The sequence below is a fragment of the Triticum aestivum genome, chromosome 1B, assembly GCF_018294505.1.
Source record: "Triticum aestivum cultivar Chinese Spring chromosome 1B, IWGSC CS RefSeq v2.1, whole genome shotgun sequence".
NCBI classification, from domain to species: domain Eukaryota; kingdom Viridiplantae; phylum Streptophyta; class Magnoliopsida; order Poales; family Poaceae; genus Triticum; species Triticum aestivum.
The window spans coordinates 426,428,322-426,572,500 of record NC_057795.1 but is presented as its reverse complement, the minus strand read 5'-3'; the positions used below and the strand labels follow the sequence as shown (position 1 = coordinate 426,572,500).

At 47.0% G+C, this 144,179-nt stretch overlaps 1 long non-coding RNA gene across 1 annotated transcript; it reads right to left on the bottom strand.

Annotated features, from left to right (window-relative positions):
* Nucleotides 1-74,651: 74,651 nt before the first annotated feature.
* On the bottom strand, nt 74,652-75,932 carry LOC123092053 (uncharacterized). The gene is made up of 2 exons (XR_006444152.1): nt 75,269-75,932; nt 74,652-75,118 (listed from the first exon to the last, which is right to left on the bottom strand). It is a non-coding gene; the product is annotated as an uncharacterized lncRNA (long non-coding RNA).
* Between the last annotated feature and the right edge of the window lie 68,247 nt (nt 75,933-144,179).

Sequence of the window (144,179 nt, the reverse complement as noted above, 5' to 3'; positions counted from 1 at the left end):
GGACGACGAGTGGCAGCGGCCGTTTTTCGCAAAATTTTTGCAAACCGCTGGTCAGAATGATTCAAACGATGCGCCGTTGGAAAGATATCGATGATACGCAACTCTTTCATGTAGAACACTCTCTCTAATTCCTTACGGTTTAAAAGCAGTTTCGAATTTACCGAAATGTGGACACTCTGTTTTTTGCAACACCCAAATCGACGTGGGTACTTCATCCGACTGAAAACCGCACTGCAAAGGACGAAAAAACGCACTGCATCACACGGGTAAGAGAACTGCACGGTTTCTTTTATTCAAACATAATTTTTTAAGGACGAGAAAGTAGAGTGCACTTCACATCGGGTGTAAATGAACCACAACACTATCAAGAAGTGAACCGCATTATTTTTTTCCGCTTCCGTAACAATTTTTTTGCACTTACGGGATGAACAACATCATATGGCCGCCTGCACTTCTTTTGAATGAAAGCCGCACTGCATCGGATGGGCAAGCGAGCTGTATAATTTCTTTTGTCGGACGTTTTTGTCTCATACGCAAGTGAACAGCATCACTCTCAAAAGTGAACGGCATTCGAAGACCGAAGGCACTGCACGTGTTGATGTAGTCGACTGATTTTTTTGAGACACACAAACAAATTTCACTTCATACATAGGTGTAATGAGCTGCTACACAATTTGGTGTGAACTACTTTTTCCAATCGTCCCACATACAAAAAAAAATTGAATTCAAGAAAGAAAGTAAACTTTCCATGGGGATTTCTTCTCTCTTTCTACAAGCTGAATCACTAAGGGGCTGCAGTGCACTTCTTTCCTTCTTTTTTTGTTGTTAGTCTTCTTCCGTATTAAACAATAAAGTCAACAGTTGCAGATGCAGGCGAAGCGAGCTGTAGATATATGAAAAACGAGTGCAGGAGGAAAAATATGAGCCCCTGGAAAAATAGCATGAGCAATAATGCAAACTAAAAGTAGTTTGCCATCAGGCCGGGCACTAGAAAAATAGCATGAGCACTGTTGTGGCGTGCGAGCACTGCACGCGCTTCCTCGCCGGACTGCATGCACGCGCCCAGCGTACTGAACCGTAACATGCGTGTCCCCAAGCTGCAAATGCATTAAACTGCAAGAAATCATTTCTATGCTGAACTTATTTGGAAATTATTTCTACGCCTACTACTTCCAAAATTCACTAGCCGCTCTAACCGCACTACATCAGAGACATCAAGTGAACCTCTCGCCGATTAAGAAAACACTGCGTTGGCCGTAGGTAGCACCTCTCGCTTGCGGCTTCGAGCTTCACAGGAAACATCGACATGTTCGTGGAGGAGAGTGGGAGATCAGATGCTGGAGCCAGTACTCATCGAAGGACGAAGGTTCCACTTTTTGGATGTGTGGCCGCGATGTCCCATGTCCGCAGTTCCTGTAAGTCACCGACGCTCGCTGCTTGTACCGGAGAGGAAGGAAATACGGAGTTGGATCCGAGGGGATGCTTGCCCAGGCCTCATGTTCGCCGGAGAGGAGGAAGGGAGCCAGCTGCTCAACTCCATCGGGAGGCGCTCACGCCCACAGAACTGCGCACGATGGCACACTGCACCGCAACCATACGGCCGCCGAACAGCTCGCCCAAGCGATTGAATTGCACGTCGCGCCGCTGTCCAAGCGAGAGTTCGCCGAAAGCCGTCGGTACCGTGGGCCGAACTGCAAGGCCCCGTTGGTCGAGCAGCACGCCCGTGTGGGCAGAACTGCACGCCCGTGGGCAGAGTCAGCAAGGGAGCTTGCCGAGCCGCGCCGCTGCTGTGAGCCATCGGACTCATGGTCGGCAAGGTGGGGCTGACGGGGGAACACTGGAGCCGAGATGGAGCTTAGTGATGTGAGAAGGGTGGCAGGACCATGGTGACCGGATCCGAGGCCGGTGCTGCCAGATCCGAGCTCGGTGTGGAGCAGGTCGCCGACATGGTGGTTGGCCTAGACTGCGCCGGCTGGATTTGGCAGCTGGGCATCGCGGGAGGTCACCGCGGCCTGGCTCCGGCAGCGGGGCATTACGGAGGACCGCCTGGCCTGGCTCCGGCGGTCGGGTGTCGCCGTGAGGTGTTGCAGCCTGGATCCGGCGCTGGGATGTCATGGGGGCCCGCCGCAGCTTGGATCCGGCGCTGGCTCGTTCTACGAGGTTGCCGGGGGAGGGTTGGCTCACCGGCGAGGAGTGGAAGGCCGCGGGCTGGGCAGGGGCGCAGGAATTGGCGCCGGTTGTGGCGGTGGGGGAAGAGAGGGAGGAGATGCGGTGGTGGGGGGAGGGAGAGACGAGGAAGGTTGGTTGGTGGGTTGGGCACGATGAGATGGGAAGTATGCGGCCGGGTGGGCTTCTACCGGTGTTAGGTGTTAGCAGAATAAGCTACTCTTAGCAGAATAAGACTCTAGAGGGGTGTTATCATAATAGACCCACCCTATATATATATATATATATATATATATATATATATATATATATATATATATATATATATATATATATAAAGCCTGTGCCGACTAGCTAATTGATGCATCAATTGTTTTTGTATGTACATATATTAACTCTTCTTTCTTCTTTTATAGCCCTCCGTATCGAGCAAAACTTTGGTAACGAGACGAGGCCTAAAAAAAGTTGCGCCCGATGAAAGGTTCACGGTCACAGAAATCGCGCGTGATGGCCAACCGATTCAACCCCTCCGGACCAAGGAAGCATTTTCTTCTCAGTGCGGGGTTCTTGTTAGGGACATGATCCCGATAAGCATCCACCAATGGTATAAGCCTAAGAAGGAAGACCCTCAAGTTTCTTTTGTCGAAGATAGACATAAAGATGATCTTTGGACTGCGCTGAAGGAAAATTTCATCCTACCGGCAGAGGAGGATCCGGAGAAGCCCGTTATAGAACCATTGATCAAGGCTCATGCTCTCAAGAAGATGGCGGGCCTATTCAGGAGGTGGAAGAATGAGTTGAAATCAATGTATGTCGACAAAAACAAGACTCCAGAATTCAGCGGCCGATTTGAGAAGATAAGATATCACTCGCCCAAATTTGTGGCCCACAAGACATTGGAGAAGAGTAAGAAGATGTCAGCGATTAACAAGATAAATGCTGCAAAGAAGGAGCATCACCATTGCATGGGGTCAGGTGGCTACCTCCAAGCCCGGCCGTTGTGGGACACGGCTGAGCAGGACCTGATTGCTAAAGGGGTCGAACCAGAGACATTGCACTGGCCAGACCGTTCAAGGACTTGGTTCTTTGGGGTTGGGGGAACTTTGGACTTTGAAACAGGGAAGTGTTGTTGGACAGACGAGCAACTTGCAACACCCATCACGAAGCTTCAAGAAGCAATCAAGGCAGCCCAGGAAGGGACGTTCGTTCCCGACAGAGAGAACGATGAGCTCACAAAGGCCCCCGGGAATCCTGAGCACCCTGTACGAACACGAGGCACGCCAGGCTCCGTTGCATGGAAGGTTGGGATTCCTAACGCAGGCGGTTACAAAACCCAAGAGAGGAGGAGGAAAGTGGAGATTAGCGAACTGCAGAAGCTTCAGGCAAGGGTACGAAAGCTAGAGGAACGACAAGCTGTTGAGAACCAGCCAGATCCTGCCCAAGCTACCCCAGAAGCTACCCTGCCATCTCAGCGGAGAAGCAGTGTGGCTTCCACCGAGCTCGTTCAATAGCTTGACTTCATGGGTCCTAACTACCCAGTGGATTTTATCACAGATTCACACCAGTGCCACCTTATGATGCAATGGCTCCAGCTCAAAGTCAAGGCGGCTGTCGGCTCTGTGTTCCCTCCTTCACCCTAAGAAACTTTTCACTGCTGTCCGATTCCACAAGGCTATCCTGTTGTGATGGTGGATGAAATAACAGAGGGATTTGAGGAGCTCCAGCTTGACCACCCTACAGGTGATGGGGAGACTCGGCTAGGTCTTGCTCTGAAGACTCAATGTCTATGGCGGAAGGAGCACATCAAGCTTCTAAACTTCATGCCTCTTGTGAGTCAGCTGGGCACTCCGCCTCCTCCGCCTCCTCCTCCTCCGGCGAGTGATCAGGGCACTCCGCCTCCTGCTCCGGCGCGTGAGGGCGGCAGTACTCCGCCTCCTTCTCCGCCTGCTCCGGCGCATCCGAGCAGCCCGCCTCCTCCTTCGCCGCCTCGTAAGCAACAACGATGGCGGAACACAGACGTCGCCGCTCCTACTGCTCTTGTGCGTCGTAGCAGTCCGCCTCCTTCTTCTCCGCCTCGTAAGCAACGGAAGAAGACAGCCGCAGCCGCTCCGGCTGCTCCGGCGTCTATCAGTACAACCAGAGGAGGGAGGCAATATAGATCCGGTCCATCGTCTCTCAAGCCTCTAGAGAAGTTACCATACGAGAGGAGCAAGGAGGAAAACCAGAAGATCTGTGAAAGCCAAGTGAGGGAATTCTTTGAATCGGTAAAAGCTAAGAAACATCCACCTCCAGAGGAGAAGATAGATCCGGTGAAAGCGAATCACACTTTGGATGCCCTAAAGAGACCATCACCGCCTCCGCCGCAAACCAACTATGACCGCATTATTGAAAGGACATATAAGGAAGCAGAGCAGTCAGGAAGTACTCACACTGATCAAAGGTTAGCAGAACAAAGAAGTGGGAAAAAAATTCCCCAACTCGGCGAACAAGCGAAGCAATCGTGCCCCCCGCTCAAGGTGTCTAACGATATCGTCCCTAATCTTCCGGGGATGCTGCCCGGTACCAATCCTGGAGATTACATACCCGACGATGCACTTTTTGATACAATGGAGGTGGACACATTCAAATTTCGGCACGGGAAGCCTCTCGTCAAACCTGGTACTCCTCTAACAACGATGATGCGAAGATTCCATGATTGGTACATGGACATCTGCAGCAAGTCTGGAACGGATACTTTGACGCTGAGAGTTAAAGAGGAGCACGACCTCATTGGAATTGATCTGTTGTCTGTTCCATATGAGGAGTTCTTCCAGTTTTTCAATCAAAATCCATATGAGGAGTTCTTCCAGTTTTTCAATCAAAAGGCCCTCGATAAAACAATCATCACTTGCTACTGTCTATAAGTACTACTTCTGTAATTAAGTCTCTATATATAGCTCAGCTCTTTCATTGCATGTATATATAATTATCATCACTATATTATGCAGATTGAAGATCGCCGAATTGAAGAAAAGACAAATCGGTGATATTGGGTTCATTAACACAAATCTCATGGATGAATGGAATGTTAAACATGATGCCAAAGAAACCGAGGCCAACTTGCTACGATCGTTACTTCGAAATCAAAACAAAGGTACAATACTCTTTCCTTACGAATACAGGTGAGTGTTACTGTCTTGTGCATATTCGGTTTCCCTTATTACTCGAGGTTATAGTAATGTAACTGATGAGTTATGCATGCGTGCACAGCTTCCACTTTATTCTGCTAGAGATTAAGCTTGAGCAGGGACTAGTAACTGTCATAGACTCGAAATGAAAAAATTCCGAGGAGTATGCGACCATGACTAAAATGCTCGAGAAGTAAGTTGAATAGATCATTATCGCACCATATCGGCAACTTTGTTCATTTCCTGATATCAAGTAATTGTTTTCTTTTATCCGGCGGGGTTTGGAAAAAGTTCACCGCACAAGCTCCTGGACTGCCGGCGGAGCTGCGATTTAACCACGCGAAAGTAAGTACTACTAGCTAGTTCCGGGCATCTCCCATTAATTCTAGCTAGTTTCATCAATACCATTTAGAATGCTTGCTTATCAGTTTGATTGACCTCTATTTCTTGTAAAGTGGTTGTGGGAGGAACCTGGGAATAATTACTATGGATACTACATTTGCGAGTTCATCCGCCACACAACCTGTGAGCGGGGCTACTCTAAAAAACAATATGAAGTGTGTAAGCAATAATATTCAGAATTTTATTTTATTACCATCATTTGTGTTGAGTTTCATTCATATATATGTATTAACCCCCTTCTTCAAATTAGATGTGGAAGATGCGGGATGAACTCCTACCACAAGATTGCATACGAGCAATTAAAGAGGAATTGGCGGGATTCTTTCTTGACTACATCATCAACAAAGACGGAGAATACCATGTGGAACTTTAGTTCAGATGTTAGGGGATTGTAACAGATCTTATATTGTACATATGTAGCCAGTAGCGTCGGATAGATATAAAAAAACTTGTTGTTCGACCAATCTCTTGGAGAAGGAGAGGTCGATCACTTCTCCCTGTATATGTTCATGACGATGTTATGTACTTAATGGTTTCCTTCATTTGCTTACTAGCTAGCCAGCGTGTCGAGTCCTCTCTATACATATAGTACATAGCACCGACCAAGCACAGAGATCAGAGAGGACACTTCTCTATATTAGCTAGCTAACACAATATATGAAACCCCTAAATTAACCCTACAACCCCCCCCCCCCAAAAAAAAACCAACCCCACCCCCCCCCCCCCTTTAGAAAAAAAACAAAAAACCCAGCCCCTGAAGTGCTGACGCATGGATGCCTTTTGATCCCGGTTGGTGCCACCAACCGGGACAAAAGACCCTCCTTCCTAGGCAAGCCGCAGCGGCCACGTGGATCCCCATCTATCCCGGTTCGTGGGTGAACCGGGACTAAAGGTGTTGGGCTTTAGTACCGACACTTTAGTCCCGATTCGGCAACCGGGACAAATGGGGCTTTTTCTACTAGTGTAGTTTGGTTGTTTTGTTGTCATAGTGCGGAGATGAACACGGCTGAATTCTTGGCGTCGTTGGAGTCCTCGGCAACGATGGGAATTTATGAACTCAACTATGACTCAATTTGGCATCAATCGGAGGCGGCCGAAGAAGAGGAGGTAGCCGAAGACATGGAACAAAAGGATGGGCCAAAGAAGAGGAGAAGGCCGATGAGGAGGAGGTTGTGGAGGTGATGGTGGACGATGAGTTTGATGAAAGGCCAACAATAGACCGGAAGGGAACAAAATTGCAAAAGAAACAAAGAAGAGAAATGTGGCATAGACAAAGAACTTGAGGCCATGATTGAGGCCAAGAAGGTGTTGACAGTTGAATGCAAGGAAGCGAAGATGGCAAGGTGGAGTGAGCTCAAGATGTTGGAGGAGAAATGGAAGGCTAAGTTCCCGGCCAAAGAGAGAAAGTTAAAGGAGGAGGAACGCAGACTTGCACTTGATGAGAAGAGGATTCGTGATGACAAGAAGGCCGGAAATGTTCTATCATGTTCATGAATCCAACTACAATGGATGAAACCGCAAGAAAGTAATGGGGGCTCACTCGTGGGGATATCTCGACCCAAGTGAAAGCCTCTATTTGAAATGGTGGTGATGGCCGAGGGGGTGCTGGTGGTGGTACCGGCCGAGAAGATGGTAGTGGTGGTGGTTGTGAGGATGGTGATGGTGGTGGCGGTGATGTTTTCTTCGGCGGCCACTTCATTTTGTTCCTGCTTGATCCACAACATATACATGTTACGCTTGTGGTGATTTTGGTTCAAACATTATGTTTGAAGTGATGCCTTTTGGGTGAACTATGCATGTTTTAATTTGAAAACCGTGATGATGAAACTATATGTTATGACGATTATGTTATGCATGTTTTAATTTCAACGTTTTTATGTTATATATTGTGAAATGTTTAAAGTTCATGCGGCTAGAACATAAAATCTATACAAATTTTTTTACTCCACTAAAGTTTAGGGCTCGGCTAGGTGCGACAACCTATAGAGGAGGATAAATTTACCGCTCTAACTTTACTCGGCCGGATTCTCTTTCAACTTTTAGCGGATCGGTTAGAGTTGCTCTAAGAGCATCTACTAAAACCATTTGGAGGTGAAACATAAATGACAAAGATCTGAGGGTGCAAAAGCCTCATTATTCCCTCATATAGGCCGGATTCTCTCCTTTTTTTTTTGCTATGACTTCCACAAATGTCTTTTCATGATAAAATGTTACAAGCACCTAGAACATTCGTCAATATTTGCCAAGAAAAGAAACCGTTTCTCTTTTTTTTGGCATTTACTGTTCGCTCGAGCTCATTTGAAATGAGGTCGAGCTGAGAAACATCACGCCCCGCCGGCCGTATTTTTTAATTTCGGTAAGGAAAGGAGAGGAACCTGCCGTGCATGTTACTCTTTCAACCCTAACGCAGTGAGGGCGAGTGCATCAGCACACGACGCGGCACGTGACCCCGTGAGCTGTAGCCTGCGGCAAGTGTCGCCCCAGTCCCACTGCCCGCCATAGACGGGCGGGAGGGAGAAGTGGACGACGCGCAAGGGAAAGGGAAGCATATGCATCATCCTGCCTGACGCGAAATGAATGCTGCCTCGCGCGGGGCATTTCGTACCGCTAGCCAGGCAGGAGAGTCTGACGCCCAGAATGGTCACCCCGGTCAAAAATAATTCCATTCCGGGGAGGTTTCCAAGCGTTTCCTTCTTTGATCGCCATCCCGGCCCAGAGCCTCGGCGTTGGCCATGGCAGCTGGTGCTCGTTTCCTGCCGGTCTCGGCATGCAATAAAAGCACCTGTGGCATGCAGCAATGCTTGCTCGCTTCACGCAATTGCTCTTCACTGCTAGTACTGCTTTTTTTGGCACTGCTACTGCTAACCAAACTCCCCAGTCTGTAAAGTTTCGGTTCATCGGGTGGCCGGGTGGCCGACTCCAGCCGGCGATCGAGGGCGTGCAGGCTCAAACGGCCAGCCGGGGCCCGATCGAGGAATCTTTCTTTATATAGGCCGGAGGCCAATTACTTCCTTGCCCGGCCCGGGTAGCAAGCGGCCGCCTAGCTGCTGGATGCCGGCGTGCGTGGTGCGTGTTCGGAGTGACTGCGCGGCATGCATGATGCATGTGCATGCATGCCGGAGTAGTAACGTAAAGGAGCTTCCCCGACCCATCACACCTTTGCTCGGGTTTCATAAGTGTGTGCATGTACTGTGCTGGGAGCCCATAATTTCGCCGTACTACTACGTAAATTAGTACAAAGTTGACCCATCTATTTTGGAATGGAAGGAGTACTCCCTCCATCCCAAAATAAGTGTCTTGAGCTTAGTACAAATTTGTACTAGAGCTAGTACAAAATTAAGACACTTATTTTGGGACGGAGGGAGTAGTTAGTAGTAACAGCATGCACTGCCTCCATCTACGCACCCACGTAGTAGTAGTAACGTTGTACCGGTACGTACATATCGTATCGTCCACAACAAGACAGCAAAGTTCTTTCCTGCTACTACGGAGTGTGAGTTGGGCAGATGTTGCCTTAATTCCAGTCAAGTGTCGGTGTTTCTTTAGCCTTGCAAGGTACATGTATGTAGTGCTTAACCTAAGCGCGCCAAGCCAGAGATGAGGCACATGTACGTACGCGGGTACGGTGAAGTTTGTGGAACAAGCTGTATTTACTTGCGCGCAGGTAGTAAACTGGAAGGAGTAGAAAGGAAAAAGGCCCATTTCGAAGTAGGGCATGCTAGGCCCGACAGCGGACATGTTACACATGGTGCGCCTGACACACGGAATATTGATACGTGAACTAATGATGCCAAGCTGTCGTTTTACGCGTCCTCCCTCACGTAAACCTTTAGGTCACAGCAGTAACTGGTCGGCTTTAATCAGGAGAGCTGCAGTAATGGACTAGTGGTACAACGCAGCTAGCTGTAGAACTCGCTTTAGTCTGCTGGCCTTTCTCGTAACTATAATTTGCAGTATATATGGAGTAACTTTGGTTTCAGTTCAGAACTACGTACCATGGGAGAACTGAACTTTGGTTCCTCCAACACTCGAGCTGATCGACGTAAGATATATGGAGTACTCATGTACACATGTGCGCCGGCTAATAACGTGACATTCGATTCTTGGGGCGCGGGCGGTTAAAATTTAGAAGCGATTTATAGATATTTATGTAAGTCAAACTTACATTAGCTGTACTGTGCACTTGTACGTGGGCGAGATATGTATATTCGCCGAGAAGAACGAAATGGTGCGTGGCCGCACTACGTGCGATCGCACCGGAATCACATGCTAAAAGCGACGAGGCGCATAAAATATGCAAATTAATTCGTACAGGAATTATGCACTAGTCCGGTCGCGTCACATGAAGCTAGCAAACTTGAAGTGAGCTGTCTGCGCTTGACCACAGCTAGCTTAACTGGTACTCAAGGGTCTGGTCAAAAGGGAGCTATAGCTAGGCCAGTTTAGCTAAAGCCTAAAGCCTCCTACGTCCGACTACATGTACTAGTATGATGCACATGAGCCCTTCATGATTTTGCTACTCCAGAATATGTTTCCACTAACGGGCGCTTGACCATCTACACTGACGGGTTAGGCGGTCCTCACCGGGTTCGAGTTAATGGTGATAATAAAACCACCATGATACATAGAAAGACTAAATTAAAACATATTTGCTAATTTCTATCTAGATGAGAAATAAGGGCATCTCCAACGATTGTAAGATTGGTGTTTGTAAATTTGCCACTTAAAACATAGTGATGATGTGACTGAAGGAAATATGCCCTAGAGGCCATAATAAAGTTATTATTTATTTCCTCATATCATGATAAATATTTATTATTCATGCTAGAATTGTATTAACCGGAAACATAATACATGTGTGAATACATAGACAAACATAGTGTCACTAGTATGCCTCTACTTGACTAGCTCGTTGATCAAAGATGATTGTGTTTCCTAGCCATAGACATGAGTTGTCATTTGATTAACGAGATCACATCATTAGGAGAATGATGCGATTGACTTGACCCATTCCGTTAGCTTAGCACTTGATCGTTTAGTATGTTGCTATTGCTTTCTTCATGACTTATACATGTTCCTATGACTATGAGATTATGTAACTCCCGTTTACCGGAGGAACACTTTGTGTGCTATCAAACGTCATAACGTAACTGGGTGATTATAAAGGAGCTCTACAGGTGTCTCCGAAGGTATATGTTGAGTTGGCGTATTTCGAGATTAGGATTGGTCACTCCGATTGTCGGAGAGGTATCTCTGGGCCCTCTCGGTAATGCACATCACTATAAGCTTGCAAGCAATGTAGCTAATGAGTTAGTTGCGGGATGATGCATTACGTAACGAGTAAAGAGACTTGCCGGTAATGAGATTGAACTAGGTATTGAGATACCGACGATCGAATCTCGGGCAAGTAACATACCGATGACAAAGGGAACAACGTATGTTGTTATGCGGTTTGACCGATAAAGATCTTCGTAGAATATGTGGGAGCCAATATGAGCATCCAGGTTCCGCTATTGGTTATTGACCGGAGACGTGTCTCAGTCATGTCTACATAGTTCTCGAACCCGTAGGGTCCGCATGCTTAAAGTTCGGTGACGATCGGTATTATGAGTTTTTGTGTTTTGATGAACCGAAGGTAGTTCGGAGTCCCGGATATGATCACGGACATGACGAGGAGTCTCAAAATGGTCGATACGTTAAGATTGATATATTATAAGGTTATATTCGGACACTGGATGAGTTTCGGGGGTTATCGAATAAATACCGGAGAACCGGGAGGTTACCGGAACCTCCTAGGGGGTTATTGGGCCTCATGGGCCCATGTGGAGGAAGAGGAGAGGCGGCCAGCTAGGGGCGCGCGGCTCTCCTAGCCCAAACCGAATTGTACTAGGGGGCCGACCCCCCATTTCCTTCTTCTTCTCCTTCCCTTCCTTCCCCTCTCCTACTTGGACTAGGAAAGAGGGGGGAATCCTACTTGGAGTAGGATTGCCCCTCTTGGGCGCACCTCCTCCTCCTTGGTCGCCCCCTCCTCCTCTCCCTCCTTTATATACGGGGGCAGGGGGGCACCTCTAGACACAAGAATTGATCTCTTGATCTCTTAGCCGTGTGCGGTGCCCCCCTCCACCATATTCCACCTCAGTAATATCATAGCGGTGCTTAGGCGAAGCCCTGCGTCGGTAACATCATCAACACCGTCATCACGCCGTCGTGCTGATGGAACTCTCCTGCAAAGCTTTGCTGGATCGGAGTTCGTGGGACGTCATCGAGCTGAACGTGTGCTGAACTCAGAGGTGCCATACGTTCGGTACTTGATCAGTCGGATCGTGAAGACGTACGACTACATCAACCGCGTTGTGCTAACGCTTCCTCTTTCGGTCTACGAGGGTACGTGGACAACACTCTCCCCTCTCGTTGCTATACATCACCATGATCTTGCGTGTGCATAGGAATTTTTTTGAAAACTACATTCCCCAACAGTGGTATCAGAGTCTGGTTTTATGTGTAGATGTTATATGCACGAGTAGAACACAAGTGAGTTGTGGGCGATACAATTCATACTGCTTACCAGCATGTCATACTTTGGTTCGGCGGTTTGTTGGATGAAGCGGCTGCTACGTCTTGAGCTTGCGTTGGTTTTCCTTGAAGAGGAAAGGGTGATGCAGCACAATAGCGTAAGTATTTCCCTTAGTTTTTGAGAACCAAGGTATCAATCCAGTAGGAGGCTCCTCACAAGTCCCACGCACCTACACAAACAACCAAAGAACTCGCAACCAACACAATAAAGAGGTTGTCAATCCCTTCACGGCCACTTGCAAAAGTGATATCTGATAGAGACAATATGATAAGATAAATATATTTTTGGTATTTTATGATATAGATTGGAAAAGTAAAGATGCAAATAAAAGTAGATTGAAAGCTTATATGATAACAGATAGACCCGAGGGCCATAGGTTTCACTAGTTGCTTCTCTCAAGATAGCATAAGTATTACGGTGGGTGAACAAATTAATGTCAAGAAATTGATAGAAAAGCGAATAATTATGAGATTTTCTAGGCATGATCATGCATATAGGCATCACATCCGCAACAAGTATACCGACTCCTGCCTGCATCTACTACTATTACTCCACACATCGACCGCTATCCAGCATGCATCTAGAGTATTAAGTTCATATGAACAGAGTAACGCTTTAAGAAAGATGACAGGATGTAGAGGGATAAACTCATGCAATATGATATAAACCCCATCTTTTTATCCTCGATGGCAACAATACAATACGTGCCTTGTTGCCCCTGCTGTCACTGGGAAAGGACACCGCAGGATTGAACCCAAAGCTAAGCACTTCTCCCATGGCAAGAAAGATCAATCTAGTAGGCCAAACCAAACCGATAATTCGAAGAGACTTGCAAAGATAACTCAATCACACATAAAAGAATTCAGAGGAGATTCAAATATTTCTCATAGATAAACTTGATCATAACCCCACAATTCATCGGATCTCGACAAACACACTGCAAAAAGAGTTACATCGAATAGATCTCCACAAGAGAGGGGGAGAACATGTTATTTAGATCCAAAAAGAGAGAAGAAGCCATCTAGCTAATAACTATGGACCCGAAGGTCTGTGGTAAACTACTCACAACTCATCGGAAGGGCTATGGTGTTGATGTAGAAGCCCTCCGTGGTGGATTCCCCCTCCGGCAGAACGCCAGCGACGGCTCTAAAATGGGATCTCGCGGATATAGAAGGTTACAGTGGCGGAAATATTTCTTCGGTGGCTCCTTTCGGGGTATATGGGTATATATAGGAGGAAGAAGTACGTCGGTGGACGCCCGAGGGGCCCACGAGACAGGGGGCGCGCCCTATAGGGGGGCCTCCACCCTCGTGGCTTCCTCGATTGCTTCTTGACTTGCACTCCAAGTCCTCTGGCTCACGTTCGTTTCGAAAATCACGCTCCCGAAGGTTTCATTCCGTTTGGACTCCGTTTGATATTCCTTTTCTTCGATATATTGAAATAGGCAAAAAACAGCAATACTGGTTGGGCCTCCGGTTAGTAGGTTAGTCCCAAAAATGATATAAAAGTGTAAAGTAAAGCCCATAAACATCCAAAACAGGTAATATAATATCATGGAACGATAAAAAATTATAGATACGCTGGAGACGTATCAAGCATCCCCAAGCTTAATTCTTGCTCGTCCTTGAGTAGGTAAATGATAAAACCAGAATTTTTGATGTGGAATGCTACCTAGCATAATTCTCAATGTATTTCTCTTTATTGTGGCATGAATGTTCAGATCCAAATGATTCAAAATAAAAGTTCATATTGACATAAAAAATAGTAATACTTCAAGCATACTAATAAAAGTAATCATGTCTTCTCAAAATAACATGGCTAAAGTAAGTTCATCCCTACAAAATCATATAGTTAGGCTATGTTTCATTTTCGTCACACAAAAATGTTCCCAAATTCTACACCCCCGATGACAAGCCAAGCAATTGTTTCGTACTTAAATAATCTCAAACTTTTTCAACCTTCACGCAATACATGAGCGTGAACCATGGATATAGCACTATGGGTGGAATAGAATAATGATGGGGATTGTGTGGAGAAGACAAAAAGGAGAAAGTCTCACATTGACGAGGATAATCAACGGGCTATGGATATGCCCATCAATTGATGTCAACATGAGGAGTAGGGATTGCCATGCAACAGATGCACTAGAGCTATAAATGAATGAAAGCTCAACAAAAGAAAAACTAGTGGGTGTGCATCCAACTTGCTTGCTCACGAAGACCTAGGGCATTTGAGGAAGCCCATCGTAGGAATATACAAGCCAAGTTCTATAATGAAAAATTCCCACTAGTATATAAAAGTGACAACATATGAGACTCTCTATATGAAGAACATGGTGCTACTTTGAAGCACAAAATATGAGACTCGCTATATGAAGAACATGGTGCTACTTTGAAGCACAAGTGTGGAAAAGAGATAGTAACATTGCCCCCTTTTTCTTTTATTCCATTTTTTCTTTTTTTTCTTTGGCCTTTTTTTGGCTTTTCCTTTTTTTCTTTGGGGACAATGCTCTAATAATGATGATCATCACACTTTCATTGATTACAACACATGAATTACAACTCGAAAGTAGAACAAGATATGACTCTATATGAATGCCTCCGGCGGTGTACCGGGATGGTGCAATGAATCAAGAGTGACATGTATGAAAAATTATACATGGTGGCTTTGCCACAAATACGATGTCAACTACATGATCATGCAATGGCAATATGACAAAAGTAACGCGTGTCATAATGATAAACGGAACGGTGGAAAGTTGCATGGCAATATATCTCGGAATGGCTATGGAAATGCCATAAATAGGTAGGTATGGGGGCTGTTTTGAGGAAGATATAAGGAGGTTTATGTGTGATAGAGCGTATCATATCACGGGGTTTGGATGCACCGGCGAAGTTTGCACCAACTCTCAAGGTGAGAAAGGGCAATGCACGGTACCGAAGAGGCTAGCAATGATGGAAAGGTAAAAGTACGTATAATCCATGGACTCAACATTAGTCAAAAGAACTTATATACTTATTGCAGAAATTTAGAAGTCATCAAAAGCCAAGCACTACGCGCATGCTCCTAGAGGGATAGATTGGTAGGAAAAGACCATCGCTCGTCCTCGACCGCCACTCATAAGGATGCACAATCCAAGGACACTTCATGTTTCAAATTTGTTACACAACTTTAACCATACGTGCATGCTACGGGACTTGCTAACTTCAACACAAGCATTCTTTAAATTCATAATCACCCAACTAGCATGACTTTAATATCACTACCTCCATATCTCAAAACAATTATCAAGTATCAAATTGATCATAGTATCCAATTCACTTCCTATGATAGTTTTTATTATACCCAACTTGGATGCTCATCATTCTAGAACCAAATTTATAAACAGAGCAAATACCATGCTGTTCTAAAAGACTCTCAAAATAATATAAGTGAAGAATGAGAGATCAATAATTTCTTCAAAATTAATCCACCGCCGTGCTCTAAAGATATAAGTGAAGCACTAGAGCAAAAATTATCTAGCTCAAAAGATATAAGTGAAGCACATAGAGTATTATAACAAATTTCAATCAAGTAGGGTTCTCCCAAAAGGTGTGTACAGCAAGGATGATTGTGGTAAACTAAAAAGAAAATAATAATATCATACACGACGCTCCAAGCAAAATAAATATCATGTGGCGAATAAAAATATAGCTCCAAGTAAAGTTACCAATGAACGAAGACGAAAGAGGGGATGCCTTCCCGGGGCATCCCCAATCTTAGGCTTTTGGATATTCTTGAATATCTTGGGGTGCCATGAGCATCCCCAAGCTTAGGCTTTTGCCACTCCTTATTCCATAGTCCATAAAATCTTTACCCAAAATTTGAAAACTTCACAAAAAACTCAACAGGAAATCTCATAAGCTCCGTTAGTGAAAGAAAGAAAAACCACCACATAAGGTACTGTAATGAACTCATTCTTTATTTATATTGGTGTTAAATCTACTGTATTCCAAGTTCTCTATGGTTCATACCCTTACATACTAGCCATAGATGCATCAAAATAAGCGAACAACACACGAAAGGCAGAATCTGTCAAAAACAGAACAGTCTGTAGCAATCTGTAACTTTCGGTTACTTATGGAACTCCAAAAATACTACCAAAATAGGAAGTCCTAAAACATTTGTCTGTTGATCTACAGAAAAAAGAATCAACACAAAATCACGTTTCTGTGATTTATTGAATTTTTTCTCGTGAGTGCAAAGTTTCTGTTCCCCAGCAGAATCAAATTAACTCATATCATAGGTTATCCTATAGGTTCTACTTGGCACAAACACTAAATAAAACAAGAAAACACATCTAAACAGCAAGTAGATGCAAAATTTATTACTAAACAGGAACAAAAACAAAGAACACAAATAAAATTGGGTTGCCTCCCAACTAGCGCCTATTGTTTAACGCCCCAAGCTAGGCATAAAAGCAAGGATAGATCTAACTAGTGCCATCTTTAGCACTTGATTCATAAGTAGCTCGCATGATAGATTCATAAGGTAATTTGATTTTTTCTTGGAAAGTGTTCCATGCCTTTCCTTAATGAAAATTGGAATCTAATATTCCCTTCCTTCATATCAATAATCGCGCCAATCATTCTACGGAAAGGTCTACCAAGAATAATAGGACAAGAAAGATTGCAATCTATATCAAGAACGATAAAATCAACGGGCACCAAATTTCTATTTGCAACAATGAAAACATCATTGATCCTTCCCATTGGCTTTTTAATGGTGGAATCCGCAAGGTGCAAATTTAAAAAGCAATCATCAAGATCATGAAAACCTAGAATATCACATAAAGTTTTCGGAATCGTGGAAACACTAGCACCCAAATCACATAAAGCAAAACAATCATAATCTTTAATCTTAATCTTTATAGTAGGTTCCCACTCATTATTAAGTTTTCTAGGTGTAGAAACTTCCAAATTAAGTTTTTCATCAAAAGATTGCATCAAGGCATCAACAATATGTTTGGTAAAGGCTTTATTTTGACTATAAGCATAAGGAGAATTAACAACTGATTGCAACAATGAAATACAACTCTCTAAAGAACAATTATCATAATCAAATTCCTTGAAATCCGAGATAGTGGGTTCAATGCTATTTAAAGCCTTGACCTCTCCAATCCCACTTTTACAAAATTTAGCATCAAGATCTAAAAACTCCAAATTATCGGAACGCTTTTTAACCAAACTTGATTCACTTCCAGTCCCATTATTATCAAGATTAATATTGCAAAACAAAGATCTAATAGGGGACACATTAATAACTTTAAGATCTTCATCATTATTTTCATGGAAACTACAAGAACACGCTTTAACAAAGCAATCTTTCTTAGCAAGCAATCTAGCGGTTCTTTCTTTGCACTCATCAATGGAACTTCTAATAGCTTTGAGAGACTCATTGATATCATGCTTAGGAGGAATAGATCTAAGTTTCAAAGAATCAACATCGAGCGAAAGTCTATCAACATTCCTAGCAAAATCATCAACTTTAAGCAATTTTTCTTCAAGCAAGGCATTAAAATTCCTTTGAGAGATCATAAATTCTTTCACACTATTTTCAAAATCAGAGGGCATCTTATTAAAATTACCATAAGAATTATTGTAGGAATTTCCATAATTATTAGAGGAATTACTAGGGAACGGTCTAGAAATAAAGTTTCCTCTATAAGCATTGAGGGAGTCCTGGATTAGGGGGTGTCCGGATGGCCGGACTATGACCTTTGGCCGGACTACCGGACTATGAAGATACAAGATTGAAGACTTCGTCCCGTGTCCGGATGGGACTTTCCTTGGCGTGGAAGGCAAGCTTGGCGATACGGATATGTAGATCTCCTACCATTGTAACCGACTCTGTGTAACCCTAGCCCTCTCCGATGTCTATATAAACCGGAGGGTTTTAGTCTGTAGGACGAAAACCAATCATACCATAGGCTAGCTTCTAGGGTTTAGCCTTTCTGATCTCGTGGTAGATCTACTCTTGTACTACCCATATCATCAATATTAATCAAGCAGGAGTAGGGTTTTACCTCCATCGAGAGGGCCCGAACATGGGTAAAAACATCATGTCCCTTGTCTCCTGTTACCATCCGTCTAGACGCACAGTTCGGGACCCCCTACCCGAGATCCACTGGTTTTGACACCGACATTGGTGCTTTCATTGAGAGTTCCTCTGTGTCGTCACCTTTAGGCCTGATGGCTTCTTCGATCATCAACAATGATGCGGTCCAGGGTGAGACTTTTCTTCCCGGACAGATCTTCGTATTCGGCGGCTTTGCACTATGGGCCAATTCACTTGGCCATCTGGAGTAGATCGAAAGCTACGCCCCTGGCCATCAGGTCAGATTTGGAAGTTTGAACTACACGGCTCACATCCGCGGAGACTTGATCTTCGACGGATTCGAGCCGCGGCTGAGCGCGCCGCACTATCATGAGGGGCATGATCTAGCCCTGCCGCCGGACAGTGTCCGGAAGGCCACTCAGGTGTACGCTCCGACCCTTAGCTCGGAGCTAACTGCGCCAATCGAGGACGGATGGTTGGACACCGCCTCGGGGGCTGCAATCTCTACGGCGATCGAGTCGAGCACCAGTCTTGTCCTTCGCGAAGCTCATGACTCCAAGGTGCGGACTCCTTTTCGGACTTCGAATCTTCCACACCCCTTCCAATCGAACCCAATTGGGCTCCGATCATGGAGTTCACCACCGCGAACATATTTCAGCACTCGCCCTTTGGCGACATCCTGAATTCACTAAAGTCTCTCTCTTTATCAGGAGAGCCCTGGCCGGACTATGGTCAGCAAGGTTGGGATGCGGACGACGAAGAAATTCGAAGCCCACCCACCACCCACTCCGGATGGCCGGACTATGACCTTTGACCTCTCTGTCGATGATTTAACTGACATGCTCGACTTCGACTCCGAAGACATCGATGGTATGGACGCCGATGAAGGAGACGACCAATAACCAGCGCCTATAGGGCACTGGAAAGCCACCTCGTCATATGACATATACCTGGTGGACACCCCAAAAGAAGGGGATGGCGAGGGAACAATGGAGGATGACCCCTCCAAGAAACAGCGATTCCGGCACCAGAGACAATAACACCTCGGACAGTGCCGAAGACAACCCCCTCCAGCAGGATTCAGCATAGGAGGATGGAAAAGCCAGCCCTCGTGAGAGAGCGGCAGACAGAGAGGTCGAGGACGATAATTTCATGCCTCCCTCCAAAGACGAAGCAAGCCTCGACGACGATGAATTTGTCGTACCTGAGGATCCCGTCGAACAAGAGCGTTTCAAACACAGGCTTATGGCCACGGCAAGCAACCTCAAGAAAAAACAGCAGCAGCTTAGAGCTGACCAAGACTTGCTAGCCGACCGATGGACTGAAGTCCTTGCGGCCGAAGAGTATGAACTCGAACGCCCCTCCAAGAGCTACCCAAAGCGCAGGCTGCTACCCGACTAGAGGAGGAAGCAACTAAACCTACATCACCAGCGTATGACGCGGCCGACCGGCCACCTCGTGGCCGCAACAGAGAGGCCTCTCGGCCATCAACTCAAGCCGCACCCCGGCGCCGCTCAAACAGTACCAAGGCACGGGGAGACGCGCCGGACCTATGAGACATATTGGAGGACAAGGCAAGGCAAACAAGATCGATCTACGGATCGCGTGGGCGCCCCACGACACGTGATGATAACCGTCACGCCGGATATGGCAAATACGGCCAGGCCGAACACAACGGACAAAGCTCATCCGGGCTACGTCGTGATATAGCCCAGTACAGAGGCGCCGCACACCCACTATGCTTCACAAACGAAGTAATGGATCATCAAATCCCCGAGGGTTTTAAACCCGTAAACATCGAATCATACGATGGCACAACAGATCCTGTGGTATGGATCGAGGATTATCTCCTTCATATCCACATGGCCCGCGGTGATGATCTACACGCTATCAAATACCTCCCACTCAAGCTTAAAGGACCAGCTCGGCATTGGCTTAACAGCTTGCCAGCAGAGTCAATTGGTTGCTGGGAGGACCTGGAATCCGCATTGCTTGACAATTTCCAGGGCACCTATGTGCGACCGCCAGACGCCGATGACCTAAGCCACATAATTCAGCAGCCAGAGGAATCGGCCAGACAATTCTGGACATGGTTCCTAACCAAGAAAAATCAAATAGTCGACTTTCCGGACGCAGAGGCCCTCGCAGCCTTCAAGCATAACATCCGAGACGAATGGCTTGCCCGGCACCTAGGACAGGAAAAGCCGAATCCATGGCAGCCCTCACGACACTCATGAACCGCTTTTGCACGGGAGAAGACAGCTGGCTAGCTCGTAGCAATAACATGACCAAGAGCCCTGGTATTCGGATACCAAGGACAACAATGGCAGGTCGCGTCGCAACAAGCACAAGCGCCGCGTTAACGGCGACAATACTGAGGATACATTAGTTAATGCCGGATTCAGAGGCTCTAAACCCGGTCAGCGGGAAAAGGCATTCAAAAGAAATACTCCGGGCCCGTCCAGTTTAGACCGGATACTCGATCGCTCGTGCCAGATACACGACACCCCCGAACAACCATCCAATCACACCAATAGGGATTGTTGGGTGTTCAAGCAGGCAGGCAAGTTAAGTACCGAAAACAGAGACAAGGGGCTGCATAACGAGGACGAGGAGGAGCCCCGGCCGCCGAACAATAGAGGATAGAAGGGCTTCCCCCCACAAGTGCGGACGGTGAACATGATATATGCAACCCACATCCCCAAAAGGGAACAGAAGCATGCGCTCAGGGACGTATATGCGTTGGAGCCAGTCGCCCCAAAGTTCAACCCATGGTCCTCCTGCCCGATCACTTTTGATCGAAGGGACCACCCCACTAGCATTCGTCACGGCGGATTCGCCACATTGGTCCTAGACCCAATCATTGACGGATTTCACCTCACTAGAGTCCTCATGGACGGCGACAGCAGCCTGAACCTGCTTTATTAGGATACAGTGTGGAAAATGGGCATAGATCCCTCAAGGATTAAACCCACAAAGACAACCTTTAAAGGTGTCATACCAGGTGTAGAGGCCAGTTGTACAGGCTCAGTTACACTCGAAGTGGTCTTCGGATCCCCGGATAATTTCCGAAGCAAGGAGTTAATCTTCGACTTAGTCCCGTTCCGCAGTGGCTATCACGCCCTGCTCGGACGAACCACTTTGCAAAGTTCAATGCGGTGCCGCACTACGCATATCTCAAGCTCAATATGCGAGGCCCTCACGGAGTCATTACGGTTAATGGAAACACCGAACGCTCTCTCCGAACAGAGGAGCACACGGCGGGCCTGGCGGCGGAAGTACAAAGTAGCCTCTCAAGGAAATTCTCCAGTCCGACTGTTAAGCGTTCGGACACCGTCAAGCGCGCCGGGAGTAACCTACAACAAGACCGTCTGGCACGTTCCGAGCTAGCATAGCAGTGCAGCCCCAACCCCAGCCCTCGCGAGATTGCGAAACCAGTACCACGCGTACATAATTACGCTCTGGAAATACCATGGGCACAAGGGGAGGGGCACAACCATGGCACACCTAGAATGCGGCTCAACCGCACTAGGGGCTCCCGATTTTGTCATTTCTTTTTTTACTTTCAGGACTCCACTATTCGGAAGGCCTGTCTGGCAGTACAATCGCCGAACACACGATGCAACAGCCAGGGAGACAACAAGCCACGTCGAATGTCCAGGTGGTCTCTATAATGAGCTAAATACCTGTCTTACTTAAAGTCTCGCAGCTTGCCCCTGGAGGGGGACATGTCAAATAATCCCATCTCTTGCTTATCACACTATTTGTATCGTTCTGCTTTCATAGTAGCCCTTTAATAAACAATACATAGCTCTTGTCTATTATTGCATTCATTTTTTATGTACATATGTTCAGTTATGACATTATGCAACCGTACACTTTGGTACGGCCAATACTCCAGGGGCTTAAGTACCCCAGAATACGGTGTGAGAAGACCGAACACTCTCATGAGTGTGGCACCCCGAACTTATAGCATTATATGCATCGGCTCCGAATCATGTCTTGGGTCAATAGTTGGGTTTGCCCGGCTCCCATGTTTTGGTACCTTACGTTCCACTATATCGGCTAAGGTAGCGCTGGGAGAACTACTGCGATTGTGCCCCAGTTGAGCTGGGTTAACACCTCAGTAGAGAAAGCTAAAACTGACCGTCATGATAGGGCAAGAGCCGGTCGCTGTTCGAGAGGTTTTTCGAGTCCCTAAAGACTTATGCCGCTTAGAGCGAGGAGCTGGCTTTGTCCGGCCTAGGCGTGGATAGCCCCCCGAACTCGGTCTTCCGAATACTAGGGGCTTCGCCGAAATTTAAAATTATAGAATTCTATGGCTAAGTGAGAGTGATAAAACATTATAAGTCCGATTGCCTTGTTCGTTGTGCTGAGCGCCTCCCTCGAAGGACCCAAGAATGGGAACAAGAGCGCTCAGGTTTATCCCGAACACCCCAGCACTCGTGGCATGGGGGCAGAAGCCGACGACTTGCATCTCTCAGATTTAATAAACGGCCGCACAGAAGGTAATATTTTAAATTCAAAAAGCGTTGCTTAGCGCATATGAACAAGTTTTCAGCGCACAGGATAAAAACACGAGCGAGTTTACTCAAAAATTAAATCCTTGGAACATTCGTTCGCCACAAGGCGGGCACCCTTCAGGACGCCCTCATAGTACATCTCGGGCCTGCGATGCTCCTTCCCCTCCGGTGGTCCTTCCGTCACCAGCTTCTCAGCATCCAGCTTGCCCCAGTGCACTTTGGCACGGGCAAGGGCCCTACAGGCGCCTTCGATGCATATGGAGCGCTTGATACTTCAAGCCACGGACAGGCATCAGCCGACCGGCCTATAAGGCCCTTCATGGCCTATTCGGTCACCTTATGGAGCTTGACCAGCTCCTTCAGTTGGTCGCTCAAGGGCACCGGGTGTTCGGCCTCAGCATACTGGGACCAGAACACCTTCTCCGTTGAGCTCCCTTCTTCGGCTCGGTAGAATGCGGTGGCGGCGGACACGCTGCGGGGCAGATCTGCGAATGCTCCTGGAGAGCTTCGGATTCGGGTAAGTAACACGTAATTCACTTTCACATGCTTGCTTTGCATAAAGAATGCCTTACCCGCCGCTATCTTTTTCATCTCCTCAATCTCGTGAGTCTTTGAGTCAAGCTCTAAACTCTCGTGTTTTTTCACGAGAGCATTGAGCTCTTGCCGCACCTCCGCCACCCGCACCTCTTGTTTCTCTCGCTCGGTGCGCTCCATGGCCGCATTGTCTTCGGCCTTGGACAGCACTTCCTTCAGGGTCGCCACCTCGGTTGTGGCCCCTGTAACATTCACGTTGGTCCTGTCATTATTTGCAACCAGGTATTTTTATATATACTTACGTAAGGTACTACCTACCTTCCTTGTCCTCGAGCTGCTTCTTGGCAAGGCCGAGCTCGTTCTCGGACCGCTCGAGGCTCTGCTTCAATGCATCGACGTCCGCAGTCAGTGCCGCAGAGGTCAGCAGCGCAACCTGCATTCCCATATTGACATATTTATGTTAGACTCCTGCGTATATATTTTTAGATCCTCAGTCCAGCTTTTCTTTCTGAACACCAAACTGAGCATCAGGGGCTACTGTCTATGCGGTATCATTTTTACATGTTTTAAATACATACCTCAAAGCCTGTTAAAAGGCTGGCACAGGCTTCTGTCAGCCCGCTTTTGGCGGACTGAACCTTCTGGATCACCACACTCATAACAGTACGGTGCTCCTCGTCGATGGAGGCGCCGTTAAGCACCTCCAGCAAATTATCCGGCGCCTCCGGTTGGACGGAGGCCGCCAGCGTCATAGGCTTGCCCTTCTTATGAAGGGGCCGCCTGCCGAACTCCGGAACCGCTGAAGGTTCCGGTACGGTATCCGGCTCAGGGCCGGATTTAGATCCCTCCAGGGTTTTATCCCCTTTGGGCCTGGAGTCCGGGAGGTTGCCTTGCTGCGCCTCCAGGACCACCTCCTCCTGGCTTAGCCCCTTCTGGGACTCCACCTCGGCTTCGTCCGTAGGGCGGGGGCAGGTAGCCGTCGGGAGTGAAAGACTATTCACATCTGACGAATCCAGGGAGCCGCTCGACGAATCGTCGAGCTGAGCCTTGGGCGGACTGCATGATTATATTCGGCGTCAGAAGGTACTGTGCAAATAAAGGAATGCCATGAATTATTCTGGTATCCGGATACTTATGATTTGGCCAGGGGCTTGGCCCTGGATGGCCACTCCTCTCCACCTCGTCGGCGTTGGAGGCGTAGTCCGGGAGAAGGGTCTTCCCCTTCTTGGACCCTCCGGCCTCCCCAGTTGGGGCGGCCTTCCTTTTCTTTCCTCCCCCCGCTGGAGGGGGAGAGGCTTCTTCTTCCTCCTCCTCGTCTTCGGAGGAGGAGTGCGCTTTGGGGTCGTCGGGTGATGAGTCCGACACCACCAGGCGCCGGGAGCTCCTTCGAGTTCCCGTGGCCTTCTTTTTGGCCTTCTTCTCCGGCACCACGTGAGGTGCCGGGACCAGCAGCTTCGTCAAGCGTGCGTCTGCTGGGCCTTCGGGCAAAGGAGCCAGACAGTCGATCTGTCCGGCCTTCTTCTGCCAGTCCTATTAAAGGAATGGGAGTTTAGATCCCGCATAGAGTCAAACTATGAAAAACAAGTACCCTGTAATGGGTAAACTAAGCTTACCGTGCTGGCTTGGCGCTTCTCGCAGAATCCGTGATCCTCAGTAATGGGAGGATAAACCTCGGAGCTCTTGAAAAGCACCTTCCAGGCATCTTCGTGCGTTGTGTTGAAGAGCCTGGACAAAGTTTGGTGCTGGGCCGGGTCGAATTCCCACAAATTAAAAGCCCGTCATTGACACAGGAGGATCCGGCGGAAGAGCATGACCTAGACTACGGTGACAAGTTTAACCTTCCTGTCAATCAGATCTTTAACACAGGTTTGGAGTCCGGTCACCTCTGCCGAATTACCGCACGATAGGCCCGTCTCTTTCCATGAGGTGAGCCGTGTGGGGATGCCAGATCAGAATTCAGGGGCCGCTGCCCATTCAGGGTCACGCGGCTCGATGATGTAGAACCACCCCGATTGCCACCATTTGATGGTTTCCACAAAGGCGCCCTCGAGCCATGTGACGTTGGCCATCTTGCCCACCATGGCGCCTCCGCACTCTGCTTGCCGGCCGTCCACAACCTTCGGCTTGACATTGAAGGTCTTTAGCCATAAGCTGAAGTGGGGTTTGATGCGGAGGAAGACCTCGCACACGACGATAAACGCCGAGATGTTGAGGATGAAGTTCGGGGCCAGATCGTGGAAATCCAGGCCGTAGTAGAACAAGAGCTCCCGGACAAATGGGTGAAGAGGGAAGCCCAGTCCGCATAGGAAATGGGGGAGGAACACCACCCTCTCATGGGGCCTGGGGGTGGGGATGAGTTGCCCCTCATCTGGGAGCCGGTGCACAATGTCGTAAGACAGGTATCCGGCCTTCCTCAACTTTTTGATGTGCCTCTCTGTGACGGAGGAGGCCATCCACCTGAATCCCGCTCCGGACATGATTGGAGAAGGTTGAGGTGGGAAGTGCGGACTTGGGCACTGGAGCTCGAGTGCGCAGGAATGGATAAGCGAAGGAGGAGGAAGACGTAGATGGAAAGGGTGGATTCTTATCCCCTTATATGGGCGGCCGAAACTATGTGCCCCCACCAGCCTAGTAAAACTCGCTTATCTCCCAAGCGTCGTGATTAATGGCGCGGTTGGGTTACCCACGCCTGTATTGATGAGAATCTCGGAATAAGGGGACACGATCTCTGCTTTGACAAGATGTGCCAAGGAAACCGCCTCGCTAAACGTGCTGAGGTGGGACAGTAAAACGATTCGAATAAAGGCTTGGCTGTGGCATGATGTCACGCTACAGAATATGTTAGCAGATTAGATTTGTGCGAATATTATTCTCTCTATGGTGGTATGTGGAAATTATTTTGCAGAGCCGGACACTATCCTTGTGTTCAACATCTTCTATGAAGTATTTGGAGGAGGAACCCGCCTTGCAATGCCGAAGATAATTTGCGTGTCGGACTCGTCGTCATTGAAGCCTGGTTCAGGGGCTACTGAGGGAGTCCTGGATTAGGGGGTGTCCGGATGGCCGGACTATGACCTTTGGCCAGACTCCCGGACTATGAAGATACAAGATTGAAGACTTCGTCCCGTGTCCGGATGGGACTTTCCTTGGCGTGGAAGGCAAGCTTGGCGATACGGATATGTAGATCTCCTCCCATTGTAACCAACTCTGTGTAACCCTAGCCCTCTCCAATGTCTATATAAACCGGAGGTTTTAGTCCGTAGGACGAAAAAAATCATACCATAGGCTAGCTTCTAGGGTTTAGCCTTTCTAATCTCGTGGTAGATCTACTCTTGTACTACCCATATCATCAATATTAATCAAGCAGGAGTAGGGTTTTACCTCCATCGAGAGGGCCCAAACCTGGGTAAAAACATCGTGTCCCTTGTCTCCTGTTATCATCCGCCTAGACGCACAGTTCGGGACCCCCTACCTGAGATCCGCCGGTTTTGACACCGACAAGCATTGTTACCAAAATTATTCCTACCAACAAAGTTCACATCCATAGATTCATTATTATTCTCAATCAAGGTAGATAAAGGCATATCATTGGGATCAATAGAAGCACTCTTAGTAGCAAACAACCTCATAAGTTCATCCATCTTTCCACTCAAAACATTAATTTCTTTTATAGCATGCACTTTTTTACTAGTAGATCGTTCGGTGTGCCATTGAGAATAATTAGCCATAATATTATCAAGAAGTTTTGTAGCATCTCCTAAGGTGATTTCCATAAACGTGCCTCCCACGGCCGAATCTAAATGGTTTCTAGAAGCAAAATTCAATTCGGCATAAAAAATTTGTATGATCATCCATAAATTCAAACCATGAGTAGGGCAATTGCGAATCATCAATTTCATTCTTTCCCAAGATTGGGCAACATGCTCATGATCAAGTTGTTTCAAATTCATAATATCATCCTAAGCGAGATGATCTTAGTGGGAGGAAAATACTTAGAGATAAAAGCATCTTTGCACTTGTTCCAAGAATCAATACTATTTTTAGGCAAAGACGAAAACCAAACTTTAGCACGATCTCTAAGTGAAAACGGAAATAACTTTAATTTAACAATATCATTATCCGTATCTTTTTTCTTTTGCATCTCACACAAATAAACAAAGTTGTTTAGATGGGTAGCGACATCTTCACTAGGAAGGCCGGAGAATTGATCTTTCATAACAAGATTCAACAAAGCAGCATTGATTTCACAAGACTCAACATCATTAAGAGGAGCAATCAGAGTACTAAGGAAATCATTATTATTGGTATTGGAAAAATCACACAATTTGATATTATCTTGTGCCATGGCGACAAGTAATCCAACACACAAGCAAACAGAAAAAGGGCAAGCGAAAGAGGGAGAGAAAAAGACAAGCAGAAAAGAGTGGAGATTGGGAAAGAGAGGGCGAATAAAATGGCAAGGGTGAAGTGGGGGAGAGGAAAATGAGAGGAAAATGGCAAATAATGTAAATGCGAGGGAGATGAGTTTGTGATGGGTACTTGGTATGTCTTGACTTGAGCGAAGACCTCCCCGGCAACGGCGCCAGAAATCCTTCTTGCTATGTCTTGAGCTTGCGTTGGTTTTCCTTGAAGAGGAAAGGGTGATGCAGCATAGTAGCGTAAGTATTTCCCTTAGTTTTTGAGAACCAAGGTATCAATCCAGTAGGAGGCTCCTCACAAGTCCCACGAACCTACACAAACAAACAAAGAACTCACAACCAACGCCATAAAGGGGTTGTCAATCCCTTCACAGCCACTTGCGAAAATGAGATCTGATAGAGATAATATGATAAGATAAATATATTTTTGGTATTTTGTGATATAGATTGGAAAAGTAAAGATGCAAATAAAAGTAGATTGAAAGCGTATATAATATAAGATAGACCCGGGGTGCATAGGTTTCACTAGAGGCTTCTCTCAAGATAGCATAAGTATTACGGTGGGTGAACAAATTACTGTCGAGCATTTGATAGAAAAGCGAATAATTATGAGATTATCTAGGCATGATCATGTATATAGGCATCACATCCGCAACAAGTATACCGACTCCTGCCTGCATCTACTACTATTACTCCACACATCGACCGCTATCCAGCATGCATCTAAAGTATTAAGTTCATAAGAACAGAGTAATGCTTTAAGAAAGATGACATGATGTAGAGGGATAAACTCATGAAATATGATATGAACCCCATCTTTTTATCCTCGATAGCAACAATACAATACGTGCCTTGCTGCCCCTGCTGTCACTGGGAAAGAACACCGCAAGATTGAACCCAAAGCTAAGCACTTCCCCCATGGCAAGAAAGATCAATCTAGTAGGCCAAACCAAATCGATAATTCGAAGAGACTTGCAAAGGTAACTCAATCACACATAAAATAATTCAGAGGAGATTCAAACATTTCTCATAGGTAAATTGATCATAAACCCACAATTCATCGGATCTCGACAAACACACCGCAAAAAGAGTTACATCGAATAGATCTCCACAAGAGAGGGGGAGAACATGGTATTGAGATCCAAAAAGAGAGAAGAAGCCATCTAGCTAATAACTATGTACCCGAAGGTCTGTGGTACTCACAACTCATCGGAAGGGCTATGGTGTTGATGTAGAAGCCCTCCATGGTGGATTCCCCCTCCGGCAGAATGCCGGCAACGGCTCCAAGATGGGATCTCGCGGATACAGAAGGTTACGGTGGCGGAAATATTTCTTCAGTGGCTCCCTTGATGGTTTCAGGGTATATGGGTATATACAGGAGGAAGAAGTACGTCGGTGGACGCCCAAGGGGCCCATGAGACAGGGGGGCGCGCCCTATAGGGGGGTGTCGTGGTGCTAAGATTGACAGTAGAAAGGGGGGGTTGCTAAGGAAAGGCAAGATCCTAGCTATGGTGAAGGTGTACACACAGAGTTTACGAGTTCAGGCCCTTCTGAGTGGAAGTAACAACCCTAGGTCTCGGTGCCCGGAGGCGGTCGATTGGATTATGCGTGTGATATTACAGGGGGTGCGAACCCTTGTGCCAAAGGAGTGGGTGGCTTATATAGAGTGCGCCAGGACCCCAGCCAGCCTCCATTACAAGGGGCTTAATGTACATAAAGTAAGGGCATTACCTGTAACGCCAGCCTTAAGTGATGTTAATGACCTTAAAGACTATGGAGGGAACGTCTGCCCGTTGCCACGCTGAGTGACTCCTGGTCTTCGGTAGGTCGAGTGATTCTCTGGATGGTCGAGTGACGATAGAGAGGAAGACTCCCGAGTGACATGATTGTCGAGTGGATTGCACTCGACATCTTCGACTAGGGGTCTCTTGCTGTCTCTTGGACTTCTTATCTTCTAGGGTAGTGACCTTGGGTAGGACGTATAGGTCAGGCCTATGACCCTACCCCAGGTTTGTATCCACATCAATAGCCCCCGAATGGATTAAGGTTCGAGTGGAAAGTAGGTTGAAGTTGAACTTATTCTGAGCTTTGCACCTTCGCGAGTGTTTTCTGCAAGATTGAGAACTCACGTTGGTACTTCAGCGTCGACTCAGTCGCCTTGATCCATTCAGTGAGTTGTCGATGGAACTTGTGACATCATATGTCGAGTGTTGTATTAGAGTGTGGGATCTTGGGCGCAATTGACTGGTGTGTATCCAAGATTTCGCGGGATATGAAATTTTAGGGAAGCGCGCGGGACGGAGAGCGCCGAAGCGGGCGGAACGGATAAACAACGATGCCTCGATTTCCGTGCCGCCTTTTTCACCACGTACGTTGCGCGCGACTGTAGCGGTATTTGACAGGATTACCCGGCCCCACGCGTTAGTCACTCGAAAGTAACCCTTTATAAGGTGACGGGGCCGAGGTGTCTGCACTGTGCATGGCTGTTCTCCCTTCTTTTTCCTCCGCCTCTCCACCGCGCCCAGCTCTTCCGCTCTCGATGCTGCCGCTCTGCCGCCATGGTGAAGGACAAAACGACGGTGCTAGAGCGTGCAAAGAAGGTGACAGGGGCGGCAAAAGGCATGAAGCAGAACCGCGGGTCGTCATCGTGCGCGGGGCTGCCGCCGAGCTGGATCCAGGGCGATTGGATCCGGTCTTCGGTCCGGCAAGAAGATCTAGTCGAGCTGGCGGAGTCTGGGCTAATCGCCAAGGGAGCGGCGAGGCTGCCGGAGGGGGAGATGGAACTGCAGCCTCAACCGGGTGAGTGTGTACTGCTTGCTACTCACATCGACCGGGGTTTTTCGCTCCCTCCGCATCCTTTCTTTTGTGGATTCCTGAATTTCTTTGGTGCTCAACTCCACCATTTTTCTCCCAACACTATCACGTATCTGGCCGCATTCGTATCGATGTGTGAGAACTTCTTAGGGTGTCGACCGCACTGGGGTCTTTTCAAACATATCTTCACCATCTGCTCCCAGTCGGTCAAAAAAGCAAAGTCGAGTGACTCAAAAACCCATGTCATCCATATGTGTGGGGGTTTAGGTATCCAAAAGAGGCATAGGAGTGCCTTCCCCGCCATGACTCTCCCTGAATCTGTTAGAGGCTGGCAGTCAACCTGGTTCTACTGCCAGGACATCGCAGCTCCAGGCCAGTCGACTGGTCTTCCCCACTTCACATTCGACCGTGTTCAGACCCCTTCCGCACTGAAAGTGACTGCTGCTGAGAACATGGAGATGAAGATGTTGGTGGAGAAAGTGGTCCAACTTATTAATGAGGGCGTCACCGGCCTGGACCTGCTGGAGGTGTTCCTCAGTCGATGCATCCAGCCTCTTCAGGCTCGCGATCATCCCATGTGGCTGTACTCTGGACCGGACGACACCGCTCGGGTCCATCCAGAAGAAGTGCCATCCAAGACCGTGGCTTTGTGACTGAGGAGCATCACAGGCAATCAGGACAACCCTAGAGGATCCAGGCGAGTCATCCCCTTCGGCGACGATAATCTGCCTCACAAGGTATGCTCTTTGTTCCGACTGTTTCACGCTGACGCTCCAACTGCACTTGATGTTTGACTGACTTTTACTTGACTGATTTGTCCTGCAGGTATTCACTGAGATGCATTCGATGCCCAACGGAGCTTTGGAGCAGGACCAGGAGGGAGAGGACAGTGCGGAGGAGAGTGGCGAGTGGGAGTCTCTGGATGAAGAGGAGGAAGAGGAGAGCGAGGAGTCGGATGGTGAGGAAGAAGTCGACTCGCTGCCGTGCTCCGAACGTCGATCCAAATAGCAGCATGACCCATCTAGCGGGTGCGGGAAGAACATGGATCCGAGTGCCCACACTCAGAAGCGCACTCAGACGTCGACCCCAGAGCCGACAGAGAAGGTGGCCAAGCAGCCCAAAGTTGTTCCTCCCAAGACTCGAAAGACTTTGCCACGGATCAAGATGGACGTACCTGTTGCTTCGGGGTAAGTGTCTCGCTCGTGTTTACGTAGGTCGACTGAAGTTTTTGTTCTGACCAGCCGAATCATGTATCTTTCTAGTCCCACCTCTGCTGCCACTGACATGGACATTGACAAGGCACCAGGAGGTGAGGAGGCCACCTCACGAGTCGGTAAGTCCGTTCGACCAGGCTTCATTAAGTTGAGTGGATCGCCAATCAACAGAGTCTCTCTCTCTTTCTGTAGTTCTGCAAGAGGTCGTTGTGCTCCCTGATGATGAAGAAGAAGTGCCTCTACAGGAGAGGAGGAAGAGGGGTGGGAGCTCAGGTAGGAGGAGGCTTGAAGTTCAAGTCCCTCAGTCGACGTCGGCGCCTGAGGAGGTGGTCAAATGTTCCGGAGAGCCGGTTCGGACCAACGTCACATTCGCCAGCCTGCTGAGGACTGATCGTCCATCGGACTCGACCGCACCGACTCCTGCCGCTCCAGTACAACTCCACGCCTCTGACCCAGCAGCTGCTTTGACTGCCCTGCAGCCATCACTCTTTGCTGCATATCAGACCCCGAACGACTCGCTGAGTGCCGCTAGGGAAGCTCTTCGCCAGGTGAACCTTGTCATGGAGCAGGTGAAGGTCATGCACGAGGCTAGCCAGGTGGCTTTCAATGCCAGTGCTGCCCTTCAGACCAATGTTCATGTCAGCAAAACTCCGACTGAACTTTCGAATGTTGTCTTATATCCGATCACCCACTGGGTGTTTCTTTGTTTAGAGTTTAGGAAATCTCCCACTCCACTCGACTTGAGTTGAGTTTGAGTAAACTTTCTGAACCAGTGGGGGAACGCCGAGTGCACCCACTGGGTGTAGTCCCCGAGACCACGGTCGACTGCTGGGAGTCGACTGAGGTCTTAGAATGTACTTCTCTTTTTTTTAAACTCACGATGGGCAGACCTGCTGAGTATTGATCTGAACCAGTGGGGGCACGCCAAGTGCACCCACTGGGTGTAGTCCCCGAGACTACTGTTGAATATTAGATTCGGCAGTACTCTTAGAGCAACTTTTCACTGTCACTGTCTCTTATTCCTGTCGACTGACATATCACCCTTGCTGACTGTAGAGGTCTTGTGATCTTGGAGCTCAGCTTTCCGAGTTAAAGAAAAAGCATATCAGTGTTGAACTTGACCTTAAAATCGCAAAGAAGAATCTCAAGACAGCTCAATAGGAGACGACCATCATGGAAGGTAACCATTCGACTGTCTTGTCTGCTTAGTAGTTTGCACTTTCCACTGCTTTTCTTTCAGTCTCTTAGAACCGAGTGACTTCACACAAGCAGATGTGTGTAGTGAAAACCGCCAACTTCAGGCCCGTCTGAAGAGTGTTGTTTCTTTAGAGAGAATGAAGGAGGCTTTGGAGAAGAAGGACCTGGACCTTGCTGTTGCTCAGAAGGAAGCGCGTGAGAAGACGACGCTTGCAGACCAGAAGTTGGCTTCGGTCGGCAAATTGTAGGAGGAGAGCACGAAGTTGAAGACTGCCATCTCGGATGCTAATCGGGAAGTCAAGCAACTGAGCAAGGACAAGGAGAACCTGGCCACTGAAGTCGGCGGCCTCAGAGCCAAGATGGGCAAGCTAGAGTCCTACCTGGAACAACTTGCCATGAAGCTTGTCCTGAAGCTTGAAGGTATGGCCGTTCGATTAGTTAACTATCATCGACTAAAGTTTGTTGCAATATAGTCGACTCATTGTTTTTCGCGATGGAACAGAACTTTGCCAGGACTTTGAAGCTGAAACCGGGTGGTTCGAGATAGGTCTCGACCCCATCAATTGTCCCGTGAAAGATGAAGTTGCGATGAACTTGCTTCGATTGGAATTACGCTTGGACGTCGATGTCGACTATCTGGCTCGGCTGAAGGCTGCGATGTCCCGAGTGGACGCCGAACTCTGGCCTCAGGCAGAACTTTCTCAAGGCCTCGAGTCGCTGATGACTCGACTCAATCAGATTCCTGGCCGAGTGCAAGAGTGGAAGAAGTCCTTTGCTCGTTGTGGTGCTAATGTCGCCTTGTCATTGGTTCGAGGGCACTGCAAGGAGGCTAAAGAAGAGAAGCTGGCGGCCCTCAAGGTAGCGAATACTAAGAATTACTCCTTCCAGTCCTTCATGGAAACCTTCCTCGAGGCAGCCACTCGCATTGCCGACAGCATCGATCTTGATAGCTTCTACGATCCAGTCAGTCCTTCTCCCGTCGAGTGACGGAAAAACATTATGCCCCACTTTTATTTGCCTCAGAATGCCGAGTGATTTTGTAATCGTTAAAACTCCTTCGGGTCTGACGCTCGAGTACTTTTAATCTGCGGTTTGGAACCTTTGGATTTATCTTTGAATATGTTGCATTTATCTTCGCGTGAGATCCGTTCTTTTATTGGATCAGTTTCTCTTTGTTTGATGCAGCTTCAGAAGAAGGATCAGCAGTCGACCAGTTGGATGAGCCTTGGGCAGTATTGATCAACTCATCATCAAGGTACTCAGCAATGGTCTTAATGTTCTTGTCATCAGCAAGGGACCAGCCGTTGGCTGGGCCTTTGACAGTGCGCACAATCTTGTCCTTCTTCTTGACAGTGCAGCCGCCGGGGGAGGGGGGTTGCGGTCGACCCGCACCACTGCTCACCACTCGGTAGGATTTTTCAAACTTAGGCGAGTACTGGACTGTAGCTAAGCCCCTGAGTGGGAGGACTGCTCACCACTCGGTAGGATTTTTACCACTTAGGCGAGTACTGGACTGCAGCTAAGCCCGCGAGTGGGAGGACTTCTCACCACTCGGTAGGATTTTTCAAACTTAGGCGAGTACTGGACTGCAGCTAAGCCTCCGAGTGGGAGGACTGCTCACCACTCGGTAGGATTTTTCAAACTTAGGCGAGTACTGGACCGCGGCTAAGTCCTCGAGCGGGAAGAATTGCTCCCACAATCTTGTCCTTCTTCTTGACGGTGCAGCCCCGGGGGGGGGGAACATGACCAACCCATGCCGTTTGGTAGGACTTTTTATCACTTAGGCGAGTACTGGACTGCAGCTAAGCCTCCGTGTGGGAGGCAGACTCACCACTCAGTAGCATTTTTATTACTTAGGCGAGTACTGGACTGCAGCTAAGCCCCCGAGTGAGAGGCAGACTCATCACTTGGTAGGATTTTTATCACTTAGGCGAGTACTGGACTGCAGCTAAGCCCCTGAGTGAGAGGTAGACGCATCACTCGGTAGGTTTTTTATCACTTAGGCGAGTACTGGACTGCAGCTAAGCCCCCGAGTGAGAGGCAGACTCATCACTCGGTAGGATTTTTATCACTTAGGCGAGTACTGGACTGCAACTAAGCCCCCGAGTGAGAGGCAGACTCATCACTCGGTAGGATTTTTACCACTTAGGCGAGTACTAGACTGCAGCTAAGCCCCCGAGTGAGAGGCAGACTCATCACTCGGTAGGATTTTCTCTTCATCTTAGGCGAAACAGATTCGCAGCTAAGGCAACATGTAAAAAAGAAATAAACAACAATCATTCGGAAGACTGTAAAATTATGTCTTTTGATAACCAAACTATAAGGTACTTCTTATTACATCTCATCAGTCTAAATACTTAAGAGTAAAAAGGGCGGAGCAGTTCCGCGTTCCAAGCGTGTGGTTCATCTTTGTTGTGCTCGACGTTGAAGAGACGATATGCTCCGTTGTGGAGCACTTTGGTGACAATGAAAGGGCCTACCCAAGCAGGAGCGAGCTTGTGTGGCTTCTGCTGGTCCACTCGGAGAACCAGGTCTCCTTCTTGAAATGCTCGACCCCTTACGTTTCTGGCATGGAATAGACGCAAGTCTTGCTGATAAATGGTCGACCGGATCAAGGCCATCTCTCTTTCTTCTTCCAGGATATCGACTACATCTTGCCGAGCCTGCTCTGCTTCCTCTTTTGAGAAGAGTTCAACTCGGGGCGCGTTGTGGAGCAAATCACTCGAGAGTACGGCTTCGGCTCCGTAGACTAAGAAGAATGGAGTCTGTCTAGTCAACCGATTGAGAGTTGTCCTCAATCCCCAAAGCACTGACGGGAGCTCATCAACCCAAGCCCCTGCTGCATGCTTGAGGCCACGCATCAACCAGGGTTTCAGTCCTTTGAGAATCAATCCATTTGCTCGCTCAGCCTGCCCATTCGATTGAGGATGAGCGACCGAGGCGTAATCGACTCTCGTGCCTTGGGAAGCACCAAAGGCTCTGAATTCTTCAGAGTCGAAGTTCGACCCATTGTCCGTGATGATGTTGTGCAGAACACCATATCTAAATATCAATTCCCTGATGAAACTCACAGCAGTACTTGCTTCAAGGTTTTTAATGGGCTTGGCTTCGATCCACTTGGTAAACTTGTCGACTGCCACTAGCACATGGGTAAATCCGCTCCTGTTGGTCCTCAGAGATCCAACCATGTCCAATCCCCAAACAGCAAAAGGCCAGACGAGTGGAATAGTCTTCAGAGCTGGTGTAGGTTTATGGGACATGTTGGAGTAAAACTGACAGCCTTCACACTTGTCCACTATTTCTTTTGCCATGTCATTGGCACGTGGCCAGTAAAATCCGGCTTGGTATGCTTTGGCAACGATGGTCCGCGAGGACGCATGGTGACCACAGGTCCCCGAGTGAATATCATTGAGGATCATTCGGCCTTCTTCTGGCGTGATGCACTTCTGGCAGACCCCAGTTACACTTTCTTTGAACAACTGACCTCTTATCATGGTAAAGGCTTTAGACCATTGGACGATCTGTCGAGCCTCTTCTTCATCCTCTGGAAGTTCTTTCCTAAGAATGTATGCGATGTACGGCACTATCCAGTCGGGGGTGATGACCAAAACCTCCATGACCAAGTCGACCACGGCTAGGACTTCGACTTCAGTCAAATTTGTGGCGCTCTTGGGTTGTGATGACTCTTCAGTGAAAGGATCCTCTTGAACTGAAGGTGAATGAATATGTTCCAAAAACACATTGCGGGGAATGGCCTCTCGCTTTGAACCTATTTTTGCCAACTCGTCTGTAGCTTGATTTTTCAGTCGGGGTATATGGTGAAGTTCCAACCCTTCAAACATCTTTTCCAGCTTTCTTACTGCATTGCAATAACCAGTCATGCCGGGCTCCTGACATCCCATTCCTTCATCACTTGATTAACCACCAAATCTGAATCACCGTAGACCATAAGGCGACGGACGCCGAGTGAAATGGCCATACGCAACCCATATAAAAGTGCTTCATATTCGGCTTCATTATTGGAGGAATCAAAATGGATCTGGAGAACATAGCTGAGCCTATCTCCACGGGGGGATACCAATACTACCCCAACACGTGAACCATTCAGCATCTTGGAGCCATCAAAGAACATAGTCCAATGCTTCGAGTGAACTTGAGTCGGCAATTGCTGTTCAATCCACTCGGCGAGGAAATCTGCGATTGCTTGGGACTTGATAGCTTTCTTTGCCTCAAACTTGATATCCAATGGAAGGAGTTCAATCGCCCATTTTGCCACTCGACCACTTGCATCTCTGTTATTCAGAATTTCAGATAGTGACGCGTTGTTGACGACTATAATGGAGTGATCAGAGAAATAATGTGCAACCTTCTTCATGGTCATGTATATTCCATAGACAAGCTTCTGATAATGTGGATATCGTTGCTTGGATGGAGTCAAAACTTCAGAGAGATAATAAACTAGGCGTTGAACCTTGTAAGCTTTTCCTTTCTCTACTCGCTCGACCGTGAGTACTGTACTGACAACTTTTCTAGTGGTTGCAATGTAAAGCAGTAAAGTCTCTTTGCTGATTGGCGCAGCGAGCACCGGCTGGGTGGACAACAGGGTTTTGAGGTCTGCAAACGCTGCATCAGCTTCCTCGGTCCACTCGAACTTATCAGATTTCTTCATCAGTCGGTAAAGAGGCAAGGCCTTTTCACCAAGACAAGAAATGAATCGACTCAATGCGGCCAAACAACCAGTCAACTTCTGAACGTCGTGCACTCCCACAGGGCGTTTCATTCGGAGGATGGTATCAACTTTTTCTGGATTGGCGTTGATCCCTCATTTGGAAACAAGAAAATCGAGTAACTTTCCACCTGGAACTCCGAATGTGCACTTTGACGGATTAAGCTTGATATCGTACCTTCTTAGGTTGGCAAAGGTTTCTGCTAGGTCGGTCAATAGGCCAGAACCTTTGCAAGACTTGACCACAATGTCATCCATGTATGCTTCCACATTCCGACTGATTTGGGTGTGCAGGCACTTCTGAATCATTCTCATAAATGTGGCTCCGGCATTTTGAAGACCAAATGGCATGGTGACATAGCAAAAGCACCCGAACGGGGTGATGAAAGTCGTTTTTATTTCATCGGGACCATATAGTCGGATCTGATGATACCCGGAATACACATCCAAAAAAGACAAGCGCTCGCACCCCGCGATCGAGTCAACAATCTGATCGATGCGGGGGAGAGGGAAGTGATCTTTCAGGCAGGCCCGATTGATATGCTTGAAATCGATGCACATACGAAGTGAATCGTCCTTCTTAGGGACCATGACTACATTGGCAAGCCACTCGGAGTGGTAGATCTCATGGATGAACTCTGCTGCTAGCAGCCGAGCCACTTCCTCCCCAATCGCTTTCCTCTTCTGCATGGCGGACCGCCGAAGATGCTCTTTGACGGGTTTTACCTTGGGGTTGACTCGCAAACGGTGCTCAGCCAGTCCCCTGGGAACACCTGGCATGTCAGAGGGTTTCCATGCAAAGATGTCCCAGTTCTCACGGAGGAACTGGATGGGCGCTTCTTCCTATTTGTTGTCGAGTGTTGTTGATATATGAGTCGGTGCGGCATTGGGATCGGTCGGGTGAATATGAATCGGCTTTGTTTCACCAGTCGATTGAAATGCAGAATCCATAGCAGGCTTCTTGGCTCGGAGTAAATCACTCGGATCTGCATTCTTCTGATACTCTTGGAATTCAACTACTGCCATCTGCGCATCGGCAATTTTGGAACCTTTCTGGAAGCATTCCTCTGCTTTCTGCCGATTGCCAGTAACTGTGATCACACCTTTGGGGCAAGGCATCTTCAACTTGAGATATATGTAACATGGTCGAGCCATAAAACGTGCGTAGGCCGGCCTACCCAGAATGGCATGATAAGCACTTTGGAAATCCACGACTTCAAATGTCAACTTCTCCTTGCGGTAATGCTTGGAATCACCGAAAACCACGTCCAGGGCGATCTGGCCGAGTGATTCGGCTTTCTTTCCAGGGATAACACCATGAAAACTCATATTGCTCTCGCTAAGCTTGGACATCAGAATGCCCATCCCCTTCAAGGTTTCAGCATAAAGGATGTTCAAACCACTGCCACCTTTCATCAGCACTTTAGTCAGTCTAGTGCCTCCAACCACGGGGTCGACCACCAGTGCTTGCCTCCCGGGGGTGGCTACACGAGCAGGATGGTTAGACTGGTCGAATGTGATGGCTGTTTGAGACCATTTCAGGTATGTGGTCTGATACGTCTCCGTCGTATCTATATTTTTGATTGTTCCATGCCAATATTCTTCAACTTTCATATACTTTTGGCAACTTTTTATACTATTTTTGGGACTAACATATTAATCCAGTGCCCAGTGCCAGTTCCTGTTTGTTGCATTTTTTATGTTTCTCAGAAAACCAATATCAAATGGAATCCAAACGGGATAAAAATGGACGGAGAATTATTTTGGAATATTTGGGATTTTCCAGACGAAGAATCAATGCGAAACGGTGTCCGGGGTGGCCACGAGACAGGGGGGCGTGCCCTCCCCCCTGGGCACGCCCTGGACTCTCGTGGGCCACCCGTAAGGCGGTTGACTCTCTTATTTTGCCGCAAGAAAGCTAATTTTACGAGAAAAATCTAGGCGAAAGATTCACCCCAATCGGAGTTACGGATCTCCAGATATAAAGGAAACGGTGAAGGGGCAGAATCAGGGAACGCAGAAACAAAGAGATAGATCCAATCTCGGAGGGGCTCTCGCCCCTCCCAAGCCATGGGAGCCAAGGACCAGAGGGGAAACCCTTCTCTCATCTAGGGAGGAGGTCAAGGAAGAAGAAGAAGAAGGGGGCCTCTCTCCGCCTTGCTTCCGGTGGCGCCGGAGCGCTGCCGGGGGCCATCATCATCACCGCGATCTCCACCAACACCGCCGTCATCTTCACCAACATCTCCATCACCTCCCCCCTTCTATATTCAGCGGTCCACTCTCCTGCATCCCGCTGTACCCTCTAGTTGAACATGGTGCTTTATGCTTCATATTATTATCCAATGATGTGTTGCCATCCTATGATGTCTGAGTAGATTTCCATTGTCCTATTGGTGATTGATGAATTGTTATGATTGGTTTGAGTTGCATGTTTTATTATTGGTGCTATCCTATGGTGCCCTTTGTGTCGCACAAGCGTGAGGGATTCCCGCTGTAGGGTGTTGCAATAGGTTCATGATTCGCTTATAGTGGGTTGCGTGAGTGACTGAAACACAAACCCGAGTAAGTAGATTGTTGCGTATGGGATAAAGGGGACTTGATGCTTTAATGCTATGGTTGGGTTTTACCTTAATGATATTTAGTAGTTGTGGATGCTTGTTGATCCAAGAAGAGAAAGTATGTTAGCTTATGCCTCTCCCTCAAATAGAATTGCAATAGTGATTACCGGTCTAGTAACATAGTCAATTTCTTAGGGACAATTTCACAACTCCTACCACCACTTTTTCACACTCGCAATATTTACTTTATTGCATCTTTATCTAAACAGCCCCTAGCTTTTATTTACGTGTTCTTTATTATCTTGCAAACCTATCCTATCACACCTACAAAGTACTTCTAGTTTCATTCTTGTTCTAGGTAAAGTGAATGTCAAGCGTGCGTAGAGTTGTATCGGTGGTCGATAGAACTTGAGGGAATATTTATTCTACCTTTAGCTCCTCGTTGGGTTCGACGCTCTTACTTATCGAAAACTGTTGCGACCCCCTACACTTGTGGGTTATCATGGTCGTCATCGCCGGAGCGGCCATATTCACTTCTCTGTTGATGACTTTCAATCGACTCTTGCTCTCAACATCAGCAAAAATCATCAGGGTTGAATTGACTTTGGGATAACCATCGTCTTCTTCCTCATCCTCGTCCCTGTCCGACTCCTTTCCTTTTTCACTGGGTTGATCTCCTTGGAACTGCTGGATCAGGAGCCGACACTGTCGAGTGGTGTGTTTAGGGTAAATTAGATTCCCCTCTTCGTCCTTCTTCATGTGGATGTGACACGGTAAATCCAACACATCATTCCCTGCATGATCCTTCACTTTCTTAGGGGCCCAGGGCCCTTTAGGTTTTCCCTTGAACTTTCCTTGAGCCACTGCAGCAATCTCGCCGGGTGCCGCCGGCTCGGCCTTACGCTTCTGTTTCCGATTGGAATTACCTCCACCGATCTCTTGGCCGACTGGCTTACTCTTTCCGCTACGGAGTCGATCCTCTTCTTCCCCGTTAGCATACCGGGTGGCTATTTCCATCATCCGAGTCAGAGTCATATCACCAGTCCGACCGAACTTCAGGACCAACTCTCGGTATTTGACACCTTCCTTGAAGGCGCACACTGCTTGATGCTCTGATACATTTTCAACGGTGTGATGCAAAGTGGTCCACCTCTGAATGAAATCTCTCAAAGTCTCATTCGGCTTCTGCATGCAATGTTGCAACTCGGTCAATCCTGCTGGTCGTTTGCAAGTGCCTTCGAAAGTTCTAACGAACACTCGAGCCAGCTCTTCCCAACTGTATATACTGCTCGGAGCTAACTGAGTCAACCACGCTCGGGCCGACCCTTCCAACATCAGAGGAAGATGTTTCATTGCTACTTCATCATTTCCACCACCAATCTGCACAGCCACTTGATTATCCTCAAGCCAAGTTTCAGGCTTGGACTCTCCGGTGAACTTACTGACTCCGGTCGCCAACCTGAAGTTGGGAGGAATCACTGCCGCCCTGATGGCTCTGCTGAAACACTCTGGACCGGAAACATGCACTCTGCTGCCACTTGGGCGATCTCTGCCAGGGTCTTCTCTATGCACTCTATTCTGGTCGACCAGGCCTTGAATGAGGATGGATCTCGCGTCGAAGCCTGGTTCTCTTGGGTCGACTGAGGCTCTGCGCTCGCCACTGTGATGACGTCTGTCATCATTCTGCCGAGGCACATATGACACACTCCTCGGAGGAGGTGTGGGTCCCCGACGACGATTGTCACGGTCGAGTGGATGATCATACTATCCATGGCCCTCACGCCGCGGGGGCGATCTTGGGCTGTCGGCCGACTGAACTGTATTCGCTATTACGGATCTGCTGTGAATCTTATTCCACGACTGAGATGCTGCTGTGTTTTGCTCTCCTGCTGCCCGGAGCAAAGCCTGGATCTGCATCAGCACTCTGCCAGCCTCCGACTAGGAAGGTTGGATCGACTCTGCTATTCGGGCGGCAGCTGTGAGGTTCTAAATCGGAGTACGGTATACCTTGGGTGGAAGCGGGAAAAGCTGTCGTCGACTGGACTCAGGGATCCTCTCCCGAGCACGCTCGTCGAGAGCATGCTGAAGGTTATCCAGTCGAGTGCGCTCAGCCATAGCTAGGCGCACCTCCTCCAAGGCCCGAGCCTCGAGGGTTTCTCCAACGATGGGCGTGTGGAGTGCATCCATGTTGTGGCGACGAAGTTCTTCCCTCTGCTGTGAAGAGAGGGGTTCAGGTCGGTACTCCTCATGGACGCGCGACGGATCGCTGCCCCCGTGTCCGTCGTCCTCTCGGCGGAAACCAGGCGGACGGTGAGGTCCGTCGACCATCAAGACTTCGGCTGCAGGGTCGCTGCTATCGCACTCGGATGCGGTCTCCACGGAGCCAGTCGACAGATCGAACAGGCCGTGGAGAGTTTCGTCGGGCTCGATTGACGTGACTTGATGGGCGGCCGAACGCCGAGCCACCATGTGCTTCACCCACCGCTGAAGCTGCGATCGACCGGATCGCTTGCGGTGGCGGACAACGGGGAGGGAAAAGACCATCGGAGCCGACTGATACAGAGTCGACGGCTGCCGGAGAAGGACGCCGCGAACGCACGTGCAGAAGTGCGTCGCCCCTCCAACGGGGAGTGCCTCAATGTCCAGGGGAGCTTCTTGAAGCCACGCGGAGTCGTCGGCGACGAAAATGACCGTGCCGAGACCGATCTCGCGGCCCTCACCCAATCCGCCGCCGGAAACCATGATGATTATGATCGGTAAAACTTGCAACTTCACCAACAAGTCGCTAAGACACCTGCCCTAAGGTGGGCGCCAACTGTCTGGTGCTAAGACTGACAGTAGAAAGGGGGGTGATACGTCTCCAACGTATCTATAATTGTTTATTGTTCCATGCCATTATATTATCCCTTTTGGATGTTTATGGGCTTTATTTTACACATTATTATCATTTTTGGGACTAACCTACTAACCGGAGGCCCAACCCGTATTGCTGTTTTTTTTGCCTATTTCAGTATTTCGAAGAAAAGGAATATCAAACGGAGTCTAAACGGAATGAAACCTTCGGTAGTGTGATTTTTGGAACGAACGTGATCCAGAGGACTTGGAGTGCAAGTCAAGAAGCAGCCGAGGCGGCCACGAGAGGGTAGGGCGCCCCCCTATAGGGCGCACCCCCTGTCTCGTGGGCCCCTCGGGCGGCCACCGACGTACTTCTTCCTCCTATATAAGCCTACGTACCCCGAAAAGATCCAGGGAGCACCCTAAACACAATTTCCACCGCCGTAACCTTCTATATCCGCGAGATCCCATCTTGGAGCCTTCGTCGGCGCTCTGCCGGAGGGGGAATCGACCACGGAGGGCTTCTACATCAACACCATAGCCCCTCTGATGAGTTGTGAGTAGTTTACCATAGACCTTCAGGTCCATAGTTATTAGCTAGATGGCTTCTTCTCTCTTTTTGGATCTTAATACAATGTTCTCCCCCTCTTTTGTGGAGATCTATTCGATGTAATCTCTTTTTGCGGTGTGTTTGTCGAGATCCAATGAATTGTGGGTTTATGATCAAGTTTATCTATGAGAAATATTTGAATCTCCTCTGAATTCTTTTATGTATGATTGAGTTATCTTTGCAAGTCTCTTTGAATTATCAGTTTGGTTTGGCCTACTAGATTGATCTTTCTTGCCATGGGAGAAGTGCTTAGATTTGGGTTCAATCTTGCGGTGTCCTTACCCAGTGACAGAAAGGGTTGCAAGGCACGTATTGTATCGTTGCCATCGAGGATAAAAAGATGGGGTTTATATCATATTGCATGAATTTATCCCTCAACATCATGTCATCTTGCTTAATGCGTTACTCTGTTCTTTATGAACTTAATACTCTAGATGCAGGCAGGAGTCGGTCGATGTGTGGAGTAATAGTAGTAGATGCAGGCAGGAGTTGGTCTACTTGTTACGGACGTGATGCCTATATACATGATCATGCCTAGATAATCTCATAACTATTCGCTTTTCTATCAATTGCTTGACAGTAATTTGTTCACCCATCGTAATACTTATGCTATCTTGAGAGAAGCCTCTAGTGAAACCTATGGCCCCCGGGTCTATCTCTTATCATATTTGCTTCCAATCTACTTTTATTTGCATCTTTACTTTTTGCATCTATATTATAAAATACCAAAAATATATTTATCTTATCATACTATCTCTATTAGATCTCACTTTCGCAAGTGGCCGTAAAGGTATTGACAACCCCTTTATTGCGTTGGTTGCGAGTTCTTTGTTTGTTTATGTAGGTGTGTGGGACTTTTGAGGAGCCTCCTACTGGATTGATACCTTGGTTCTCAAAAACTGAGGGAAATACTTATGCTACTATTGCTGCATCACCCTTTCCTCTTCAAGGAAAACCAACGCAAGCTCAAGACGTAGCAGGGGTAGTTATGGAGAGGCAAGATCCTAGCTATGGTGAAGGTGTACACACAGAGTTTACGAGTTCAGGCCCTTCTCAGTGGAAGTAACATCCCTACGTCTCGGTGCCCGGAGGCGGTCGATTGGATTATGCGTGTGATATTACAGGGGGTGCGATCCCTTGTGCCAGAGGAGGGGTGTGGCTTATATAGAGTGCGCCAGGACCCGAGCCAGACTCCATTACAAGGGGCTTAATGTACATAAAGTAAGGGCGTTACTGGTAACACCAGCCTTAAGTGTTGTTAATGACCTGAAAGACTACGGAGTGAACGCCTGCCCATTGCCACATTGAGTGACTCCTGGTCTTCGGTAGGTTGAGTGATTCTCTGGATGGTCGAGTGACGATAGAGAGGAAGACTCCCGAGTGACATGATTGTCGAGTGGATTGCACTCGACATCTTTGACTTGGGGTCTCTTGTTGTCTCTTGAACTTCTTATCTTCTAGGGTAGTGACCTTGGGTAGGACGTATAGGTCAGGCCTATGACCCTACCCCAGGTTTGTATCCACATCAGGGGCGCACCCTCCACCCTCGTGGCTTCCTCGATTGCTTCTTGACTTGCACTCCAAGTCCTCTGGATCACGTTCGTTCCAAAAATCACGCTCCCGAAGGTTTCATTTTGTTTGGACTCTGTTTGATATTCCTTTTCTTCGATATACTGAAATAGGCAAAAAAACAGCAATACGGGCTAGGCCTCCGGTTAGTAGGTTAGTCCCAAAATTGACATAAAAGTGTAAAGTAAAGCCCATAAACATCCAAAACAGGTAATATAATGGCATGGAACGATCAAAAATTATAGATTACGTTGGAGACGTATCAGCGACCCGGACCGACATTATGCCTACGCTTATGCGAGACTGGTTCTACCGACGTGCTTTGCACATAGGTGGTTGGCGGGTGTCAGTTTCTCCAACTTTAGTTGAACTGAGTGTGGCTATGCCCGATCCTTGAGAAGGTTAAAACAACACTAACTTGACGAACTATCGTTCTGCTTTTTGATGCGTAGGTAAGAACGGTTCTTGTTCAGGCCGTAGCAGCCACGTAAAACTTGCAATAACAAAGTAGAGGACGTCTAACTTGTTTTTGCAGGGCATGTTGTGATGTGATATGGTCAAGACATGATGCTAAATTTTATTGTATGATATGATCATGTTTTGTAACAAAGTTATCGGCAACTGGCAAGAGCCATATGGTTGTCGCTTTATTATATGAAATGCAATCGCCCTGTAATTGCTTTACTTTATCACTAAGCGGTAGCGATAGTCGTAGAAGCAATAGGTGGTGAAATGACAACGATGCTGCGATGAAGATCAAGGTGTTGCGCCGATGATGATGGTGATCATGACGGTGCTTCGGAGATGGTGATCACAAGCACAAGATGATGATGGCCATATCATATCACTTATATTGATTGCATGTGATGTTTATCCTTTATGCATCTTATTTTGCTTTGATTGACGGTAGCATTATAAGATGATCTCTCACTAAATTTCAAGGTATAAGTGTTCTCCCTGAGTATGCACCATTGCGAAAGTTCTTCGTGCTGAGACACCACGTGATGATTGGGGTGTGATAGGCTCTACGTTCAAATACAATGGGTGCAAAACAGTTGCACACGTGGAATACTCAGGTTAAACTTGACGAGCCTAGCATATACAGATATGGCCTCAGAACACTGAGATCGAAAGGTCGAACGTGAATCATATAGTAGATATGATCAACATAGTGATGTTCACCATTGAAAACTACTCCATATCATGTGATGATCGGACATGCTTTAGTTGATTTGGATCACGTGATCACTTAGATGATTAGAGGGATGTCTATATAAGTGGGAGTTCTTAAGTAATATGATTAATTGAACTTTAATTTATCATGAACTTAGTACCTGATAGTATTTTTGCTTGTCTATGTTATTGTAGATAGATGGCCCCTGCTGTTGTTCCGTTCAATTTTAATGCGTTCCTTGAGAAAACTAAGTTGAAATATGATGGTAGCAATTACATGGCCTGGGTCCGTAACTTGAGGATTATCCTCATTGCTGCACAGAAGAATTACGTCCTAGAGGCACTGCTGGGTACCAGGCCTGCTACAGATGCAACTAACGATGTTAAGAACGTCTAGCAGAGCAAAGCTGATGACTACTCGATAGTTCATTGTGCCATGCTTTATGGCTTAGAATCGGGACTTCAACGACGTTTTGAACATCATGGAGCATATGAGATGTTCTGGGAGTTGAAGTTAGTATTTCAAGCAAATGCTCGGATTGAGAGATATGAAGTCTCCAATAAGTTCTATAGCTGCAAGATGGAGGAGAATAGTTCTGTCAGTGAAACTCAAAATGTCTGGGTATAATAATCACTTGATTCAACTGGGAGTTAATCTTCCTAATGATAGTGTTATTTATAGAATTCTTCAATCACTGCCACCAAGCTACAAGAGCTTTGTGATGAATTGTAATATGCAAGGGATGAACAAGACTATTCCCGAGCTCTTCGCAATGCTAAAAGCTGCGGAGGTAGAAATCAAAAAGGAGCATTAAGTGTTGATGGTCAACAAGACCACCAGTTTCAAGAAAAATGGTAAAGGGAAGAAGAAGGGGAACTTCAATAAGAACGGCAAACAAGTTGCCGCTCAAGAGAAGAAACCTAAGTCTGGACCTAAACCTGAGACTGAGTGCTTCTACTGCAAAGGTACTGGTCACTTTAAGCGGAACTGCCCCAAGTATTTGGTGGATAAGAAGGATGGCAAGGTGAACAAAGGTATATGTGATATACATGTTATTGATGTGTACCTTACTAATGCTCACAGTAGCACCTGGGTATTTGATACTGGTTCTGTTGCAAATATTTGCAACTCAAAACAGGGACTACCGATTAAGCGAAGATTGGCTAAGGACGAGGTGATGATGTGCGTGGGAAATGGTTCCAAAGTCGATGTGATCGTGGTCGGCAAGCTACCTCTACATCTACCTTCGGGATTAGTTTTAGACCTAAATAATTGTTATTTGGTGCCAGCGTTAAGCATGAACATTATATCTGGATCTTGTTTGACGCGAGACGGTTATTCATTTAAATCAGAGAATAATGGTTGTTCTATTTATATGAGTAATATCCTTTATGGTCATGCACCCTTGAAGAGTGGTCTATTTTTATTGAATCTCGATAGTAGTGATACACATATTCATAATGTTGAAGCCAAAAGATGCAGAGTTGATAATTATAGTGCAACTTATTTGTGGCACTACCGTTTGGGTCATATTGATGTAAAGCACATGAAGAAACTCCATACTGGTGTACTTTTGGAATCACTTGATTATGAATCACTTGGTACTTGCGAACCGTGCCTCATGGGCAAGATGACTAAAACACCATTCTCCGGAACTATGGAGCGAGCAACAGATTTATTGGAAATCATACATACTGATGTATGTGGTCCAATGAACATTGAGGCTCGCGGCGGGTATCGTTATTTTCTCACATTCACTAATGATTGAGCAGATATGTGTATATCTACTTAATGAAACATAAGTCTGAAACATTTGAAAAGTTCAAAGAATTTCAGAGTGAAGTGGAAAATCATCGTAACAAGAAAATAAAATTTCTACGATCTGATCGTGGACGAGAATATTTGAGTTACGAGTTTGGTCTACATTTGAAACAATGCGGAATAGTTTCACAACTCAGGCCTCCCGGAACACCACAACGTAATGGTGTGTCCGAATGTCATAATCATACTTTACTAGATATGGTGCGATCTATGATGTCTCTTACTGATTTACCGCTATCGTTTTGGGGTTATGCTTTAGAGACCACTGCATTCACGTTAGATAGGGCACCATCAAAATCCGTTGAGATGACGCCCTATGAACTGTGGTTTGGCAAGAAACCAAAGTTGTCATTTCTTAAAGTTTGGGGCTGCGATGCTTATGTGAAAAAACTTCAACCTGATAAGCTCGAACCCAAATCGGAGAAATGTGTCTTCATAGGATACCCAAAGGAGACTATTGGGTACACCTTCTATCATAGATCCGAAGGTTTGTTGCTAAATTTGGATCCTTTCTAGAGAAGGAGTTTCTCTCGAAAGAAGTGAGTGGGAGGGAAGTAGAACTTCATGAGGTAACTGTACCTGCTCCCTTATTGGAAAGTAGTTCATTACAGAAACCGGTTCCTGTGACGCCTACACCAATTAGTGAGGAAGCTAATGATATTGATCATGAAACTTCAGCTCAAGTTACTACCGAACCTCATAGGTTAACCAGAATAAGATCCGCACCAGAGTGGTACGGTAATCCCATTCTGGAAGTCATGTTACTTGACCATGGAGAACCTACGAGCTATGAGGAAGCGATGATGAGCCCAGATTCCGCAAAATGGCTTGAGGCCATGAAATCTGAGATGGGATCCATGTATGAGAACAAAGTATGGACTTTGGTTGACTTGCCCGATGATCGGCAAGCCATCAAGAATAAATGGATCTTCAAGAAGAAGACTGACGTTGATGGTAATATTACTGTCTACAAAGCTCGACTTGTTGCGAAAGGTTTTCGACAAGTTCAAGGGGTTGACTACGATGAGACTTTCTCACCCGTAGCGATGCTTAAGTCTGTTTGAATCATGTTAGCAATTGCCGCATTTTATGATTATGAAATATGGCAAATGGATGTCAAAACTGCATTCCTGAATGGATTTCTAGAAGAAGAGTTGTATATGATGCAACCAGAAGGTTTTGTCGATCCAAAAGGTGCTAACAAAGTTTGCAAGCTCCAGCGATCCATTTATGGACTGGTGCAAGCCTCTCGGAGTTGGAATAAACGCTTTGATAGTGGTATCAAAGCATATGGTTTTATACAGACTTTTGGAGAAGCCTGTATTTACAAGAAAGTGAGTGGGAGCTCTGTAGCATTTCTGATATTATATGTAGACGACATATTGTTGATTGGAAATGATATAGAATTTTTGGATAGCATAAAAGGATACTTGAATAAACGGTTTTCAATGAAAGACCTCGGTGAAGCTGCTTATATATTGGGCATCAAGATCTATAGAGATAGATCAAGACGCTTAATTCGACTTTCACAAAGCACATACCTTGATAAAGTTTTTAAAAAAAGTTCAAAATGGATCAAGCAAAGAAAGGGTTCTTGCCTGTATTACAAGGTGTGAAGTTGAGTCAGACTCAATGCCCGACCACTGCAGAAGATATAGAGAAAATGAAAGATGTGCCATATGCTTCGGCCATAGGCTCTATCATGTATGCAACGTTGTGTACCAGACCTGATGTGTGCTTGGCTATTAGCTTAACATGGAGGTACCAAAGTAATCCAGGAGTGGATCAGTGGACAACGGTCAAGAATATCCTGAAATGCCTGAAAACGACTAAGGATATGTTTCTCGTTTATGGAGGTGACAAAGATCTAGTCATAAATGTTGGGGAACGTAGTAATTTCAAAATTTTCCTACGTACACGCAAGATCATGGTGATGGCATAGCAACGAGAGGGGAGAGTGTCCGTCCACGTACCCTCGTAGACCGTAAGCGGAAGCGTTATGACACCGCGGTTGATGTAGTCGTACGTCTTCACGATTCGACCGATCCAAGCACTGAACGTACGGCACCTCCGAGTTCAGCACACGTTCAGCTCGATGACGATCCCCGGGCTCCGATCTAGCAAAGCTTCGGGGATGAGTTCCGTCAGCACGACAGCGTGGTGACGATGATGATGCTCTACCGGCACAGGGCTTCGCCTAAACTTCGCGACGATATGACCGAGGTGGAATATGGTGGAGGGGGGCACCGCACACGGCTAAGGAACGATCCGTAGATCAACTTGTGTGTTATGGGGTGCCCCCCTGCCCCCGTATATAAAGGAGGGAGGGGGAGGTGCGGCCGGCCCCCTTGGGGTGCGCCTGGAGGAGTCCTACTCCCACCGGGAGTAGGACTCCCCCCTCTTGCCTTGGTGGAGAAGGAAAGGGGGGAGGGGAAAGAGGAAAGGGGGGCGCCGCCCCCCCCCCTTCCTTGTCCTATTCAGACTAGGGGGGAGGGGGCGTGCGGCCTGCCCTGACCGGCCCTCCTCTTCTCCCTCATGGCCCACTAAGGCCCATTAACCCCCGGGAGGGTTCCGGTAACCCCCCGGTGTTCCGGTAAAATCCCGATTTCACCCGGAACCTTTCTGATGTCCAAACATAGGCTTCCAATATAACAATCTTTATGTCTCGACCATTTTGAGACTCCTCGTCATGTCCGTGATCACATCCGGGACTCCGAACAAACTTCGGTACGTCAAAACTTATGAACTCATATTAAAACTGTCATCATAACGTTAAGCGTGCGGACCCTACGGGTTCGAGAACTATGTAGACATGACCTAGAACCATTCTCAGTTAATAACCAATAGCGGGACTTGGATGCCCATATTGGTTCCTACATATTCTACGAAGATCTTTATCGGTCAAACCGCATAACAACATACGTTGTTCCCTTTGTCATCGGTATGTTACTTGCCCGAGATTTGATCGTCGGTATCCAATACCTAGTTCAATCTCGTTACCGGCAAGTCTCTTTACTCGTTCCGTAATGCATCATCCCGTAACCAACTCATTTGGTCACATTGCTTGCAAGGCTTATAATGATGTGCATTACCGAGAGGGCCCAGAGATACCTCTCCGACAATCGGAGTGACAAAACCTAATCTCGAAATACGCCAACTCAACATGTACCTTCGGAGACACCTGTAGTACTCCTTTATAATCACCCAGTTACGTTGTGACGTTTGGTAGTACCCAAAGTGTTCCTCTGGTAAACGGGAGTTGCATATTTCTCATAGTTACAGGAACATGTATAAGTCATGAAGAAAGCAATAGCAGTATACTAAACGATCAAGTGCTAGGCTAACGGAATGGGTCATGTCAATCACATCATTTTTCTTATGATGTGATCCCATTAATCAAATGACAACACATGTCTATGGTTAGGAAACATAACCATCTTTGATTAATGAGCTAGTCAAGTAGAGGCATACTAGTGACTATATGTGTGTCTATGTATTCACACATGTATCATGTTTCCAGTTAATACAATACTAGCATGAATAATAAACATTTATCATGATATGTGGAAATAAATAATAACTTTATTATTGCCTCTAGGGAATATTTCCTTCAGTCTCCCACTTGCACTAGAGTCAATAATCTAGATTACATAGTAATGATTCTAACACCCATGGAGTCTTGGTGTTGATCATGTTTTGCTCGTGAGAGAGGCTTAGTCAACGGGTCTGCAACATTCAGATCCGTATGTATTTTGCAAATCTCTATGTCTCCCACTTGGACTTGGTCCCGAATGGAATTGAAGCGTCTCTTGATGTACTTGGTCCTCTTGTGAAATCTGGATTCCTGTGCCAAAGCAATTGCACCAGTATTGTCACAGAAGATCTTCATTGGTCCCGATGCACTAGGTATGACACCTAGATCGGTAATGCACTCCTTCATCCAGACTCCTTCATTTGCTGCTTCAGAAGCAGCTATGTACTCCGCTTCACATGTAGATCCCGCCACGACGCTTTGTTTAGAACTGCACCAACTTACAGCTCCACCGTTTAATAAAAACACGTATCCGGTTTGCGATTTAGAATCGTCCGGATCAGTGTCAAAGCTTGCATCAACGTAACCATTTACGACTAGCTCTTTGTCACCTCCATATACGAGAAACATATCCTTAGTCCTTTTCAGGTATTTCAGGATGTTCTTGACCGTTGTCCAGTGATCCACTCCTGGATTACTTTGGTACCTTCCTGCCAAGCTTATTGCTAAGCATACGTCAGGTCTAGTACACATCATTGCATACATGATAGAGCCTATGGCTGAAGCATAGGGAACATCTTTCATTTTCTCTCTATCTTCTGCTGTGGTCGGGCAATGAGTTTGACTCAACTTCACACCTTGTAGCACAGGCAAGAAACCTTTCTTTGCCTGATCCATTTTGAACTTTTTCAAAATTTTGTCAAGGTATGTACTTTGTGAAAGTCCTATTAAGCGTCTTGATCTATCTCTATAGATCTTGATGCCCAATATGTAAGCAGCTTCACCGAGGTCTTTCATTGAAAAACTGTTATTCAAGTATCCCTTTATGCTATCCAGAAATTCTATATCATTTCCAATTAATAATATGTCATCTACATACAAAATCAGAAATGCTACAGAGCTCCCACTCACTTTCTTGTAAATACAGGCTTCTCCAAAAGTCTGTATAAAACCATATGCTTTGATCACACTATCAAAACATTTATTCCAACTCCGAGATGCTTGCACCAGTCCATAAATGGATCGCTGGAGCTTGCACACTTTGTTAGCACCTTTTGGATCAACAAAACCTTCTGGTTGCATCATATACAACTCTTCTTCCAGAAATCCATTCAAGAATGCAGTTTGACATCCATTTGCCAGATTTCATAATCATGAAATGCAGCAATAGCTAACATGATTCGGACAGACTTAAGCATCGCTACGGGTGAGAAAGTCTCATCGTAGTCAACCCCTTGAACTTGTCGAAAACCTTTCGCAACAAGTCGAGCTTTATAGACAGTTATATTACCATCAGCGTCAGTCTTCTTCCTAAAGATCCATTTATTCTCAATGGCTTGCCGATCATCGGGTAAGTCAACCAAAGTCCATACTTTGTTTTCGTACATGGATCCCATCTCAGATTTCATGGCCTCTAGCCATTTTGCGGAATCTGGGCTCATCATCGCTTCCTCATGGTTCGTAGGTTCATCATGGTCAAGTAACATGACTTCCAGAATAGGATTACCGTACCACTCTGGTGCGGATCTTACTCTGGTAGAGCTACGAGGTTCAGTAGAAACTTGATCTGAAGTTTCATGATCAATATCATCAGCTTCCTCACTAGTTGGTGTAGTTGTCACAGGAACCGGTTCTTGTGATGAACTACTTTCCAACAAGGGAGTAGATACAGTTATCTCAACAAGTTCTACTTTCCTCCCACTCACTTCTTTCGAGAGAAACTCCTTCTCTAGAAAGGATCCGATTTTAGCAACGAAAATCTTGCCCTCAGATCTCTGATAGAAGGTGTACCCAATAGTCTCTTTTGGGTATCCTATGAAGACACATTTCTCCGATTTGGGTTCGAGCTTATCTGGTTGAAGTTTCTTCACATAAGCATCGCAGCCCCAAACTTTAAGAAACGACAACTTTGGTTTCTTGCCAAACCACAGTTCATAAGGTGTTGTCTCAACGGATTTTCATGGTGCCCTATTTAACGTGAATGCGGCCGTCTCTAAAGTATAACCCCAAAACGATAGCGGTAAATCAGTAAGAGACATCATAGATCGCACCATATCTAGTAAAGTATGATTACGACGTTCGGACACACCATTTCGTTGTGGTGTTCCGGGTGGTGTGAGTTGCGAAACTATTCCGCATTGTTTCAAGTGTAGACCAAACTCGTAACTCAAATATTCTCCTCCACGATCAGATCGTAGAAACTTTATTTTCTTGTTACGATGATTTTTCACTTCACTCTGAAATTCTTTGAACTTTTCAAATGTTTCAGACTTGTGTTTCATTAAGTAGATATACCCATATCTGCTCAAATCATCTGTGAAGGTGAGAAAATAACGATACCCGCCGTGAGCCTCAACATTCATTGGACCACAAACATCAGTATGTATGATCTCCAACAAATCAGTTGCTCGCTCCATAGTTCCGGAGAACGGCGTTTTAGTATCTTGCCCATGAGGCACGGTTCGCAAGTACCAAGTGATTCATAATCAAGTGATTCCAAAAGCCCATCAGTATGGAGTTTCTTCATGCGCTTTACACCGATATGACCTAAACGGCAGTGCCACAAATAAGTTGCACTATCGTTATCAACTCTGCATCTTTTAGTTTCAACACTATGAATATGTGTATCACTACTATCGAGATTCAATAAAAATAGACCACTCTTCAAGGGTGCATGACCATAAAAGATATTACTCATATAAATAGAACAACCATTATTCTCTAATTTAAATGAATAACCGTCTCGCATCAAACAAGATCCAGATATAATGTTCATCCTCAACGCTGGCACCAAATAACAATTATTTAGGTCTAAAACTAATCCCGATGGTAGATGTAGAGGTAGCGTGCCGACCGCGATCACATTGACTTTGGAACCATTTCCCACGTGCATCGTCACCTCGTCCTTAGCCAATCTTCGCTTAATTCGTAGTCCCTGTTTCGAGTTGCAAATATTAGCAACAGAACCAGTATCAAATACCCAGGTGCTACTGCGAGCATTAGTAAGGTACACATCAATAACATGTATATCACATATACCTTTGTTCACTTTGCCATCCTTCTTATCCGCCAAATACTTGGGGCAGTTCCGCTTCCAGTGTCCAGTCTGCTTGCAGTAGAAGCACTCAGTTTCAGGCTTAGGTCCAGACTTGGGTTTCTTCTCTTGAGCAGCTACTTGCTTGCTGTTCTTTTTAAAGTTCCCCTTCTTCTTCCCTTTGCCCTTTTTCTTGAAACTGGTGGTCTTGTTAACCATCAACACTTGATGCTCCTTTTTGATTTCTACCTCCGCAGCTTTTAGCATTGCGAAGAGCTCGGGAATAGTTTTGTTCATCCCTTGCATATTATAGTTCATCATGAAGCTCTTGTAGCTTGGTGGCAGTGATTGGAGAATTCTGTCAATGACACTATCATCAGGAAGATTAACTTCCAGTTGAATCAAGTGATTATTATACCCAGACATTTTGAGTATGTGTTCACTGACAGAACTATTCTCCTCCATCTTGCAGCTATAGAACTTATTGGAGACTTCATATCTCTCAATCCGGGCATTTGCTTGAAATATTAACTTCAACTCCTGAAACATCTCATATGCTCCATGACGTTCAAAACGTCGTTGAAGACCCGGTTCTAAGCCGTAAAGCATGGCACACTGAACTATCGAGTAGTCATCAGCTTTGCTCTGCTAGACGTTCTTAACGTCGTCAGTTGCATCAGCAGCAGGCCTGGCACCCAGCGGTGCTTCCAAGACGTAACTTTTCTGTGCAGCAATGAGGATAATCCTCAGGTTACGGACCCAGTCCGTGTAATTGCTACCATCATCTTTCAACTTTGCTTTCTCAAGGAATGCATTAAAATTTAACGGAACAACAGCACGAGCCATCTATCTACAAACAAACATAGACAAGCAAAATACTATCAGGTATTAAGTTCATGATAAATTTAAGTTCAATTAATCATATTACTTAAGAACTCCCACTTAGACAGACATCTCTCTAGTCATCTAAGTGATCACGTGATCCAAATCAACTAAACCATGTCCGATCATCACGTGAGATGGAGTAGTTTCAATGGTGAACATCACTATGTTGATCATATCTACTATATGATTCACGTTCGACCTTTCGGTCTCCGTGTTCCGAGGCCATATCTGTATATGCTAGGCTCGTCAAGTATGACCTGAGTATTCCGCGTGTGCAACTGTTTTGCACCCGTTGTATTTGAACATAGAGCCTATCACACCTGATCATCACGTGGTGTCTCAGCACGAAGAACTTTCGCAACGGTGCATACTCAGGGAGAACACTTCTTGATTATTAAGTGAGAGATCATCTTAAAATGCTACCGTCAATCAAAGCAATATAAGATGCATAAAGGATAAACATTACATGCAATCAATATAAGTGATATGATATGGCCATCATCATCTTGTGCTAGTGATCTCCATCTTCGAAGCACCGTCGTGATCACCATCGTCACCGGCGCGACACCTTGATCTCCATCGTAGCATCGTTGTCGTTACGCCATCTATTGCTTCTACGACTATCGCTACCGCTTAGTGATAAAGTAAAGCAATTACAGGGCGTTTGCATTTCATACAATAAAGCGACAACCATATGGCTCCTGCCAGTTGCCGATAACTTCGGTTACAAAACATGATCATCTCATACAATAAAATATAGCATCACGTCTTGACCATATCACATCACAACATGCCCTGCAAAAACAAGTTAGACGTCCTCTACTTTGTTGTTGCAATTTTTACGTGGCTGCTACGGGCTTAGCAAGAACCGTTCTTACCTACGCATCAAAACCACAACGATAGTTTGTCAAATTGGTGCTGTTTTAACCTTCGCAAGGACCGGGCGTAGCCACACTCGGTTCAACTAAAGTGAGAGAGACAAACACCCGCCGGTCACCTTTAAGCAACGAGTGCTCGTAGCGGTGAAACCAGTCTCGCGTAAGCGTACGCGTAATGTCGGTCCGGGCCGCTTCATCTCACAATGTCGCTGAACCAAAGTATGACATGCTGGTAAGCAGTATGACTTATATCGCCCACAACTCACTTGTGTTCTACTCGTGCATATAACATCAACGCATAAAACCTAGGCTCGGATGCCACTGTTGGGGAACGTAGTAATTTCAAAATTTTCCTACGTACACGCAAGATCATGGTGATGGCATAGCAACAAGAGGGGAGAATGTCCATCCACGTACCCTCGTAGACCGTAAGCGGAAGCGTTATGACAATGCGGTTGATGTAGTCGTACGTCTTCACGATCCGACCGATCCAAGCACCGAACGTACGGCACCTCCGAGTTCAGCACACGTTCAGCTCGATGACGATCCCCGGGCTCCGATCCAGCAAAGCTTCGGGGATGAGTTCCGTCAGCACGACGGCGTGGTGACGATGATGATGCTCTACTGGCGCAGGGCTTCGCCTAAACTCCGCGACGATATGACCGAGGTGGAATATGGTGGAGGGGGGCACCGCACACGGCTAAGGAACGATCCGTAGATCAACTTGTGTGTTAAGGGGTGCCCCCCTGCCCCCGTATATAAAGGAGGGAGGGGGAGGTGCGGCCGGCCCCCTTGGGGTGCGCCTGGAGGTGTCCTACTCCCACCGGGAGTAGGACTCCCCCCTCTTGCCTTGGTGGAGAAGGAAAGGGGGGAGGGGAAATAGGAAAGGGGCCCCCCCCCTTCCTTGTCCTATTCAGACTAGGGGGGAGGGGGCGTGCGGCCTGCCCTGACCGGCCCTCCTCTTCTCCCTCATGGCCCACTAAGGCCCATTAACCCCCGGGAGGGTTCTGGTAACCCCCCGGTGTTCCGGTAAAATCCCGATTTCACTCGGAACCTTTCCGATGTCCAAACATAGGCTTCCAATATATCAATCTTTATGTCTCGACCATTTCGAGACTCCTCGTCATGCCCGTGATCACATCCGGGACTCCGAACAAACTTCGGTACATCAAAACTTATGAACTCATAATAAAACTGTCATCGTAACGCTAAGCGTGCGGACCCTACGGGTTCGAGAACTATGTAGACATGACCTAGAACCATTCTCGGTCAATAACCAATAGCGGGACCTGGATGCCCATATTGGTTCCTACATATTCTACGAAGATCTTTATCGGTCAAACCGCATAACAACATACGTTGTTCCCTTTGTCATCGGTATGTTACTTGCCCGAGATTTGATCGTCGGTATCCAATACCTAGTTCAATCTTGTTACCGGCAAGTCTCTTTACTCGTTCCATGATGCATCATCCTGTAACCAACTCATTTGGTCACATTGCTTGCAAGGCTTATAATGATGTGCATTACCGAGAGGGCCCAGAGATACCTCTCCGACAATCGGAGTGACAAAACCTAATCTCGAAATACGCCAACTCAACATGTACCTTCGAAGACACCTGTAGTACTCCTTTATAATCACCCAGTTACGTTGTGACGTTTGGTAGTACCCAAAGTGTTCCTCCGATAAATGGGAGTTGCATATTTCTCATAGTTACAGGAACATGTATAAGTCATGAAGAAAGCAATAGCAGTATACTAAACGATCAAGTGCTAGGCTAACGGAATGGGTCATGTCAATCACATCATTCTTCTAATGATGTGATCCCATTAATCAAATGACAACACATGTCTATGGTTAGGAAACATAACCATCTTTGATTAATGAGCTAGTCAAGTAGAGGCATACTAGTGACTATATGTTTGTCTATGTATTCACACATGTATCATGTTTCCAGTTAATACAATTCTAGCATGAATAATAAACATTTATCATGATATGAGGAAATAAATAATAACTTTATTATTGCCTCTAGGGCATATTTCCTTCAATAAATGGTTACGTCGATTCAAGCTTTAACACTGATCTGGACGATTCTAAATCGCAAACAGGATACGTGTTTATATTAAACGGTTGAGCTGTCAGTTGGTGCAGTTCTAAACAAAGCATCGTGGCAGGATCTACATGTGAAGCGGAGTACATAGCTGCTTCGAAGCAGCAAATGAAGGAGTCTGGATGAAGGAGTTCATATCCGATCTAGGTGCCATACCTAGTGCATCAGGTCATATGAAAATCTTTTGTGACAATACTGGTGCAATTGCCTTGGCAAAGGAATCTAGATTTCACAAGAGAACCAAGCACATCAAGAGACGCTTCAATTCCATCCGGGACCAAGTCCAGGTGGGGGACATAGAGATTTGCAAGATACATACAGATTTGAATGTTGCAGACCCGTTGACTAATCCTCTTCCACGAGCAAAACATGATCAGAACCAAGGCTCCATGGGTGTTAGAATCATTACAGTGTAATCTAGATTATTGACTCTAGTGCAAGTGGGAGACTGAAGGAAATATGCCCTAGAGGCAATAATAAAGTTATTACTTATTTCCTCATATCATGATAAATGTTTATTATTCATGCTAGAATTGTATTAACCGGAAACATAATACATGTGTGAATACATAGACAAACATAGTGTCACTAGTATGCCTCTACTTGACTAACTCATGGATCAAAGATGGTTGTGTTTCCTTTCCATAGACATGAGTTGTCATTTGATTAACGGGATCACATCATTAGGAGAATGATGTGATTGACTTGACCCATTCCGTTAGCTTAGCACTTGATCGTTTAGTATGTTGCTATTGCTTTCTTCATGACTTATACATGTTCCTATGACTATGAGATTATGTAAATTCCATACCGGAGGAACACTTTGTGTGCTACCAAACATCACAATGTAACTGGGTGATTATAAAGGAGCTCTACAGGTGTCTCCGAAGGTACATGTTGAGTGGGTGTATTTCGAGATTAGGATTTGTCACTCCGATTGTCGGAGAGGTATCTCTGGGCCCTCTCGGTAATGCACATCACTATAAGCCTTGCAAGCAATGTAGCTAATGAGTTAGTTGCGGGATGATGCATTACATAACGAGTAAAGAGACTTGCCGGTAACGAGATGGAACTAGGTATTGAGATACCGACGATCGAATCTCGGGCAAGTAACATATCGATGACAAAGGGAACAACGTATTTTGTTATGCGGTTTGCCCGATAAAGATCTTCATAAAATATGTGGGAGCCAGTATGAGCATCCAGGTTCCGCTATTGGTTATTGACCGGAGACGTGTCTCGGTCATGTCTACATAGTTCTCAAACCCGTAGGGTCCGCATGCTTAAAGTTTGGTGACGATCGGTATTATGAGTTTTTGTGTTTTGATGAACCAAAGGTAGTTCAGAGTCCCGGATATGATCACGGACATGACGAGGAGTCTCGAAATGGTCGATACGTTAAGATTGATATATTATAAGGTTATATTCGGACACTGGATGAGTTCCGGGTGTTATCGAATAAATACCGGAGAACCGGGAGGTTACCGGAACCTCCTAGGGGGTTATTGGGCCTCATGGGCCCATGTGGAGGAAGAGGAGAGGCGGCCAGCTAGGGGCGCGCGGCCCCCCTAGCCCAAACCGAATTGTACTAGGGGGCCAGCCCCCCCTTTCCTTCTTCTTCTCCTCCCCTTCCTTCCCCTCGCCTACTTGGACTAGGAAAGAGGGGGGAATCCTACTTGGAGTAGGATTGCCCCCCTTGGGCGCGCCTCCTCCTCCTTGGCTGCCCCCTCCTCCTCTCCCTCCTTTATACACGGGGGCAGGGGGCACCTCTAGACACAACAATTGATCTCTTGATCTCTTAGCCGTGTGCGGTGCCCCCCTCCACCATATTCCACCTCAGTAATATCGTAGCGGTGCTTAGGCGAAGCCCTGCGTCGGTAACATCATCAACACTGTCATCACGCCGTCGTGCTGACGAAACTCTCCCGCAAAGCTCTGCTGGATCGGAGTTCGTGGGATGTCATCGAGCTGAACGTGTGCTGAACTCGGAGGTGCCGTACGTTCGGTACTTGATCGGTCGGATCGTGAAGACGTACGACTACATCAACCGCGTTGTGCTAACGCTTCCTCTTTCGGTCTACGTGGGTACATGGACAACACTCTCCCCTCTTGTTCCTATGCATCACCATGATCTTGCGTGTGCGTAGGATTTTTTTTGAAATTACTACGTTCCCCAACAGTGATATGTAATAAATGTGGAGAGAGAGCAAAGTTGTACTACTTCCGTCCTCGTTTATTAGTCCCTTTTGTAATTTATGCTATATTTTGACCAAAGATTTAACTGACAAAATGTTAGTACTACATGTCAACAATAATTATATTTTCCCGCAAAAAACAATAATTATATTCTTGGATTCGTATTTGAACATACTTTTCAATGATATAATTTTTTGTGACATGCATAAATATTTTATTAGTTAAGTTTATGGTCAAAATTTGGCACAAATTAAAATGGGGACCAATAAACCAGAATGGAGGTAGCAGTATGTAGATTGACCAACAACCTTTGCACAAGCTCCAAGGTGAAATAGAGAGGAATCACATTTATTTTTTCACCATCTACTAGATAACTTAGATACAACCTATTGGACTAGTTGTATGATAGCTTGTTGATTGATGACATGGACATTTTAGCAACAAGACTAACATACAACCTATTGGAGAAGCCCTAACAAAGTCTCGTCTAACTCCCCCGTTATTGGATTAATCAAAACAAAAAGAAAAAATTCACACGAATCTTAGCATAAAATTAAGGAAAAAATCTAAATAACACCTTGAATTCGTACTTCGAGTCCGAATCAAACCCCAAACTCGAAATCCCTGAAACTGTCACCCTGATCTCTTTGATCCTGGCTAATCCTGGCTGAATGTTCATTTGTGAGAATGGAATTGCTTACGTGGCAGATATGGAGGGGAAATCATAACCAACTGGGCTGACTACGGGCCATACTTGTCGCCTCTTAAACCCACCACCAGACCGACCCTTCTTCTCCCCTGTTTCTATCTCTGTTCTGTTCCTGTTCTTCCCCATATCTCGCTCGTATCTTCAGCTTTAGGCGCGCCGACAATGGTGAATGGCGGCTGATCATCAGGAAGACAAGACGATCGCCGCTGGTGGAATAGACGCAGGTAATGTGCGCCCCCTCCCAGTGCTTTTCTATTTGCATGGGCCGCCGTTTGATGCATATGGCTAGGGTTTCAGCTTGTGGTGGTTTTGGAGGATTCCATTTATTTTACAGAAAAATTTTAGTGGTTTGTGCTTAATGTGTGGTTCCTTGTCAAAAGTTGTATTGTCCATGGGGTACTTAATTTATCTGTATTACTGTAGGTGTTCTTTCTGTAATCATGGATCCCGAGTGAGAAACTGTATGTCCGCTTTCACTTTGGAGGGAAATTTGTCCGAATTGGTCCTGAGTTAGATTATGAAGGAGGCGATGAGGAAATATCAGAGATAGAAAGGGACAAATTTTCCTTACTGGAAATCATAGGGCATTTGGGTGATCATATCACATACAAAGATGCCATGAAGCTTTATTTCTTGCTGCCAGGTAAATAACTTTCAGATGGCTTGATGTTTCTTTTCAATGATGCTGGTTGTATGAAAATGTCAGAGTACACAACTGATGGAGGAGGGGCTGATGTATATGTTGAGTACTTTGGAGAGGAACATGAGGAAACTGAAAAGAGTGGGAGTGAATTTGAAGAAGAGATACAGAATGAGGAAGAGGGAGATAGTGAGGAAGCACCTGATGCTATCATCGGTGTTGAAGAACAAGTGGACTTCACTGTTGCCAATGTTAATGGAGTGGTTGACACAAATGAGCATGTGCTTGTACCAGATGACATTGGAGTTATAACTTCAGTTATTGCCAGCCCTGTAAGGAGGACAGTGAAAGAGAGTTTCCGAGTTCAGTATGGACAAAGTTCACATGTCACTTATGCTTTGACACGAAGCTCTCAAGTGCTCAATCCTGGGTCAGAAAGTAGGATGATTAAAGAAACAGTTCAACAACCAAGTGTACCTGAAAGAGAAGAAAATAACAGTGAGTCTAAACATGACAGTGATTCAAGCAGTGAAGATAGTGATTATGTGGCAGGTAGTGATGACAGTGGACTAGAGGAAGAGTATGTGGAACTTAAGGAAGAAGCAAAGGCATTTAAGAAGAGAATTAGAGATTCTAAGAAGTGGGCACAGAAAAATCCAATAGGTGTTGTTCCAATTGATTTAGTTGCAAATGTTGAAGAGGTGATAGGAGAAGATCACTTCGATTCAGATGATGAAGATTATTCATATGATGAAGATAGTGATCATGATGGTCATGTTGTGAGTAGGAAGAGCAAGTACCCCAGGTATAACCCAAAGGCAGATATTCCAATGTTTTGTTTAGGGATGGTTTTCAGGAGCAAGGAGCAGATGAGAAAGGCACTAATAAAATATGGGATGCTCACATTTAGAAGTATAATATTCATGAAATCAGAGGAAGATAGGATGAGGGCTAAGTGTGGATGGCCTGGATGCCCATGGCTTATATATGGTGCTAAGACTACTAGGTGTTCTAGGTTCCAGGTGTTAAAATTTGAATCTGAACATGAGTGTGCACCTAACAGAGACAATCATCTTGTTACCTCTAAGGTTATAGCAAGAAGGTATGAGCACATCTTAAGACCCAACCCCACATGGAAGATTGACAGCATTAAAGCCACTATTCTAAAAGATTTCTTTGCTGATGTGTCAACATCCAAGTGCAAGGCTGCCAAGAAGATTGTATCAGCAAAACTACTAGCAGGTATGAAAGAGGAGTACACCAAGGTATTCGATTACCAGCTAGAACTACTAAGGAGCAATCCTGGAAGTACAATATCTGTTGGCTTGGACCCTACTAATATGGAGCAAAATATTTTCTAGAGCTTCTATGTGTGTTTCAATGCTATGAAACAAGGTTTTAAAGCATGTAGAAGGGTGATTGGACTTGATGGTTGTTTTTTCAAAGGAGCATGCCATGGTGAGCTTCTTTGTGCTATTGGTAGAGATGCTAATAACCAAATGTATCCAGTAGCTTGGGCAGTGGTGGAGAAGGAAACAACAGAAACTTGGGAATGGTTCATTGGTCTTCTTATAAAGGACTTGGATATTAATGATCAAGGTGAAGATTGGGTTTTTATTTCAGATCAACAGAAGGTATATTCAATCATATTATTAACATGTTAATTATGCTAGTCTTATTAAGCTTACCTTGGCTAGGTTTAGTCGCCTCGACGGAGCACGACCTAGTCATGTTAAGCTTATGTTGTCTACATTTAGTCGCCTTGACGGAGCACGGCCTAGTCATATTAAGATCATGTTGGTAGGTTTAGTTGCCTCGACTAATTAAAATACCATGCTTTCAACTAACTAAAATATGCTACCAAGTACCTAGAGTACTAATGTAAATATCTCTGCAGGGGTTGCTAAGTGACATGAAAGACTATCTACCAAAGGCACAATACAGAATGTGTGCTAGACACATCTATGCTAACTGGAAAAAGAAGTTTAGAGAGCATGCTCTGTAGAAGAAATTCTGGGCAATTGCCAAGGCTGCAAGCAGAGAGGATTTCATGTATAGGAAGGCCAAGTTAGCTCAAGATACACCTGAAGGTGCAAGGGAAATCATGAATACGGAGCCTAAGTGATGGGCTAGAGCATTCTTTCTAGTTGGATCCCTATGTGACTCAGTGGATAACAATCTATGTGAATCCTTCAATAATGCTATAACTGAGGCCAGATTCTATCCTATCATCTCTATGCTAGAGAAGATTAGGCACAAGATGACACTTAGAGTTCAAGAGAACAAAACCAAGAGTGACAAGTGGACTGCTAGTAATACGGAGATATGCCCAAACATTTTCAAGAAGCTTAAGGTGGCCATAAAATTGACTCAGTTCTGTGATGTGCTTTGGAATGGGAAGGAAGGGTTTGAGGTAAAACATGTGAGTGGCAGAGGAAGGAGCTATACCGTGAATTTGGATAAATGGACTTGCTCCTGTGGTTATTTCCAGCTGGCAGGGCTACCTTGCTGCCATGCCATCAATGCCATATACAAGTGTGAAAAAAAAGTATCCGACTTCATTCACAAATGTTATTCAGTTGAGAAATTTAAGAAAGTATATGAGCACTGCTTGGAGCCAGTTGAAGGTGAGGAAAGATATGGCCTATCTCTGACAAGCCTAGACCACAAGAACATGGTTATGTGAGTATGCCTGGTAGGCCTAGGAAGAATGACAGGAAGAGGGAAGAGGGAGAAGCACCAAAAGGCAAGAAAATGTCAAAGCATGGCACTAAAATTACTTGCAGCATGTGTGGCCACAAGGGTCACAACAAGACAGGTTGCAAAAAAAATCTTGAAAAAGGGCAGAAGAAAAATGCATTCCTGAAGAAAACAAGGAAGAAAAAAAATGAGGTAAACAATTTTGCACTTTCCAATTAGTTGAGTATTGTCTGAATTATTTATCTACTACTTTAGATGCTTATGCACCATCTTTCCTTACTCCAGCAAGCAAACACTGATACTCAGATGAGAGCAAGTCAACAGGCCAAGAGCAAAGGAAAAGATCAAGCAGAAGCAGGACCAAGTGGAGGGAAGAGGTGTTGGAAATATGTCCTAGAGGCAATAATAAATTAGTTATTATTATTATATTTCCTTGTTCATGATAATCGTTTATTATCCATGCTATAATTTTATTGATAGGAAACTCAGATACATGTGTGGATACATAGACAACACCATGTCCCTAGTAAGCCTCTAGTTGACTAGCTCGTTGATCAATAGATGGTTACGGTTTCCTGACCATGGACATTGGATGTCATTGATGACGGGATCACATCATTAGGAGAATGATGTGATGGACAAGACCCAATCCTAAGCCTAGCATAAAGATCGTGTAGTTCGTATGCTAAAGCTTTTCTAATGTCAAGTATCATTTCCTTAGACCATGAGATTGTGCAACTCCCGGATACCGTAGGAATGCTTTGGGTGTACCAAACGTCACAACGTAACTGGGTGGCTATAAAGGTGCACTACGGGTATCTCCGAAAGTGTCTGTTGGGTTGGCACGAATCGAGACTGGGATTTGTCACTCCGTGTGACGGAGAGGTATCTCTGGGCCCACTCGGTAGGACATCATCATAATGTGCACAATGTGACCAAGGGGTTGATCACGGGATGATGTGTTACGGAACGAGTAAAGAGACTTGCCGGTAACGAGATTGAACAAGGTATCGACATACCGACGATCGAATCTCGGGCAAGTACAATACCGCTGGACAAAGGGAATTGTATACGGGATCGATTGAGTCCTTGACATCGTGGTTCATCCGATGAGATCATCGTGGAACATGTGGGAGCCAACATGGGTATCCAGATCCCGCTGTTGGTTATTGACCGGAGAACGTCTCGGTCATGTCTCCATGGTTCCCGAACCCGTAGGGTCTACACACTTAAGGTTCGATGACGCTAGGGTTATAGGGAATAGATATACGTGGTTACCGAATGTTGTTCGGAGTCCCGGATGAGATCCTGGACGTCACGAGGAGTTCCGGAATGGTCCGGAGGTAAAGATTTATATATGGGAAGTCCTATTTTGGTCACCGGAAAAGTTTCGGGTGTTATCGATATCGTACCTGGACCACCGGGAGGGTCTCGGGGGTCCACCAAGTGGGGCCACCGGCCCCAGAGGGTAGCATGGGCCAAGTGTGGGAGGGGACCAGCCCCAGGTGGGCTGGTGCGCCCCAGCCCCCCTCCCCCCACAAGGGCCCAAGGCGCCTAGGGTTTGGGGAGGGGGCGCACCCACCTTACTTGGGGGGCAAGTTTCCCCTCTCCCCCCCCTTGGCCGCCACCTAGATGGGGATTGGGGCTGCCGCCACCCCTAGGGAGGGAACCCTAGGTGGGGGCGCAGCCCTCCCTCTCCCCCTATATATAGTGGAGGCAAAGGGGCAGCCCAACACACGAAGTTCTTCTCCTGTTGGCGCAGCCCTACTCTCTTTCTCCTCCTCTCCCACGGTGCTTGGTGAAGCCCTGCAGGATTGCCACGCTCCTCCACCACCACCACGCCGTTGTGCTGCTGCTAGACGGAGTCTTCCCCAACCTCTCCCTCTCTCCTTGCTGGATCAAGGCATGGGAGACGTCACCGGGCTGCACGTGTGTTGAACGCGGAGGTGCCGTCCGTTCGGCACTAGGATCTCCGGTGATTTGGATCACAACGAGTACGACTCCTTCAACCCCGTTCTCTTGAATGCTTCCGCTTAGCGATCTACAAGGGTATGTAGATGCACTCTCCTTCCCCTCGTTGCTAGTTTCTCCATAGATAGATCTTGGTGACTCGTAGGAAAATTTTGAATTTCTGCTACGTTCCCCATCAGTGGCATCATGAGCTAGGTCTATTGCGTAGATTCTATGCACGAGTAGAACACAAAGTAGTTGTGGGCGTTGATTTTGTTCAATATGCTTACCATTACTAGTCCAATCTTGTTTCGATGGTATTGTGGGATGAAGCGGCCCGGACCGACCTTACAGGTACACTTACGTGAGACAGGTTCCACCGATTGACATGCACTTGTTGCATAAGGTGGATAGTGGGTGCCAGTCTCTCCCACTTTAGTCGGATCGGAATCGATGAAAAGGGCCCTTATGAAGGGTAAATAGCAATTGATATATCATGTTGTGGTTTTTGCGTAGGTAAGAAAAGTTCTTGCTAGAAACCCATAGCAGCCACGTAAAACATGCAAACAACAATTAGAGGGCGTCTAACTTGTTTTTGCAGGGTATGCTATGTGATGTGATATGACCAAAAAAGAATGTGATGAATGATATGTGATGTATGCGATTGATCATGTTCTTGTAATAGGAATCACGACTTGCATGTCGATGAGTATGACAACCGGCAGGAGCCATAGGAGTTGTCTTAATTTATTGTATGACCTGCATGTCATTGAACAACGCCATGTAATTACTTTACTTTATTGCTAACCGGTAGCCATAGTAGTAGAAGTAATAAGTTGGCGAGACAACTTCATGGAGACACGATGATGGAGATCATGATGATGGAGATCATGGTGTCATGCCGGTGACGATGATGATCATGGAGCCCCGAAGATGGAGATCAAAAGGAGCAAAATGATATTGGCCATATCATGTCACGTTTTGATTGCATGTGATGTTTATCATGTTTATGCATCTTATTTGCTTAGAACGACGGTAGTAAATAAGATGATCCCTCATTAAAATTTCAAGAAAGTGTTCCCCCTAACTGTGCACTGTTGCGAAAGTTCGTCATTTCGAAGCACCACGCGATGATCGGGTGTGATAGATTCTAACGTTCACATACAACGGGTGTAAGCCAGATTTACACACGGAAACACTTAGGTTGACTTGACGAGCCTAGCATGTACAGACATGGCCTCGGAACACAAGAGACCGAAAGGTCGAGCATGAGTCGTATGGTAGATACGATCAACATGAAGATGTTCACCGATGATGACTAGTCTGTCTCACGTGATGATCGGACACGGCCTAGTTGACTCGGATCGTGTAATCACTTAGATGACTAGAGGGATGTCCATCTGAGTGGGAGTTCATAAGATGAACTTAATTATCCTGAACATAGTTAAAAGATTCTTGCAAATTATGTCGTAGCTCACGCTTTAGTTCTACTGTTTTAGATATGTTCCTAGAGAAAATTTAGTTGAAAGTTGATAGTAGCAATTATGCGGACTGGGTCCGTAAACTGAGGATTATCCTCGTTGCTTCGTAGAAGGCTTATGTCCTTAATGCACCGCTCGGTGTGCTGAACCTCGAACATCGTCTGTGGATGTTGCGAACATTTGACATACACGTTTTGATAACTACGTGATAGTTCAGTTAAACGGTTTAGAGTTGAGGCACCAAAGACGATTTCGAAACGTCACGGAACATGTGAGATGTTTCGAGGGCTGAAATTGGGATTTCAGGATCGTGCCCACATCAAGAGGTATGAGACCTCCCACGATTTTCTTAGCCTGCAAACTAAGGGAGAAAAGCTCAATCGTTGAGCTTGTGCTCAGATTGTCTGAGTACAACAATCACTTGAATCGAGTGGGAGTTAATCTTCCAGATGAGATAGTGATGTTTCTCCAAAGTCATTGCCACCAAGCTACTAGAGCTTCGTGATGAACTATAACATATCAGGGATAGATATGATGATCCTTGAAGTACTCGCGATGTTTGACACTGCGAAAGTAGAAGTCAAGTAGGAGCATCAATTGTTGATGGTTAGTAAAACCACTAGTTTCAAGAAGGGCAAGGGCAAGAAGGGATACTTCATGAAATGACAAAACAGTTGCTGCTCTAGTGAAAACCCAAGGTTGAACCCAAACCCGAGACTAAGTGCTTCTGTAATGATAGGAACGGACACTAAAGCAGAACCACCCTAGATACTTGGTAGATAAGAAGGCAAGCAAGGTCGGCGGAAGTATATTGGATATACATTATGTTAATGTGTACTTTACTAGTACTCCTAGTAGCACCAGGGTATTAGATACTGGTTCGGTTGCTAAGTGTTAGTAACTCGAAATAAAAGCTACGGAATAAATGGAAACTAGCTAAAGGTGAGCTGACGATATGTGTTGGAAGTGTTTCCAAGGTTGATGTGATCAAGCATCGCACGCTCCCTCTACCATCGAGATTGGTGTTAAACCAAAATAATTGTTATTTGGTGTTTGCGTTGAGCATAGACATGATTGGATTATGTCTATCGCAATACGGTTATTCATTTAAGGAGAATAATGGTTACGATGTTTATTTGAATAATACCTTCAATGGTCTTGCGCCTAAAATGAATGGTTTATCGAATCTCGATCGTAGTGGTACACACGTTCATGCCAAAAAGATATAAGATAGTAATGATAGTACCACCTACTTGTGGCACTGCCATGTAAGTCATAAAACGCATGAAGAAGCTCCATGTTGATGGATATTTGGACTCAGTCGTTTTTGAAAAGTTTGAGACATGCGAACCATGTCTATTGGTGTATACGCATGAAGAAATTCCATGCAAATGGACCGTTTGGACTCACTTGATTTTGAATCACTTGAGACATGCAAATCATACCACATGGGCAAGATGACTGAAAGCCTTGTTTTTAGTAAAATGGAACAAGAAAGGAACTTGTTGGAAGTAATATATTTTGATGTGTGTAGTCCAATGAGTGCTGAGGCACGCAGTGGATATCGTTATGTTCTTACTTCACGGATGATTTGAGTAGATACTGAGTATATTTACTTGATGAAACACAAGTCTGAATTATTGAATGGTTCAAGTAACTTCAGACTGAAGTTGAAGGTCATCGTGACAAGAGGATAAAATGTCTATGATATGATCATAGAGATGAGTATCTGAGTTAGAGCTTTGGCACGCAATTAAGACATTGTGGAAATTGTTTCACAATTAATACCGCCTGGAACACCATAGTGTGATGGTGTGTCCGAACATCATAGTTGCACCCTATTGGATATGGTGCATACCATGATATCTCTTATCGAATTACCACTATCGTTCATGGGTTAGGCATTAGAGACAACCGCACTCACTTTAATAGGGCACCACGCAATTCCGTTGAAATGTCATTTGAACTATGGTTTGGAGAAACCTAAGTTGTCATTTCTTAAAAGTTTGGGGCTGCGACGCTTATGAGAAAAAGTTTCAGGTTGATAAGCTCGAACCCAAAGCGAATAAAATGCATCTTCATAGGACACCAAAAACAGTTGGGTATTCCTCCTAATTCAGATCCGAAAGCAATAGGGATTGTTTCTTGAATCGGGTCCTTTCTCGAGGAAAAGTTTCTCTCGAAAGAATTGAGTGGGAGGATGGTGGAGACTTGATGAGGTTGTTGAACCGTCACTTCAACTAGTGTGTAGCAGGGCACAGGAAGTTGTTCCTGTGGCACCTACACCAATTGAAGTAGAAGCTTATGATAGTAATCATGAAACTTCGGATCAAGTCACTACCGTACCTTGTAGGGTGACAAGGATGTGTACTGCTTCAGAGTGGTACGCAATCCTGTGTTAGAGGTCATGTTGCTAGACAACAATGAACCTATGAGCTATGGAGAAGCGATGGTGGGCCCGGATTCTGACGAATGGCTCGAGGCCATAAAATCCGAGAAAGGATCCATGACTTTGGAAGAAATAATTGATGGTCGTAAGGCCGTTGGGTACAGATGGATTTTAGAAGGAAGACAGACAATGATGGTAAGTATCACCATTTAGAAAGCTCAACTTGTCATTAAGTTTTCTGACAAGTTCAAGGAGTTGACTATGATGAGACTTTCTCACTCGTAGCGATGCTAAGAGTCTGTTGGGATTATGTTAGCAATTACTGCATGATTTATGAAATCTTGCAGATAGGATGTCAAAAACATTGTTTCCTCGACGATATCCTTGAGGAAAGGTTGTATGTGATACAACCAGAAGGTTTTGTCAATCCTGAAGAACGCTAACAAATATGCAAAGCTCCAGCAATCCTTCTAAGGACTGGAGTAAGCAACTCGGAGTTGGAATGTACGCTTTGATGAGATGATCAAAGATTTTGGGTTTATACAAAGTTTATGAGAAACTTGTATTTCCAAAGAAGTGAGTGGGAGCACTATAGAATTTTTGATAACTATATGTTGTTGACATATTGTTGATCAGAAATGATGTAGAATTTTTGGAAAGCACATAGGGTTGTTTGAAAGGTGTTTTTCAATAGAAAACCTGGATTAAGCTGCTTGAATGTTGAGCATCAAGATCTATGAGGATAGATCAAAAACGCTAAATGGTACTTTCAAATGAGCACATACCTTGACATGATCTTGAAGGTGTTCAAAATGGATCAGTCAAAGAAGGAGTTCTTACCTGAGTTGTAAGGTATGAAGTTAAGAGTTAAAGCTCGACCATGGCAGAAGAGAGAGAAAGGACGAAGGTCGTCCCCTATGCTTCAGACATAGGCTCTATAGTATGCTATGCTGTGTACCACACCGGAAGTGTGCCTTGCCATGAGTCAGTCAAGGGGTACAGGAATGATCCACGAACGGATCATTGGACAGCGGTCAAAATTTTCCTTGGAGTAAATAAGGACATGTTTCTCGATTATGGAGGTGATAAAGAGTTCGGCGTAAAGGGTTACGTCGATGCAAGCTTTAACACCTATCCGAGTGACTCTGAGTAGCAAACCGGATACGTATAGTGGAGCAACCATTTGGAATAGCTTCAAGTGGAGCGTGGAAGCAGCATTTACAATATGACCTAGAGATTTGCGAAGTACATAAGGATCTGATTTTTGCAGACCCGATGACTAAAACCTCTCTCACAAGCAAAACATGATCAAACCCCAGAACTCATTGAGTCTTAATCACATGGTGATGTGAACTAGTTTAGTGACACTAGTTAACTCTTTGGATGTTGGTCACATGGCGATGTGACCTGTCAATGTTAATCACATGGCGATGTGAACTAGATTATTGACTCTAGTGCAAGTGGGAGACTGTTGGAAATATGCCCTAGAGGCAATAATAAATTAGTTATTATTATTATATTTCTTTGTTCATGATAATCGTTTATTATCCATGCTATAATTGTATTGATAGGAAACTCAGATACATGTGTGGATACATAGACAACACCATGTCCCTAGTAAGCCTCTAGTTGACTAGCTCGTTGATCAATAGATGGTTACGGTTTCCTGACCATGGACATTGGATGTCATTGATAACGGGATCACATCATTAGGAGAATGATGTGATGGACAAGACCCAATCCTAAGCCTAACACAAAGATCGTGTAGTTCGTATGCTAAAGCTTTTCTAATGTCAAGTATCATTTCCTTAGACCATGAGATTGTGAAACTCTCGGATACCGTAGGAATGCTTTGGGTGTACCAAATGTCACAACATAACTGGGTGGCTATAAAGGTGCACTACGGGTATCTCCGAAAGTGTCTGTTGGATTGGCACGAATTGAGACTGGGATTTGTCACTCCAGTTGATAGAGAGGTATCTCTGGGCCCACTCGGTAGGACATCATCATAATGTGCACAATGTGACCAAGGGATTGATCACGGGATGATGTGTTACAGAACGAGTAAATAGACTTGCCGGTAACGAGATTGAACAAGGTATCGGCATACCGACGATCGAATCTCGGGCAATTACAATACCGCTGGACAAAGGGAATTGTATACGGGATCGATTGAGTCCTTGACAATGTGGTTCATCCGATGAGATCATCGTGGAACATGTGGGAGCCAACATGGGTATCCAGATCCCGCTGTTGGTTATTGACCGGAGAACGCCTCGGTCATGTCTGCATGGTTCCCGAACCCGTAGGGTCTACACACTTAAGGTTCGATGACGCTAGGGTTATAGGGAATAGATATACATGGTTACCGAATGTTGTTAGGAGTCCCGGATGAGATCCTGGACGTCACGAGGAGTTCCAGAATGGTCCGGAGGTAAAGATTTATATATGGGAAGTCCTGTTTTGGTCACCGGAAAAGTTTCGGGTGTTATCGGTAACGTACCTGGACCACCGGGAGGGTCCCGGGGGTCCACCAAGTGGGGCCACCGGCCCCAGAGGGCAGCATGGGCCAAGTGTGGGAGGGGACCAGCCCCAGGTGGGCTGGTGCGCCCCCCCCCCCCCCCACAAGGGCCCAAGGCGCCTAGGGTTTCGGGAGGGGGCGCACCCACCTTACTTGGGGGGCAAGTTTCCCCTCCCCCCCTTGGCCGCCACCCAGATGGGGATTGGGGCTGCCGCCACCCCTAGGGAGGGAACCCTAGGTGGGGGCGCAGCCCTCCCTCTCCCCCTATATATAGTGGAGGCAAAGGGGCAGCCCAACACACGAAGTTCTTCTCCTGTTGGCGCAACCCTACCTCTCTTTCTCCTCCTCTCCCACGGTGCTTGGCGAAGCCCTGCAGGATTGCCACGCTCCTCCACCACCACCACGCCGTTGTGCTGCTGCTGGACGGGAGTCTTCCCCAACCTCCCCCTCTTTCCTTGCTAGATCAAGGCATGGGAGACGTCACCGGGCTGCACGTGTGTTGAACGCGGAGGTGCCGTCCGTTCGGCACTAGGATCTCCGGTGATTTGGATCACGACGAGTACGACTCCTTCAACCCCGTTCTCTTGAACGCTTCCGCTTAGCGATCTACAAGGGTATGTAGATGCACTCTCCTTCCCCTCATTGCTAGTTTCTCCATAGATAGATCTTGGTGACTCGTAGGAAAATTTTGAATTTCTGCTATGTTCCCCATCAAGAGGAAGGCTCCAAGGAAAATGAATGTGCAAGCCAAGAAAAAAAAATCAAAGAATTGATCATGCTTTACTCGTTCTTCTCTGGTCTTATTAGTATATGTTAAATCAGATGTCAGCAGTACTACAGAACTGGTTATTATGCCCTTTTGATTTAAATTCTTAAGTCAGTATGTCCATGTACTGGTGGTTATGTGTGTCATTGTTAATGATGCTATTTGCCTGGCACTTATGTGTTAAATTTTTCTAAAATGGCACTAAAAACTCTATTTGGCCAATATTCTGCAAGTTAAGATATCAGCAATACTACAAATCTCCATTTGGACAATATCTCTGTTAAGATGTCAACAGTACTACAAATCTCCATTATATAATGGACATATTCTGCTAGTTGGTCTTACAAAAGGGTACCAAATGCATTACAACATCCAGTCACTTGCTAATTCAGTGTTCCAAAAGCTCACATTACATTCACTGATCTAATAACCTAGCATTTTTGTTGCAACTACTCCTAACAGAAATATCATGATGCCATACAGCAGTCCTAAACAATGCTACAGTTCTCTGCCCCTCAATGCCTCAATCTCAACATTGTTCTCTTCTACTTTCTCAATCAATGGAATAGTTGTTGCAACTCTCTCCCTCATCACTTCAACTTGTTGTCCGTGTGCACCATCTGCTACATTTCTCTGCCATGCTTGTTGTCCATCATAGAGTTCATCCTCAATCCTCCTCGGTACATCTCGAAGATCAAAAGCAGTTGCCTGATGAATGGGCAAGGATAATCATGCCACAGGAAATAGTCACTACCATCTCTCTGATTACAGACTCAACAGTAAATCGAATCAGAACCAACAAAAGGAAAAGAAGAAGCAAAATTGGTACAAACCAAGATAAGGAGAGGGAGAGCTTACAATTCCATAGACGCGGCAATAGTACCTTCTTCCTGGGTTGTCATCACTCCAGGAAATCCAGCGGGGCACCTTTTCGCCGGTTCGTATGCCCTCCTCCGCCCGCCCCCACCTCTAGGGTACGCTGCGCCGGAGGAGGAAGACATCTGAGTGCTGCCCTCCTCCGCCGCCCGCCTGCCTTCTCTGATTCATGCCGGAGCCGCCTCTCCTCTGATTTATGCCGCCGACGAACCCTTGAAAAATTCCCCACCTCAATCCCCCTTCTCAACCCCGTGTGGCCGACGAGCTGACTACTGAGTTGGGCCCCCTGTCAGCACTATGTGGCATCTTATTTCCCTTAATCCCTGCCACGTAAGCGATCCCGTTCTTGAAAGCGACCAGTTAGCATAAATCAGCCAGGATTAGCCAGGATCAGAGAGATTAGGGTGTCAGTTTCAAGGATTTCGAGTTTGGGTTTTGATTCAGACTTGAAGTACGAATTCGAGGTTTTATCTAGAGTTTTTCCTAAAATGAAATGGTGTAGGAAAGTTCTCATCACACACACAAAAAAACACAAAACCGGATAAGAAACTAGCTACACCGGGCTAGGCAGCCAATCGCCCTCTCGCCCCAAAATTGCGCGGCGTCTACTCAATCACCTCGCCCTCTCTCCTCCCGCAGCAATGGATCAATCATGAGGCGAGGCGGGTGACGCGAGACGGTGCAGAGAATTGTCAAAGACGAGCGGGGTCATTGCGTGCATGCAGTTTGGTGCATCGTTTGGATGGTGGGGCACTACGCGCGTACGGGTTGCGGCGGTAGTTACCGCAGGTAAAGGAACGCCCGGGTTGACGTCAGGGCAACGTGGAGTGTCGGCGCTGACGGGGACCTCTCCCGCGTCGCACTCCGGCGGCTCCACCCTCCTCTCGTTTACTTTCCTCCGCCGTCTCCGTTTTTTAACCGTCCACCGTTGTCCATTGCCGGTGCCACTGCAGCGCGTGCCCACCTCGGTTTTCCCCACCTCCGTTATTCTCTCTCTTTCTCTTTCCCTATCCACCGTTCCACCAATGGCAGGGCGTAGCTAGCTATCCACCGCAGCTGGCTGGATGAAAGGGAGAGAGGAGGAGGCCCGGCCGGGGCATGCACGTTATCCACACGCACATGGTGAAGTGGCGGTAACAGTGGCAGTACTACGAGCGACACATGCCCAGCGCCCTTGCTGTTCCCTCTCTTTCACCGCCGGCCAGGGACCGGTACGGCACCCCCGCGCGGGCATTCCCTTGTACTACTACTAGTAAAAGAGAAGGACGTGCACGTAATGCGAGCGGTGACGGACGGAGCTCGGTGGATCTTTCGTTACGTAATGACCGTAACCGACGTGCGTGGCAGCGGCTAGCCGCAAACGGTGGGAAATTCCTCCTCCTCTCTTCCCCATGCGTACGTAAACGCACCCCGTCCTATCCCTCTCAGCTCGAGAAAAAGCCGGCGCCACCGTAACCATGTCCCATACGCGTACGCTGCTGCCCATTCGCGACGTGGACGTGCACCTCCACGTCTTTGATCTTAGGCGCTAGCTAATTAATCTCCCTGGCAGAGCTTCAATCACATGTATATATTGCATGCATGCACGCACGCACGTACAACCTTATTAGCGCATCAACATCAACCCAAAAGTTCTCGATCGATCAATCAGCGGATTAGGGGCATCCAAGGGAAATAATTAGGCATTGTCATTTAGCGCGGTCAACAGTTGTATTGTCGTAAGCTGTGTTTGTATGTATAGCTAATGAAACTATCGGCCTCAATTTTAAGTGGCGACAGGTGAGGAGAACCGCCGGGCCTCGACACTTATGGTACGGGTGACATGTCGGATATCTTCTTCTCGACTAGGCTGTACGTATCAAAGGACCACCGTGATGGTTACCAATAATGATGGCCGGATCGAGTTGATTGATCCTGTCCAGACTAATAACTCTGCAAATTTCCAAAAGCATTTCCTATTTTCTCGACCGTCATGATGAGTGCGCGCGCGCGCGAGATATACACAGGAAAACCAATAAGAACTTCCTCCAATGATCGGCCAATACCAGGGCCCAAAGCATGAAATCATATGCGCAAGAGACGGTGTGTGCATGGCGGGCGACGGGATGGTTGCCATTTCGCGACCACGTGAAGGACCACCGGTGCGGAGGTGGAGCAGCGCAGGGGTACTGTTGTGTCTCGCCAATTCGTCATGGACGTGGAAATGTACGAGATGGTTCGCTAGCTGTGCACCCCGGCCCGTTCACTTGTGTCCGTCCGGCCGGAGGACCACCGTACGTAGCGGCTGGCCTCTTGCGTGCACCCTGGCCCTGCACCCACCACCTACACTGTGTACATACACTGTGTGCCAACAACTGCATGTCACAAGTGAACTGACAGGCAGGGCCGCCGCTGGTGGGCTCCGATGCCGTTAACCCTGCTAGCTGCTTTTGGCTTCGCATTGTACCGTGCTGTGCGTGGTGGTATTCTATTGCTCTCATCTCTCATCTCGGGACCAATTAGTGGATAAAGGTTTGGCGCCTACGTACATATACACACAGACGCAATATTGTATGGCTCTCGCGCGACCTAATGTTCCATGCGTGCCAGCGAAATGTCTGACAGTAGCCAGCGTTAATGCAGTGAGGTGGTACTAGTAAATTACCAGTTACCACCAATAATGCATGGCATCCACCCATCAATCCATGTTGCGAAGAGCCAACGCCCCGGAGTTGGTCACCACTTGCGATGCATCAACAGTTGGCCCGTCTGTCCGATGCCAACGTGCATGCACGCACGCACGGGCAGGCGCAGCGCCGGCCGCTCCTCCATACGCCGATGCGATATGCGCGTGTGAGCGCGCACGGAAACAGCTAGCCGGTGGGAGTTCTTTCGGGTGCGGGCGGGCAAGACGCCGCAAGTAGAGCCAGCAGTTGGGCATCGAATCACGTGAGGGCGACGAGGATCCCGAGGCGAGGGCGGGCTGCTGTTGGTGTTGGGTGGGCGTACCGCTACGTGGGGTCGCGGGAATCCGCGCGGCACGTGCCTACTCGTGCTCGCGCAGTTCTCCGCCTCCGCCCACGTGAGTCGACTCTCCACCGCCTCGTCGTACCCGATCATCCGATCACCGCGCCCGATGGATTAGTTAACTGATCCCGTCGACGACCCGAGCGGCTCCCGAAACAGCGCCAGCCTAGTTCGCTGTGGCGGCGACCCCGCCTGACACGGCGTCGCGTGAGGCGGGCGGTGCATGAGACGGGCGCCCTGCTGTGTCGGCTGGAAACTTCGAAGGCGCGCGTCCCGTCGCGTGAGAAGGTGCACTGCATGGTGGTGTTTGGTTGGTTGGGGGAGTGGTGGACGACGATGGTGATGATGATGATGGGGAAGGGAGGGAGAAAGGGAGCGCGTCCCTTTCGGGGCTCTGACACCCGCCTGCTGGACATCACGTGGCGGTTGCTTTCGCAGGGCCCCTGCCACGTGTCGGGCCATACTCCCGCCCTGCCGACGCCAGGCGCGTCATCACTCCCGCCACCAACTAAGCGCAATCTGTTCCACTAGGTGCAGGAGAAGCTAGAGAGAGCTCTGTTAATACTACGACTGCAAATTTTACGGCCCTGGTTACAATTCATTCGTTCACAGGGATCAACAGTTCACCACTGGCTACCGGCGTGTTCCGATCACTGTAGTAGATGAGATATTTGCGTGGGCATGTAGCAGCTGCTGGGCTTCAATGATTCTTGGACGGGAAACCGCTAGCCTAGCCTGTGGACCTAATTAATTACTACCACTACAGGGCAGCAGCGTCGGAGGGGGGCTGGCTATCTACTCTACTCTCTCACGCGGACCACGCCGTCACGTGGGTAGCACCCCGCCGAGACAGGCTCCAGTGGACGGAACGGGACGACGTGCCTGGTCCTCGTTTTCGCCCTGTTTCACCGTAGCTTTTGTCCGCGCCCAACTTCGCGACCTACCTTCGCGTGTTAAACCGACTGCCAGTTAACACAATCAGGGCTGATCTCTCTAGGCTGCAAGTGAACACGACCAGTAATTTCTCTCTTTCTGGCTGCCCACGTTACCACGTATAGCTAGCTGAATCGTGGGGTAAACTTGGACATATACTACTCCACGATTGCCATGTACTACATCGAGGTAATTCGTGTGTGACACGAGAAACAGTTTTGCCTTTAAATGTGGCCGGTAGCTTTCAAGGTGGCTGGATGCATTCAATGGATCTTTCATCGTGTTTCCTTTAGGCCGGCTGAGTTGTGTGTTGCACTTGTGCTCGTAGGCCCGAGCCCATGCTTATGCTTTTCAGTGGCACCTATTTCCTCCTCTCTTTTTTCTCGACATGTACATCCATCCTTTTTTAAAGACTTCCAAAATATTTAACTTCAAATGTCTCCATCTCTTGCTTCTGATTCTAGGCAGAGGGGGTAAATTAGTGTTAAAATGAATTGTCCAAGCCAGAAAGATACAGTAACTACACATATTGTGGGGGGAAAAACCATGGCTACACATGTCCTGTTTGATTAGTTACCACTTTCCGAGAACCAGATGCTAGTACTTATGCTAGGCCGGCCGGCTGGTTGCACAACTGCTTTGCTTTGCATGAAAAAGCTGCCAAAGTGAGCTTTTCGTTGGGCGAACCTAGCTTTAACATAAGGGTTTAGCGTTTAGGTAAAGGGAAATTAATTAATTTTGGCGTGCAAGTACTCCACCGTGACACACACACACTACTGCACCTGCACATGCATGATCGTGAGAGTAGAATTGCTTGCATCACGCGTCATGACTTTTCCCTGCCTGTGTTCCCAGCTAGAGACCAGTACCTCTTTTGGCGCCGGCATTGGTTTGCTGCACACTATTAAGGTGGTGTGGCCTACTCCGGTTAAGAGGTTGAATTAAGGGCACACGCATAATCCTGTTTGCTTATTGATGCCTATGTACTTTCTGAATAAGTAAATAGCGATTTACTTTAGTGAAATGACAATACTGACATATGGTTGGTTTTGTAGTGTTCATACATTTATGCAAGTTGTTTTGATCCCTGGATTTCTTAGGGCGTGTTTGGTTGCCGTTGTGAACAGTTCCTGCATCGCATATACTTCTCAACCCAGCCTGGTTGAGCAAAAACAAGCCCTAATACGCCATCTGCAAGTTGTTTGGTTGCATGCATCTAGTGTCCCTGCATTAGGTAATACACAAATGCATTTTGTTTGGTTGGCTGCATTGGCCATAGCAGTACATGAACACGGCGTTTGGTTGCATACGGCGTACATGTTGTGCTTACCTTGTACCCTAGTTGGTGAGCTTACCCACAATGATCACACCTAGCACACCAACACCACAACACAACAATGATGATGAACTGGGCGAAGATGATGAAGTTCTTCAGCTTCAGCCCAAACTGACGATCCACCTTAGCACCTTCCACTTTGACACCTTCAACCTTACCACTGTCAACACTGCTGCCTCCATGCTTTCGCACCCAGGCAGAGTAAGCTTGTTTTGCTGCCTGCCTAGTCTTGAACCCTCTATAATTGTTGTTGCTATATGATGCCACTTGTGCATTGGCTTCTTCCCATGAACTATAAACCCCTGGAGCCTCACCGATGAACACGGCATACCACTTGCCCTAGAAATGCACAAGAGCAAGAGTTGAAGCAGCAAATCAATGGAGCACACAAGTAGCAAGCAAAGTAGCACACAAACAAGAATGGAGCAGAAGAGAAGTAAACCATGCATGATCATACGACATAGCAAGTTCAACCTAGCACTACCTTGGTGTTAACCTACCACCACATCCAAAAGAGGTGTCACCCTACCACGGCAAGTTCACCATCAGCGTGAGGGGTTAGTATATACCACCTCACCAAAATATATAGACCATCAAATAGTTTTTGAGCCCTAGCTACACAAAATGTGCGTTGTCATCGTCATCGTCATCGTCGTCGCCACCGCCATCGCCGTCGGGGATCATGCACGCTCACAGACAGCACTACTCTAGTAGTAGTGCTTGCCCAGCCAGCTCCTGAGCCACAACACCCTGTGAGCGTCGGCCATGGCAACGAACCCAACACCATGGGCCTTGTTGTCAAGCAGGTGGCTGAGAGCTGCCATGAGAGCCTCGTCGCTGAAGCCACCCTGGGTCATGACAGTGCCATACATGTCAGGGTGGACGTAGAGGGGCTTGCACTCCCTGATGGTTGTTGCCACCTCCTTCACTGCCTCAGTCATGCTGCAAAAGACATTGATCTCCTCCTCCATCAGGCCTCCTCTCTTCCTCTTCCTATCATGGATGGGGTCAAATGGCTTGTCAAAGGGCTTCGCAGCGGGCTTGTCAGGGCCATCAAGGACCTCAACGTCCGGTGTCCTAGGGAAGTCTGGCATGGGAGAACCAAGAGGCTCACCCGAGCCCATGGCATGCTTCCCAGTTGCCAGCCCGAAGGAGAAGATGTGCTGCATCTGGCTGTAGTTCTGGATGGGTGTGTTGAGAAACTCAGCGTCCCTTGGGTGGTCCTAAGAATGAAACACAAGTGTTGTTAGTTGCGATTAGGAGTAGGCAATGGTGGACAGTATGAAAAGGAAGAGGGTTGTGAGCTAACCACGACATGGCCGGCGTAGTGCTCTGCCTCCAGAAATGTTCTCATCACATGAGGCACCGCTAAGGTCTCTCAACTTGGACACTTGGATCCATCGACTTCTCCACTTCCTCAGGTGGTTGTACATCTCGGTGGCAGACACCTCTTGCCCACAGAACTCGAACACCTGCTTCGCAACGGTGTTCAAGTGCACCTCCTTGAAGCCCTTGTGAGTCCTAACTCCACTAGAGATGAGCTCACACATCTTGTTCAGCATGAACGTGGACATGAACGGCTGCCACTTCATGTTATTCGACCTACCATCCTTCTTTGCCTTTGTTGTTTCTAGCTTGATTGCAGCGGCAACAGCAACAACAGCAATAGGAGTTGGCTCAACGAGCACTACTGGCACATAGAGGGAATCAGACTCAAACACCTCTGAATCAGGTGCCATCTCGGACATAGGCTGCGAGTCCTCGACAAATGATGGAGCAAACTAGTTGTCGGACACGACAAGGGCCTGACTAAGATCTTGCATGTGCGTGGTCATGTCCTACAATCGTAGCACGGATTGACAGTAAGCATAGCACACAACATATCGGACAATCCATAAAAGCAGAAGCATACATGTACATTGTTCATCACTATCATAGTAAGCACATGCTTCATCGCTATCATACCAAGCATACCCGACAATCTATGAGCAGGAACATACATCCATACATCTACAACAAACAACATGCTACAAATGGACCACGAATAGCTACAAATCACAGATCTAAGCATGATTCAACTCAAGCACAAGGTTCAACTTCAAACTCTACTACTAATCTAGCCTACCACATGCTTGAACATCTAGCCCTACCACAAATTGCAACCACAGCATAGCAACCAACCATATCAGCTCACAGATCAGACCACTAATCAACCATGCATCTAGATCAAACCCTAGTTGCAGCTCAGATCTAGCTAGAAGGAACAAAGAGAAAGGGGGATTGAACTCACAGAGGTCATGGCTGTAGCTTGAGGACGAGGGGGATGGTCGTGGAAGATGAACGCCGGCCGGTGAAGGAGCGCCGACACCGTGGACCGTCGGCCGATGAAGATGCGCCGCTTACCTGCTCGTCGGTGTCGATGCGCGTCGGCGGGAAAGCTCAAACAGAGGAAGAATGGTGGCGGGAGTTGGGGCGGTGAGGGAGGGGCTAAATATGGGTGGACTCGGCGGGAGGTGAGCCAAAATCCTCCCGCCGATTTTTCGGCGATGCAGGCGAGCTCGCGCCATCTCCCCTGCTCGCGCGATGGGAGAAGCGCGTTGCCCTCCCCTGCCTCGCCCGAGCCAGGCTCGCGAGCTACTTCCGATTCAGGTGTTTCCCCTGGGCCTGGCGTGGACGTGCTTTAAGTTCCGTGCGATGCGGGCCGCACAGTGAACACAGACAACCAAACGGGCCACTTTCTTCCCGCATGGGCCAGGCTGGGCCTAATGCGGGCAACCAAACACACCCTTATTGCTCGGGGTTGGAATCACGAAGGCAGGGGTGTACTGGATGAAAATTAGTTTCTTAATAATTTTTTAGGCATATTACCCCATCCTCCCTCTCCTCCTCCTGGTGCAGTTTAGATGGCATGGTTCACGTGTGCTCTACTGCACTTCACCGTACACCTTGGGTGTCACCGGCCACGCTGAAAGGGCCAAGGAGGAGGGGTGGTGCATGGAGGCCGACAGGTTCCAAAGTAAGGTGCATGCCAAGTCGGCACCGGTAGAACCAAGGATGAAGAAACTGAGGTCGTGTGCCGGTCTTTCATGGCGGTGGGGGGGGGGGTGGATGTGCGGACTATTGTGGCAGTCGAGGGCAAATAAACACTCATCCCATGGTCTGTTGGTCGGTGTGAGTGGTCATGGTGGTGTGCATCTCTGTGGAGCTCATGGCAAACGTGGATATGGGGGACTCAGTCAACTAGGGCACATCGACCATGACTTCCCTACTCGCGGGGACGGCTACATGGGTCTATGACACGGGACTGTTAAGCAGTCTGAGCTGGAATCTGGTCATCTACCACATTGTCCATGGTGGCCATCTCTGTTGGCGGATGGTGTGAAACAAAGAAGATGTAGATTGGATTGACGCACCCAATACAGTGGTCTCCGGGTCATATATATATGCCTCTAGGGCATGCGACTAGGAGTATAATTACAGAGGTTTTTTACAGAAGATAAACTCAAAACCCTAGCTACTAACAAACCCTAGATACTAACAGAATACAGTTTAACATCCCCCCTCAAACTGATCTTCCTTCAAGAAGATTCAGGTTGTGTCTATTAGGAACAAACAACGTCTCAGCCAATGGCTTTGTGAAGATGTCTGCCACTTGATCCTTGGAGGAGATGAAATGAACGTCAAGTGCTTTGGCCGCCACTCGTTCTCGAACAAAGTGGAAATCCACTTCTATGTGTTTGGTTCTGGCATGAAACATCGGATTTGCAGAGAGATAAGTGGCTCCTAAGTTGTCACACCACAAGACAGGAGAACGAGGCAGGAAAACACCAAGTTCACCAAGCATTGACTGTATCCAGATCAGCTCAGCCGTTCCATTGGCAAGAGCCTTATATTCTGACTCCGTACTTGATCGAGACACCGTAGCTTGCTTTCTTGAGCTCCAGGAAACAAGACTGAAACCAACAAAGATGGCAAAACCTCATGTTGACATGCGATCATCACTACATCCAGCCCAGTCTGCATCTAAAAAACAACTGAGTAGCATTGATGGAGACTTTCTTATAGAGAGACACATGCTTCGTGTGTACTTCAGATACCATAGAATTCTCTTGGCTGTCGAGAAGTGCACAATTATGGGAGCATGAAGGAATTGACAAACACGATTCACAGCAAATAAAATATCTAGTCTCATGAGGGTCAAGTATTGAAGTGTTCCGACAAGGCTGCGATATTTGGTGCTATCTTCCTGAGAAAGTGGTGATCCACTGTCCTTGTGAATTTTCTCACTTGAAGACATTAGAGTGGTTGAGATCTTGCAGTTTTCCATGTTGGCACGATGAAGGATATTGCCAATGTATTTATGTTGAGACAGAATCAGACCCCCTGGTGAAGGTTGAACATGCACACCAAGGAAGAAATGCAAGGGGCCAAGATCTTTGAGAGAAAATGAGGCCTGTAAATCAGCAAGTAACTTGGTTATGGCTGCCGAAGATGAGCTAGCTACAATAATGTCATCAACATAGACAAGCATAAAAATGGTAACACCACCATGATTGTAGACAAAAATAGAAGTGTCAGCTTTGGATGCCAAAAAACCAAGTTGCTGAAGTCGAGTACTCAACCGAGAATACCAAGCACAAGGAGCCTGTTTGAGGCCATAGATGGCCTTGTGTAGTTTACACAAGTGACGAGGAGCAAAAGGATCCACAAAACCAGGGGGTTGCCTCATGTACACATCCTCCTGAAGAAAGCCATGAAGAAAGGCATTATGAACGTCCAACTGATGTAAGCACCAACCACGAGATACTGCAATGGAGATAACCAGACGAACAGTGACAGGCTTAACCACATGGCTGAACGTGTCATCATAGTCCAAGCCATATCGTTGTTCAAATCCCTTGGCAACTAAGCGAGCCTTGTGACGATCAATGGAACCATCTGATTTGTGCTTGATCTTGAAGACCCACTTGCAATCAATGACATTGACATGAGGTGAAAGAGAAACCAGAGTCCAAGTGCCATTGTGATGAAGAGCATCGAGCTCCAATGGCATGGCCCGCCGTCACTCCAGAGAGGAAACATCCTCTCGATGATCAACGGGCTCCCGCGAGGCTAGTAAAGCACGACGAGATGGATCATATGTGACTGTGCCATTGTTCCGTTGGAGCGGTTTGCGAGTGTTGTCGTGGGTGCATGTGACCATGGTGTGAGGCGGCGGAGCAGCGGATCCAGGCGGCATAGAAGATCCAGAAGGAATGCATGCATCCGATTGGGCGGGCAAATCCATCTGGGATCTCGAGCCATCATCACATCCAGGGGCGTTCGACAAATCCTCCTGGGATCGGGAACCACAGGTGGACGTAGTAGCTGGCCCCGCAGCAGAGGCCACGTGGGCTGCAGCCCGTCGCGAGGAAACTAGCCCAGCGCTGGGGCCCACCTCTTCTGGCGGCGAACGCGCACAAGGAATAGTCACCCTGCTGACGATTGCCGCCGCGATCACCGCGATTGCCACCGCGGTTGTTATTGTTGTAGTCACCGCGATCACCTTGATTACCGCAGCCCTTGCCATGGTAGTTGACCCTGCCGCGAGTGTTGTTGTTGTTGTCGCCGGTCTTGTCGCAGGCGACGTAGTTGACAGAAGAGCCGCCGGCATGAAGATGAAGACGATCAGCGTGGTACTTGCGGCGACGCTCAAAAGCGAGAGCATGAGAGTAAATTTCCCCTAGGGTAATCTCATCAATCCGAGTCGTAACAGTGGTGATGAGGGACTCGTAGTCACTGTCGAGCCCGGTGATGACAACGGTGATGATGTCGTCGTCCCACATGGGACGGCCAGCCGCCGCTAGTTGATCGGCGAAGGAGCGAATCTTGGCGAAGTAGTCCACCATGAAGAGGTTGCCCTTGCGGAAGTTGGCCATGTCAAGCTTGATATGGACAGCGCTGGCACGACAATGGGCGGAGTACATCTCCTCAAGATGCGCCCAGATGGCATGAGAAGTATCAAAATGGATGACCTGCTGAAGAACATCACCGGTGAGAGAGGCGAGCAGGCAGGTAAGAACGATCTGGTCCTGCCGGTACCAGATCGCATACTCCAGATTGGGCGCCCGTTCCCCCTTGTCATCGGGTGGAAGGAGGCGAGAAGGAGTGGGAGTGGTGCCATTAACATAGCGTGTGGCGTTGGCAATGCGAAGGGGAGGAAGAATCTGGGCCTTCCAGAGGAGGTAGTTGGAGCTGGTGAGCTTGGCCGTGATAAGGCTAGCAGAAGGAGGTGGAACAGACAAGGAGGACGATGCCGAGAGAGAGGTCGGCAAAGCAAGGGAGGTCATGGCAGAGGAGGTCATGGCGCCGGCGGAAGGAGAACCCATCGAGCAATTATGCGAGAGGGCCTGATACCATGTGAAACAAACAAGATGTAGATTGGATTGACGCACCCAATACAGTGGTCTCTGGGTCATACATATACGCCTCTAGGGCATGCGGCTAGGAGTATAATTACAAAGGTTTGTTACAGAAGATAAACTCAAAATCCTAGCCGCTAACAAACCCTAGATACTAACAGAATACAGTTTAACAGATGGCTGATGTGTGGAGGTTGGGATCAGGACATTGTGTGAACGGGTTGTGCACCAAGGTAACTTAGGCAGTTGTGTGTGGTAGGTCAGAGTGGTGAGTGATGTTGTGGTGGCATTGCGACTCTACACAATGAAAAATTTAGTACCCGTAGGTGGCCAGTCGCGTTCGGCAACCGCCAACGGACTTTTGGCGCCTCCTCCGTGACGGTGTCCCGGATAAGGGGCCTCTCGCCCTCACAGTTCCTAGCATGGTGGGCCGGGCTAATGACCCCCTATGTCAGTTTTATCCTGGGCCACTTTGGTGGCCCATGGCGGTGTGTACATGAAGATTCTGGAAGACCTGGAGAACAACCCGAATATAACATAGCCATGGAGGACTCTAACTCCAACAATGTAGCCGACCTAGTTATGTAACCCTAGGACCCTCGGTATGTTATATAAACCGGGGGGTTGGCTAGTCGTATCTCATATTCAATCCCTTGGTACTTTACATGTACTTTGTACACATTTCAACACAATAAACGCAAGCACGACGTAGATTATTATCTCCCTCATGAGAGCCGAACCTGGGTAAACCTTGTCTCCTGTTACCATCGTGCCAAGTCGTGTATCTAGGATACCGAGGGAGTCCCGGATTAGGGGGTGTTCGGATAGCCGGACTATAACCTTTGGCTGGACTCCTGGACTATGAACATACAAGATTGAAGACTTCGTCCTGTGTCCGGATGGGACTTTCCTTGGCGTGGAAGGCAAGCTTGGTGATACGGATATGTAGATCTCCTCCCATTATAACCGACTCTATGTAACCCTAGCCCTCTCCGGTGCCTATATAAACCGGAGGGGTTTAGTCCGTAGGACGGACAACAATCATGCCATAGGCTAGCTTCTAGGGTTTAGCCTCTCTGATCTCGTGGTAGATCTGATCTTGTACTACCCATATCATCAATATTAATCAAGCAGGAGTAGGGTTTTACCTCCATCGAGAGGGCCCGAACCTGGGTAAAAACATCGTGTCCCTTGTCTCCTGTTACCATCCGCCTAGACGCACAGTTCGGGACCCCCTACCCGAGATCCGCCGGTTTTGACACCGACATTGGTGCTTTCATTGAGAGTTCCGCTGTGTCGTCGCCATCAGGAAGGTTGCCTCATCCCGTCTTTAAAGACGGCACTATCGCTAAAGGAGCTTTGGCTATCGGCCAAACTCTCCGGCTAGGCGGTTTTCTTGTGACCGCCTGTTCGGCCGCCGCGTCGATGATGACTTCTCGGGTCATCGAAAGCAATCTCCACATCAACTCGGAACTCGCCGAGCAACTAGATCCGATGGAGCTCTCTTCCTTAAATGAGCTCTTGGATCGCATCGCCGCCCTGGGAGTTGCTACAGACTACGATCAGATTGGGCTTAAACCCGATCCGAGAGAGATTAACTCTCCCCAGGTCACCCACCACGTCGCAGTGGTGGAGGAACAATGCGGCAAGTCTTCATCTATCTTAAGGACTAGTTATGTCCGGATTACCGATCTCTCCAAGCCAGATACCCGCGGAGGGGAGGACGTCACTCAAGCCCTGAACCTAAAGTCAGGCAGCGGGCTAGATTCATTTGACAACCTCCAAGAACCCAAGCTTCCGAGTCCAGAAACTCCTTGGCCCCTGAGTCTCAGATTGGGCGAGGTTCCGTATTTAATACCACCCGCCCACCCAAATATAAGGGATCTATCCCAAATTCGGCAAGAGCCCGCAGAAACAGTACACCATTACTGGGCCAGATTCCTCCTGGTTATGAACATGATAAAGGACTGCCGCGAGGAGGATGCAATTTCATTCTTCTGCAATAATTGCACGGACAACGGAATCCTCAACGCCATAAGTCGCCGTGAAATTACATGCTTTGCCGACTTGGCATCCATAGTACAAAAGTACTGTGCGATGGAAAGCGCTTGGAAAACCGAAATAAAATTTTGGGACAATCCGGCCCTGAATACAACCCCAGTCCGAAATAAAAGGGTGCACTATCACCAGGCACCTGGGTTAAACACCAAAAAGCAAAAACCCTTTATAGGGCATGGAACCGTACTTGAGGGATGGCTCAATGGACCCTGTAAAATTCATAGTACAGAGGGCGCCACACCAACTCATAGCCTTAGAGCATGTTGGATACTCCGGCAGGTGGCCAGGAGTGGCAAGGAGCTTCTAACTCCAGAACTCATAGAGCACCAGCCCAGGGATACCAGTACGGTATTAACAGTCTTCGAGACTTTCGCATCAAATGATATGCGGAAACGAACACTCAGCAGCCTTGTCGAAGTCTATCAAGTAGCAACAATAAACCCATGGGGTGACACAGCTATTACCTCTAATGCCAGTGATGAACCTAAATTCCGAACAGCCCGAGCACCTGCCGCATTGGTCCTCAGTCCAATAGTGGACAACTTTCGCCTTACCAAGGTGCTCATGGACGGTGGCAGCGGATTGAACCTCATTTATCAGGAAACCCTTCAAAAAATGGAAATAGACTGGAGCCGCATTAAGGGAAGCAACACAACCTTTAGAGGAATAATCCCTAGTCGGAAAGCGTGCTGTACAGGAAAAATCACACTGGGTGTGGTGTTCGTCACGCCGGATAATTACAGGTCCGAGGAGGTCACGCTCCAAGTGGCCCCATTCAGCAGCGGATACCACGCTCTACTAGGGCGAGAGGCATTCACAATTTTTCAAGCTATACCCCATTACGGGTACATGAAGCTCAAAATGCCCGGACCCAACGGAATCATCACTCTTGCTAGTGACCCGGACATAGCACTTCGCGCCGAAAATAAGATAGCCGCACTGGCCCTTGAGGCACTATCTGAAGCCCTAGCAGCTGAGGAACTGACTGTGCTGCGCTCTACGGTGAACAGGGACGACGTGATACTCAATAAAAGATCCAAGTCCACCTCCTTTAAACCGGCGGACGAAATAGTCAAATTCCAAGTCCATCCAATGGACCCTACAAAAATGGCCTCATTGGGGCGCAATTAAACCCTGATGTAGACGCTGCACAATGAGAATTCCTACGCGAAAATTGGGACATTTTTTCCTGGCACCCTTCAGACATGCCAGGAATCCCACACAGGCTGGCCGAGCACAGCCTAAACATCCTAAAAGGATTCAAGCCTGTCAAGCAGGCTCTTCGGCGTTTCTCTGAACCTAAGAGACAAGCCATGGGAGAGGAGCTAGCCAAACTACTGGAGGCCGGATTCATTAGAGATATAAAACATCCGGACTGGCTAGCAAACCTAGTGATGGTACCAAAGAAGGACAAATCCTGGCGCCTATGCGTCGATTTCAAGGACCCCAACAAGGCTTGCCCAAAGGATCCCTTCCCCCTCCCCCGCATCGATCAAATTATCGACACCACCGTAGGACACGATTCATTGTGTTTCCTCGACGCATAGTCCGGCTACCATCAAATTAAGATGGCAGAGCCAGACCAAGCCGCAACGGCATTCATCACCCCATACGGCCCATTCTGCTTCAACACAATGCCCTTCGGGCTCAAAAACACCGGCGCAACATATCAGCGCATGATTCAGACATGTCTGGCAAACCAGATCGGAAAAACAGTAGAAGCATACGTAGATGACATGGTCATCAAAACCAAGCATGTCGAAACTCTAGTAGACGACTTGAGGCTCACATTCGATAACCTCCGTGCATATGACATCAAGCTTAACTCGGAAAAATGTGTTTTCGGCGTACCAGCCGGAAAGCTCTTGGGCTTCATTGTATCCGGTAGAGGAATTGAAGCAAACCCAGCCAAGATCCGAGCTCTGTCACAATTGGATATTCCAAAGGACCTCAAACAAATACAAAAATTGACTGGATGCGTAGCGGCTCTAAGCCGCTTCATCTCCCGCTTGGGAGAAAAGGCATTACCCCTTTATCGCCTCCTCCGGCGCACCGAACACTTCGAGTGGACGGGTGCTGCCACGGCCGGACTCGAAGAAATAAAATCCATATTGGCAACAAACCCGGTCCTGGCTGCGCCTAACATCGGCGAACCAATGCTATTATACATTGCGGCAACTCATCAAGTTGTAAGCGCAGTGCTTGTCGTCGAACGAGAAACGGACGGACACAAATTCCCCCTTCAAAAACCAGTTTACTACGTGTCCACTATCCTCACTCCATGCAAGTCACGGTACCCGCATTATCAAAAGATAGCGTACACGGTGTTTATGGCATCCCGGAAGCTACAACACTACTTTCAAGAGTGTTCGATAACAGTAGCCTCCGAAGTACCTCTTAACGATATTATAAACAACCACGACGCGACGGGCCGGATTGCCAAATGGGCCATTGAGCTCCTCCCGTTCGACATAACCTATAAGCCACGGCGAGCTATCAAGTCGCAAGTTTTGGCCGACTTTGTCGCCGAATGGACTGAAGCCGAACTCCCTAAAGAGTACGGCACATATTCCAACTGGATCATGCACTTCGACGGCTCCAAAATGTTAGCGGGTCTGGGGGCTGGCGTCGTTCTGACGTCCCCAATAGGAGATACAGTTCAATATGTACTCCAGATAATGTATACGGACTCTAACAATGCAGCCGAATACGAGGCCCTTCTACATGGTCTCCGGATGGCAGTCTCCATGGGCATCCAACGCCTAGAGGTGCGTGGGGATTCGAACCTCACGATATCCCAAATAAATGGAGACTTTGATGCCAAGGATCCGAAAATGACAGCTTATGGCAACGCCGTCCTAAAAATGTCAGCTCGGTTCGAGGGGCTCGAATTTCACCATATAGCCCGGGAAAACAATCAGGCAGCAGACGTCTTGGCACGCATCGGCGCAAAGCGCGATGCAGTCCCCCCAACATTTTCTTGGAGAGGCTATTCAAGCCATCCGTATCAAGGGAAGGGGAATCCGGAAATAACTGCCCGGACCCAGCCGCACCGCCCGACACCGAACATTCTGACACAACGGGAGGCTATGCCAACGAAGTAACATCCTCAGCCCACGTAATAATGGCAGTCATTGCCCCGTGGACAGAACCATTCCTAGCCTACCTAACTAGGCAGGAACTTCTCGAGGACCAAAACGAGGCACGCTGCATAGTGCGGCGATCTAAAGCCTATAAAGTCCATGAAGGAGAGCTTTATAAGAAAAGCACCACCGGAGTCCTTCAAAGGTGTATCTCCAAAGAGGAAGGGCGGAATCTGCTGGCTGAAATTCATGCTGGACTCAGCGGGCACCACGCCGCAGCCCGGGCCCTTGTAAGCAAGGCCTTCCGTACAGGATTTTATTGGCCGACGGCCCGGGCAGATGCTCAGGACTTAGTCCAACGATGCGTCGGTTGCCAACTCTTTGCTAACCAAAGCCATATGCCACCCACCGCCCTCCAAACTATACCCATCACCTGGCCCTTCGCGGTCTGGGGGCTTGACATGGTTGGACCCCTTAAAGGAGGAACCCACAAGCAAAAATACCTACTGGTCATGGTGGACAAATTCACCAAATGGATAGAGGCCAAGCCTGTTAAGACGGCCGAATCCGGACCGGTGATAGACTTCATATCAGGGGTCGTACACCGTTACGGCGTCCCCCACAGCATCATCACTGATAACGGCACGAACTTTACGGCCGACGAGGTCAAACTCTGGTGCAAAAACATGGGCATCAAGCTCGACTACGCTTCAGTCTATCACCCACAAACTAACGGTCAAGTCGAGCGAGCAAATGGTCTAATCATGAGCGGCATCAAACCCAGATTAGTGCGGTCCCTCAAGGAATCTAACACGCATTGGGTAGAGGAGCTCGACACCGTACTCTGGGAGCTGCGGACCACGCCGAATCGCACTACCGGATTCACACCATTCTTTATGGTATACGGTGCAGAGGCAGTTCTGCCCTGCGACATAATTCATGACTCACCTCGCGTGCGCATGTACGAAGAAAGAGAAGCCGAACTCGATCGGTAGGACAGTTTGGACGCCTTGGAGGAGGAGCGTGACGTGGCAAAAGCCCGTTCCACATTCTATCAATAGCAGGCTCAAAGATATCAAAGCAGAGAAGTACGGGCCAAAACTTACAATGTTGTCGAGTTAGTTCTACGCCTGCCGGACAAGAAAAAGGACAAACTCAAGCCCAAATGGAAAGGTCCCTTCATTGTTGACCAAGTCCTGACTGGTGGAGCGTACCATCTGCGAGATGCCTCAGATAACCGACTCGAGCCGAACCCATGGAACGCAGCCCGTCTCCGAAGATTCTACGCCTAGCGCCGGACTCTGTGTTCGTCTCCTTCCTCTGTCTATTTTTTACACATTAGATGTCTTATATTTCTCTCCTTCTCCCCCCTTTTCTCTTACATCCTTTAAGGGCTTGTTTGCGCCTTGTTCGCACACAATTGACGCGCTATCCGCGCTCATTATACCTGGGGGCTTCTTTAACAGAAGCTTGTTTATACGGGCCTCATGCCCAACACATGTGTCACACTTCCGCATGTACCTTTTATTCACCATTATATGCATCGATATGACTTAAGTTTTGGCCAAGCTGGGTTGCCTGGCTCCTGTGCTTACCCCTACGTTCCTGATTGTTCGGCTAGGCGGTAAAGGGAGCACCTCTGCGATTGTTACTGCCGGGTCAGCCAGATGTGTACCTCAGACTGGGTGAAGCCGAAAGCTAGCGTTCTTAAGGGAATATTCGGTCGGTGAACTAAAGATGATTTCTCACTCGTTTATTTATCCGCCCCCAGATGCTTTTCTGCTTTTTTCGCAGTCCGGACATGCACTTTAGGGCATGCCTCCCAGGGAAAGGAACCCCTAACGGAACTATTCTCCCTGGAAGATGTTTCTTACTAACCATGTAATATAACATAACTAGTTGGGCACTTGTCTGTTCAAGCACTAATGACCCCTACGCCTGGTCTCCACGCATGCCCCGGTTCTTACATAACCGAGAGGGTATTCGGACACACTCCGGACTATCGGGTCCCGAGGTTGAAGCGAAAAGGTCCGCCATGACAAACGATCTACAATCCGGCTAGAAGGCATTTTACATGTCATCTTAAATTACATAGTCAATTTGACTGGGTATATTCCTCTTCAATACCATCCAACAGGCTGTCTAGTTTACAGTCCTGTTGGGAATATTTGGCGGCCAACTCTACCTGGCCGTACACTAAACTCACAGGGATCTCCTTCCCATCGGGCCCCACAGGTCCGACCTCGGCCATGTGGTTTGGGTCAGCCTTCGTGTACCGCGTCTTCACCATGGCCCAGGCCTCCCTGGCGCCTTGACGGCAGGCCGATATCTTCCATAATCGGAAGCGCCGCCGCGCTCCCTTCAGCTTCTCTGCAAGCTCTCCAAGGCCTTCGGGCATGGAGACGGATGGCCACAAGGCCTGGGCGACGCCTTGCATTACCTGCCGAACTCGTTCGTGCAGTTGTGAGAGCTCGGGAAGAAGGTCACCCGTAGAACCGGGCATTTCCTCTGCAGGCCGACCTGTCAGCATACCTACAGACATAACTCTGTCAATCGACTTCCTCGCCGAACTCTTTTTCGAAGTTCGTTCAAGCACTTACTAAAAATGCCGCGTCGAAGCCGCCGATTCTCCTTCACGGAGTCCGACAGCTGAGCACGAACATCCTTTAGTTCCTCGCCCAGCTGGGTGTTGGCATCTTGGAGATTATTCTTCTCTTGCCTCACCCTCGTAAGCACGCTCTCGCCGGCCTTTAACCGGCGCAAGAGTTGTTGCTTGTCCGGATCCACTCCGGCGCCATCTGCAATGTTATTGTCAGATTTGAACACATGCCACACTTCACATCATACTTATCTTTTGAAGCATATATTACCAGAGGGGGTCTCCTTGGCCTCCCCCGTCGCGGCTAGTGCGGCCTCAAGTTGGGCCTTGCACTCTTCCAGCTCCTGGGACAGTTGGGTATTCTTTTCTGTAAGATCCTGCATAACAAATGATCCTTAAATCAGTTGTTCTAACTGATTCAAGTCTCGGGGCTACTGACATATATAACCATCAAATTTTCTCACCCATATGTCTTTTACATACTGCTCTGTGGCTCTGGCTAGGCCATTTTGAGCAGCACGGAGGTACACATCTCCCGTATTGAAGGCATCCAATGCCTCTTGGGAGAAACAAGCGTCACGAAGAATTGTACGGCGACGCCTGTGGTTCATGGAACTCTCCACCTCGGAATTGGTGGCAGATAGCCCGTCCGCATCCTCTGTTGGAGGAGCGTCCGGTGCGCGCCTCGTGTTCGCCTCCGCTTCCGAACCCGGCCTTGGAGCCTGGCCGGTGGAGGCGCGATTGGCAACCTCTCCGGATATAGTCCGGCGAGCGCTCTTTTTCTTGAAAAAAGCATGAGCGTTAGTATGCCTTGATGGAATTAAACCTGGGAATAAAATGGCACACCATACCGTTGCGCTGGCATCTCAATCCGGACCGCACTTATTTTCATCCGACTCGGCCTTGATGCCCCTTGTTGGCTAGCCACCGCAGGCTCGGCCCTCCGCCTCAAGGACTTCCCCTGCAAAAACGCCATTGGTATACGATGATCAAAAATAAGCATGGGTGGATCATCTTAAAAGTACTGGGACTTCGGTCTCGGTTACTTGTGAGGCTGGAAGTAGTCCGGGGTAATCAGCCGTAATGGCCACTAAGGGTTTGTCCTTGCTCAATTGATGAAACACCCCATCGATCAGCTCCATACATAAGTCCAGGTCCTCTTGGGAGTCCGGGTCGAAGGACCGTTCCGGGTCCTCGAGTTGTGGAGGAGGGCTGTTTATCTCCTTTACAGCCTGGCGTAGCTCCTGCGTTGAAATTGCTAGACTGAATACTTAACTATGGGAATATGAAACGGATGGGCGAGTGAAAGTGTCCGCTTACCCAACTTGGATGATTGTACATAGAAAATCCGCCCCGTGGGTTGACGCGGAGGAATTCCTCCTCTTCTCCCTTGTACAAAGTGGACAAATCTTTATTAGAGCGGCAGCCGATTCCGGCCCCTTACGGCCGCACCGGGTGGCGTCGTCCTCCCCGTTGAAATCCCACATGGGGTAGCCCCTATACTGAAGCGGCTGCACCCCCCGCATAATGCATGTGGCCATGACCTCGATCATGGTCAGTCCGGAATGAGCTAACAACCTTATCCGGTTCATCAGGTAAAGGACGTCCTTGTCATTTTCCTTCTGAGGGCTCCGTGGACGCCAGCTTAGGTTCTTCTTCAAAGGAGCATTATCGAACTCAGGAAGGCCGATCCGGACAGGGTCCAGCAGGGGGACATCTTCTATATAAAACCATTCTGAAGGCCAGTCTTCGGACGCCTTCTTTGGGGTTCCGGATAGATATCCGGTCCCGGCGATGCGCCATAGTTCGGCTCCGCCCACTTGATATATCGACCCCTCCTGAGAACGGGGCACAAGGCAGAACAACTTGTTCCATAGCGCGAAATGAGCCTCGATGCCCAAAAACAGCTCGCAAAGGGCTACGAAGCCCGCAATATGCAATATGGAGGCAGGCGTAAGGTTGTGCAACTGGAGGCCATAGGACTCCAGGAGCCCCCGGAGAAACGGATGAATTGGAAATCCGAGCCCTCTTATCAAATAAGGGACAAGGCATACCCGCTCTCCTTTGGAGGGATTGGGGACGCTCTTCGCTTGCTCTCCGCCATTATAGGTGGCAAGCCCGGCTCGAACCGGGACCATGTAGGCTGGGGGGAGAAGCCCCTTGGCTTGGAGCGCCACTAGCTCGCTGTGCGGGACGGAACATCTCTCCCAATCTCCAGGCTGAGGGCTGGGGGGCGAGAGGAGGAGCTGCGTCGACTGGCCATGATGGAATGGATCTCTGTCGAATGCGCTCCGATGAATGCTCGCGGAGGGAAGATGGTGTGATTCGGATCTAAATCCCCGTCTCTTTTATAGGCGGCCCATTTGCGCAGCTAGGGGGGTAAATGAAAAAACACCCTGGCTTTTCGCATTCGTTTGACACGTGGAAGATGGCCATTATTGGGCGCAGAAGTCAAGGAGCGCAACATTCACCAGAAGCCGGACACTATTCAACAGGTATATGGGATTTGGAGAAGAACCCGCCTTGCAATGCCGAAGACAAATCTGCGCGCCGGACTCATCGTCATTGAAGCCTGGTTCAGGGGCTACTGAGGGAGTCCCGGATTAGGGGGTGTCCGGATAGCCGGACTATAACCTTTGGCCGGACTCCTGGACTATGAAGATACAAGATTGAAGACTTCGTCCTGTGTCCGGATGGGTCTTTCCTTGGCGTGGAAGGCAAGCTTGGCGATATGGATATGTAGATCTCCTCCCATTGTAACCGACTCTGTGTAACCCTAGCCCTCTCCGATGCCTATATAAACCGGAGGGGTTTAGTCCGTAGGACGAACAACAATCATGCCATAGGCTAGCTTCTAGGGTTTAGCCTCTCTGATCTCGTGGTAGATCTACTCTTGTACTACCCATATCATCAATATTAATCAAGCAGGAGTAGGGTTTTACCTCCATCGAGAGGGCCCGAACCTGGGTAAAAACATCGTGTCCCTTGTCTCTTGTTACCATCCGCCTAGACGCACAGTTCGGGACCCCCTACCCGAGATCCGCCGGTTTTGACACAGACAGATACCCTAACAGGGATTTGTCGGATTTAACTCTGTACGTTTTGTGGCACTTATCTCTAATCTGGGGGTGCCGTTGGCGGGCTTCTTCCTCGGGCTAGCTAGGCATATGGTGTCATCAAGATCTTTGCCGATTCATGGGCGACCCCTCAACGGCGTGAGGCGATGGTCTATGGTATGAAGATGTCCCACCCAAACGCTAGCACTATTTTGGCCTGATGTGGAATTAATAAAATGTCGACATGGTAAAAGATTTGTCTTCGAGATGGTGATTGGAACACTATGTCATGTCTAGGGTGAAAACTCTTCTTCCGGCCTTTACCGACTGAGCTCAGCAGTGACAAGGTTGCGTCCTTAACTTGTTAAAGGCGTTGTGTCCTTGCTAATTTACTTCCCTTTGGTGGTGGGTCTCATCAACAAGGATGAAAATCATTGTCTTGGTTGTCTTCAGTCGGGCGTGAAGAGGGTGGCGTGAGGGCGCCTATTCTTTCTGAAGGCATTCTTGTGAAAGAAGTTGACTTATACATGGTTCGGCCCATGGTTGCCTTTGTCATGTACTTTGATTAATAATTAATAAAACAGTTGTGTACATGACAATGATGCAGAAGTGAGTGGTTTAATCTTCTTTTCGGGAGAAAAATATATAGTGTGTGACCTCCCAACCCTCACAATGGTATATCAAGTCGTAAAATCTCAAGATGCCATGACAATTTAGTCTCTCGGAGGTGCTCATAGGGGGAGAGTGTGCGTGTGTGCGTTAATAGGGATGAGTGTATGCTCGTGTATGTGAGCGACTTTGATTGTAGTGTTAAAAAAGGGTGTATCATGTGCCCCACAATTCATAAGGCTATAGACCTAGAGCCACTCTGCTTTAGATCTAGTCTGTCTCGAGTTAGGATGTTTGTGATAACTAGCGCTGATATTAGGCAGTATATTAATTGCACACACATATTAGGTATGATATTATTTTGCGTGTTAATTATGTGATTAGTATTGGCATTGATATTTGGTATGATATTAACTGCACGTCAAACATGTTGAACCCTCACCGTTAGAGCAGCCTCAGTCGTTTGATTGACCTAGCTTGATGACCGAGATTAGTTGGATTTGCACCTTTCGGCGTTTTTATATGGGTATAGATATAGATGTTAGTGTGGTTCCCTGAGCATGCAACATTGTAATCTAAGGAAAATAGGCTTTGCATATACAATTGCACAGTGATGACATGCTGTTTCTGAACAATGTTGGGTTGGTGGTGCAACATGCACACACATTGTTGCATACTTATTGTCTTTCTATATATGCTCAAATGTCTTTTGTAACAGACTAACAGCAAACTGTCATGTGCTCCCTCCGTTCCAAAATAGATGACTCAACTTTATACTAATTTTAATATAAAGTTGGACCATCTATTTTGGAACGGAGAAAGTACGTAACAGGCTCTCCATTCGTACAAGTTTGGATAGAAGCTAGCAGTAGACATCATCAATCGAGTTGACCTGCATGCTTCCTTCACACGCGCGCATAGCTAGCTAAAGGTTCACTGGCGCGCGACAATGCTCGTCGAGTGCAAATCAATTAAGGAACTGTTCCTTTGACAGGGAATCGAGATTATAGCTGATGATTTGAGAGCAAGCCAACCATTCATTGCCATTTTTTGTCGTGCAGTTTGCATAACATAGTAGTATGAGTTTTCCTTTTGCGGGTAGACGTAATCTCATATCATCAGCCGTGACTGCCCAACAACGTGAGCTGTAGCGAACCAATATGTGATTGGATGGTTAGTGTTGAGTATATTGTGTATGTGTATATTTATGTGTAGGGTTCATCTCCTGTTTCCTATGTATAGTTGAGGTTGTGGCCCATCTCTCTACTTATATATACGTGTCTCGTGCACTGATCAATACATCGCGATTGCACAGCCCATATCTTGTCTTTCTACATGGTATCTATCGCAGCACGATCCTAAAACCCTAAAGCCGCCGCCGCCGCCGCGCCCCTACGCGCCGCCGCCGCCGCCGCTACTCCCCGCCGCCGCCACCAGCCGCCGCCGCCGCCACTGTCCCCTCGGTCACCGTCGCCACCGCTGGTAGCCGCCGCCTCTCCCCACCACCTCGCCTTCCGCCGCCGCTGCCTCTTCCCGAGGCCGCCGCCGCCGAACGCCCCAGCTTCCGCCCTCTCTCCCGAACCCCCTCCTCCCACCCGCGTCGCCCCAGCCCCCTGCCACCCGCGCCGCCACAGCTCCCAACCCGCGCCGCAACCCGCACCACCCCAGCTTTCACCCATCCAAGCCGCGTCTCAAACCCTAACCCTAGCCATGAGCTCCTCCTCCTCCACCGTCTCAAACCCGCTCGTCGGTCCCGATGTCACCCTCGTCCGCGACCTCAACATCTATGAGCATGTCCCGGTCAAGCTTGATCACACCACCGCGTTGTACTCCGCTTGGAAGTGGTATTTTTCGCTTGTGTTCCGTGAGTACCTCCTGCACGGCCACGTGGACGGCACCGTGGACTCGGCGCTCATGATCAACGACGAGGAGTGGATGATCCTCGGCGCCACCATCATCCGCTGGTTCTACCTCACCATCTTCAGCGACCTCTTCCACACCGTGGTGGACGACGAGGACGACGCCTATGCGGTCTAGACCAAGCTCAACGGCCTCTTCACCGACAATCGGCTGCAGTGCAAGGTCCTGCTCTACGGTGAGTTTTACAGGTGCCAGCAACTTGACTCATCCATCGATGGTTTTTGCATGCGCCTCAAGAAGCTCGCCGATGAGCTCCGTGATCTCGGGGAAAAGATCGGCGACGAGCTCCTCATCAGCACCCTCTTCGGCAGCCTCAACGAGGACTTCGGGAACGCCGCCTCCAACCTCACCCTCATCCCGGAGCCCACCTTCGCTAAGGTGGACGCGTACCTCAAGTTGGAGGAGCGCCGGTTGCGGGTGGCGCGGACTCGCGCGACCCACACCGCCCTCATCGCCGGTACCCGCGGGGGTTCCGCCCCGCCACCGCCGCGCGCGACGCCGCCACCGGCGGCGCCCGCCTTCCCGCCAGGCTTCCCGCCCGCCCCGGACGCCCCCTTCCCGCCGCCCCAGCCGGTGGCCAATGGGGGGGGGGTCGTCGCGGCGGCCGTCGTGGTGGCCGCAAGCAGGGGGGCGCAGGCGCTCAGGGAGGAGCACCCCGCCCACCGCAGCAGGCTTCTCAGCCGGCCCGTGGTACGCCGGCCAGAACCCATGGACCGGCGTTGTACACGCCTACTCCATGCTGGTTCCTCGGGCCCCTGCCCCGGGCATTCTCGGCACCCGGCCACAGCCACACCAGGCGTACTACACCGCGCCGCAGCCCTACGCGGCGCCCTACGGTCAGCAGCCGCCGCCAGGTGGGCCACCGCTGCTGCCCCTGACGGCCGCGCCGCCTCTCCCACCGGCACCGTGGGACCCGGCTCTGTTGGCGGCTCTCCACAACACTCCTTCCCCGTCCAGCTACACCGGCGGCGGCGACTGGTACATGGATAGCGGCGCCACCGCTCACATGGCGGCGTACCCCGGTAACCTCCACACCGCCCATCCTGTCCACACCTCCAACCGCATCACGGTCGGTGACGACTCTTCTCTTCCTATCACCCATATTGGTCATACATATTTTCCGTCTAACTCCACTCCCATATCCATGTCTAATATTCTAGTATCTCCTCGACTTATTAAAAATCTTGTTTCTGTTCGTTCTCTTACACGTGAAAATCCGGTTACCATTGAATTTGACGAATGTGGTTTTTCTGTTAAGGACGCTCGCACGCGGATGGTGCTCCACCGATGTGACAGCCCCGACGAGCTCTACCCGATTCACTCCGTCACCTCCACCACTTCCGCCGCCCCTGTCGCTCTCGCCACCGGAGTGGATCTTTGGCATGCTCGCTTGGGTCATCCTAATCCTGCCATCCTTCGCCACATACTTCGGAATTTTTCTTTCACGTGTAATAAGAACGAGGATCACTCGTGTCATGCATGTCGCCTCGGCAAACATGCTCGTCTTCCATTTAGGGCTTCTTCTTTTGTTGCATCGTACCCGTTTGAGTTAATTCACAGTGATGTTTGGACCTCTCCTGTTGCAAGTAATATGAACTTTCTTTATTATCTTGTCATACTTGACGATTTTTCGCATTATGTGTGGACCTTCCCGTTGCGCTGCAAGTCAGATGTGATATCCACTCTCGCCGCCTTCTACTCTTATGTTCTCACGCAGTTTGGTCGTCCCATTCTCGCGTGGCAGACAGACAATGGGAAGGAGTTTTACAACCTCGCTGTTTGTAATCTTCTCACCACACATGGCACGATCTTTCGTCTCACTTGCCCGTACACCTCGCAGCAGAACGGTCGTGCTGAGCGCATCCTTCGCACTCTCAATGACTGCGTTAGGACTCTTCTCTTTCATGTCAATGTGCCTCCGCGCTTTTGGCCTGACGCTCTCGCCACCGCTTCAATCCTCATCAACATCCGCCCATGTTGTACTCGTGGGAACTTTACACCTCATCATCTTCTCTTCGGTGCACCCCCCTCTTATGATGGACTTCGCATCTTCGGCTGCATTTGCTACCCTAGCATCGCCGCTACTACGCCTCATAAGCTTGCACCCTACTCCGCCGCCTGCATCTTTCTCGGCTACCCACCTAACACTAAGGGCTATCGCTGCTATGATCCCGTCTCCCATCGTGTTTTTACCTCCCGACACGTTTACTTTGATGAGATGGTGTTTCCGTTTCAGCAGCAGGTACCTCTTGTCGTCTCGTCACCGCCGACCACCGACGGCCCTTCGACGACTTCGTCAGGTGGACGGTCCCGTTCGGCCCGTGGACCGCCTCTGGGCTTTGGTGGTCCTCGCAGCCTCACGCTGGCGCCCGCCCCCTCGGCCTCCTCGGCCGACTCTGACGACGCAGCTGGCGCCCCCCCTTCACCCGCCGCCCCCGACTCGGGCGCCGCAGGATCGGGCGCTGCTCGCTCGGCCGCTTCTTCAGCCGCCTCGATGCCAGCCGTCTCGCCGACCCCGACACCGGCCACCTCGCCGGCCCCGACGCCGGCCTCCTTGCCAGATCCGACGCCGGCCGGCTCGCCGGCCTTGACGCCGGCCGCTTCGCCGGCCCCGACGCCGATCGCCTCACCGGCTGCCTCGCCGGTGGCTCCGACGGCGCCACCTGGCCCAGTCACACGAGCTCGTACCGGCGTTCATCGTCCGAGCCTTCGGTACTCGAGCGACGAGTACGTCCTCGCCGCCTCCACCACCGAGCCGTCGCCTATTCCCGCGTCCGCTCGCGATGCCCTTCGTGATCCTCACTGGCTTGCGGCGATGCAGGAAGAGTTCGATGCTCTTCAACGGAACCGCACCTGGACACTGGTTCCCCGGCCTCCTCGCGCCAACGTCATCACCGACAAGTGGGTCTTTCGCCATAAGACCCGCTCGGATGATACTCTCGAGTGCTAAAAGGCTCGCTGGGTGGTCTGCGGTTTCCGCCAGTGCGTTGGAGTGGACTTCACTGAGACGTTTGCCCCGGTAGTGAAACCGGGCACGATCCACATCGTCCTCCAGATCACAGTGTCCCGAGGCTGGCCTGTTCACCAGATGGATGTCTCCAACGCCTTTCTCCACGGTCATCTTGCGGAGCAGGTGTATTGTGAGCAACCCACCGGTTTCGTCGACGCCTCACTTCCTGGGCATGTGTGTGTGCTGTCCTGCTCTCTCTACGGGCTCAAGCAGGCACCCCGCGCCTGGTACCAGCGGATCACCGGGTTTCTTCAGACACTGGGCTTCAGCGTTACTCGCTCGGACGCTTCACTGTTCGTTTATCGCCACGGTGACACGACTGCATATTTGCTCCTTTACGTCGATGACATCATCCTGACGGCCTCCTCCGCAGCTCTTCTTCAGCAGATTACTCTCCGGCTGCGTGACGAGTTTGCCATCAAGAACTTGGGTGCTCTCCATTATTTCCTTGGTATTGAGGTTGTTCGGCGCCCGGACGGTTTCTTTCTTCATGAGCAGAAGTATGCGCACGAGCTCCTTGAGCGTGCTGGCATGCTCAACTGTCACCCGGTTGCCTCCTGTTGACACGAAGGCCAAGGTTTCTGCTCTTGAGGGCTCGCCAGCGTCGGATGCTCCTTTCTACCGGTCTATCGTCGATGCTCTTCAGTACTTGACTCTCACCAGACCGGATCTTCAATATGCTGTTCAGCAGGTGTGTCTCCACATGCACGCCCCACGTGACTCCCATTGGACTCTCGTGAAGCGGATCCTTCGTTACATCCGCGGCACGATGACTCTCGGGCTGACACTCACGGTGTCCCCTTTTCTGGAGATGATGGCCTACTCCGATGCAGACTGGACTGGCTGCCCAGATACTCGTCGGTCCACCTCTGGCTATTGCGTCTACCTCGGTCCTTCACTCGTCTCGTGGTCGTCCAATCGACAACCCACGGTTTCGCGCTCTAGCGCGGAAGCTGAGTACCGAGCTGTGGCCAATGCAGTTGCTGAGTGCACCTGGCTACGACAGTTATTTCAGGAGCTGCATCACGACGTCTCCCAGGCTACGGTTGTCTACTGCGACAATGTTTCAGCGGTGTACCTCTCCGCCAACCCCGTTCATCATCGCCGGACTAAGCACATTGAGCTGGACATTCATTTTGTGCGTGAGCAGGTGGCTCTTGGACGCATTCGGGTTCTCCATGTGCCGTCTGCACTATAGTTCGCCGATGTGATGACGAAGGGACTACCGACTGCACAACAGTTAGCATGACAGTGGTATCCCCAGCCTATCATAGTTTAAGTCCTGGTGTTCGCAGTATTTCTGGATTTATTTCACTATTTTCGGCTATGTGCGTTCAGTGAAAGGAGATGTCCCCGTCGACTACGAGGCACCTGTGATGACTTCGTCAACCTTAAGATGATATGTCGGCTCGGTCTCTTAAATGTGCTCATAGAATGTTAGCCCGTCCCGATGGTGTGTCTTAACATCGTCAGAGGGCGTATGGAGGTGTGTCTCCCGTGGATCTCGCAGGATTCGGTCAATGGTTGTTTTTAGTGGATCCGCTCGGATCCGGTATTTGTTCACGTGTCTTCAGGCTAGATCCTTCCGATCTAAGCTTCTCTTCATTTGCGGTGGTTGTTGTTCTAGTACGTTGGTCCTATGGGACCTTAACATGATGCTTTCCCGACTATATACTATAACAAGTTATGCCCGCCTCCGAGGAGGGACGATGACGGGGGTGCACTCTCGGCTCGCTTCAGTGTTTGTAGTCATCAATAGATGGTCCATGAATCTGGATGTAATTTTATTATTTTTTATGTTCGTTGTATTGTCATGATTGAAAATAAATAGATGGACAGTTTCAGAATCATACTCGAGGCACGAAGAAAGGGAATGGGCTGAGGGCGGAGAAAGGGACCTTGCATGTTGTGGTCTCCAGCGCCTTCATAACACGTCACAGGGTGGAAAAAATCAACAGTAGCATGTCCCATAGTTAAAAAAAAAAGTCATGTCGTTGAATAAATATAAGTCTGAACTTTTAGAAAAAAAAGTTGCATGTCTAATAAAATCGTTCATGTCGCCCTACAGAATCCTTTATTTTACCCTACAGAATAAAGATAAAAAGAAAAAGGTATAAAATCTTGTAAGAAAAAGGAAACCAACAGAAATAAGAATAAATAAATAAAATAAAACTAGGAAGCCACAAAAATGAAAATAAAAATAATTTAAAAATCTATAGAAAACCAAATATAAATGGAAAATTAACAAATTTCACATGTTTTGCTAAAAAATGTATGCATGTTCAAACAAAAGTGTTCATGTATCTACAAATTATTTTTTTGTATTTTGCACAAATGAATAGAGAAAAATCAAAACAAGAAATAACAAGCAAAAAAGAAATAGACTGAGAAACAGAAAAATAAAGAAGGAAAAACATAAAAAGGAAATGGAAGAAACAGAGAAAACAACAAAAACTAAGCATAAGCAACGAGAACCGCGTCAAAAGGAACCAACCCAGCACGCTGGAGCCTTTCGGGATGGCCCAAGCTGGCTCGTCTATAGGCGAGAGCGTGCTATAGCTCGTTCAATGCGAGTTATAACGTTTCACATCAATTTGTGTGACATATTTTTAGATAGCTTTTACTGGGCGCTCTTTGCGTCAAAATGCGAAATTACAAATTAAGGAGTACTCCTTGAAAAGATCACCCCAACTTCTCAGGCGCTGTCACTTGTCGTAACCTGTGTGTTTTCTCTTTTGCTCATAAATTCATTTATTAAAAGCATTATATTTCATGAACTGTGCATCCAAATTCCGAACTATGTTCACTGTTGGATTTTTGCGTTGAGATCTTTGAAACTAGATCTCAAGTAAATAGGTTTTTATAACTTTTTTCCATGAGAACAAGAAAAAGAAAGGAACCGGGAAATAACCGAAAAAACAAAAAAATGAAATCCATTAAAAATGAAAACAGAAAAAAATGGCAACCGGGAAAAAATGAATAACAACAAAAATGCTAGGGAAAACTGGAGCCCGGAAGCACAGCTGTGATTTTTCACTTTTTTCCTTTTCAAGAAGCACCATTTTTTTCTCCAGAATTCAGAGAAGCAATGCTTCTCCAGAAGCACATATTGTTTCCCTTTCCAAGAGCTTCTCGCAGTATAAAAAAATATGCTTCCACAAAAAGCAAAATTGTGCTTTTCGTGGAAGCACATATTATTTTTCGAGAAGCACTCGTGAATCCACGACAAGCAAATATGTGCTTATCATGGAACATGTTTTTTTTCCTTTTGAAGAAGAAAAGATATGCTTCTCACGGGAGCGAATATGTGCTTCCACGAGAAGCAATATGTGCTAAGAAGCACAGTTATTTTTTCATTTTCAATAACCACAGTTGCCTTCATAAAAAAATTGCTCCAAAACATAGGGAAACCATGATGAAAGTGAAAAGCAAAAAAAAAATCATCTAAACCTGAAAACACTTACAAAAAAATTAAAAAAATTAAAATCTAGAGGGAGCGCCCAACACGTGGCGGCGGCTGGACGCACCACTTGGCACGCTCGCATGCCAAGTGACACTTGCGGGAGCCTAATACGTCTCAAACGTATTTTTAATTTTAAAATTATTGCATGCTATTATAGTTTCAACTTTGATTACTTTTTATAGCAATTTATATTATTTTTTCCAGACTAACTTATTAATAGTGCTCAGAGCTAGTTCTTCTTCAGTGCATGTTTTTGGTTTCATAGAAAATCAATATTTACAGAGCTCAAAATACCATGGGGGTTTTTGAAAAAAATTCGAGAGAAGAACAATCCGGAAAGCACCAAAGATGCGAGAGGGCCATCTAGCCCCCCCCCTCCCCCAAACAACGAGGTAGCGCGGCTAAGGGGGCACATGCGCAGGCCAGCCGTCTGGGGCCCCTAGGCACCGCCTTATGACCACCTTCGCCAATAGAATGTCATATTTCCCGAGACCTTCAGTACCATTTTTCAAGATTTTTTTTGTTCCCGCAGGTTCTGTTCTATGGAGATACAACGTGAAGGCCTATTCGGGCACCCTGCCGGAGGGGGAATCCATCACCGGGGCCATCTTCATCAGCCTTGTTGCCTTACGACCTTGGGTCCATAGCAGTAGCTAGATGACATCCCCTCTCCCTTGTCATTCAATACAAAGTTCCTTTGAGCTGCCTTACATGGTCGGGATCCATATGATATAATTCGGTGTTGTTTCTATTGAGATAAGACAGATTGTCAGTTTATGATCACATTGTTCGTTGAATTATATTTAATCTTTCAAAATTTCTTTGCTACATAATTAAGTAGCAATATATGATCTTCAGTCTATTTGTCTTCTTTGGCAAAGTTTGATGCTTAGATCTTTAGAGAGAGTTGTGTATGATAGTGGGTTTAATCTGGCGGTGACTTATCCCAGCGTAAAAGTGAATGCACACGTATTGTATTGTTGCTACTAAGGATCAAACAATAGTTTGTTTATCACATTTGGATTATAGTTTTATTATATACATTATATCATCTTGCTTATTGTAGTACTCTATTTGTATGAACTTAATACCTCGAGATGCATGCTGGATATGGAGCTTTAGGTGGAGTATTAGTTGAATATGAAATTGGATAACGGTCTACATATCACGAACAAAATGCCTAACTAAACCAAAGATTCGAAGAAGAAATAGGAGGCTATAAGTAATCATGCATATAAGGGATCAAAAGACTCAAATAACTTTCATGGATAAAAACATAGATCTGATCATAAACTCAAAGTTCATCGGTTCCCAACAAACACACCGCAAAAAGAGTTACATCAAATAGATCTCCAACAGACCATCATATTGAGATTCAAAAGAGAGAGAGGAAGCCATCTAGCTACTAACTACGGACCCGTGGATCTACAATGAACCACTCACGCATCATCGGAGAGGCACCAATGAGGATGATGAACCCCTCCGTGATGGTGTCTAGATTGGGTATGTTGTTTCTGGAACTTGCAGTGGCTGGAATTGTTTTTTGTCGACTCCCCTAGGGTTTCTGGAATATTGGGGTATTTAGAGAGCAAAGAGGCGGTGCGAGAGGCGGCCGAGGTGGGCACAACCCACCAAGGCGCGCCTGGGCCCCCTAGCGCACCCTAGTGGGTTGTGCTCCCCTCGGAGCCCCCTCGTACTTCTTTGGCCCAACAGGTGTCTTCTGGTCTAGAAAAAATCACCAAAAAAGTTTTGCTGTGTTTGGACTCCGTTTGGTATTGATTTTCTGCGAGGTAAAAAACAAGAAAAAAAACAACTGGCACTGGGCACTATGTCAATAGGTTAGTCCTAAAAAATGATATAAAGTTGCTATGAAATGATTGTAAAACATCCAAGAATGATAATATAACAGCATGGAACAATCAAAAATTATAGATACATTGGAGACGTAGCAGCATCCCCAAGCTTAATTCCTGCTCGTCCTTGAGTAGGTAAATGATAAAAACAGATTTTTGATGTGGAATGTTGTCTAGCATGTTCATGGCATATTCTTTTCTTTGTAGCATGGCCATTTGGACTTTTATATGATTCGAAGCAATAGTCAAGTTTTGACATGAAGATTTCAATACTCAAGCATATCAATAAGCAACTATGTCTTTCAAAATATCAATACTAAAGCTCAAGTACGATCCATTCATCCATTCATCAAACACACTCGCATATTAGCTACACCCAAAGCTCAAGTACGATCATAGTGCCCCTTAGTTGGTGCTTTATAAGAGAAGATGGATACTCAAATAAAAATAAAAATTGCATAAAGTAAATGGAAAGGCCCTTCGCAGAGGGGAGTAGGGATTTGTAGAGGTGTTAGAGCTCAAAGCAAAAAGATAGAGATAAAACATTTTGGGTGGCATGCTTTTCCTGTCAACGAAAATGATCGAGTAGTTCCCAATACTTTCCATGCTAGATATATCATAGGCAGTTCCCAAACAGAAAATAAAGTTTATTCCTCTTCCACCATACTTTCACATTTCACGGCTAACCGAGTCCACGGGTGTCGTCCATACCAACACTTTGCAAGTAGTTTATTATTTGACAACATAAAGTAAATTCATTTTTCATTTCGTGACTGGGCATCCCTAATACCTTTGTCATACTCTCGTGCAATGACAAGTGTATAAACACTCATCTTGAGAATAACACATCTAGCATGGAAAAATATCAGCCACCCCCTACCGTTTCATGAGAGGTACGAGCACACAAAAGAGAAATTTATTTTGAAATTTAGAGATGGCACATACAAATTTGCGTAGTACGGCAAAAGAATACATCATATAGGTAGGTATAGTGGACTCATGAGGCAAAACTGGTTTTAAGGAGTTTGGATGCAAAGTAGTGATCATAATTAGTGCAAGTGAAGGCTAGCAAAAGATTGAGAAGCATCCAGCCAAGAAACAAAAAATCTCATAAGCGAGCATTAAGCATAACTAACACCGAATAATGCACCATAAGTAAGATGTAATTTCATTGCATAACTATTGACTTTCGTGCTTGCATAGGGAATCACAAACCTTAACACCAATATTCTTACTAAAGCAAAAATTACTCATCAACATGACTCACATATTATATCATCATATCGCAAAACTATTATAAAGTATCAAGTTTATTTTGTCCAATGATCTTCATGAAAGTTTTTATTATATCCCTCTTGAATATCTATCACTTTGGGACTAATTTCATATGTTGCTTTTGAAAGCTCAAAGAAATCTAAGTGAAGAACATGAGCATAGAAAATTTCTTCTCTCAAAATAATTTAAGTGGAGCAAGAGAGAATTTCTTAAAAATTTAATAACTCTCAAATAAATCTAAGTGAATCATGAGAGCTTTTGTTCAAAAATAATAAAGCACACCGTGCTCTAAAAGATATAAGTGAAGCACTAGAGCAATTCCATAGCTCGTAAAGATGTAAGTGATGCATAGAGAGCAATTATAACAAGTCATAGCATAATTTTGGCTCTCTCAAATAGTTTTGTCCAGCAAGGATAGATGCCACAAAATAAAAAGCAAACAAGCAAAGAATCATATCATACAAGACACTCCAATCAAAACTCATGATATGTGACGAATAAAAATATAGCTCCAAGTAAAATACTGATGGTCGTTAGAAGAAAGAGGGGATGCCACTCAGACATCCCCAAGCTTAGTTGCTTGATTCTATTTTAGATAATAGCTTGGGATGACATGGGCATCCCCAAGCTTAGGCTCTTCTTACTCCTTATTCCTTCATCCATCATGATCTCACCCAAAATTAGAGAACTTCAATAACACAAAACTCAACAAAACTTTCGTGAGATTCCTTAGTGTAACAAAGCAAATCACTACTCTAAGTACTGTTGCAAACTCATTAATATTTTATTTTTGCATTATATATACTCTATTCCAACTTTACTATAGCTTATACCCTCCAATACAAACCATAGATTCATCGAAATAAGCACACAATGCAAAGAAAACAGAATCATTCAAAATAGAACAGTCTGTAGTAATCTGAATACTTTGTACACTTCTCTAACTCCAAAAATTCTGGAAAATTAGGACAACGTGGGCAATTTGTATATCAATCTTGTGTAGAAAATTCATAGCAAAATCACGATTCTGTGACTTAAGAAAATTATTTTTCTGAGCGCAAAAGTTTTTGTTTTTCAACAAGTTCAAAGCAACTATCACCCAACATGATCCCAAAGGCTTTGCTTGGCACAAACACTAATTAAAAAACACAAAAAACACAATCATAACAGAGGCGTAATTGTGCAAACACTCAATAAGAGAAAGAAAAAGACAAAAATAAATTTTGTTCATTGGGTTGCCTCCAAACAAGTGCTATCGTTTTATGCCCCTAGCTAGGCATAATGCAAAGATCTAAGTACTGTCATCTTTATCTCTAGATCCATACGATGCCCTCGTGATTGATTCATATGGTGGCTTAATTCTAGTTCTAGCACTACAAAAAAAAGACACATCCGTGACATTTTGGGCCGAACGAATTTTTTTCCGTCATACATATGACACTTCTATGACGATAATTGTGACAAAACCCGGTATCATCATAGATGTGGTGGGCTTCTACTTCTATGACAAAAAATCATGACAGAAAATGGGCTTTTCGTCCTGGGCAGACCGGAGACGCAGCTGCATGACATTCTTTGGGCTGTCCATGACGGAAAAAACCGTGGTAGAAGCGAGGGGGAGGAAAATTTTGGGGAGTTACCGGTTACGGTGGGAGGTCGGGGGCCGAGCGATGCGCTTTTCTCTCGTACACGTACGCGCGTGTATGCGAGGCGTTGGCTCTAACTGAACCCGAGCGAGGCGTTGGGCTCTAACTGAACCCGAGCGATTGCATTGCAGGCTACGTGTTACTGAACCCGAGCGATCGATCGATGGCTGTTAACTTAACCCGATCGAGCGATTCCTTCGCTACTGCGGCTAACTGAAGCCGGTCGATTGGATGAACAGTGAGTGTTGCGGGGGGGGGGGGGGGTTGGATGAACAGTGAGCGGTGGTGTTGCCTCTGGATGAACAGGACCCCCATGGTGTGGAGGGCTGGATGAACAGTAGACGGTGGAGGGGTGGCCGTGGAGGGGTGGTTGAACAGGACCCCGTGGTGTGGAGAGCTGGATGAACAGTAGACGTTGGAGGGGTGCCCATGGAGGGGCGGTTGAACAGTAGCCGGTGGAGTAGCGCGCGGTGGAGGCTGGATGAACAGGAGCACGTGAAGGCTGGAGGAGGTCGACGGTAGCCCGTGGAGGCTGGAGGAGGTCGACGGTAGCCCGTGGAGATGAACAGTATCCCGTGGAGTCTCGTTTTGTGGTACGCCACACCCCTCCCGATGAACAGGACCCCCGTTTCAATTGTAGGAGGTCCGTTTCGTCTGTTTTGCGGTACGCCACACCCCTCCCGATCAACAGGACCCCCGTTTCGACCGTAGGAGGTCTGTTTCGTCCATTTTGCGGTACGCCATACCCCTCCCGATCAACAGGACCCCCGTTTCGACCGTAGGAGGTCCGTTTCATCCGTTTTGCGGTACGCCACACCCCTCCCGATCAACAAGACCCCCGTTTCGACCGTAGGAGGTCTGTTTCCTCCGTTTTGCGGTACGCCACACCCCTCCCGATCAACAGGACCCCCGTTTCGACCGTAGGAGGTCCGTTTCCTCCGTTTTGCGGTACGCCACACCCCTCCCGATCAATAGGACCCCCATTTCGACCGTACGAGGTCTGTTTCCTCCGTTTTGCGGTACGCCAGGCCTCGTTACCATCGCCTGTTCCGTCCAAGCCCTCCCGATGAACACGACCACGCATTCCGTTCCGACCCAGCCGGTTGGCTCCCACGCGTTTCGTTGCCTCCTGATGAACACGGCACATTCCGTTGCCTTCCCATGAACACGATGCATTCCGTTGCCTCCCCATGAACACGAGCCCTCGCCGTACGTATGGACGAGTAGGCGTTCGAGACCCCGCCCGTATGTACACATACGTGGCCGTATTTTCTTTCTTGCACCCTGGCCGCTGTACATGCTACGTGCGCGCCTCTACTACGACACGTGCGCGCCTCTACTACGACACGTGTGCGCCTCTACTACGACACGTGCGCGCCTCTACATCGACTAGTATGTACGTACACGTTCGCGACCAGGATGACAACGCTACGTACGCTTCGACCAGGTGGGTCCCAACTGTCAGGCACTTCCTTGCCTGCGAAGATGTAGCTGGTGGGTCCCAGCAGTCTGGGGGGCGAATCATTTTGGTTTTTTTTGCCCGGACGCACTTCCTTGCGTGCGAAGGTGTAGCTGCTGGGTCCCAGCAGTCAGGGGGCGAATCGTTTTTTTTGCCCGTACGCACTTTCTTGCGTGCGAAGGTGTAGCTGGTGGGTCCCAGCAGTCGGGGGGCGAATCGTTTTCTTTCCGGACGCACTTCCTTGCATGCGAAGATGTAGCTGGTGGGTCCCAGTAGTCAGGGGGCGAATCATTTTTTTCCTGGACGCACTTCCTTGCGTGCGAAGATGTAGCTCGTGGGTCCCAACAGTCAGGGGCGAATCATTTTTTTCTCGAAATACGGTGGCATGTCCGGTGGGTCCCTGTTGTCAGGTAGAGGAATAATTATTTTGCGCGTAATAAGGAGGCACTTCCTTGCGTCTACCATGGACCTAGCTGTCAGCCTCTCCACGTACAGTCCATGTCCGATGGAAGTCGTTCCTTGACCACATTGACCACGCTGCACCGAGAGCACCACGGCGGTGGACGATGGCGAGGCCTAGGAAGGGGACGACGCAGAGCCGGGGAAGATGCGGCAGTGGATGCACACGTGGAGAGGAGTACGAGGGTTCACTGGTTCGGCTGTGCTGCCGTCGCCGCAGAATAACAGGGGGTGTAGGTGAGTGGAGGGATGGCCTGGCCAGCGGTGGGAGTAGTAGGGGCGGTGATGCCTCGGCGGCAGCACAGCCGACCACGGGAGGCAGGAGCAGGCGGCACGACCGGCGCTGCTTTGGGCGGCTGGAGCAAGAAGACCAGAGGTTGAAGAAGCACGACGGCCGTTGGATGGACATCGTACGGTCACTACAGCTAGAATTGTTTATATTGACTAAGTTGACAAAGTCCTTGGTACGTCAACTTAGTAGGCCCATAGGTCAGCTTCCGAAATGGTGCGCCCCAGATGTCAGGGGGAGGAATCATTTTTTGGGCGGGTGAAGCTAGAATATCCGAGATTGAAGAAGAAGCACGACATCCGTTGGATGGACATCCAACAGCCACTGCTGCAGGAACCGTGTGTTTACTATAAGTTGACAAAGCCTTGCATACGCGTCAACTTTGTTTTTTAGGGGATGCGTCAACTTAGTAAGGCCAGAAGTGTGTGGCAGAGAACTTATAGCCCGTTTGAGATTTGTAAGAATGTGTAGCCCATTTTTGAATTATAATGGAATTTACTACAACCCATTTACAGTTTGTTAAAAGTACAGCCCATTTCAACCAACCGTTCAAAACAGAATTCAATAAAATTTCTCACATTTTGATGGGCTGCGAATATTTTTATCCCGAAATTTCTAGTCAGATTAAATACAATTTCAATATAAATTTATATTACATAAAATCCAACGAAACATTGCGCTCGCAACAATTAATGAAATTAAAATTTTCAATATCCAAAAATAATATTTTATAAAGTAATCACTGTTTGGTGCATTTTTTATAGTTACTAGCCAATTTTTATAATTAGATCCCATTTATTATTTCTTAAAACCCATTTTCTTGTTAAGCCTAATGCATCCCTCCTAGGAAAGATTTGCAGCCCAGCGGGGTGGAGAATAACAACTTGACCTTGCCTGGGTATTCCTAAAAAAAGTATAGCTGGGCTGGCCATTTTCAGCTTGAAAAAAATTAATATTTGGGCTGGATATCTGGCGTGGGCTAGACGGGCACAACCCGCCCAGTTAATACCTGCAACGATGTTTTCATTGTTGTTCAGAGGAGAAAAATTAATATCTGGGGTAAACATCGAAAAACTCTGGAGTGCTCACACCTCAAAAACACAAATACTGCTCGAGCTGCTTGGTCCCAGCTGTCGGCCGCTTCTTGTGTAATTCTCTCGTTTATTGACTACTCCCTCCTTTCCGGTTTATAATGCTCAATTCAAAAATCTCACCAATCAAGGTAGATGGCGAGTGGTGGAATACTTTTTGTAGTTTTGCAAAAGCACCTAATTAATGCTCTTGTTATCCTCAAAAAATTATGTTATCAATGCATTAATTGTAATGCATGCATGCATAAAGTACATGCATTGGTCAATTTTCTCTTAATACTTGCATGCAATGATTTAATGCACCTTGGAATCTGAACATGTGATAAAAAACAACCAAATTGAGCCTTATAAAAATGGAAAAACTAAAATTTTGAGATAAGCCCTATAAACCGGAAAGGAGGGAGTACATAGGTTGACATGGTGTGGGTCCGTGATGTCAGGAAACCAGGAGGAAGCAAAATAAATTATAGTTATATATATATATATATATATATATATAATAAGGAGGCACTTGCGTACGTGAGGCTATGGACCTGGTGGGTCCCCATTGTCATCCTCTCCAAGTAAAGTCATCTCCTCACCCGCGCGCGCTTTCCGCCCGTAACAGTCAGCGCCGGCCGCCCCGCTTCCCGGTGCAGGCGATTGTTCCGGCTTCAAACGACATAAGTGTCGTTCGTCCGTTCATCTACCGCACACATTAATGATACGTGGTTACCGAGGCGGCTACTCCGGCGCCACACGTCCGTCCCTCCGCCCGCCCACCATTGCTATATAAACTGTTGTGCCGGCCATAGCCGCAGTCATCCGCATCCGTTCCTTTTCTCCTGTCCACACCACTACTACCCACCATGGCTTCCTCGCACTCCAGCGCTCTCCGGGACGGGCGAACGACGGACCACAAAGAGATGGCAGCCATTGCTGCCAACCGGCTGGCCGGCAGGTAGCCGGAGGACGACGACGTCCCAATGGAGAACATGGTAGTCGATGATCCGGCGCCAACCCCCTCCTCCGTGCCATCCTCGCCGGTGCACTGCACCATGACCATCAGCGAGGCCGTGCCCAATATATGGACAGGGTGAGGCAGTTGCATGAGGAGCAGTTCCGGGAGGCGCAGGACGCCGCCGCCTACAACCACCATCTCCTCCAGGAGCACCTGCAGGCGGAGGAGCAGATCGCTGCGGAGCTGGCGGAGCAGGAGGCGCTGCTCGACTCGTACTGCTCCGCCCGCAAGGGCCACCTCGAGCACTGGCGGTACTACATGCGGGTGGCGGAGGTTGCGGACGCCTACAAAGAGGCTACCAAAGAGGGCGATGAAGCGGGCGAGGCGCTGTTTGGTGAGACCAAGGACGAGGTAGAGGACAATGCCGGCTCCGACGAGTCGCCGCTCTGCTGGCGTCAACGAGGCCCCGCGGTGCCAACAGCGAGGCAGAGGACACCGCCGGCTCCACCGAGGCGCCGCGGCGCCAACGAGGAAGAGGACACCGCCGGCTCCGCCGAGCCCCTGTCCCGCCAACAACGAGGCAGAGGACATCGCCGGCTCAACCGAGGCCCCACCTTGCCGGCAACGTGGGGGAGGATTTCCACCGTTCCGCTGAGGCGCCGCCCACCGGCAACGAGACAGAGGACATCGCCGGCTCCGCAGAGGCCCCGCCCTGCTGCCAACGAGGCCGCGCCACACAGAAAACAAGGAAGAGTAGAACACGGTAGGTCGCCGCCGCTCGGGTCCAAGTAAGGCCACCGCTGCTACCCTCTGGTTGAAGCCAAGCTAGGCGGGTTGACCATTGACGGCCGGTTAGCTTCTTGGCGGCGACCTGGAGTCGGAGAGCTGCGCTGGAGAAGAACGCTGCTTCTACTTAACTGCTGGTGCAGTTGGCTGACTGACACGTGGTCCCAACAGGCCACATGTCAGTTACGCAACTGCACCTGCAGTTAAGTCACTGAAGCTTCTGTTCGGCTCAGCGGGACACATGTGGGTAGCTTCGGTTAATTAATTATACCTCCAGCGCACCCCTTTTTAGTTGAAGAATGTATGAGATGTAATGAAATCCGGCATGTTTATAGGAAATCCGACCGTGTATGAATGAATTTATTTCGATTAGTTCGAATTCCTGTATCACTAGCATTATTCCCAGGGTGATCACCTCGTTTGCAGCAGTTTCACAAGTACTCCCTCCGGTCCTTTCTAGTCTGCATACAAGTTTTGTCTGTAGTCAAAGTATCTCTACTTTGACCAATCTTATACAAAAAAGTATGCACTTTCACAATGTGCGAAGTAAAAAGGAACAGAAGGAGTACAAAGAGTTTGAGAAGCTTTTTAGCGTTTCTGTACATTGCAATCAAACACACAGGCCTGGCAATTCATAGAGAACATTCACAACAATCGATGATTATGCATCTCAACGACTCACATGTCAGAGGCAATATTTACTTCACAACTAAAGAATAAAGAAAAAATTGATCGACGCTGCTGACAGCAAAGGGCGTCCCATTCGAAAATATCAAACGCATATCTTGCTAAAATTAATGAGCAAAATTTGACAAGGTTGTCCCATTCCAAAATATCAAATTCCTAGGATTGTGGAATGGGCAGGGTTTGCCATCAGTTCGGACATTGACATGGCACCTCGTGCTAAATAAACCAGCTATTCTTTTTGTGCAGTTCCACCAAAATCAACCAAATTCGCACGTAGCTTGTATGATTTCACCCTTATATGTTGCAACGCCTTGAACTTATGGGCACCTCCTTTCTTGTGGTGGAAATGAATGATTCGATATATTCATGAACATTTTGTGCAGTTCCCATTGAAATCAAGCGGGGCACCCCTGTTTGCACAAATACAAAAAAGTGATTAGTATAAAGCAAACTGTACTATGAATTGACAGTTTGAACAGGCACATACATGGTCCATGTAGAGCACACTTTTAGAAAAATGGAACTCACCAGAAAGAATCCTAGAACAACATTGTACTCACGCATCACAACAAAAAATGGAGATTTGTCAGTCCTTCTGAGCTGAAGTTAGTTTGGTCTTGTGGGGAGTAATGTAACCATCTTTCAACTGCTCCTTCTGATGAGAAGATAGACAGGGCTTCTTCATCCTGGCATAATCAGAACTAGTCACTTCACGTACTCCATATTCTTCTTCAGAGGAAGATGATCCTATTGTGCAAAGACAAGAGGACTACTAAATGCTAGCATCCCTCTTTGCTCGAAAAAAGGAAAGGAAATATTTAAAACAACACAGATGAAGCACTTCTCAAGGACAATACCACTTTTTCATGACAATATCTAAACAGTAGCACAACACCAATAGAGATGACAAAGCTCAATCATATGGATGAAATCAGTGGGCGAGTACCAACCTTTGTCAGGAGGTTGATTGTGTAGAGCATACAGATGAAGCACTTCTCCGGAACCATCTGTTGCTATCTGCGGGGGTGGCCATGATTACTATATACTCCTCGATTAGTTTAATGTTTCCAACATCTTCTTGTGCAGTTACACTAAAACATATGGTATCTTCAAAGAAGATCCCTGTTTGCACAAGTAGAGATAATTACGTATGGCATCAAATCAGTGGCAAAACAATTGCTCGTTCCAGCCATAGCAATAAATTAAGATGCAAAACTATATCATTACTTGTGTCATCACAGTTCCAGTGCTTCATTACAGCACCGGGAGATGATTTTTGTTTTTCTTCCGCTTGTTCTTCCCCTTCATCACTTGGTTCAATAAGAAGACCTCTCATGATGCGGAATTCAAACAACTCACAAGAAGAAGATCTGAACCAAATTTGCCTTAACAGATAGGAAGTAAGATCTCCTCTTGTGCAGTTCCACTAAGATCAAGCAATCAAGCAACATTGTCGGTGTGACATTTTGGTTGAACTGCACAAAACACTCTTAAAACAAAAGTGTGTTGTGCAGTGCAACAAAAGGTCACAATGGCAACAAGGTGAAGTAGATAACCTTGTTTACACATAGGTACAAAGGAAACAATTAGTGGTCAATAACAGTGGATGACACAGAAGCCAACAAAAAGAAGCATCTACCTTATCTAAATGGGAAAGAAATCAAGACAGTAGCATTTCTCAAATGGTGGCATTGATTAATATTAACATAGAGATTATATTAACAATAAAATCCGTTAAACATGTAATTTGCTTTTAACTGTGGCATTGCATCAATTTTCCAGCGGCATTATTAGAGGGTGTTTGTTTACAGGGACATTTTGGTGTAGGGACTAAAAAAACTCCGTGTCAGTCCCATCTAAATCAAACAGGAGGGACTTTTAGGGACTAAAAGTGGGCATTTGGGACTAAAGAAAGAAGACCGCGAGGGAGTCTTTTTGGGACTTTTTCCAACAGTTGCCCCTGCCACGCACCGCACCTTGTTTCTATTAGTTCATTACTAGGGGTAACATGGTGTTTTAGCATGTCATTTAATAACCTCTAGTCCATGTTTAGTCCCTAGAACCAAGCAGGTAGGGACTAGGGAGTTTTTAACCAAACAGGGCCTTAGATTAACAACAGCTAATGAGTTGCACGGGACAGTGGACGCACCAGCACCATGTGCATCTATCGATGTACTGTGGTCATGCACAGCCCGTTGCAACAAAGAACAAACAACCAAGGAGCATATTTGTGTTGGTCCCAGTTTTGTTATCTTTAGACACCTTTCCCTATGTGAGCGCAGCAAATCTAGTCCTGCTCAAACTCTACAGCCTTGTCCCTTCCTTTCCTTTTTGAACTAGTACTTTCGCCCCTTCCTTTCCTCTTTGAACCACGTCCTAGATTTATGCGATAAAACTTTCCCCACTACTTTCCCCCATTCCTTTCCTCTTTGAACCACGTCTTAGATTCATGCTATACAATTTCCCCCCTTCATTTCCTCTTTGAACCACGTCCTAGATTCATGCTATCTACAACTTTTCCCACTACTTTTCCCCACTCCTTTCCTCTTTGAACCACGTCCTAGATTCATGGTATACATGCATCTAGAGCAATGCATGTGGAGTAAGTAAAATATACCTTAAGGTTCTTGGGCCGTGGTTCGGTGGGCGATGGGACGACGGCGAAGAAGAAGGGGTCGGAGGCCCTCCCGCGCCGCCGCTGGGTGGAAAGTGAACAACTGCGCCGGTAGTGGATTCCCTCCCTCGCCGACGGCGACAGCGTTAAGCCTCCTTCCCTTCCCGGCGGATGGATCCTGTCAGCTCTTTGAGCAGCAGTGAGGGGAGAGAGAGGCCAACGATGTCTTGTTTAGATCTGGAGAGGGCGAGAGAGTGTGAAGAGAGCAACTACAAGCGCTGAGGCTCTAGCGGGAGAGGGCGAGAGAGTGTGAAGAGAGCAACTACAAGCGCTGAGGATCCAGCTTGTATATATATACTGGAGAGAGAGTGTGAAGCATGCAAACCCTAGAAAACATTTTGACCAGTCAAAGAATCCTCCTGGCAAAAATTATGCTCAAGTGTAGTTATCAAACCCAAGACCTCAAGTTTGATGAGCGAACAGGCTAACCAGCTACACAACCCTCCTGTTATGTTCAACGAGAGGAAAATAACCTTTTATACATTCCTGCATTCGTGTGACAAGCATGTCGTGTTTTTGTGTGTGTGTGGGAGTCATTGGGATTTAAATCATAATCGTGTCATGTGGCTTTGGTGGTAAGACTATCCACAGTGGTGCAAAAACAATGCAGCCTTAGTCACCTTACCTCTCTCCACGTAGTACGTTAGGTCCCACCAGTCAGAGGGTGAAACAAACAAATTAATAAGAAAAATTAAAAGCGCCAGCGGTGTATCTTACTTCACACATCTCGCTACTGCTCGGGAACACTGTCCAATTGATCCCTCTGTTCGCTCACGTACTATTCTAAAGTGAATCCTTATTATAACATGCACACAAATTTTGGGCACTTGTATTCGACTTAAGTTAGTGTGCCACCGTATCTCATATACTTACTACTCCCTCCGTCTAGGTGTAATAAGTCACGTTTGAAGGTGCAATGGGATCAAGGTGTGTGCGTGTGCGTGTGTGTGTTTAACAACATGTGTGTGTTAGAGAGTGCGACAGATCGACCTACTCCTACAGAGACATGGTGTGTAGTGTACGATTTTATCCGCGAGAGTCAGTGCATCCTCTCGTTTCCGGGCATGTTCGGTACGGACATGCGGACAGCTGCCACGCCCGCTCATGACCAGCCTGGCCCACTCAAAGCCCCTCCATCGTCCGGTCGCGCTTCCCGCCCGAAACGGTCAGCACCGCTCCAAAGAATCGGTGCCGCATTCATGCCCGGGCAGAGCGGACGCAACCTCTCACTGGCGCAAGAGTGATGGTTGCTTCGTCCGTCCAACTTACTACTGGGTCTATGTGATTTGATGGCTCATTGGTCTTTATTACTGAGGTGGTAGGACTGCTGGATGTCCCATGCTTTCGGCGAAAGGAGGTACTACTACTACTACTACTAGATTACAATTTTCTCCATTCTTACAGCGGAGGAGTGCAAGAGCAGTGAAAACACGTAGGCTCGGTGATTACATGGCCCACCTCACACTATCACCGTGCGACACCTAACTCTTTACATAGTGCTCCCTCCGTTCCTAAATATTACTAGATGAGTCCCGGCGCGTTGCCGCGGAACAGCGGTATATCTCTCTGTGCAAAATTATCGATTTCATAGAACTAAAAAAAACTCTATAACCGCATGACAAATGTGGTAGCCAAACTAAATAAACTCCCATCATCATTTAGATCATCCCACGTAAGGAAAAAAGATCAGCCAACTCCTACTGCATAATGGGATTATATTTTTCTTTTTGACATGTTAATGGGACTTAAAAGCTGACTTACATGCATGCTATCGGTGCATGCTTGCATGCAGACATGTTGATGTGATTTAGAACCCACTCACATGCATGTGCCACGGTATTTCTGCATGCTTGCATGTGGCTTAGTGCGGAGCCTCTCAACGTCTAGATCAGACGGCTATTTTGGACTGATTTACTTCATCTAAAAGCTACATCAATTTTGATGATGTGGCTCAAGGAGAGGATAGAGAATTCCTAGTAGTGGGGGCTAGCTATTACTAGTAGATAAGTCTTTGTAGAGATTCCACTAGGTGAACTACATACGGAACAAAATGAATGAATCTACACTTAAAATGCACCTATATACATCCGCATGTGGTTCATGGTGAAATCTCTACAAAGACTTATATTTAGGAACGGAGTAAGTACTAGTATAGTACTATGTACTGTAATTTATCAGCGAGATAAATTTGTACAATGCTATGAAGCTTCCAGCTCCTGTTACATGTATCTTGCGTCCAAGGTTGCCCGTTGCAACATTTCATCAAATACAAAGGAGACTAACATGCATGCTATTGCATCTCAATGATTGACAGATCATAGCAAATATGTACTCCCTCCGTTCCAAAATAAGTGTCTCAACTTTGTGCAAACTTTAGTACAAAGTTGTACTACTACTAAAGTTGACACTTATTTTGGAACAGAGGCAGCTAAAGAAAAAAAACGATCCATGCAATCCCTAGCCCTTGAACCGTGAACCCTGACCAGGGTTCAATTTGCTGGCAACGTTCGAGCTTCCTAATAAATGAAGTTTGCAACCTATTGACCATCGGATCATTTTGTGCAGGTTCACCAAAATTGAGATGAGCATCCCTATGGCAAAGAAATTGAAGAAGCATGATTAGAATAAGATTACTGGGACTAGTTGATGAGACATAAACTCATCACATATACAGTACGTAGAAGCCAGTAGAGGTATCAGGCATGTGCGGGGCAAAGAAGTAGAGAAATATCCACAGAGAGTGATGTGGGCAGCTGGAGTAGTGGTGCAAGCTGGCTGAAAAGGGAGTTGTACCTGAGGGACGTAGCTCAACCTTGAGGAGGGCGGCGGGAGGCAGCAACTTCCCATGTCGCGGCAGTGAGCAAGGGACGAAGGCAACCTCACCGGGTTTGTGAGAGAGAACGGCGGGGACCCCTGATCGGGACGTGCCGACAGTGGGTTTTCACTGTCGGCGACGGCCACCGCATCTACACTAAGCATCCACCCCTTCCCCAAGCGGACGTGATCCATCGAGATGTTAGAGATGTGGCCACAGTCGTTTTGTGCGAGAGAGTGTGGAGAGAGCAACCCCAGCAAGCAACCGTGTAGGCTGGCCCGTCCTGACTATGTATATAGTGGAGCGGTTTCCTTTTCTCTCCATATGGACCTATCATATTGCATATGTGCGACTGAAGAAAAAAAACTTTTTTTATAAATGACACGACACCTACTACTCGTTCTCCTATAACCTTGCGCTTGGCATCTCCAAAATATTAACCTTGCGATTGGCTCTTCGCCTCTTCGGGAAGTCGAGCAATAATGGTAGTGCAGTATATATCGTTCTGGCTATATGAGACCGAATGAATTGCTGCACGTCCACCACGTGGGCGAGGGTCGAGGGGCGAGGGAGAGTGCTACTACCTCCGTCCTGGTTTATAGGTCCCTTTTATAGTTTGTGCCAAATTTTGACTAAAGATTTAACTAACAAAATGTTAATGCATGTCAAGAAAAATTATCTCATTGGATTCATATTTGAACATAGTTTTCAAAAATATAATGTTTGGTAACATGCATGAACATTTTCTTAGTTTAATCTATGGTCAAAATTTGGCACAAAATACAATGGGGACCAATAAACCCGGATAGAGGTAGTAGTACATACGGAGCAAAATGAGTGAATTTACACTCTAAAATACGTCTATATAGATCAGTGTTTGGAGTATGTACTAGTAGTTCATATTTAAATCTACTAAAGGACATATATATTCCAAACAATATGATATAATCTCTATAACCAAGGTAGTAGGGACGAGGAGTAAACAGAGGGAGTAGTAAATTTTTCTCCTTGTCCTGCGAGCCACCGCGCGCATGGGCGAGGGAGCGGGCGTAAGGCGGAGCAAGCTTCACCTCATCTTGCGAGCCACCGCGCTCGTGGGCGGGGGAGACGGCGTACTCCTTGTTCTGCGAGTTGATGGGACACATCAAAAGTACTCCAGTGTATAGAGCCTTGCCTCTAAGGTAGGCCCCACATGGTTTGCCTCTTTTTTTAATTTAACATAACGCGTCAAGTCGCAATTTGTTTGTTCACCCGTGGTAGACGATCCTCCCTCCACCAAGTGGACAACCAGTACACATGCCAAATTACCACGTGGTCTGCCTTTTTCATACAGAAATGAGCTCCACCGTGTACCCGCGTGGGTGTGGTTGGGAAAGAGACGGGAGTACGTGCATCGTGCATGCACCTCTTCTCTTCGTGCATGTCCCCCACCTACGTGGGTGTGTGTGAGATATACAAACTGCGTTCGTGAGTGTTTTTTGTTTTGGGGTGGGGTGGGGGGTGGGGTGGGGGTTGATTTCGTGAATTATTTGTGGGAATATGTGTCAATGACATCTCAAACAAAATTTTGCATGCAATGTGTGTGAAATGAAGGCCTATCCATATCATACATAGAGGGTCGGGCAATCCATGAGAAGAGAGGGAGGGGTCATAGCTATCGATAGAGTCGAAGAGAGGTTCAAGTGGGTGGGTGCGCGATCGATGAAGAGAACCATCGAAATTGTGTGTGTGTGCAAGTCAAAGATATAGCGCGACTGGCCTACCGGAACGTTAGAGGGCACATGTCAAGTTTGTGTGTGGCAGGGAGACATGACTAGAGCGCTCGATGTATCGGTGTGTGTGTGGGGGGGGGGAGGGGGCTGGGGGGGAGGGCTAGGCAGAGGCCTAACTATAGAGGTAGAACGACTCGTATATGTGTTGAGAAGGAGAGACCCAGCTATGTCTTGAGGGAGTCGGTCGACATCCATACATAACTGAAGGGCGGGAAATATGATGGGACAGAGAGAGAGAGGGAGGGATAGGGAGGGAGAGGGGTAGAGTGCTAGATGGGTGATGGAGTTGCTTCTCAGAGATGTTGGGAGAGGCCTACTAGACAAACTATGGGTGGAACTGCAATGTTATCAATAAGAGTGGGGATGTGTTTCTGTGTGTGCCTGTGCGTGATAGATCTGTCGGGACGCATCCATGGATGATGAAGGGGAACCATGTGTTTGGTAAGCAAACCTAACTAGATCGGTAGATCAATTGTTGTTTGTCGGAGGAAGGGAGAGACACAACTAATGAGGTAGATCGATCAACGTGTGGGTAAAAATGAGTTATAAGGACCTAGCTAGCTATATGTATAGCGAGAGATTGGTCAGTGTACATCCATTTGTTAGAGGCAAATAAGGCCCAACGAGACGGATAGACAGAGAGAATGGAGCTAGGAGGTGGTGCGAGAGGCCCAACTACTAGCTAGATAGGGGGAGGAGTGTGCGGTTGTGAGATCGATGAAAAGAGGGGCGAGAGTTTACACGTGTGTCTGACCGTATGAGAGACACGAGGCAAGGACACATAAAGGAGGAGATTGAAGGTGTGTGTGTATGTTGTAGGCAGGCATCGCTGGAGAGGTTTATCGATCGGTGTGTGTCGGAAAGGAGTTGTGGAGACTCTGGGAGAACGACCTAAAGAAAAAAATGAATGTGCCCGGTGGATAGAATGCCAAGGGAGGGGGAGGGCGAGGAGGGCGTGTGCATGCACGAGAGAAAGTTAGTGGTAGCTACAAAGGTTAGAGGATTGTGTGGGTGTAAGAGACTAACAAAGATCATAATTTGATATGAAAGCGGATTCATATATTTGAATAGGAGATCATAGTGTTTTAAACATTGCATGCATGAATATAGCGGTGATACACGTGCTGTGCACATGTTATACCATAATGTGATAATGCATGGCGTTTGCAACTCACAGCTAAATGCCGAACAATCTAAACCATACTATACATCAAACAACCTCACATTTTATTTGAATTTGTGATAATGTGCGGCATTTGCAGCTTACAACTAAATATCGAGCAATCTAAACAATACTATATCTCGAACATTCTCACATTTTATTTGAATTTGTGGTAATGTGTGGTGTTTGCAACTCACATCTAAATACTTGTAGGCGTAGGGGGCAGTGCACCATACATAATGTGATAAGCACATTATACATATGAGACATGGTTTAGATTATGAAGTTCTAGCTAGAGCTAGAAATGTAATGTGATTTGAAATCAAAATAAAGTGGATTCAAAAAATCTAGTTCGAGTTCATATAGTACACATAGTTCATATGTAACTCGAGACTAATCATGTGGTGTGCTATGAAGATAATACACAAACGATGGTTTAACTTGACAATAATGCTGATTGTAGATCTTATTAAAACAGAGAAATGAATTCAAATGCTTTGACTTCACAATAATCATTACTGTAGATCTTATTCAAATTTAGTTCATATTGAATCGGTAGTATATACGTTTGGAATGCACTAAAACGCTCATTTGAGTAGTAGGTTGCATGCATTATACACGTAGCGAATATTTTAATTGAACATAACATGAATTCAAAGTTTTGAATGACATTTGTAGTGCGCATTGATTTGGTACAGTACACGTTAGGCTTGTCCGGAATTTCAACCCGCGCCTTGTTAGCCCAAAATATTTAAGATATATCTTTGTCTCGTTGTGCTCCGACAACTCCCTCCATCTCAACCCGCGCCTTGCTATTCCGAAATTACAACACGCGCGAAAACTCCCACCTCCTGTGAAATCCCGACACGCGAAATGCCCGTGGCACCTCTGAACCGAAAGAACCGCCTCAAATCGGTGGGGGGGGGTACTTTCGTAACTTACCCCACATTTTGGACAAGCACGTCTCTAAGCCATGGTTCCCCACTGCCATCCCATCCGCCCATCCATTCATACACCGAGGCCGCGAAAACCCGCGACGAAACCCCACACCCTGCTCCGTCCGCCACCCAGCCGGAGCCTCTTCCCCGACGACGTCGTCCACAACAACACCTTGACGTCCCTCATCCACCATACCGGATGAGGATCCGTCATCGATCTGGTCCCGCCGGTTCAGCCACCCCGCCCTCCACCTCGAAGGAGCTGCCCCGACATTCCCCTCATCTTTCGCGTCACCTCCATTCCCACAACGCCGTCTTCACCTACACCACCGGAAGAACATCATCATCACCGTTTCCTCGGATGAAGCTGCGGCCTAATCGGCGCCACCAAAGAGGTTGTACACTAATCACCACATTTTCTTCTTGATTCGATCTCACAGTGCTGCCGGCGCTCGGTCCCGAGCCGACACGGCGCGGCTCCATCCACGATGGCGGCGCCGTCCACTTCCTCCACGGCGTCGCTCCCTCGGCGGCGGCGTCCACATCAGTAGGAGCTACTGCTGCTTTAGCTCTCACTCGCGCTGCTGCTCTGCTCTTGCTCTCGGGCCCCTGCCTGGTCTGCTCTTGCTATTGCTCTTGCTCGCACTGCTGCTCTCGCTCTTGCTCTTGCTTGTGACGCTGCTCCGATTTGGCTACACTTCAGACGACTGAATCGACTTTTGGGTCAGTCGATTTTCAAGGGGTGGGCTTGCCGGGGTGAAGGAATAACCAGCCCCAGCGGGGAGGGGGGCTCGTCGGAGAGGTACCCCAGTATCTATCTTAGGGTTCAGGATGGGGGTGGTGGTCGCCGGCGGTGGCGGGGCATTGGCGGGGCGGTGGCATGGGGATCGTCGGAGAAAAAGCTGGCACAGGGGGCCTAGAGGGATGGCCGGGGCGGCGGCGGACCGGCGGTGGGGAGTGTTTTCGGGGCGGGCGGGGCGGCGCACCGCCGACCGCGGGCGGCGGGGGGCTGCTGTTTGGCCGGTGGTGACTGGCAGCTCAGGGGGGCAGAGGTTGAAGATGAACCGCAGGCCCTTGATTTCGTATCCAACGGCTGCAAAATCGACTGAACAGAGATGAAAAAGTCAGTCGACCGACGTGTAGCCTCACCTTGCTAGTGTGTTCAGTTTCGACAGCAAAATTCAGTTTCGACCACAAAATTCAGTTTCGACAGTTAAGTTCAATTTCGATAGTTTAGTTCAGTTTCGACAGTTAAGTTCAGAGATGAGCGGCTGATGTATTTTACATCTAGCACTTTGTGGTTATGTATTTGTCATGTTGGAATGTATTAGAATCCACCAGGTTAAGTTTCGTTGTCTCTCTTGTCCTGCTTCAGCCTCAGCGTCGTACAACTCACCAGAGCTGCTCCAATGATGAAACCCTCCATCACAGCAGAGCAGTACCTCGGGCTCCATCTCCAGAGGCCTAAGATCTTCTTCCCCTCCTCCGACAGCAAAGTCAGCCGGAGCATCCTCACCGGCCAACCCAATCACGCTGAGATCGACATGGCTTCGCCAAAGAGGTTGTACACTTGTTGCATCTCTTTTTTACTCTACATGTTATATATATTGTCCACTGAGCACACGGATTTGTTCCTTTAGTGTCTCCTTGAAAGAAAAAACATAGGAATTTTAATTTTCACTTGTCCTCCTTTTCAAATTCCTATTCATGAAGCACAAGACTAAGAGATAGTAGCATAATAGCATTATAACCGTACATTTTCTTGTGGTTTGACTTAATCTCACCATGCTTCTTTGCATCCTGTGATCTTCCAATTGTTGTGAATCAAACACCCAGATTGGCAGAAATCCTGTGTTTTTAAATTCTCTGTTTTGCACGTGCATTCCTATCCTATTCCTATCTATTTCCTATCCCTGCATTGTTGGAATCCTCCAATTCAAACGAGCCCTTACAGAATTACTTCTCTTACAGATAGTTGTCAAAGAAAACCTTGCGTGGTTTGCCCCGCTCCTGCTGCGCCGTCGTCCACCCCAGCTCAGCTGCTCCAACGACAGAAGGGTCCAGCACAGCAGGGATCCGGCCTCCAGACTGTCTTTCGCCGCCTCAGATCTTCTTCCCCGCCACTGGCAGCCATGAAAACTGCATTACCATCATCAACCGAGCAGATGACCTCGAGGACTACACGGGTCCGCAAGAGAGGTCGCACTCTTCTGTGTCTGCTTACGTTATGCATCTCTTAATATTACATGCTACTTTATCGTCCTGTTCATCGATTAGACTCTAAGTCAGCTCCAAACTAATGGTCAAACTTGAGTTTTTAAATGGTTGTGGGGTACATATCGGGGCCGCTATCAATAGTATCTATCTACTGTCTGGTTAATCTCCGGTTTCTACTATGAGTTTCATGTTGGGTGGGAAACAAACAGTAAAGAAGCCATTATCTGTATTTTTTAACTGAAGCCATTATCTGCCTGCTATTATTGGTTTTGGATCTATCCACAGGTTGCTACCATCACTCTAGATTTCTGCATTCACTCCTTACATAATCTCACTATGTTTTATTCCTATGCATGACAGTTATTGTAAACAATGGAACTGAACATGTAGAGCAAAAGAGACGAGCCTTGCGTGGCAATAAAATTTCATGCAGACGTCACTCCATGGTAGGCGCAAAGGCAGCCCCCCTCCATGCATTTTGGATTGTAATCGAGAGGAAGATATCTATTCTGAGGGGGATTCAGAAGGAGAAGACAACTCCTATTTACCCCCTAAGGTCTTCGCTCTAACTTGGCATGCTGATGTTGGTTATATCATGCATATGGTGTCTTGCATTGCTTACTTTATACATCAAATATGTCATCTGCTTAGTTTAGACATCCTTCTTGTGAATGCCATCTGTTTAGTTTATTCATCGTTTATGTGAATTATGCAACGCCATCTTGTTTAGCCAGGCATCATATATGTGAATTTTGCAATGCCATCCTGCTTAGCCAGTCATCTTATATGTAAATTATATCAGGCCATCCTTTTTTTTCGTTACATATTACATTTGTCAACAATGTTAGTACATTCAACTGCTCTTCGTGTGCATCAGCCATATGACACGGTGATGGCAAATTCTAGAGTGAAAACAAGGTCTTCAGAGCAGACTATGCTACCTGACGAAGCGCATATCTCATTGGTTATGAATAGCTCCTTAGAGGAGGATTCAGAAAAAGATGACCAGTCCTATCCCCCCCCCCCCCGAGGTGTATGCTCTAACTTGGCAGGGTTATGTTGCTCACATCGTGCGTATGGTGTCTCGCATTGCTATGTCATTTGATTAGTTTAGACATGCTTTGTGTGAATGCCACCTGTTTAGTGTCTAATTACCATATATGTGAATTATGCATTGCCATCTTGTTGCAAGACATTATATATGTGAATTATACAATGCTATCTTGTTGCAAAGGCATTATATATGTGAATTATGCAATGCCATGCTGTTTAGCCAATCATCATGTATGTGAATTATATCATGCTATCATTTTTTTGTATTACGTGTTCCATTTGTCGACAACGTTTGGATATTCAACTACTCTTCCTGTGCATCAGCCATTTGAAGCGGTGATGGAAGTATCTGGAGTGAAAACAAGGTATTCAGAGCATACAATGCTACCTGCTGAAGCAGACATCTTGCTGGTTACAGAGAGCTCCTCAGAGGAGGATTCAGAGACTGATGACCAGTCCTATTTCCCCCCTGAGGTCTATGCTCAAACTTGGCAGGGTTATATTACCCATGTCATGCATGTTGTCTTGCATTGCTTAGTTTTTACATTATACATGGATTGCCATCTGCTTACTTGCTTACTATATAAATCATATATTTGAATTATATCATGCCATCGTGTTTACATAGTACATACACATCATCTATCTGAATTATGGCATGGCAACCCATTTAATAAAGACATCATATAGTTATATCATCTCATCCTGTTTAGTGTTTACAGTCATCATATTTTGAATTATGGCATTCTATCCGTGAATGTATGTGAATTATGGCATGCCAACCTATTTAATAAACACATTATATAGTTATGTCATGTCATCCTGTTTACATAGTCTCATATTTTGAACTATGTCTTTCCATCTTTTTTAGTTAGCCATCATAATGTGAAATTGTGTCATGCTATCCTGTTTAGTTAGCCATCATATATGTGAAATTGTGTCATGCTATCCTGTTTGGTTAGACAACACAAATATGAATTATTTCATGCCCTCTTTTATTCCCCACTATCCATTGCACCTGTCTATCATACAATGTCTATACTTTCAATTACTTTTCTTGTTTATCAGCCATTTGAATTGGAGAGCGTGATGGCAGTATCTAAGGGAGTAACAACACGGTCTTCAGAAAAGATAGTGCTACCAGTTGATGCAGATAGAACCACGATTGTACTTTCCCAAGGACCAGATCCACCACACGTAACCCAGACTCTCGTAGATTGTACCCCTACCCAGTTGGACAGAGAACCAGCTACACCCCTTCTAACCCCAACTCTGGCAGATAGTAACCCAGTTCCGTTGACACAGCACCGTCTCCACCACAGAGCACCCAAACACGAGCAGTTAGTAAGGGAACTGCAGTGCCCAAAGCACGAGGACCACCACTCTGAATCCCAGCTCAACGCTTAAAGTAGAAGAAGATTTGTTCTCAGGTCAGGTTCTGTAGCTATGGTTCATACTCCTTTTCTCTTGCATTAATGTATTTACTCATACCAACTATTTTCAAATTTGAAGGATGGAATTGAAACTCCAATGGCGCAACAGGTATGTTTTAAACCTGTTTCTTTAACTGGTTTGCTATTGTAACCTGCTCTATGTTGATTTCAGTTTCAATTGAATAAACAGTTATGTTCTCAGGTCATGCACATTACAAGTGTTGTTATTGCTCTATAGTTACCCACACTTATATTCTGTCTATTCTGCTTTGTCTTGAACAAATATTATTTGAACTGTGTCTCTATCTTGATTTGGCAACAAAAACTAGAATGATATAGACCATAAAGTGACCATGGTACATAGATATATGTTTGTTTCATGCCGTTATCCTGTCCACTTTACTACTGAACTCATTTACCAAAATGAGTTTCATATACAACATGGTAAACATGTGATGTGTCTGCTTGTTTCTCTTTTAGAATGCGGACAAAATATTGGAGAACAGTACCGCGTTATCCAATGGTAAAGGAAGTAATGCAGATAAGGTTCAAGATAGTGAGACATCCCTGTTGGTCTCCAAGAAAGCTGATAAAAACTACCTTGATGACAGTGAGGGAACCCAAAAGTCTTGTCTTGATGTAGTGTTCGAGTTACTGGCCACTACTGCTGGCACAAGCTCTTTGAACTCGCTGCCTGAATTAGTTCGTCTTCTTGAGTCTCAACTTCAAGTTGAAAGACATCGATCGGATGTGCTGCGACAGGAAGCCGAAGGACTGAGGAAGTCCCTACAGAATTCAGATGCATATTTTCTGGTGGAACAGCAAGCGCTGGAGGATTTAAGCGCCAAACAAGAGAAAGTTAATAAGCTTGCTAAGCATCTTGCCAGCATTATGGGTACCCAGGATATTGTTTCTTGAGATCTTCTGAAGTGGTTTCAGTTCTGGATTTGTTTTGCTGCGGCCTTTATTTGCGTTGGTCGCCAACTTTGACAACCAGTGTATATGATATGCTGCTTTGTTCCCTATATTTGCACTAGTGGCGAACTTTGATGCCCAGTGGATGTAATATGTGTAATAGCCGTGATAGTCTAGCGTTAGTTGCTTGCTTATTTATTTCCTTGTTGTCTTGTTTATTTGTTTGCTTCTAGTCATTGCAGTTCTTTTTCCGTGGTTTGCTAGTGGCTGCAATAACCTATTTTTTAAAAGTAGGCCACAATAACCATGGGCTAATATTTACTATAGTGACACTGGGCCTCCTACTGGCCATAGAAACAGTGGGCCTTCTACGGGCCGTAGAAACAATGGGCCTCCTACGGGCCGTAGAAACAATGGGCCTTCTGCGGGCTGTATCATCAATGGGCCTTATACGGGCCATATGATCGATTGGCCAAACATGGTCCAAACAGACCGCATTATGGCCGTAAACGGGCTAGAGTTGCAATCGTCCGTTCATGGGCCGACCATAACGGGCCATCGTTAATAGGCTGTATTTGATGATGCTATGAAAACGGCCCAATGTATTAACGGACCACAAACGGGCCGACTGTAACCATGGGCTGAATTTGGCCCACAAGCAGAAAATGACAGTAACGGACCGTAAGTAAACGAATGCTGGAAATGAGACGAAGAATAAATGGGCTCTGAGAAGGCCGAAAGATAACATGGGCTGGAAACGGCCCAATAGAATAATGGGCCGTTAATGGGTATAAAGTGATACACTGTTCATTACGGGCCAGTTTCACCACGGGCCGTTAATGGGTGTAAAGTGATACACTGTTCATAACGGGCCAGTTTCACCACGGGCCGTTAATAGGCCAAGAGTTACATAGGGTGTCACGCCCAATATGCGACCCTATCCAAAAGGAACTCGAAGGTCCCACCAAGGATAGACCCGCATATGGAAACGCTTTTGCAAGGTGGATATCATTACATCAACATTACATAATAGATGGGGATACATACATAAGGCATACAATGCCACACGGATACAACATCATCATACATAAGATCAACATCCGACTACGGATGAAACACAAACAGAAACTCAAATGACATCCACCCTGCTAGCCCAGGCTGCCGACCTGGAACCTATCCCCTGATCGAAGAAGCAGAAGAAGAACTCAATGCAAGCAAGCATCGCTCTCGCGTCATGATCATCGCATAACCTGTACCTGCAACTGTTGTTGTAGTAAACTGTGATCCACGAGGACTCAGCAATCCCATTACCATGGGTATCAAGACTAGCAAAGCTTAAAGGGAAAGGAAGGGGTAAAGTGGTGAGGTTGCAGCAGCGACTAAGCATATATGGTGGCTAACATACGCAAATAAGAGCGAGAAGAGAACAAGCGGAACGGTCGTGAAGCTAGCAATGATCAAGAAGTGATCCTGAACTCCTACTTACGTCAAACATAACACAGAAACCGTGTTCACTTCCCGGACTCCGCCGAAAAGAGACCATCACGGCTACACACGCGGTTGATGCGTTTTAATTCGGATCTGGTGTCAAGTTATCTACAACCGGACATTAACAAATTCCCATCTGCCTATAACCGCAGGCACGAATTTCAAAAGATTATACCCTGCAGGGGTGTCCCAACTTAGCCCATGATAAGCTCTCGCGATCAACGAAGGATATACCTTCTCCCAGGAAGACCCAATCAGACTCGGAATCCCGGTTTACAAGACATTTCAACAATGGTAAAACAAGACCAGCAAGACCACCCGATGCACCGACAATCCCGATAGGAGCTGCACATATCTCGTTCTCAGGGAAACACCGGATAAGCTAAGCGTACATGTATCGATGTAACCCAAGTTGCCAAGGGATGGTCCCGCACGGTGCTCTAGTTTGGACCAACACTTAGACAAGCATTGGCCCCGGGGGGGGGGGGGCTGTAATAAAGATGACCCTTGGGTTAATTACTCCCAAGGGAAATATAGATGGTGGTGAGGCAAATGGTAAAACCAAGGTTGGGCCTTGTTGGAGGAGTTTTATTCAAAGCGAACTGTCAAGGGGGTCCCGTAAATCACCGGACCGCGTAAGGAACGCAAAATCCGGGAACATAACACCGGTATGACAGAAACTAGGGCGGCAAGAGTGGAACAAAACACCAGGCATAAGGCCGAGTCTTCCACCCTTTACCAAGTATATAGATGCATTAATAAATTAAGAGATATTGTGATATCCCAACATAACCCTGTTCACCATGGAGCAATATTCAACTTCAGCTGCAACTAGCAACGCTATAAGAGGGCTGAGCAAAGCGGTAACATAGCCAAGCAACAGTTTGCTAGGAAGGGTGTCAAAGGTTAGAGGTTCATGGCAAATTGGGAGGCTTGAAGAGCAAATGATAGGTAGCGCAGCATAGCGATAGAACGAAGCAACTAGCATAGCAATGATAGTAGTGAGGTCCAGGGTAGCGGTCATCTTGCCTGAAATCCCGCAAGGAAGAAGAACGAGTCCATGAAGAAGATAAACGGATGAAGCCACAAAGACGAACCAAGCGTGGACGAACGAATCCTCACGATCGCAACGAAACAGGAACTATCAAAAAGAAGCACACAACATGGTAAACACACCACACATGAACAAGGCCTGATGCACAAACAAACATGATGCATGACAAAGCTACAAGAAGCTACTCATGGCAAGAGATGATGCATACAAGAACAACACATCAAGGCAAGTTTAAATGAGGCCGGGAACAACATATAACAATTCCGGTAAGTCCTCATATGCATATTTCGAAATTGGTCCAGATCTGAATAAACCTTATGTTCAAGTTGTTAAACAGAAAGTTAAGGTGCAACAAGATGATCTACACGAGATTCTAGTCAAGTTACATATAAAGTTCATTTAGTTCGGAGCTACGGCCTAGAAGATATGAGCAAAACAAGTTAAACATGGCATTGGTGCAAAATGCACCCAAACATCAAGCAAACACCTCAAAACATGGATGCAACATGATAATATGAAGCTACATGCAAATTCAAGCAAGTTTCATATAGAACACACTCAAAACGGAGCAACGGTTCAACACACACACACACACTATACAAGTTTAAAGGACTAGCTGTCCAAAACAGCAACTAGGCATATTGCAAGCACCAAAACAACATGCTACAGGATCTCAACAAGAAAACAAAAGGCATGGGCATGATGTACAGGTAAAGCATAATAAAACATGAACACTGAGCTATCTTCAGAAATCACTAGAACATGCTCAAACACACATGGCAAGATTGCATATAATAACAGTTTCAAACTTTAGCAGAAATAACATCAGGTTGCAATGTTCAGAGCTATCGAACATGTTACAGGAACTTATCATGGCAAACAAAGGCATGGCATGAATCTACTAAATGCCTAGATCAAAAGTCCATTACTGACCATGAGCCAAAAAGGATCATAAGAAATGATGGCACCGATGTAAACATGACAAGTTATATTACAGATTTAAACATGGCAGGAACAACGATAAGTAGGCATGTAGATGAGCTTGTACCACTCACCACAGAGCAATACATGGCATGGCAAGGCAACCAACAGTAAGAAGACATATTTATGAAGCTAAGCATGGCAAGAGCAAGTTCATAGGGTGCATGGATTACTAGCAAAACACATGGCAACAACTAAACTTAATGTTAACAGGCTGACAACAACATTATATAGCAACTTTGGAGCAAGGAAACAACAATATACATCAAGCCATAAATGCAACCAAGGGCATGGATGGATAGAGAATGACATGTATAACAAAACATATTTAGTGAACATCTCCAGATTATGTATAGAATGACTAGTAGCAGCAGGTTTACATAGCATCACGAAATAACAGAAACAGCCTAGCAAAACAGCAACAACGAGTACACTACTTAACAAGCTTGAATCACTCACCACAAGTCATTGCATGACAAGATAAGCATAGCATCAGCAAGAAGACATGTTTATGAAACAATCCAAGGCAAGAACAAGTTCATAGCATGCAAGGATCAACTACAACAACCTTGGCAAAATTGAATAACATGTAAACAATCTGCCAGGAAACATTTTGAAGCAAAAGTAGAGCACGAAAATGACATGCTAGACTACTCCATAATTGCAACCAGGGGCATGAATGGATAGACAATAACCATATGTTCAAAACATCCTTACTGAAGTATCTCACGAAAATGACATGCTAGACTACTCCATAATTGCAACCAGGGGCATGAATGGATAGACAATAACCATATGTTCAAAACATCCTTACTGAAGTATCTCAAAATATGCATGGATCTCTCTGTAGCATCGAGTTTACATGGCATCAAAATAACAGCAGAACAGGGACTAAAAACAGCAACAGTACGAAGCCTAGTTTGCATGCTTGTGCTAGTCACCACATTGATCACAAAAATACATGGTAAGCACCTCTGTAAAGAAGACATGGCATAGATCAAAACACATGTAGACATCAACCTCATAGGATGCACACATCAATCATGGCAAAAATGACAAATGAGCATGTTCTGTTAACAGATAGCAGAAAACATCATGAAGCACTCTTGCAACAATGATCCAGGCATCAAGATGAGCTCAAATGAACATGATGCAATGGAATGAAATGAAGTACTCGTTGAGACGAACAATTTGACATATTACACGCACGAAACGGAGCTACATGCACAGAGATATGATGCGATGAATAGTGTTCCAGAATATGCAAATTAAGGGACTTAGTGGAAATAGCACCTCGGGGAAAACGAGATGGAGGAGACCCGGGACGGAGAGATCCGGGGACGGGGCTGGCGTTTGGTTGAGCGAACTGGTGGATCTGGTCCACCTGACCAGATCCGGCGAGGACGGTGGTGACTCTTGCCGGAAGATGGTCGGAGCAGCACCGGCGAGGTCGGGACGGCCGGAGGGAGCAGCGGGGCACCGCGGCACCTGGCGACGGCGGCCAGGGCCGACGCGGGAGGCGGGGCGGCGCGGCACCGCGGGGAGCGACGCGGGACACCGGCGGGGAGCAGCGGCCGGCGCTGGCGCCCGGGGCGGCTGGCATCGCCGGCGAGTGGAGGCGCGGGGAGGCACGGCCGACGCTCAGGGAAAGCGCGCAGAGGCGCGGTGGACGGCGAGGCCAGCGAGGCGGAGGACGGGCGGCGGTGGATCTGGGAGCTCCGGCGACGGGGTCGAGGCGGCGGCGGGCGCACCGGCGAGCTCCGGCGGCGGCGCGGAGGAGTCCAGGCGGCGGGGCAGCTCGGGCCTGGCGCGGGCGCGCGCAGGCGGCGTCGGCGGCGGCTTGGGCCCGGGCGGGCTCCGGATGGGCCCGGCGGGCCGCGGCGGCGCGGGGAGAGAGAGGAGGCTAGCGGGGACAGGTGTCGCGATCTGATTGGCGCGGGCGGCGGCGGCGGACGTGTCCGGCTGCGGCCGGACGTGTTCGGTGCTGTGGGAGGAGAATTTTTAGGGTTAGGGCTGCGATTTGGACGGGGGAGGCATATTTATAGGTAGAGGGAGCTAGGAGAGTCCAAATGAGGAGCGGTTTTCGCCCACACGATCGTGATCGAACGACCGAGAGCATGGAGGGGAGTTAGATGGGGTTTGGGCCAGTTTGGAAGCGTGTTGGGCTGCAAGACCAAAGGGGGGTTTCGGGCTGCGCGGTTAACAGTTGGAGTATCAAACGACCTCCAAATGGCACGAAACTTGACAGACGGTCTACCGGTGCTATACCAAGGCCGCTTGGCAAGGCTCGGGCCATTCCGAGAAAGTTTAACACCCGCTCACAACAGGAGACAAAAAAGAGGAACGCCGGAGGGCATAGGAGTGCCGGATCACAAAACGGACAACGGGGAAAATGCTCGGATGCATGAAACGAACACGTATGCAAAATGAAATGCACATGATGACATGACAAAATGCAACATGCAAGCAAATGACATGACAACAACGGCGAATAACCGAAGGACACCTGGCGCATCGAATCCGGGGCGTTACATATGGCCTCATATGGGCCGAAAGACATCATGGGCCATACATGCGCCAGAAGTGAAAACGGGGTGGAATCATATTGGATGGCCCAAATGATGCTACTGGGCTTAATTCGGATAGGGCGTAACGGGCCTTGGGTTAGCGGGCTATAATGGGCTATATGCGAACAGGCCGTTAACAAGCTTTCCATGGGCCGGCCCGCCACCTTTTGACCAAGTCAAACGGGCCGGCCTTTTCACATGAATGGGCCTCTATTGGGCTGTGCCACGTGTCGACATATCATAGGCGCCTTCCGTCCAATGAGTGGATGACATCTGTCCCAACGATGAGCCGGCACGTGTTTCCTCCAGCCAATGATGATTTTACACGTGGAAAATCCCCATTGGTCGGGGCTGTTAACGGGTTATCGGATCCAAAACCCGACCCGATAGCTTAACAGCGTTCCGTTGTGGATGCCATGTGTCGGTCACCCTTGACGAAAGCACTTCTGTGACGCGCGATTTATCGTCATGGAAGTGGACACTTCTGTGATGATAATTTTGGTAATGTCATGGAACACTTCTACGACAACACAAGTATGACTATCTTGATTCTGTCATAAAATCGTCATGGATGTACATGCATGACAAAAAACGCGACCTACTCTGACAAACACGTATCATCACGGAAGAGTATTTTTTTTTGTAGTGTAGGGAAGTGTTCCATACCTTTCCTTAGTGGAAATTGAAATTTAATAGTGCCTTCTTTCATATCAATCACGACACTGATAGTACGTATAAACGGTCTACCAAGATAATTGGACAAGACAGATTGCAATCAATATCAAGAACAATAAAATCTATGGGCACATAATTCCTATTTGTAAGAATAAGAACATCATTAATTCTTCCCATAGGCTTTTTAATAGTAGAATCCGCTAAGTGCAAATTTAGACAACATTCTTCAATATCGGTAAGACCAAGCACATCACATAAAGATTCCGGAATTGTAGAAACACTAGCACCCAAGTCACATAAAGCAATACACTCATAATTTTAATCTTGACTTTGATAGTAGGTTCCCATTCTTCATGTAATTTCCGAGGAATTGAAATCTCTAACTCCAACTTTTCTTCTAAAGCTTTCATCATAGCATCAACTATATGTTTAGTAAAAGCTTTATTTTGTTCATAATCATGGGGTGAATTTATCATGGATTGCAACAAAGAAATACAATCAACCAAAGAGCAATTATCATAATTAAAGTCTTTATAATCCAAAAGAGTGGGCACATCACTAGCTGAAGTTTTGACCTCTCTAAACCCACTTTTATCAATTTTCTCGACAAGATTTTCACCCTCCAAATTATTGGGACGCCTTCTAGCTACAGTTGACTCTTCTCCAGTCCCTTTATCATCAATCTTAATATTACTAAACAAAGAATCAATAGAAGAAACACCAATCACTTTAATATCTTCATCATTTTTATGAAAGCAATCACTAGAAAACACTTTTTTCTAAAAATTCTCTTTGAGCTCTAAGCATAGCGGTTCTTTTATTACTTTCATCCATAGAAACATATAAAGCTTTAATTGATTCCTCAACTTTGGGACGAAAATTTTCATCTTGAGATTTTCTACATCATGAGAAATTCTAGTAATGCTTCTAGACATATCATCAATCTTATTCAACTTTTCTTCTATTATAGCATTGAAAACTTTTTGAGTATTGATAAATTCTTTAATATTATTGTCAAGATCAGAGGTGTTCCTATTATTATTGTAAGAAGGATTACCATAGGAATTACCATAATTATTAGAGAAATTACTAGGAAAAGGCCTAGGATTAAAATTACCTCTATAAGCATTGTTATTGAAATTGTTTCGTGAGATAAAACTCACATCTATGGTATCACTATTTTGCTCAATGAAGGTAGACAAAGGAACATAATTAAAATCAATAGGATCACTTCTGTTAGCAACCAATTTCATAAGAGCATCAACTTTTTCACTCAAAGAAGAAATTTTTTCAACCAAATTAATTTTTTTACTAGTAGGAGCTCTTTCAGTATGCCATTGTGAATAATTTTCCAGAATATTGTCTTGCAATTTAGTAGCTTCACCCAAAATAAGTTCCATAAAAGTACCTCCTGTGGCGGAATCTAAAAGATTTCTAGAAACAAAAATTCAACCCCGCATATAATTTTTGTATGATCATCCAAAGATTTGAACCATGAGTAGGACAATTTCTTAGCATCAATTTCATTCTTTCCCAAGATTGCACAACATTTTCATGCTTAAGTTGTTTAAAATTCATGATTTGTGTCCTAAGGGAAATAATTTTCATGGGTGGAAAATACTTAGTAATAAAAGCATCTTTGCACTTATCCCAAGAATCGATACTATTGTGAGGCAAAGAAGAAAACCTTTTTTTGCACGATCTCGCAAAGAAAATGGGAATAATTTCAACTTCACAATATCATTATCCACATATTTTTTCTTTTGCATATCACATAATTCTACGAATGTGTTAAGATGGGATGTGACATCCTCACTAGGAGTACCATAAAATTGATCTTTCATAACAAGATTCTACAAAAGCTCCATTAATATCACAAGATTCCGCACTCGTGGCGGGAGGAGCAATCGGAGGGCTAATGAAATCATTGTTGTTGGTATTGGAGAAATCACACAACTTGGTGTTCTCTTGAGTCATCCTAACTACGCAACAAAATTGCACTCAAAAACAGATCTGACGAGAAAAAAAAGACGAACAAAAAAGAGGGCGAATAAAAAGGCAATTTTTGTGAAGAGGGCGAATAGTGATAGCAATGGTTTTGTAGGAAGTGCAATAGTAACATGGTAACGGTAGTAGTAACTTAGCAAGAACAATATGTAGGAAAATCGTAGGCATTGGATGATATTCATCATGAGACAGTCATAACCTAGAGTGATACGACACTAGCTCCAGTTCATAAATATAATGTAGGCATGTATTCCGTAAATAGTCATACGTGCTTATGGAAAGAACTTGCATGCCATCTTTTGTCCTGCCCTCCCGTGGAAGCGGGGTCCTATTGGAAACTAAGGGATATTAAGGCCTCCATTTAATAGATAACTGGAACAAAGCATTAGCGCATGGTGAATACATGATCTTCTCAAACTACGGTCATCACCGGCAGTGGTCCCGACTATTGTCACTCGGGGTTGCCGGATCATAACACGTAGTCACTACTAGGGAAAAGCCTATACACAGAATCTTATCAGCAGCGCACTTTAAAATAAGGCGTTGCTGCTAATTAGCGGTAGCATGCTCAGGAGTAACTCGCTGCTGAAACCAATATAGCAGTAGCGCGCCCGCTCAGAGACGCGCTGCTGCTATAATTCCCACGAGGCCGCCAGGAGGCTAGTGATAGCAGCAACGCATTATAACGACGGGCGCTACTGCTATGTAGCATAGTAGCAGCACATTTCTGCAATAAGCGCTACTGCTAAATTTACTACAAAAATTTAGCCCCATCTCCTCTGTCCGATCCACTCACACAGTCACACACTAGCTCACTGGATCCCCTCTCAATCCCTCGCGCCGGTCCACCCCCGTCGCCCCTCCTCCTTCTGCGCTGCCGTCACCTCCTCCTCCTTGCTGGACTCGGTACCGGCCTCCTCCTCCGTCCTCCCTCTCCACTCGCCACTGCCCGGCCCCTCCTCGCTCCGCCTTCCTCCTCCGTCCTCCCTCCACTGGCCGCGCCGGCCGGCCCCTCCTCGCTCCGCCTTCCTCCTCCATCCTACTCTCTTCTCCCTCCTCGAGTCGCCCCTCCTTCTCCCTCCTGCCCGCTACATTTTGATTTAGTAGCTAGGCGTGTTCATATGCAACATTTTGATTTAGTTGATATGATTTAGTTGATTTAGTAGGCTAGTTGATTTAGTTGACTTAGAACATTTTGATTTAGTTGATTTAATAGGCTAGTTCATTTAGTTGATTTAGTTGACTTAGAACATTTTGATTTAGTTGATTTAATAGGCTAGTTCATTTAGTTGATTTAGTTCACTTAGAACATTTTGATTTAGTTGATTTAGTAGGCTAGTTCATTTAATTAGTTGATTTAGAACATTTTGATTTAGTTGATTTAGTAGGCTAGTTGATTTAGTTGATATAGAACATTTTGATTTAGTTGATCGTTAATCCTTTGCTCATAGTGCTTTAGGAAAAATGGCGCCACCACCACCACCACTATGTCGACTATGCAGGTCAAGATGCGCCAGCAGCCTTGCAACTGGCAAGCTGTTCGGCATCTACTTCCAGCCGAGTTTTCGTCATGCGGTGGTAAGAAATTAGATGAAATGTAATAACTATTTTGTTTTTAGTGTTGGCATTACTGCATTGTGTCATTTTGCTTATTTTACACAGATCGTCCCATGCAATGTGAGGTTGAAATTCAACAAGCTGACAGGAGACACTGTGACATTTGAGGCTCCTGGGGGGCCGTACACTATGGAGGTCGAGAAAGGACGCAATATGTCGCAGATTGGAGGAGATGGATGGGCCCGTTTCGTCGCTCGCATGCGTCTTACTGGTGGTGAGTTGATCAGCTTCTCCTTCCGAGCAGAAAGACTCAAGCTAGCTGTCATTTATCTCAACCTGGTGGAAGATGATGAAGATGACGAAGATGATGAAGATGATGAAGATAATGAGGACCCACTCGATGAAGATGATGAGGACCCACTTCATGAAGCCATCGTAGCTCAAACAACAAGGCTGAATGAGGAGGAGGTGTCCAACCTGTGGGACATAATTCCGCCACGTGCTGACTTTGTTGGGGTGCCATTCGTGACTTGCTTGACAAATACCATGGTTGATCGACATGATATGGTATGTTATATTTACAAATGCAAATTATCCGATGAATTACTTAGTGTACAGTCCAATGATATGGTATGTTGTGTGGAATCTAGTCAATGATATGTTTTAGTGTAGAGTTCGATCACATGCTTATTAGTGTAGAATCTAACGAAACTATTAATAGTGTAGATAATCCATATGTACTTATTTGTGAGGCTATTTATTAATTGATATGTTTTTCTTATTCAGAAGTTGGCAAAGAGCATATCTGTGAGTTATGGTATCGAGCCTGATGAAGAAGGCTTGGCTGGACTACGCCTTACTGCAAGGGGCTCCGTCACAACCTGTACTTACCGCGTGGACATGGACGGTCGCACACACTTAAACTCGGTTGGGTGGAAGAAATTCCTCGATGGCAAGAACCTTCGTGTTGGACAGGCCATCCTAATTACTATCAGGAACACCAACCGCCCAGGCTTAAGGATGATGATTGTCTTCGATATCATCTAGAACTACATATGTGTGTGTGGCCATATCATCTAGAACTACATATGTGTGTGTGGCTATATCATCTAGAACTACATATGATGATCGTCGTCGATATCATCTAGAACTACATATGATGATGGCCGTTGATATGACCTTGTACTGCTTGAGGATGCATGTTGACTATGCATGAAATTGTTATCTAGTACTCCCTTCGTTCCAAATTACTCGTCATGGTTTGAACTAAAACCACGACAAGTAATTTGGAACGAAGGGAGTACTACCTAGTAATGGTTTATGAATTTGATATCTACTAGCAGTACCTAGTATCTAGTATCTGAAAGGGAAACCGAAAGGGAAAGGGGTAATGGGAAAATGATGGAAGATATAGCAGTAGCGAGGGATGGCGAAATCGCTACAGCTAGGTAATAGCAGCGCGTTCCTAAAAAGCGCTGCTGATATCGTAAATAGTAGTAGCGCGGGTAAGGGTCGCGCTACTACTATGAGTTAGCTGTAGCGCCTTATTAGTAGCGCGTCCACCCGCGCTGCTGCTAGCCTCAAAACCCGCGCTACTACTAGGGTTTTCCCTAGTAGTGAGTAGGT